Source organism: Actinia tenebrosa, unplaced genomic scaffold, assembly GCF_029948245.1.
Source record: "Actinia tenebrosa isolate PJP-AT-01 unplaced genomic scaffold, QUT_ActTen_1.0 PGA_scaffold0__85_contigs__length_37466705, whole genome shotgun sequence".
In the NCBI taxonomy this organism is placed as follows: Eukaryota; Metazoa; Cnidaria; class Anthozoa; order Actiniaria; family Actiniidae; genus Actinia; species Actinia tenebrosa.
In genome coordinates this window covers 29,318,397-29,440,292 of record NW_028292569.1, presented here as the reverse complement: position 1 = coordinate 29,440,292, position 121,896 = coordinate 29,318,397, and the positions used below count along the sequence as shown (strand labels likewise).

Sequence of the window (121,896 nt, the reverse complement as noted above, 5' to 3'; positions counted from 1 at the left end):
TTGCGACTCATTATTTGCTTTTCTACGTGAAAAGACTCATTATTCTTCCGTTTTACGAAGCGGTGTTACTTCTTTGAGTCCTTACACTGATTAGCCAATCAGCGAACTTTTGTTTATAACCTATTTTTCTTAGTTCCAGGTTTTTGGCTCAATAAACAACAGCTTTTACTCAAAAATAAAGAAAATAAAACTCATGAGTTGTAAGATTCACTACATGTCTTTTAGAAATAATGTTTTGTTGTTGGTGAAAAGATATTTCGTCTTGATGACTAATAGCTAGATTGCGCATCTAGATTCGAAATCACCTGGAACCGTACTTTAACATTAATATTAGAACAATATTCAATTTAGATCAAAATTATATTTTTGGATATCAACATATGTGCCCCCTTTGATCTCATGTTCCATTCATTCAGTATCTGGACCCCAATTGACTTCATGTTCCATTCATTCAGTATCTGGACCCCCTTTGATCTCATGTTCCATTCATTCAGGATCTGGACCCCCTTTGACCTCATGTTCCATTCGTTCAGTATCTGGACCCCAATTGACTTCATGTTCATTCATTCAGTATCTGGACCCCATTTGACTTCATGTTCCATTCATTTAGTATCTGGACGCCCTTTGACCTCATGTTCCATTCATTCAGTATCTGGAACCCCTTTGACCTCATGTTCCATTCATTCGGCATTTCCAGTGATCTTCATAATACTTGGGGAGGGGGGGGGGGGGGGGGGGGGAGGGAGGAGGTAACCGATAAAAACAATTGCCAAAAATTTAATACGTTTTTCAGTAACGTTTTTCTCTGGTTATCCGCAAAGTATCATGGGGAAATGTAAAAATAGCGAATTATCGGTTTTGTAACATGTCAAAGACAGGCAATCACAAACCAGGAATCCTTAAGTGAGCTGCTAGAAAATTGAATATTATATAAACATAGCTGAAAAAAATAAGGCTATAATATTTATTTATCGTTTGTACGACATCATTCGTTAAATCAAGGTAGGAGACATAAGATAAATGACCCAGACACCGTGAACCACGTACAAAAAGTAGTTTACAATATCAGATGACTTTTATAAGTCTATAAGTCGAGTATAACGCCTCATAACAGCAGTTGATTACATATTTAGACTAATCATTTGTTTTCATATCTGTAAACGACAGCTGGTCAATTCTCCTACACAGGTAGACCTGATCTTGATAACTACCTTAAAATAGAGTTTTAATCTTGACTTATGATTTATTTTTGGTCTGGAAACATAACAAGTGGCCTAGCTCATATCATATCATATCGTTAATTATCTGAAGCTGTAATAGAACGTTTGAAGCAAGCGATGTAAGACATTCCATCCTTAAAGTCTATAAAGTAACAGTCAAGTTTTAGTTGGTTGAGCGTGAGAGTCCACGTGACATCCGGGAGTTTTGATTCTACCAAGGTCAAAGTTTTTTCTTAAGTTTCAATGTATCAATGACAATCAATTTATTTTCGATATTTCTAAGAAAATGTAATGTAATATAACATTTCTAAGTAAAATTCATGACAAAATTGTACGAGTGTGTACAAATATTTGCTACCAATTGTAAAATTTTCCCTTTGTACTCTATATTTCTTCCTTTCTTCTGTTTTTGCTTCCTTTTAATATATATATTTTTCTTTGCCTTCTTATAAAGAATAAATATCTAATACAAATTGAACTGCTAAAAAAAAATAAAGCGAATTTTTTTTTTTTTTTTTTCTATTAACTTCGAATTTTCCTTCGTTGATAAAATGTAAATTAAACCAGTTTTTTTATGTGTTAAAAATCTTCGTAAAATTACTGGTAACACGAATTTAGATAAACAAAACTAGGTTCGGAATAGCTGATTGTCGGCTTAATTACAGGATTCTCTTCAGAGGAATTATTTTATTGGTCAATTTTCGTAAAATCGTAGGTCTTTGGAACCCATATAACTACTCAACTCGGTAACTTGTAATGTTCATAACAAATCTGACTCAAATCAGTGCAAATATATTATATTGCATGCGTTATTTTAGGTCTCTAGATTCAAATTAATTTTCGGTTATTTTCCGTAAAAATAATAGGCTTTCCGAATTCAGATCAACGGAACTCACATCTTAGCAGGTATGACAGCTGTAATAGCGACAGAAAATGAAGCACGTAAATGGAAAGCGTAACAATACCTCGTTAGTTTTTATAAGATGGTAGAAACTTTTTGATATAATTGCCAACAAAAAGAACTTTAATTAGAAAACCCGCTGAATTAAATTTCCTTTTTTTTTTTTTTTTTACTGTTTTCTTTCGAGAGCAAACTTATAAATTTAATGAATGAGGGAAAGATCCCCAAAAGAACGTCATTTACGTTGCGTTAATGAATAAGGTCGTTCATTACAGTAATGATACGATATTGAAATATTAACATTTCGAATAGTAATCTATCAAAATGACAGAGCCAAGCTTGACGGCAAGATAAGGTCAAAAGTTTTCCATTAAATTCTAAACGTACGCGAGAATTCTCCGTGGTTTGATTCAACCCTCGGCATTTTTTTATCTCATTGAAAGACAACGAATTCGTAAAACTACTTTTCAAAGGTAAACTCATATTTCTAGAGCACTATATTTTAATATCTAGCCTTGAAGCTTAACACTCGTTTCCTAACTTAGATTTAATTCAAGATTTAGTTTGCCTCAAAATTTAGTCAATGAAAATCAAACGAGCCCAAAAATTTTTTAAATTTTTCAACTAATGTTTTTTGCTCAAGAATGCTTTTCGAAAACACTTGACTTACAGGAACATTACAATATTTTTTCGTAAAAACAAGGTATCAGATTACGATTACATAAACATTTATAAGGATTTAAAACAACGTATAGTTTCTTTTACGTTGGATTAAAGTAACTAACAGATACATGAATTTAGAATTTATATTTCTGGGGTTTTTTTGAGGATCGCTAAAACACTAGAAAATATTTCATCTTTCACTTTAGTGAGTCTACTAGAATTTATTGATCTTCTCTGATTCTTATCTTATAACTTTCAAGGTTTTTGTTCACATTTTTATTTAATTTATCGTTGTAGCTATGGTGGAAAAGTAATTTTAACTTAAGAATTATGTAAAAAAAATATTTGTAATTTAGATTAGAAAAGTAATTTTCATAAAGGACATAAATGATTCTATAATACTGGGTTGAGATGTTTAAGTAACCTTCATAATTGAAACGTTTCAAGTGGTACTATATTTTACTGGGCATCTAGCTGGGGACCTAATTTAACTTATAACACTAAAGATCCTCGTAGTTTAAAAGAAGAATTCTTCTAGGTGCAACTTCGAATTCTGTCGCAGCTTTAAGGCGCGACTACACGGAGCAATTTTTGCTACAGCTTGTCTCGCAATGGCGTTATGACATAGGTTGCATGAAGTATTGCAGCTTGTAACCTACAGTGCGATTTTTAAAAAATCCGTTTAGACAATTGGCAGCATCGTTGAGAAAAGTAGAACTTGCTTTTACTTTGGGCAAATATTGCGTCTCCTTTCGCACCGCGCACACACTTTTCCAACTTGTGTCGCAACGCTGTTGCGAGACAAAATGCAGAGAAAATTGCTCCGTGTAATCGTGCCTTTTAGTCGTCCTCCTACTTGCTCTTACTAGTTATCTACTTTCAATTAATTATTTTCATGTATGTGGGTGTATTCCTGTGTTGGTTTTTTATTCATTTGTGCTCGCAATATTTGGCTATGCTGTTGAGATAATCTTGAAATTTGTCTTTCGTTTAAATGCATCTTATTTTATGCCACTTTTATTCTATTATACTCATAAATTGTGTTAGCACTAAAATAGCGAGTCTACTTAAGAAAAGAAAAAGGAAATAATATTGAGGCTGTACGAGGTAGCTTTTTTAATAGGCTTGTTAAGTCTTTTGTGGGGCCCTTTTTATTCAAGATTTCCTTTTTACTTTTTTATCGAGTGTCTTTTTTATTCATTAGGATAGTTAAAGGGGCACGACGTTTTCAAAATGCAAAAAAATTCACAACTCGAGCCCCAATTAGAACAAATAAGTATTCTCACTTACAGAGAGTGAATTTTTTCGATGCATAGAAAAATTATTGGGGTAAAAAAAAGAATTTTCTTATCTTTTATTGGCAAAATACGATGTTTCTAGCACGGGGGCAAAATAAATGTTTTTCTAGAAAAGTTCTAGAAACGTTTTTAATTAAAACGATTTGTCAATCGCGAAAGATCATAGATTATAGAGCCTGGATTTAGCTCGAACTAGTGAATTCGAGATCTAGAATTTCAATATTATAAATAAACCTCAATCCTTTTTCTGTGTATTTGTTTTCAAAGTTAACACATTTCAAAAATTACACATTAGACGTTGAAATTTCTATCTATTCTTGTAGTTCACGTTACGTCACAACCGCCATGTTGGTTGACGAAAACCAAAGCATTTCTAATTACATTCTCTGTAAGATCAACCAACATGGCGGCTGTCTCACTATTGTTTATATCTCGAGGGATTTCGATTCATGTGGTTGCGACCCAAGAACTTTCAAAAGGTTACTAAAACTTTGATGACAAACGGACACCCTCCAGTTCCAGTTCCTGTGGATCGTGAGGCCGTAGATACCAAGATCTCAAACAAAAAAACACTAGAGCGAAAGAGCATCTGAAACCAAGGGTATAGAATTGGATTGGTAAACTGACGAAATTCCGTGAGCCGAAAAGCGTTGGAAAATGAAGGGAAAAAAACTTTACTATCATTTTACTTAGTTTAGGTCGTTAAAACGTTTAACGGTAATTAAACTTTACCTGGGTCGTATTTGTAATAATATTACTAAATCATTGTGTCATTTTAATCGATCATTAGTATCACTTATTTTCGATTCTGACGTCCAAAACGTCATTTCCACTTCGCGTGAGCAGAATTCTTCATTTTCTTGCAGAATAACAATTACTTACAAAAACGAACACTTTGAAAAAAACTAGGAATCTGATCTATCGTTCATACTTTCTTAAGAGAACATAAAAAAAAGTGAATCCAATAACGTGCCAAGTATCCTATATAGTATAAACAAATAAATAACCACCGAGTTGTCAATTTTTTACCATGGGTATCTAGGACTACCGACCTAATGTCGAGAAGACAGTTAGAAGTTGACATAACACCAGTTGCTGCAGGATTTTTGGCACTCGTATTATCTCGTGGTAGGCTTAGTTTCCGACTTTGATTTTCCAAGCCATGGATAAGGGATTGAAAACACCACGAAATTTCTCTAAATTTTAAAATTTCAGACTATGCAGAGGGGAAAAAACAAATAAATCAAAAATAGACAACCCATAAATTAGGAGTCAAGATAGGCAATGAGAAAAATTTGGTTAGTTAGTTTTCGACTGATAATTTTTTTTAAATTTACATAAGTTTAAAAATTTCTATGACAGTAAAGATTTAAATAACGACAATAAAAATTATAACTCCAAAAGTTGACGATCATTGCATAGTTTGTTGGTACAGTTTTTTTAGGTGTTATTAAGATATTCCCGGCTCTCATATTTTCTCAGGGTCGATGCCTTTCTAAGGAGTACTAAATATTGTCCTAGCCTCAACTCAGTGAACTTAACGTCACTCGTTTGTTTATGATTTTTTTTAAACTTAACAGACTCCATGGGATGAAATTTGGATTATACTGAAATAGAATGGTTAGGATTCTATGATGGCTTCCTTTTGGACTGCATGGGCTAACATTCTTACCTTCAGTGCCTGCCTCTGCACCAATGTCCATGCCACAACTATTCTTCAGTTAGGACTTTTAGTTCCAATCGATGTCGTAGGACCTGGACAACTAGGTGAAGGATTGATCGTCGCCACTAAACTTGCAATCAAGAAAGTCTACGACGACGGTTTCCTAAACCGGAGCTTTTCTCTCAACTTTACCACCGCGGACACTGCTTGCAATAAGTTAAACGCTGTCAAAAAGGTCTACGAACTAAGTAATGTTGACGCCTTCATCGGCCCTGCTTGCTCAAGTGAGTGTATATCGTCAGGCCTACTTGCAACGGCTTTGAACAAGCCTATGATATCGTACTCATGTTCGTCTCTTGAACTGAGTAATAACTTGTATTATCCAACGTTCGCACGAACACAACCATATACACGGACGTATGCATCTCTTACTCCTAATATGATACATAGAGTATTGAGCCATTACAAATGGAAGAGGATATGTATAATATCAACTGAAGACCAAATATGGGCTCCGCTTGCACTAAGCGTGAAGACATATATCAATGCAAGGAATGTTTCGACTCCTTACATAGGCGTTTTTGCCCCGAGTTCCAAGCTTGATTACAAAACTGTTCTTTTTCCACCAAAAAGGATTTGTCGAGGTAAGGTGTTTCTTTTTCTGGATTAGAATAATAATTTTAAAATCAATAATATTTATGGTACACGGCGTCAGTCACGGTGTCCATCGATTGTATTGTATTTTCTCTGTATTCTGTAGGTTTTTGTCCCTCCACAAAGCCAACAGTTAAAATTTCGATTCAATCCGTGAGCTAGCCCATGGCCTTACTTAGATCAGCCACATACGGTGTTGTTTCAGTGTTCAATGAACGTGGCGTTCAATGATGTCGTTTGTGTTTTGCAACTCATAAACCATGTAACAGTTCTTGGTTTGTTAATGTTTTGTTTCTTTTAGTCATCGCTTTCTTAGCATACAGCGAAGAAGTAGCAAAGCTCCTCTGGACGGCAAACCTTCTAGGAATGAGAAATGGTGAATATGCCTTCCTGACTCTTGATTTTGACATCGAGGTTCGGTACCTCAACGGGTCTTGGCCGTACGTGCCCAAGGAAGAACTGTTTGCTACATTCGATGGTATTGTAGACATGGCGGTGGGACCACCAAGGGGTAGAGAGTTTGACCAAACTATGGTGGAAATGGAGCAGGCGCTGAGGAATAATAGCCTTCCGGTTATAAACCAGGTACTATGAAAAAATGGATAGGTGGATGAGAATACATAGATATTTTAACAGGATTTTTAACAGGATATGGGCAGGGATGACAAACCTATTAATGGGATATGGATGCATGCATGCATGCATGCATGGATGAATAGATCTATAAATAGAATAAAGGATGGAATGGGAGGATAGATATATTAATGGGAGATGGATGGCTGAATGGATGGATGGGATATGGATAGTTAAATAATTCAATATCAATTGAATATCCCAGAACCTACTATTCGGTGCGTTTCTCATCGATGCCGTCAAGCTGTATGCATACGCAGTCAACAAGTCTATCACACTTGGAAGTAACTATAAGGACGGACGAGGCATCATTGCTAATGTTTCACTGTCCAAGACACTATTTGAAGGTAAATACTAATCGACGTATCAATACAGGTGATTTACAGTCATTCTCAATACCAATGTGAATGTGAAAGTTGACCATACTATGTTGGGTTTTTGGTAATATAATAAAATAGGAAGCTAATGACGAATATTTTGTTTAAATACGCATACCACCAAAATAGACCTATTTACCTTGGGCGTAATGTTTTCCCATTTCAGACCACGTGTCATTCTCTTGATAATCAAATTTTTTGTTTGAGTTGTATCCATATTTATGTGTCTTCTTGTGACCAACCGTCAAAAAAAGAAATGATACTCAAGGGAATGAGATGTGGTCCGTAATGGGAAAACATTACGCCTATGGTAAAGAGGTCTATATTGCCACGATATTATCTAAACATAGATCTATTGTTTTTCTTCTTCTCCCCTCTCCTCTATCTCTTTCACTCTCTCTCTCTCTATCTCTTTCTCTATCGTTGTCTCTCTGTCTTACTATTTAAAACGCATCTAAATAACAAAACCGGTTTTTCAGGTTCTTCGGGGCCGTTTGGCATCAACAAAAATGGTGACAGAACACCGTACTTCGTGTTCACAAACAGACAGAACGGCAGCGTGGTACCAATAGCTGAATTCAATCTCCTCAAGGACCCAAATGAACCCGGTTACTTTACTCTTTTTAACTCAACGATCATTTGGCCAGGGGGGAGCACGGCTATTCCACGTGATGAACCCGTTTGTGGATTCCGGGGGGAGAATTGTGTTGAAGAACCAAAAGGTAGGGGGAAAATACTATCATTTAAAGAATTGCTAATCATATTCATATTTTTCAAAGGATAAATTTCCCATTCCTATCATTTTTCTTTCATTTCCTTTAACCATTTTTATTTTTATAGTCCTATTCTCATTACTTTTCCTTTTCTCATCCTAGCTTTACTCCTGTTCCTTTGACTTTTCGAACAATCTCTATTCGTAATAATTCCGATTCCTATCCAGTGTACTTTTCCCATTCCTATCCCTCTTCTCATATAAATACCTTTTCCTATATTTCTTCATGTTTTCTGAAGACAATAGCATACAAAAAGAGTCTATGTTCAATATGGATCAGATATATATATCTATGCGTATCTAACATAAGTTGGTTATATATTATCTTTTCTACTGAATACACAGACAACACGTTCTGGTTTTATATGCTGATTCTTCCAATAGTCCTGGTCATAGCAGGGATTGCGGGCTTTTTCTACTACAGGTACACGATACATGTATAGTTTTTCAATAAGTCTAGTGTTCTACCATTTCATTACTACGTGTCATTCTTTTGAGAATGAGATTCTTTGTTTGAGTTGTATCCATACTCATGTGTCTAGACCTAATCCTTACATGGGCAACCCTTAAACAAAGAAATAAAATTGTAACTGTAATGACATGTGGTTTGAAATGACGAGAAAATATTTCACCGAAGACGAATAGGGGCTTTGCACCATCACGTGATGGCAGCTATGACAGGAGACAGGAACAATTGAATCTGGCCTAATCTGATTTACATGAGAATAAATTCAGTTTCACTGGGACAAGAGACTCTATTGTTAATTGTGCCTCCTGTCGTGGCTGCCATTACGTGATGGTGCAAAGCCTCTATAAGGTCTATTCCTCAAATATGGCTGTGATTTTATTTAATGTTAGTTTCTAGCTTCATTTCTTAGATCAAAAAAAATGTATATAAGGGGGCCGAGTACCATAGCAGAGAGAGATTCAATTTAAAACCTTCTAAGAAAGATATATATACATAATTTAACGCTAGTTTCAAAAAAAGGTAAGAACCTGACCAAAAAAAAAAGATTTTCAATATAATGATTGAATTTTTTATATGAACGGGCTGAATACTTTAGCAGATAGTTATTACAAAACCTTCTAAGAAAGATTCTGCATACAGAATTAAACACTGATTTAAAAAAAAAAAAAAACAAAGAAAAAGTTTTTCGATATAATGGCTGAAATTTAAATAGATACCATCAAGAGAACTGGAAATATAACGTCCTATAGGATTGTAAGTCAATTAATCTTCAATCATCATTGTTTCCATTTCAGGAAAAAGCTTTTCGAAAAAGATCTGATAAGCAGCTCCTGGCTGATTAGTTACAACGACATCTCATTCATGCTGGCGGCAACTAGTCGATATTCAAGCAGGGTGAGTTAGAATCGAACATCAGCCGAAATTTGTTTCGAGCAACTTTGCAGAACACACCTTGTTATCTCTTGTTATCCTGAGCGTAATATGTTCCCACTTCAGACCAGTTGTCATTTACTTGAAAATAATTTAATTAGTTTGAGTCATATCCATATTCATTTACATAATCATAAACAAAGAAACGATAAATGGCACGTAGTCTGAAATTGGACAACATTGTGCCCAAGGGAAAGAGTTTAAATAGCCAAACAAAAATCTCACAACAGTGAGGTGCATGGGACATAAGATTTAAACTTAAACTGAATTCATTATAAACTTTATCGTTTTGATCACTAAAAACGAAACGGAAAGAGCGCTTTCGCGCGCAAGTTGATGACACACGGGAATAGGGTAAGGCGAAATTTAAACTGCATCTGGTTACTAAAAACAGCCGAACCGGGAATTTACATGCCGCGCGTTATTAAGAGGTTTCTCTCACTTACTTATGCTCTCTTGTTGATACCTCACACACAGATACGAAGTCGAGCTTCAGTAGCTAGCTCCATGGGTATGGCCGCTGGACACTCATCCAACGTTGGTCGCTTCAAGGTAAATGAAGATAATTTTAAAATCTACCAATAGTGAAATAAGGCTAAATAGATTCTATAACAAATAAGTCTGTAATCAAGGAACACAGTGTTATACAATGTATTCTAAATCAAACAAAATGGCAAACTGATGGATTCCCAAGACAGTCAAGAGACAAAAACATGGCGGCCATTGTGGTGCCGTTAACAATGAATGCTAATGAGAAATCATTTATTAAACGGCACCAACATGGCCGCGATGACGTAACGTGCAATCGAAGAGTAGTCTTTTTTTTTCTATAGGGTGAGCTCATATACGTAAAAAGACTTAGAAAGGAAAGCATTAATTTGACAAGAGATGTTTTGATTGACATGAAAAAGGTAAGTTATTTTTAGCAATCATGAAAAAAAATGTGTAAAAATCGCTAAAAACAGTTTGAGTCTAAATTCCAATGGAACTCAGTGGATAAAGCGCCACACTGTGGAAATGCCACTGTTAAATTCCATGTATTTTTTATTTTATTTTATTTATGTACATATATTCATTTTATTATATAATTACCAATGAAATATCTATCCGAAAATTCAACAAATGAGTTCCGAATTCCACAACGTTCCAGATTCCTATTATTATCTAATTCTATTAAATCCTGACCAGGTCCGCGATATACGTCATGCAAATCTTAACCAATACACTGGTGTTTGTGTCCAGTCCCCTAACATCTGCATTACGTCATTATTTTGTAACCGAGGCAGTCTACAGGTATCTAATTAACATTATCAAATACATTAATTTTATTCGCACACTAAATTTAGTTGTCTGAGTTAATGAAATCTATGGTTTCGACTCCTCTTAGTAACTGTTGCTATGTCCCATCCCACAAGCTCAACAAATTAGCTAGAATATATCAGAATTAATCGTAGTACTCTTTAAAGGAGATACCGTGTAGTTATTTGTGGGACATGGTTTTAATGCCACTGGGAAAGCTGCTGCAACGTCTGAGTCATTTCTGCTACGGATTTAGAAACCTTAATACGCATTTCTTTTCAATATCTTATTTTCTAAAAAGTATATATATTGCATATTTATACTAATCTAACACGAAACACCTATATATTTCTGAAGGATATTCTTGCTAATGACGACATCAACTTGGACTGGATGTTTCGACAGTCATTTGCCAATGACATTGTCGCTGTAAGTTATGTCATCATGACACATTATAAGCTATATGATATACACTGCAATTATTTTAGAAAAAACCAGTTAAATTCTCGTAATACTCGGTCGAGTACATATACTTAGCACAAGACTTAGATGATGACGACGATGGTGATGATGATGATGTTGATAATGATGATGACGATGAAGCTGATGATGATAATGATGATGATGATGGTGGTGGTGGTGATGATGATGGCGATGCTGATAATAATAATAATGATTATGATTATGATGTATCATACCAATGATACAGTCGATCCCAAAACGTTGTCCAAGTGAAAAGAGGTTTATAGGACAATAAATGTCACGTGTTCATTAAATATTCAGTTTTACGCGCGTGCATTTTTTTAATTAGCATACTGATGCAAAAGTAAATTACAGTATTGAAAACTGAATCTGAAAGATGCCGCGTGCTTTCTCGGATGATTTAAGGTGGAGAATGGTATACCAACATTTGTTTTATGCAAAAACATACCAGGAGATAGCCGCTAATCTGTTTGTAAGTCCTAAAACGGTCAAACGGACATCTACACTAGTGGAGACATTAATCCTTGGCCCGTCGGTCGACCTCTTCAAACAGGAAAACTTTTTCCGCATGAAGAGTATATCGTCATGGAGTGTCTTCTAGAACATCCTGAAATGCAATTGAATGAAATAGCGTCGAAAATATTCAATACAACTGGCCCTGCTTTTAGTGCCCAAACATTATGCAGAACGGTCCACAGGCTTGGATTCACGCGCAAGAAGGTATGGTACGTGCAGATTGGTTTGCTCATTACTCATTACTCAGTCTTGAAGAACGTTCTCTAAGTCTGGTAAGGCTTTCACTAGCTCAGAACATAGCTCTGAAACGGTCTCTAACACTGGAAAATTGGGTAAACTTCTTACAACGTAGCTAGACTTCTTCTTGGAGTCCAAAACCCGAACTTCTAAAGTCGAAAGAACTTGTTTTGAATTACCCGCCGTCGACATTTTCTGCCACGCATGTGATGCAGCACGTTCAGATTCCTAGTTCCACACGCGCGTAAAACTGAATATTTAATGAACACGTGACATTTATTGTCCTATAAACCTCTTTTCACTTGGACAACGTTTTTGGGATCGACTGTATATCAATATAGAGATTTGTGTTCAACGGAAACTGTAAAGGACCAAGAATAGATCTTTGTGGCACTACCTAACTAAGAACTATACAGAAATGAATAAAATGCTTGTGATTTCATTTCCCTTAGGGTATGGAGGCTCTTCACAGCAGTGCTGTGTACGCTCATGGAAATCTTAAATCCTCAAACTGTTTGATTGACAGCCGGTGGGTGTGTCGTATTGCCGATTATGGACTGGATCTAATTCGTGTGAACCAGAAGGATAAGGATACTGGTGACTACGCTAGATATCGAGGTACGGTCTTGTGAATTTCGTATATGGTGAAACCTGCACGCGGCACTTTCGCGGTACCGCACTGGCAAAATGCTTCCAACCAATTACAGCGCGCGACATCACTGTTCATCCAATCAAATGATTTGATAAGAACCTGTCACGGTAACGGTACCGGACTGGCAAAATGCTTTGAACCTGTCACAGTCACGGTACAAGAGTGACGACATGCGTTGAACCAATCACAGCTCATGAAATCATTGCTTATTCAATCAAATGCTCGGATTCGACACTATTGCGTTCACGGTATAATACTGACGACATGCTTTGAACCAATCACATCGCATAAGAACATTGCTCATCCAATCATATGCTCGGACACGTTACGATCACGGTACACTACTGACGACCTGCCTTAAACCAATGACATTGCATGAAATCATTGCTCATCCAATCAAATGCTCGGACACCTCAGCGTCATGGCACACCACGTCCTTACCAAAAACTTATCAACACAATCTACCTCTAACTTTTTGGGTAAAACCCGAAAGCTTTGAACACGTGCAACTTCACCCTTTTTGTGGGCTGCAATGAATTAACTGAATTTATGAAACTTAACTTCGTTATTCATTAACTTCGTTTATCAGATATGCTTTGGACCGCACCAGAACTCCTTGAATACGCCAAGAAGAACCAATTGTCTAAACACAAGACACAAAGCGGAGATGTTTATAGTTTCGGAATTATTTTATATGAGATCTTAACAAGAGATGAACCGTTTATAAACAACACTAGCACCATAACACCACAAGGTAGGTGCACTTGCGCAAAGCGGGAACTTCTACACTTTAAATGGCTTTAAAGAGGGAACCAGAAAACAAACAAAAAAATGGAGAAATAAAAAATAGAAATAAGTTGGTGATTCTGTATGTAATGTTACATTATATATTGTGTTTTGTGATGGTGTTGTGTCATGTCATGTCGAGTTGTACTGTGTTGCGTTGTGGTGTGGTGTGGTGTGGTGTGGTGTGGTGAGGTGTGGTGTGGCGTGGCGTGGCGTGGCGTGGTGTGGTGTGGTGTGGTGTGGTGTGGTGTGGTGTGGTGTGGTCTAGTGTGGTCTGGTGTGGTGTGGTGTGGTGTGGTGTGGCGTGGTGTGGTGTGGTGTGGGGTGGGGTGGGGTGGGGTGGGGTGGGGTGGTGTGGTGTGGTGTGGTGTCGTGTGGTGTCGTGTCGTGTGGTGTCGTGTCGTGTCGTGTCGTGTCGTGTCGTGTCGTGTCGTGTCGTGTCGTGTCGTGTCGTGTCGTGTGTTTTCTTGCGTCGCGTTGCAGTCTTTGGTTGTGTCTTCGTATTATTCTTTACTTTTTGAAATCATAATATTTGACCATAACTAAAAATAAAAACCTATTTAAACCCAGAAATTGTCTACTATGTTGGCCATCATCAAAGCCCTCCATACAGACCACAGTTACCCAAGGCTACACTAGAGCTACACGACCAGAGAATCATCGAGTGCATTAACGAGTGTTGGGACGATGAACCGATAAAGAGACCTACTTTTACTGCTGTCAAGAAAAAACTGAGGGCGTTAACTAAGAGCAAGTAAGTTTGTGTAAAAGCTTATCAATCATTAAAGTTCTTGTTTATGTATTAAGAAAATAATTGGACAGTAACCTATATGGGACTAATGAGAAGCTGTATAATTAAAAACTATTATGTTTCTCGCTCGAGGACTCGCTCGTTAGCGATATGATACGGAAAAACGAGTGAATAAAAACGATATCAAGTTCTTAACATGTGATATTTTGTTTATTACACATTTAGGCTCGATATATAACACGCACAAAATGTTTTATTGTCTTAAATATCCTTAACCGATTTACACCATTTCAAAATGTTAAAGAATTATACGTTTCCAATTCAATATCATTCAAGATATTAAAGCTTAATTAAAAATGTAAGAAGCACAAAATTCATCTTGAATTTGATAGAAATAAACACTAAATAGAGATTTATCTCGTCACTCTTGACTACTATCGTAGTCAAGTTACAGTTACAGTTTACCGTGAAGTGATATCGTATCACTTCACTGATATGGTTTTTATTCACGGCTTTATTTCACGGATATCGAGCTTAAATGTGTAATAAATAATGTTAAAAAACTCATTAATAATTCATGAAGGAAACACAATAGAAATCATGACCATGAAGGAGGTTTTATATCTGATATAGATTCGTCTTCATTTGCATAAACTTTAACTTGGATTTTCTCTATCAAACTTGGTTCATTTCGTAAAGAATTCGGTACAGTATGAGAACATACATCTGGGGTTTTTTAAGCCGTTTAATAAACTCGCAGATCGTGTTTTATCGGGTCTAAAACCACTCGGCTACGCCTCATGTTTTATACCCGATAAAACACTCTTGCTCGTTTATTAAACAGTACATAATGACAGTAAAAAGAAGTGGTAATGATAATAACAATGGTGATTATAACGATAATAATAATTTATTTCTTATAAGTTGAATTTGATAAAATGTGCTTAAAATTTCAAAAAAAAATTTCTAAAAAGTAGATTTTTTTAAGAATCTTTCTTTGACTCACAACACATTGCGCGCCAAATCGCCAAAAAACACGTTGGAAACAAACGTTTAAAAATCATGCAACCTATCTTTAGCCATCATCAATCCAACCAAAAATTAAAAATATCCTCAACTTATTTTTTGGGAGCCAATCAGAATTAAGGAACATAGCAAAGTTGTTTTTTATTTGCTAAAATGTTTAACATATATTCTAGAAACTCGAATATTGTGGATAACATGATCGCTATGATGGCTAAGTACACGGATCAACTGGAGGATTTGGTGGAAGAAAGGACGAAGCAGCTGGCAGAAGAGAAAGCAAAGACAGACGAACTGCTCTTTAAGATGTTACCAAGGTAAATGAAGAAGCTATTAATTATTATTATTATTGATATTAGGCTTTCAGACTTCGGTAGATTTTTTGTTCAACTTCATGGGAGTCAAATCTTAAAAATTAAAAAATGTATTGTTGCTATGGAGACGTAAATAATGGCTTTAAGCCAATCACAGTTCGTTTTGTATTCTCAATATAGCAAAAAATAAAAAATAAAAAAAATTGTGGGGTTAGCACTTTTCACATGGTTCAAAAGGACCTGTTGGATTATAAAACAATAGAACAAGGCAGTAAAACGATAGATTCGTTCTAATGTTTGACACTTAAAGGTGTGCTAATAACCGATTTATGGCCGCCATGTTGAATTTTTTCAACATGGCTGCAGGAAAACATGAAAACAAGTTTTAAAATAGCTTGTTTGCCTGAGTAGGTCAAAGCAACTTATGTTTTGTCGCAGGAATTCCTTGCTTGTCGTAGCTCCTCTCGTCCCAATTTATCTACCTTTCTTCGAATATTACGTTTATAACGTTTAAGCTAAAAAGCTTTAAGTATTAGAGTTCACAAATTATAAGTCGCTATCTGCTTTTCTATTATATACGACAAACACTTGAAATTTGCAGAATCATTAAAGCATATATTATAGACTTACCACTCAAAATAACTCCTCAAGATCGTAACTGCGTGTGTCAACTCTAATAAGCGCCATATTTCGTCAAGTTCCCAACATTTTCAATTCAGCTTCTACTAGCTGCTTCGACTGCAAAGCTGGATTTACAGCCATTTTTCCCTTACTTTACTAACTCCAATATAAAGTCAATATGTCTGTCAACTCCTTGAAACAACTTGTATTAGCTTTGGGTTCGCCAAGATTGGAAATAAGTAAAAGCATGTTTACTAAAATACTTTAAATTTGCATTTTCATTCAAACTTCGTGCACAATCAGTGCACGATGGTATTTGACACAGGGAGCCCATTTGATATAATATTGATGTTTAAACCGGAAATAAAAGGCTTGGCACAAAACTAATAGATATTTAATTTCGTCTTATTTTCCTGTTTACTTACTATTTACTGTGACCAATTCAAGTGGGCTCGCTGTGGTATTCCAGTAGGATCCAGTGACGCAGTTATTTATTTATTATATATTATTTATTTGATCACATTTTTTAGACCAATAGCGGAAGAGCTAAAGAAAGGAAACTCGGTTGCTCCGGAGAGTTTTGCAAGTGTTACGATATTCTTTAGTGACATTGTTGGATTCACGAGTGTAGCAGCTCAGAGCACGCCATTCCAGGTAGGTTTAATTAAATAGTGCTCTTCCTTCCTTCCTTCCTTCCTTCCTTCCTTCCTTCCTTCCTTCCTTCCTTCCTTCCTTCCTTCCTTCCTCCCTCCCTCCCTCCCTTCTTTCCTTCTTTCTTTCTTTTCCTATTCCTTTTCATTTCGTCCTCCATGTCATTATAATTTCAGGTCGTCGACCTCCTAAACGCGCTCTACACATGTTTCGACAAAGTGGTCGACGAACACGATGTGTACAAGGTTTGTAAACATCAACTTATCCTTATATTCAGCATCAGAATATTCACAGTGAAAAATGCACAACTTCACAAATTCAATAAATCAAGGCTAACCCAGAGCAATAGAAAATTCGAAACTGGAGTATCACAGAAAGGAGAAAAAGCCATGAGGTACAGTTTTGTTTTTGTTTTTCTCCCAGGTTGAGACTATAGGGGATGCCTACATGGTAGTATCCGGGCTCCCTGTACGTAACGGTAACCGGCATGCCGGAGAGATAGCATCGATGGCTCTCAATCTGTTGAGTACGGTCCGCGACTTTGAGATTCCACACATGCCAACGAGAAGAGTACAACTACGAATTGGTATCCATACAGGTTAGTAGATACAGCCAATCAAATGTAGCGGACTTGGATCCATTCAACTTGTGACTGTGTTTGATGACAAATGTACCAAGTATTCCCGTTTCTCATTTTCAGGATCGTGTGTTGCTGGGGTGGTTGGTCTGAAAATGCCTCGGTACTGTTTGTTTGGAGATACAGTGAATTACGCTTCAAGGATGGAATCAAGTGGACTAGGTGAGTCGATCCATATACCGCTTTATCTCGTGCATCCCGCATCCAACCCAATCCAGCCAGCTAGCCAGCCAGCCACATATCCCTAATCTTTCCATCATTTAATTCAATTATTTAATTTCACCCATCCATATTCATTCATCCATCCGTCCGTCCATTATTCCATTCCATACCACCTTGCATTCTTTAATTATTTTAAAACAAAACATGACTAAAACCTCAACATTTCTCCAGCGTTACGAATTCATGTCAGTCCTGAATGCAAAGAAGTCCTAGGAGCTCTAGGCGGTTACCATCTGCAGGAAAGAGGTCCTGTCAACATGAAGGTAGGTTGGCCAGACAAGATGACCTAACAGTTAGTCAGTTTGCAGATTGTCCTTGAAAACGATTCGAATGCGCTACGTGTGAATGAGACTTTGTTTGAAAAGGGAATAGAAAATATGCCACTTTGAAAATATTCCAGACACGTGTGGAAAAGACCTAAAGCAATATGAAGGGGAAAATGCATGTATATAATTTTAGATACTAGATTTTCTGAGAAAAACTTTAACCAATATTCTTCTTTTTTTCCCCCAGGGCAAAGGTACAATCGTGACTTACTTCCTCCAGGGCAAAGAAGGGTTCAATAAACCTTTGCCAGACTTGAAAGATGCTGTTGGATTAGCGGAACATGAATTTAAATAATTTCTTTTCATTGCCAATGGACCTAGCGAATGCCTGGTTCGCATGATGACGTCTTTTTAGACATCACTAAAAAAAGATTACGTCACAAAGGAACATAAATGTAATTAGACAACGGATTTTACAACACGACGAATGTTTCGCAAGAGATGCATTAAAACTAGACACCATAAGAATGATGACACATCCCAAGAGCAGGTACATCCGACATTGCAAGACCAGATCGGCCGAACTGTAGAAGAGGAAAAATATTTTCCATATCTATTTTTTACTTTTTCTCCCGTCTTTGGCAGTATTTGTTAATGCTTTTTTAGCGTTACTGCAAAATTATGTTTGCTTATTTATTTATTTATTTATTTATTTATTTATTTTGCTTCTCATTCAGATAAAAAATAATAATATATAATGCGACAGAGAAAGTCTTTTAGGTATGACGTCAAGATGGCGGCAATGACGTCATACCATAAACAGCTTAAAAATAAATTATTACACTTTATTTTCAAAAAGTAAGCTGAATTTAATTATTTTTTATTTTGAAAGAGTGCGGCTCATAACGAGCTGAACATTATCTATTTAGTGATCGCGAGCACATAAGCGTTTATATTTACTTAACTTGTAGTTATGCAAGGCGCGCTAGATCTAGTTCTTTGTTCTGGAAGGATGCGGCTTATAGAATCATACGCTGACCATTATTTACTTTAGTGATAGCGAGCACATAAGCGTTTATATTCACTTAACTTGTTAAAAAGCGCAGCTTTGCGAGTTCAAAGACACTACCGCTACAATCATTTATATAAGAAAAGCTTTTTCTGGGGACAAAAGGCTCGGGCGAATCGAGATACACCACAACTGGCATTGTATATCAAGCCATATTACACAACGTTCCGTGTAATAACCTTTAATTAACTTAATTTATAACTTTTTAAGAGGTACAGCAAAACTAGTCAAGATTAGTATTTACCAAAATTAATATATACATAGACATTTGAAATAAATTTGGACTTTTTAAAACGCGGGTTTTTGTTTTGTTTTTTGGTTTTTTTTTTTTTTTTTTTTTGTTTTGCCTGGTTTTCATAGTCGCCATGTTGGAGGAACGTCGAGTCAACCAAAATGGCGGCTAAATGTTCCGATGTTTTATTCTATTGGGAAAGATTGCAAATCAAAAGTATTTAAATGAAGGTGAATACGACAAGTGTTATCGACATAGTGTTATCGTGTTTGACTTCATAACATGCCAATGCCATCTAGAGCTCAGATTTTTTCTTTCTGAGCTCTTATTTCATATGGCTGCTATAGTAAATTCCTTTCATGCCAATACCACCTCTTCATTTTGCCCTTCATTATAAGACTATATGAGCATTTAACAATCACTATGGTTACCATATTGAAGAAAATTTGAATTACCATTAGCTGAGTTGATCTTCGAAACAAACTCAAGATCAACCAATCAGAATTGAGGATTCAAAATCAAATTTTGATTAGCATTTCCCATGATTCTGCCAAGAAAAACCATGAAATATGAATTTTTCATTCTTTAAATCGATGATAAATGCTACTAGTTGAACTCATATGGTGGAATTCTATTTCATTCATCACGAGAAATCTACATTGTACTCATACACGTCAGAATGCAGCAGCTCAATTTAGAGGACATAACAATAGCTTTCCAATTTCCAGGAGATAAAATTCTTTTGTTTTGTTCTCCAAACCGAGCTGCTTTGACGACACATGTAAGGGGTCTCTTCATTGTATTTATTTTTTTTTATTTTTTATTTTTTAAAGAATGTCTTTAATTCCGTGTTGAATATCGTAACTTGTCACAGTCATTCGAAAGGAACACTTTTTGATTCAGTTTGATTTCAAGTTAACTATTTTATACTATAAATTTAAATTAAATTGTAAATTAAATATCTTTGATTCTAAGCGAATTGTTATCTCTGTTATCTTTGTCAGCATTCTAAAAGGCCGGGCTTTGTCTTGGAGAATGTTACAGCGTTTCTCAATCCCACGTGCGAAATCGTACAACTTAATTTGCCGTGGCGACTAAAAAGGGTTTGGGTGGATGTCAATCAATGGAATAATTCCATGACATTTTCATAAACCTACATACTACCAGGGCACGTGTCTATGGAATGTCATGGAAACGCCTTGATTGACGTCCACTAAAACCTACTTCATCGCGACGGAAAATTGCACGATTTTGCGCGTGTCATAAACTGACCTCTTGCGTATGACGTCAAAGCAGTTCGATTTGGAGGACAAAACCAAAGAATTTCAATCTCCTAAGTATTGGAAATCAATTTTTATGTCCTCCAAATTGAGCTGCAAATTTTCCGACGTGCTGCAAAGTGTGTATTTAGTAAAGGGTCATAAATATTAGTAAGATACCACTTGGTGGCATTAAACACTGAATGAGTTTTGAATAGATTGGAAAGTTGTCAAACTTGTGTGCGGGAAACTGCACGATTTCGCGCGTGTAGTTCTAAATATTACACTATAGATATCAGTGTAGTTATACCAAATGGTACCTTTAAACATTGAATGAGTTATGAATATATGTTAAGTGTATGCTACATTGAATACATAGGAAAGTTGTCCAACTAGAAGACATAAATGCGGTTATTGCTCAAATCAGAGACTACAATATACCCACTGTTAGGCATGATAGCAACACTCTCAGGGAACGAGAGCTGCCCTGCATCACCATTACCTTCAGTGCCTACCTCTTTGCAGAAGTTACCCTTCGAGTCTAAGATCTGTAGTCGATGGTTACCCATATCAGCCACGATGATATTGCCAGCTATATCTATTGCAATACCCCTGGGATGCGTAAACTGACCCTCCCCTGATCCATGGGTTCCAAAGTGGCGTAGATATTTTCCATTCATGTCAAAAACTTGAATTCGATGATTCTTGGAATCAGAGACCAGAATTTCGTCATCGTCGTTGCTTATTAACAAGTAACATGGCGCGCTTAACTGACCAGGGCGATCGCCGAGGCTGCCAAACTTGAACATAAACTTCCCCTCGGACGAAAACATTTGTACTCTATGGTTCTCCATGTCAGCCACTAGGATCTCATTCCTCTGCGTCACGGCCACGCCCCATGGAGATTTAAAGTATCCATTGCCTATTCCTTCACGACCAAATTTACCAATGAATCCGCCATTGCGGTTTAAGACCTGGATCCTATTATTGCCATTATCACATACGATTATACGCCCCTTTTGATCAACTGCGACGTCAGTTGGGCAGTTGAATTCCCCTTTACGGTCCCCATGACTACCAAAGGAAGTGACGTATTCACCTTTGGATCCCAGGACTTGGATACGGTGATTGTAGCTATCAGCTACGTAGATTCGTCCATCTGAATCTACCGCTACACCGAACGGCGATTTGAATTCTCTCTTCTTGCTGCCGTATTGGCCGATTCTCATGAGGGTTGGACCAATCTAGGACATGATTTTTGGCATTAATAAAAGCCAATTTTTAAATTCAGGGTTCGTGCTGAGGTAACGACTTAAAATTCAAGGACTATTCAAGGAGTATACAAGGGCCCAAAAATTAATTTTCAAGGAGTATGTTCAGATTTTCCAATCTTTCTGACTAGATCTATTTCAGAACCATGCAAGTAATCAACAAAGCAAAAATTCAAGGAGTTTTCAAGGAGTTTCGCTAAACATCGTAAAACTCAAGAGCTTTTCAAGTGCCCTTAAAAACGTGAGTTTTCAAGGAGTTTAAGGAGTAGCACGAACCCTGTAAATTACATGCCCTTCATAGAATGATGTATCACTTTTCACTAGCTGAATAGGCCCTTTGCATCGAATAGTAACGTGCTGATATATATCGCTTTGATAATGATTCAACTTAGCCGAAGGTTCCTTAGGAAAGGCCCTCCTCACTGACAAACATCAAACTATAAAAAAAGATATTTTATTGAGGGGAAACAGTATTTAAAAAAGGTTTTGGATATGACATTAGTAATGCAGCAGAAGTTATTGAAATAATTTTTTTGACGTCCAGTAACAGTCACGTGATTATGTCCCGCGACCTATCGGGCGGGCCTATTACGCGACCAATCTAGTCTCCAAAATTCCAGGTGTCTACATAAGCGCAAAGTCTCAGAAACATAGAAAGCGCTCTAAGACTGATTTTCTCAGGTTCTTACCTCTTTGTATTCTCGACGGTTGACCACAAGGATGGTGAACGGGCTGTCCATGATAGGCTTGTCTTGGATCATGACTGATGCCTGATGGTGTCCGTTCACTTCTGGTGTGTAGTACACCATATATGTACCATCACCTAATGGAACAAATAACCGAGATATGGTATGCTTGCTCTGATTGGTCAAAATATTGATACAGAAAAGGATGGAACGATGGCCAAAGTTTTCAAAATCGTTTTAGGCTCTTTCTTGTTGTTGCTAGACATGAAGCATGAGGCATGAAGATAATAAAACAACAGCCAAGGTTAATGAATTTGGAGTTAAACAATGAAACCTAACCCAGAATACAATAAAGTTTGCAAGAAAGACACATATGGCACTTATGGTGGGTAAACGCAACCCACCTTTGTCTTCAACTCGGCATGGCAGCTCAGAACCATCCGGCTGTGTCAATTGAATGAACACTCTATCTCCTCCTATGCTTCTGGCGCCGCGCCGGTCCTTGGTATAAAGTTTGAAGTGTGTTTCGATCTTGACACGTGCTGTATGGATCCCCTCGCCAGTCGCGAACGAGATGGATGCGAAGGTACTGGATGCGTGAATCTTACCTACAGATTCAATGACTGTTTTGATGTTGCTGCTGTCGCAGATGTATTCTACTGTATCATCTTCTTCTGGCTCAAGTTTCACCTTACGAATAGACAAACGCATAAAAACTCTTTTAGCTTGGGTGTAATATTTACTCTAACGGATACGGCGTGCTGCGTCCGGCACAGCACTTTGAAGTACACTCTTAGCTCAATGGAATACTGGGAGAACCAACATAGCACTCAGTTGATGTAATGTATTCTGAAAATCTATTGTATTCTATTGTCGTTATATCTATTGTATTAGGTGTGTTTCATTGCATTTTATGAATACGTTACATCAACTGCTTGCTACATAGTCTCTCCCATAAACTACTTCGACGATGCGGCGACCATCTTGAATCGCAAGGCATTATGGGTCCCCAGGGGGCAAAATAAAACGAATATGCTGAGATAATGACTCCACCTTATTTCAGAAATTTCTCCAGTTATGGAACTGTCCATTTATATTAATTTATCTCTTGTCAAATTGTCTTGTTATTTTATTTACTTTATTTTATTTAAACAATTTTCCAAAGTAATTTGGCCATGTAATTAATGAGAACCAGGCCTAAGCTAGGTTACATTAACAAGAACATTTAGTTAAACTATTGATTTTACGGTATTTATGAACCGTAAATGTCAATCTACGCCATTATTGTAACAAAGCTTTGTCTATTTGTCCCCTGGATGACCCATAACCCCTTGTGATTCAAGATGGCCGCCGCAACGTCGAAGTAGTCTATTGAGAATTCTAACAAATTCTACACGCGAGAAGTATCGATGCTTCTTCGCAAATGTTCTCCCAATACCCACGTGCCTTATTAATGTACGCACAACGCGCGCGCGTATTCTATTTCTTCACTGACGAATACTGGGACGCGCGGCACCGCCAAGGCACGGCAAAATACGGCATCTCCATACAGTAAACCTAAAATAGTAGTTAAAAATTTGTTCAGCGTGTTACCTTCAAGTTGTTAAGGCTTTCCAGTCTTCCTTTCATCTGCAGTATTTCCACTTCATTACCAAACACCATCACATTATCTGCAAACTCACAGCACCCGGTCAACTTGCCGATCTCAAGCTCAATGCTGTCCTTTTGTAACCCAAGGACCTAGAATTTGCGAAGAAAGAAATATTTAACTACTACAAAGTTAAATAAAACCTATAAAGCATATGCATGTTACGTCATAACCACCATCCGGATCCTGGTTGACGAAAAGAAAGCACTCCTCATTAGCGTCTCTTGTTAGGTCTCTCTATACCAAGATGCTTCTCGAACTTTCTTTCTTAATCAAATTTGTATTTCCTCATGGAAATAGAAAGACAATTGGGAATTTACTGAACAAAAGAAAGTGTGCAAGGGAGTCTGGTATGTGGGAGTCAAATGACGCCATCATGCAAATGTGAATTTTGAGCCATTTAACACAACACGACATCTATTTAACGCATGGTTGAACTGCTCTAGACTCCTAGCCTCACCTTTTGTTTCGATATGTTCACATCAGACAACTGTTTCAATAACTTCTGTTCAGCTTCCATCAAAGCTTTGATCCTGACTTGCGTATTATGGTGAATCTCCCGCGCTAAGGTTTGATGGCATTCATGCAGCCGGCGAGACATTTCGTCTACTTCTGACATCGTTTTCTTTAGCTGTGGTATCCGTTCCTTCGCTTTCTCTAAAGATTCCTGTATGTCCGTTCGTCTGAGAGGCAAGGCCTCTTTAGGGTAGACATACTGGTGCTCTCGGTGTTCTAATATTGTACAAACTCGGCAGATTGCTTCGTCACATGTGATGCAGAAATACTTGATGACGTTTCTGGTGTGATGCTTGCAAAATGATAGACTGTAGCGGTCGAGTTCCTGATCTTCATTGTCTTCTCCTTCGATGGTATTGATGATCCGGTGGTCAAGGGTATCGTGAGCGCGTTTGTGTTCTGCTACACATGACGTGCATAGATCTTTACTGCAGTCAACGCATCTACAAGAAAAAAAGGTACGGTGATAGTAATAATGTTTTATGTATAGTAAACAACATTTTAATTTGTATCGATACCCTGCAGAAAACAACCTCTGAGCTGATCAAAGTCATGGCATGTCTAACTCACAGATCGAATTGGAATAGCAATATTGCACCATCAAGTGCCGGCGCCTATAATACAGGCTTGGGCTGCCTGTGGTTAGATGGCAGATCAATAAAATCCCTTTGCTCTCGGGGATTGAATTCTTTCTTATGTAAAACGATTGTATTGTTCCTGCCATCTAACATGGCTGCCGTCATGCGATGATGGAAAGCCCCTATTAGCGTGTCAGGTTTTGCGTAGGTAGGAAACACGAGAACCCGGTTAAGACCCTTCACATTGAAGAAGACACCTATGAACTCTGTAACTTATTTGGTGATGCCGAGTGCACTAATGCTACACCACCCTTGATAGGAATATACAGGGGAGGAGAGGGTAGGGAAGGAAAGGGGCGACGATGATTCAAGAGAATTACCTTGACGTTGCAAAGTCAGGAGAGTCGTCTTCGCACGTCTCGCACTTTTTTGTCTCTCTGATCTCTTTCTTCAGCTCATCACCTTTATTTTTCACCAATTCAAGCAATTGATTGATAAAAAAATTCGCTTTCATTTGCTCGATGCCAGACTCCGGGATGGGCGTGACCATACGGCATGTTGGACACGTGATCGTACTAGACGAATCATTATTGGCGATGCGCTGCAGGCATCCTGTACAGAACGAGTGCATGCAATCCAGCACTCGAGGTTTGCATAATCGTTCCAGGCAGATTGCACAGATCAGCTGCTCGTTGATCTGCTCGAGCACGTGGACTACTGACGTCATCCTTGAATGGGCGTGGTTTCTGGATTGATACGAAAATTGGAAATCATGGCTTTGAGCAATAGACACGTGGTAAATGGTATTTACAAACAACTGTGGCCAACGTGCCAAAATTTCTATGCCGATTCAGTCACGTTAAAATTTAGCGACAACATCGATGGTCACGTGAAACAGTGTTACAAACAGTCATGTACAAATTACTGCTCAAACCGTTAGGCACGTATAGTAAAATAAAATAAAATAATAAATAGGATTTCATTAGATTTTACATGAGGTCATTTGTGACCGACATGGTAACTAAATACTTTAACAAGAAAAATAGTCACGTGTTGTGGTCATTGTTACTTACATTGTTCAAGTGCTAAGTTACTGCTACTAACATAAATCACGTGATCTTTGGGCGGTTTGACAAAGGTTTGACAGAGGTTACGCTAATAAGTCAAGATAATTTTGGTCCAAAAATCAGTCACTCGTTAGGGCTACTTCAGTTGCTTCTTCCCATATGAAATCTTCAGCTTCCTTTTTCAGCTTCCTTTTCAGCTTACGTTTTGAACTCGATTAATTTGATCGAGAAAAACCGACTTTAAGTAAAATTCGTGCATATCATAAATATTAAATGATATCCAAAAGAAACGATAACAAACATAACCGAATAAATGCGAGATAATTTGTTTGCATTCAGGAAAAGCTACTTCCAAGAGAGAAACAAACTACTCCAATATAAATAATAACGTTAAATTATCTTTACAAAATAATTGTTTCAAAATCAAAATCAGAAAGCATCCATTAGTTCGTCTAGAAAAAAGGTTGTTTAAATTTTTTTTTTTTTTTTTTTTTTTGTTTTTTTTGTTTTAATTTTCGAATTAAATGTGTAGAACATAATAGACTGATTTATGAATACAAAATGGCGGCCTCAATAACAGGTTCTCGACTCCTCTGTTTACAAAAACACCAGTAAAAAATGACAAATATCAAATAATTTGAAAACAGATTAATCAAACTCAAAAGCAAAACGTTAAATACTTTGGACAAAGAAATACCTAGTTTAAAGCAGTTTTCGTATAAGTCGGAACCGAAAATTTTTACCGTACATAGCCATACTGTAACTATGATTTGATTGGTCAACGCGCATGCACGAAAACAATAGGAAGCCATTTTGATGCTATAAAGACATCTTTAGCGTGCGCTTCCCATCCGCACGGAAAATAGTCCATATAAAAATTTCGTCCTTATCTCTTTTTAAAAAAACATGGGCGCTGGAGTTTATGTGCATGGATAGCACTGATTTTTATGCTTAGATAGACTAAAGCGAGTGATTTTTGAGTCACATTTAACGAAATAGTTTAGGAGGAAGCTTTCTCATCGAAAAATGAGTTTTAAAAAAAATTTATTAAAAGAATGCGGTGTACAATATATAACATTAAAAATATTAAGTAAAATATCGAGATTTCATAATGTTGAAAAATCTTGTTAAAAGACTAATTTGTTTTTGTGAAAATTATTATAAATTGAAACAAAATAAATGAAAGAAGCTGGCTTCGTACTTTGAAAAGTTAAAAGTAAAGAAAAATTAAGATTAAAAGACTTAAAAGTTTTGAATTTTTAACACCACTTTTTAGTAGGTAAAATTGATCTCTACCAATGACCTTTCAACCTCACTCGTAGAGAATAAAGAAAATAAAACTTAATAGAAAATTTTAGAATAAAAAACTAATGAAATGTAAGGTAAGGCTGAATGAAGTTATTTTTATTCGTATGTAGGTACTTTACTAACGACAAAATTCTTTTTTTTTATATATTTTTCTTACAATACAAATGGCGGATTCTTGATTTTGAGATCAGACAATAGCTCGAATCAAAAGTTAACCAACGAATGTGATGAATTTGATATGGCTTTTAACCCCGCTTACCTCTCAAATCAAGGAATTTCTCGCCTGAGCAATCTTTTCACAAGGCAGCCATCCGGAGAACGCTGCAATCGGTGATTCACTCTTGTGATTTTAATGGCTTTAGACTTTACTCGATTCACCAATGCATTCCTTCGTGAAAATATCTCATCAGTTTCTTCTCTCACCTGCCATCAAAGGGCTGTTTTAGAAGCAAGTCAGCCAATCAGAATGCTTCTTAGAAGTAGACATGCTGTAGTGTACAGGTCTTTGGCAGGTCTCTCTTTATATGGTTCAGTACCTTTTCGTCCTCATAAGTAACCTTACTATATTTCGAGTTTTAAATTTAATGGATAGCAAAATGAATAAAACAGTAAGAAAATTCAAAGGCATGAAGTAAGTCTACATCTAAATATACTTACCCATAGTTCATTGCGTCGATCGCCGCCATTTTGTTTTAGTTCAAAAATAATCGATGTCCAACAATCCGAATCCCTTTATTTACTAGCTTTGAAAAACCTTTCGAATTGTATTATTAGTAAAGATTTAGGCAATTTTCTGCAATTTTCTTTTATTTATTCAATAATAAACCTATTTTATGGAATAAAATCGTATTTTTAAAACAGACGCAAATGACCGCAAAGTCAGTTGGGTATTTGAAGACCAAGATTTTACACAGGGAGCCCCAGCTGTTTAAAGTGAATGACAATTATGATAAATAATGGCAAAAACAATACAGTGGAAAATTTTCAGTGTCAATGAAAAAAAAAATTTAATTGCTGTGAAAAATATTCATAGCGTTTATTCTAGCTATACGATATATTATTTGGCTTTGACACATAATGCCGCCTCGTCTGAAAATTTACGATATCATGAGAAAACCGAATTTAATAATTTTGCTATCATTTATACAAATGATGGTTTTCGAGTAGATTACAAGATGACGAAACTAACTACATGCTATTTTGGGTGTATAAGTTTCTTTCTTTTTATTCAAATTGAATTCATTTTTTACATTTAATAACATATTAACTTGAATAAACATATTAACTTTGCATTATAATATTGTATGTGAATATCACAAGTCTAAAAAAGATTATTCAAATTGAATCTTTTTTTTTTTTACATTTGATAACATATTAATTTGAATAAACATATTAACTTTGCATTATAATATTGTATGTGAATATCACAAGTCTAAAAAAGATTATTCAAATTGAATCTTTTTTTTTACATTTGATAACATAGTAATTTGAATAAACATATTAACTGTGTATTATGATGTTGTATGTGAAATATTACAGGTCTAAAAAAAATTTTCTAATTGATTTTTCTTTTTCTTTTTTTTCTTTTTCACATTTAATAACATATTAATTTGAATAAACATATTAACTTCGTATTGTTATGTTGCATATGAATATTATAGGTCTAAAAATAAAAATTCAAATTGAATTCATTTTTTAACTTTTAATAACATATAGACCCCTTGCAGCACTTTGGAATGCAGCTCAATCTGTGGGATAAAAAACAATAGGTTTTTTCTTCTTGTCCGAAACCCGAACAAAAACGATCACATAACTGAATCTTGTGTGATTCGCATTAATTTTTTGAGGTTTTGTCTCACGTGTTGCACCAGTTTTTCTCCCAGCACAAAAAAAAAAGATTTTCTGTATTGTAATTCAAACTGCGGGGTCAAACGTTTAAACACGAGTCTCAAACGAGTTAGGAGATTGAACCACTACTTCCCGCTGTTCTTTCATGGATCATAATCAACGGGTTTTTAGGATAATATATAGACATCGTGATTGTACTGTGAGAAAGCAACATATATCAATCAACCCCTCAACACGGACTGTACAGCTGCCTGATATTATAGAGTCATTGGTCTTTTCTGTATGTGTTCCAGTGCGCTAATCGATCCTTACAAGCACAAGTACACCGGGATATCGTATAAACTATCAAACCGCAATATTACTCCAATAACAAGCCATCCATGGAAAGACTTAATATTCTTAAAGAAAAGCAACATTTTGGTTACATTGATGAAAATTTAATTTTCAGAAATTTTGGAGATAATAAACGAACAGCCTACTTTAAAGTTATTTTCTCTCTTCTTTTTCTATTTGCCCTTTCCTTTCTTTTTCTTTTCTTTCCTTCTCTTCTGTTCACGTCCCTTCCCTTTTCTTCCTTCTTTTCTCTTCCTGTTCCTTCACTTTCCATTCTATTTTCTTTTGGGTCCATAGTTTTACAAAAAGTTGTATTCTCGAAGTCTGGAGTTGCCTGATTCAGGTTAAGTTATAAAGTGACTTCAGAGTAGTCAGAAAAAGTCGTACAGACACACAACAGTTATCATAACAACAATTAAAAAAAGATAACTAGATAAAAACTAGTGTGAGCTGCGTCTGTGTTTCTAATGAAACAGTAATGATAGAAAGATAAATTATACACCGTGAAAAAATGAAAAAACGCACGTAAGTACGTCAGTAAGTTTTTTCATTTTTTCGCCGGGTAAAATTTACCCTTTTATCATAACAATAATTACTGCGGGTCCGTAAAGACTACACTACAAAAGACTTTCCCGTAATGTTAAGACCAGCTATTTTTTCTTTTTTCTCCACTCTACAACATTGTCTCATTCTCAAGAAAACATCCCTCAAAGGCAAGATAGCTTTTATCCCAACACGAAATTCCTTAATTCTCCAGCAGTAAACCAAAGGATTCACAAAGGAATTCAAAAAAGCAATTGCAATGGAAATGTTCATGAAACTCAGAGTAAACATCGTGTCGCCAAGAATCTCTCGAGTTAGCGCTGCACAGATGAAAGGGAGGTACAAAAATAGATATAATCCTAGGACATACAATAAGTTGATGACTGTTTTTCTAAATCGACGCAAGTTTGGAATGGATGACTCGGGATGCGAGGCACCTAACTGGTAGCTTTGTATCTGGGTATGATGGTGACGAAACACTGAATAGATCTTGTAGTAGCAATAGTTCATTATGAACACACAAACGAAGGAAGAAGATAGGACTCCAATAGTAAATTCTGTAACACCAATTAAAGTTAGACTCGATAATACAAGAGATGATACTAGAAGGACCCCACATGTTATAACCACTTTTCTTGTCGTAACTACAGAGGTGTAAGACAAGTGTAGTCGTAAGGCGAGGTGTCTGTCGACTGTTGCTGCTGTTACGGTGAAAAAAGAAAACGAGCCAAACGCACTTGTTATCAAACCACCAACGTATGCTACTTTGCAAGTGCTGTTACTCGTTGTGTCGCCAATCTCGAGGAGTTTCCAAGTGACCATCAAAGGAGATGCAACAGCAGCAACCGCAAGGTCAGAAATCGCAAGATTAGTTAGGAAAATGTTCGATGGTGTTTGAAGTGACGGGTTTTGCCAAATTACGATAAAAACCAAAGCGTTAAGAACCGCAGAAGGGACGGAAAGGAGTACGAGTGTGGCAACCAAGACATAGTTACTAACATATAACTCTTTTGTAAGTAGAATCCATTTTGTAAAGTGACCGCAGGAGAATACTTCGTCTGCCACCATTTTCTTTTCGCCTTCTAATTCCAAGCCTTAGTTTCTCAGCTTTTCAATAATGAATATGTTATAGTGGAAACTGGCTGGAAAGTCCACTTCAAATTTAGCCCCTGCGGTGAGCCAATAGAAAACAAGACAAGAGAGCGTCACACAGGTATTTGGCTATTTCAGTTATGCTCTTGAAATAATTGGACATCTGCCCTCTTGTTTTTGTACTGAAATAAAACTGCTATCAATCAAGGTACTAGCTTTGAATTTTAAACGAGCGCTATCCCTAATACTATAAACTAATTGCGATTTTGAGACGGCAATATAGCGACAGTATTGACGGCTAGTTGTAAGAAAATATATTCCGTATTGGGCGGAGTCGCGAGTACCGAATATATTTTCTCCCAACTAGCTGTCTATATTTCGTATTGTCGTCTCAAAATCGTAATTAGTTTATAATATTGACGGCTCTCTCTCTTGATCAAACTTTTTAGGAGAATCTCCATACCCAATAATTTTTTTTTTTCTATTGGAAACTTGCCATACAGCTGACGATTCCTTGATATGAGATTTAATAAGATAAACGTATGTAATCACGAAAAAAAGGGTCTCAGACGATTTCTTTGTAAAGAAATCTAAATACCTGAACTGCAATACAAATAGAAAACTAAACGACGAAAAAACTAGACAACATAATGAAAAACAAATAATAATAATAATAATAATAATAATAATGAAACTGAATGACTTGAAAATAATAATGTAAAGTGTAGAAGGATAAAAAAAATTAAAATACGAAAAATGAGATTACAAAAGAATGACCAAATTAAGTTATTACTATAAATTTCACTGTACAGCGCGACTCTTAAGTTTAAGAGGATTTTTTTTTTTCAATAATGAGCAATAATGGCAAAAAGCGCCAAAAACTAGACTTTCGTATAAGTTTTGATCCCAATTTTCGTTTTGGGTTAACACTCAAAACCTTTTTTAAACAGTTAGAGACTGATGTACTATGATAAAATGCCTGTTTGAAGTGGTATTTTCAATTGTACAAAAATGTTTTGTTACATTTGTGTTAGAACGTTGCTTTGTCAGGCTTTTTTGTAGAAAAAATATATATGAAATAGGCAAATGAAGGCCTAAACCTCATTTTTGGATAAAATGTTTGCTTTGGCTAAACACTTTGATTCCACTTTCATCAGTGATCTCCACTTCCAAACAAGTTAAACTTTCTGAATGACAAGATTTTAGCCTTGTACAACAGCCTTTCTTCAAGAAAATAGTTTTTGGCGCTCACTGCTTGAATACGAAAAGAATTCTCTCGAAAATCTCGAAAAGGGGTTGTTTCCATGAGGTTATTGCTGACAACCGAACAATAATTATAAACGTTCAGAATGAGAAACTACAACACTAACAGACAAATATGATTGACATTGGATAGATGGGATCAATTAACTGGGAAAAAATGAATGGACGAGTGAATATATGAATAAATATTTTTTAAACAGTAGTCACTATAATAAGCATTTGAAAGTGCGCATGAGAGAGAAGTGATTTTCAATACCCACGTGACTGCTTAACAATTAAAATCGGGTCTTGTGCTCGTACTGATAGAAATTAATTCACCAGAAAGATACAACAAAAACAAAGTTAAAGAGATTAAATCATTGTTATCAATTAATAAGCAATATTAATATTATTATTTTTGTAGCTTTTTTTTAAACTGCTCAAATTTTGAATTCAAATTATTTGCATTCAGCCATACCCTCAAAGATATATAACTATATAAACTAAATATAAAACAACTATTACCCTTTCTACACATGCTATTTGGTCATGTCCTCTGGTTAAACAATGTCTTGCCTGTCTCGTTCAACTGTTGTTTGAACATCAGCTCTTCTTCCTGGAGCAGCTTACGAAGTTGGGCTTTTCGTACCTGCGCAGTGAGCAACAATGTAATAAATAACAGACAATTAGCCATTATGTCGAGGGGAAACTGGGTCGAGTTGCATAGCGGTGCATTGTGGGACTGTTTTAAAGAACGAAATTGATGGTTTTCACGGCGGCCATGTTGGAGGACTTTAACAAAAGAATTGTCAATGAATTCTTTTGTTATATCTTCCAACATGGCCCCCGTGTCTTTTGTTATTTAATTCTCTTGGGAATGGTTGAAAACCATCAATAGACGCAATCTTGGTCCCATATCGTTGCGTATAGATGTGGAATGTCATAATGTATTCCAATCATGCAATCTCGCAATACAACCAAATTTTACGTTTATGTTCGCATGCAACGTCACATGCAAAATCGCACGGTGTGAAACGCAAAAAAAGTCACGTTGCAGGCGATGTCGCATTGTTTGTCCGTACTCTTAGAGCTGAATTTTCACGTATGCGTGATCAGAATAGAGAAGAAATCTCTACTTCTGCGACGTCGCATGCAACGTCACATGCAAAATCGCAAGGAATCACCTTTTAAACGGCTAAAATAGACACATGGGCACACGATACACAATAACACGATAACACAAAGAGACACTAAACAACAAAAACCATTACTGAAAATAGCAAATAGTAACACAAAGAGACACTAAACAACAAAAACCATTACTGAAAATAGCAAATAGTAACACAAAGAGACACTAAACGACACAAAACATTACTGAAAATAGCAAATAGTAACACAAAGAGACACTAAACAACAAAAACCATTACTGAAAATAGCAAATAGTAACACAAAGAGACACTAAACGACACAAAACATTACTGAAAATAGCAAATAGTAACACAAAGAGACACTAAACGACACAAAACATTACTGAAAATAGCACCAAACACAGAGTTTAAAAGGGGAAAACGCAACTACGATATAACGCGCTCTGAGACCTTTTCGGCTTGGGCTTAATGTTTTCCCATTTCAGACCACTTGTCATTCTGCTGCTGAGAATATAATTCTTTGATCGAGTTGTATCCATATTATTCATGTGTCTTTACGCACAACCGTCAAACAAAAAAATAATACGCTAGGGAATGGAATCAAAAAAGACGGAAGTTCGATTTCTTTCGCTTCTTTTATGCTTTGCAGCCTCCCAAAGTGCATTTAGGACTGATTGTATGCACGCCAACGAAGAGAAAGCAGACGTAGAGTAGATTTTGATTGGCCATGAAACGATGACAGCTTGCGGTACGGTCACGGTACATATTGACAACAATCCGTCTATCTAATCAGAATGTGCTAAATTACTACGTATCCAATCAAAATGCTCGAATGCGGTAAAAGCAAATCCGTACCGTTTGTCATTAAAAGCAAAAAGTCTATTTAGGAAGTGACGTCATCACGAGTGCTGCATCATGATCTAGGTATACTCACAGCTGTCAGTTCTTTGTTGGCCAATGAGAGTTCATCCTTTGCTTCCTCGTTACATCGTTTAGCTTTGCGATGTTCACTTGCCTACAAGAATGCCCAAAGTTAACCTTGCTAGTCAGTTATACTCCAGTTTTGAGTCCTATGTTGCTTGGGGTGGTAAGCTTCCATTTTGCGCAGAATATTCAGAATATTTGAGTGTTCCAGTGAAGGTCCGTGAAATAGTGGCAGGGATATGTAAGAACCCCCTCCCACAACAACCGCCACCCCTCCCCCCCCCCCCCCCCCCACCCAAAATAAAAATATAAAATATAAAAAAAAATATTTAAAAAAAACAAAGAAAGAAAGAAAAAAGACTGAGGCATACAAGTTTGATAAAATATAAAATCAGCAAACAAACAAAGAATAAACAAAATATCAAAGGGTGGTGAAAGTTGCATTAACTGCAGCAACTTCATAAAATCCTACCCCTTCAATTCCTTCTCCACCTGACACCAACTTTCAGGGTTGACCCAGTGTACAAGTGTATCAGTGCTTAGTTGCATTAACAAGTCATAAAGAAGGTCAGTTTTTTTAATCAAACAGTATGTAACTCACCTCCTCCAGCTTTTCTGCCCATTCTGCAATCTGGTTCACTAGGATATCACTAAAAGAAAAGAATTTGATGTATAAAGCCTTATATCATATACCTCTGATAAGGTTCAAATCTTACTAAGATCTCTCTGACGTTCATTAATCAAACAAACAGCAGTTAACTTTTAATTTCTCTACAATTACATGTTTGTGATTGGTTGACCCTGTTATGGTTGGCCAATCAGAAGAGAGGTTGTTTTCAATATCATAACACATGATAGCATCAACTTGGACCCTCCAGGTTGCAAGGCTTTAATTGATGATGAGACATTGGACAATGTCCAATCAGGACTGGGGTTTCTCCGGTCAAATCTTTGCCTTGCAGGTCATTGTGACCAGTAACATTTAGCCAGAATTGAGGTATGACTAAGCTAAAACTAATTTGGCTTTTGATGATAACAGGTGACTGATGGGCCATTACTTTTTTAGCCCTGGGATGATCTTAGCCTGGGAGGGGGGGGGAAGGGGTACTCCCCAATATTTGCTATACTGGTATGTGCCCCCTTATGAGGTATGGTTTTTCGGCTTTTGGGTCTGGGGTAGGGTATCATTTTTTGACATTTGGTCTTGGATAGGGTGTCATTTTTGTCTGGGATAGGGTTAACGATTTGGTCATTGTAGTCTGGGATAGGGTATCATTTTTGTATGGATAGGGTTACGATTTGGTTGTTTTAGTTTAGGATAGGATTAAGGATTTGGTCGTTTTTGTCTGGCAAATAGGCTACACTTTCTGCCAGCACCAAAACAATAAAAACTTTAGTAAATATTGATTGCAATGTATTGAATAATCGTCTTTTCTGTGTTTAAGTCTGGGATAGGGTGTACGATTCTTAATTTTAGTCTGGGGTAGGGTATGTAAAATCAAAATTTTAGGGCTGGGATAGGGTCAGGGTTTTGAGATCCTGGAACACCCCTACCCAAGTTGGGGTGGTAGTACCCCCCCCCCCCCCCCCCCCCCCAGGATCTTAGTAAATAAAGCCTTAACTAATTTTGGATTTGTGGGTGGAGAAGAACTATTTAATATAGGAATAGACCCAATAACTTCTAGTCTCACATGTATTGTTGTTTTCTAGAACCTCTGACCCAAGATTGGTACATCGATAAGATGTGAAAAGTTATCACTTTAAAGTCATTAATAGGAAAACTATTAAAAGTGACTTACTTATTAACTGCTGCATCCCTTTCTGAACACCACTCATCATACTGCCATATTGTATCAATGAAAAGTTTAAATGGACCAGAATTAGTAACGTCGACCCCTTCCAATTTTTTTTCTTGAGTATCATTCCCTGATTTACAAGCAATGCTTTATGGTGTGTAAAAATTTGGAGAAACTCACACAGATAATTTTGTTTGGAATAAATGATTATGTTGTTGTGAGAGAAGAAAGGGGAAGAGGCAGGGGGGAAGCACATCACAGCAACTGCAGACTGCCAAGTAACAGAGGCTAATTTATCAGCCTGATCCCGGTTGTACAAAGGTTGGACAGCGCTATTTGATGGATATACCTTATAAATTTATTGGATAACAGCATCGATTTATCCACTGGATAAGGATTTATTCGCCACATAGTGCTATCCACATTTCAAAGACCAGGCCCAGGTGTGCATACTTAATGGCAGTTCAACTGTGCATGCATCAAAAAAATGCAAAAAGCTAAGGTTCATAAGATATGAGCATCACTACTATTTCGTTCTCTTATTTCTTCTTACTTCTTTGAATTCATTGAGTTCAGTCTACGTGAGACCTATCCCACATTTGCTCAAGTGTCCACAAAACAATGGCTCCAGTTGAGGTTGCACTTGATAAAATAAAATTAATGTCGGATTACGTCAAGTTTAGCCTCAGCTTCAACACAAACTTTCATGGTCACTAAAGCAAATTGGGGAAAGGTCTTTTAGGAGCACAATGGACTAGCTATAATATCCAACACTTTTGATCAAAACTTTAAAAATATGCTAGTGAGTGATTCATCATTTCTGAATCGCAATCACAAATTGATAATATTCAGATGCTGAGAGTCAAAGTAGCATTTATATTGGCTAATTACATAATTGAATTAACATTTTCATAGTTATTTACGTGTGCTAACTCTTTGACATATTCTATAAAAGTTTATTTGATTGCCTTTAAATTTTTAGGAATTTTGAAACTTAATAAATGGTTTGTATTATACTAAGAAATTAACTTAAGGCCAAGATATAAAAGAATTCAAATGTCAGATTAAAGTTAAGTTTTAAGGCGGATTTTCAATAACAAAAGACAAAAACATGGCGGGAAGCTTCCAAGACAATAGCTCGTTCACGGAGCTCAATATCTTCCTAGATCGTTTTAATTAGCTCCAGGGAATTGAAAACAAAAGATAAATGGTATAACAACAATAAAATGAGATTATCATTTGATAAACAAAAGATAAACTAGAACCAAAGCTACTCAGCCATTGTTGTCGATCTTACCTTGATTCGTTGTTCTTGTCTTTTCAAAGCCTTTCTTAAATTTTGAGCGGCAGGTCTTTCTACTTCATATCTATAGCTCGTAGACATGGACATTTTGGCAAATTGCAATAATTTTTTAGGTATTTTTTATGATAAAAGTGGAGAAATTGTGGAGTTTTCAGAGGCGCAGGTCAAACTGAAGCGCTCTCTCCTACTTTGAAGAAAATGTTGGATGTGTTGCTATAGTAACGACCAATAAGACAACATGACGTCACTACTCTTGTACCCAGTCTCCTAGATGAACGGAGACGAACGGACCAGGGAGAAGGGAGAACTTGCTCTAAAAAGACGAATGGGGGGGGGGGGGGGGGGGGGGGGGCAGAGAAACAACGATCAAATATAGGAAGAGCCAGCAGAAAAAAAAGAAAATTGGCCAAATACTAGTAAGTTTAGAGAAGGAATTTTGATCTGTGCACATGCAGTGTTTATGAATATTCTAGACATTCATTCACATCCCAAACTCCATTGTTGCATTCCCTTGAATGTGTCTGCATTGATATGAATGTACCTCTATCGTAGCTTAAACTTTTCAAAAAACTCCAACGTCCTTTTCCGGAAGTAAAGGGAGCTATACTTGCCTCAATATTCCGACTCAGCACTCCATGATAATAGTCGCTTCCAATCTTGTTTCCAGAGATCTTATTTCTAACTGCGCACGCTCGACGAAATGATAGGCTCAACTATTTCGTCGACCGATGCATAGTAAGAAATAAGGGCTTTGGGAAGGTAAAGCGAAAGTGGGCCTTAGAGAATAGGAATTAAATTCTGAAAGACTTGGATAAGTTTTATAAAAGAAATATATTATCAAATATCTGATATCATCAATATCTTTAATAGTGTTCATTTGTGTTATGTGATCAACATGCAATGTTTCGACTCGATCCATTGACCATTGTAGGAATGCGTCATGAGAAAAACTGATAAATACCATACTGCGCATGCTAGGAAAACCACGACAAACCAAATCTCGTAAACATAATCCTTTTTACTGCGCATGCTCGACGAAATAATTGTATGCAAAGTAAGAGATAAAGGATCTGGGAAAGAGATTGCAACAAACCCAGAACACACTAACGTTTTCGGCCTTCAAAGCCGAGTCATGCATCGCGATACGCGACAAGAAAAAAGCCGGCTACAAAAGTCACCTTTAAACATATTGAACATTCGTTCTGAGCTACATGTACTCGGAATGCCCGCACTTCAAATCACATTTCTCAAATACATTAATAATTCATGAGGAAACTTTGAATTTTTCCAAGAATTATTACTAGTTTGAGAAGCCATATCAAGCACTCGAAAGAGTGTTTCATCCTTTATCCAAATACCTCCAAGGTGGTTAGAAAAAAACCGGCTAGTTTTTTCCACTCACTTCTCGGTGTTCGGAAATCGGATGAAATACTCTTTTCCATGCTTGATACAGTTATTTCAAAAAAGGTTGAATACTGAATACTGCATACTGAATAGTGCATTCCAAGACCAAAGGGCATTGTAGGTCTCGTTAATTTGAAATAAAAGTAAATATACAACAATTAACTCTCTACATGCAGTCAGTATATTTTTTTCAGATGGAATACACTAAAAATAGAATCAATAATTATAATTAATCCTACTTTAGACAATGTCACTATGACCCACAATTCCCTATTCAATATGCAGTATTCAACCTTTTTCGAAATTGCTGTATATTACATAAAGAAAATCACGCGAAAAAAGCAATAGACCGTTTTCTCAAGGTTGCGTGCGCATCCAACTTGACGGTCCACAAAATTGAAAAACGCAAATTTTGTAAAATTTAATTAAATTTGGATGCGCACGCAAATTTGAGAAAACGGTCTAAGAGATAAAAAATTTGGCATATTTTTCTTATACGCGCCTGCCATTTCCATCAATTTTTCTTAAACGTGCGCAGTTCGATTTTCACCAGAATCTCACGACACGGTGCCTGAAAATCGGTTAAGTATACTAAATGGTTAAAAACAACTCGTAAATATTTAGCCCTGGGATTTTGACTTTTTCCATGCAACTTGCGCCCGGCGCGAAACAAAGCTGCCTAGCAATAACCAATTATTTTTACTTTCTTATGAAATCTTTATAACTCGAAACCGAAACTAAAAAAATACTAATAATAATGACTTTTTTCTAGAAGCTAGCAGATATGAGAAAAGTCGCGAGACACAAGTAGTACAAAAAAAGTTCAATGACTTTTTCCTGCGACGCAAGTAGTACAAAAAAGTTCAATACGTATAACAGGGCTTTAGGCTAATCCTATAAATGGCCATCAAATCTGTACTCTGAAATGGAAATCTGATAAGTCGACGATTGAAATGACAGATATTCTTAAAAAAAATATTTGCGGGCGTGGTTATCGTTGTCCCGCATGTAAAATGTCTCTCAAGGCTTTTAACTGAACAATGATATTTTTCAGTAATGAATGGGCGACCCTAACTACAACTAACAATTTAGAGGTATATCAGTTATAAATATATTTGGATTTTCTTCATTGTATTGTTAATTTTCTTGGGTAACACTAACGCGCTTATCATAAAACCATACATACAAGCGCTACAAAAGGCTTGTATGAAGGAAACAATCTATCATTCGTGATCGGGAATGTATTTACAAGGGATGGCTGGCATGTACAAGCGAAGTGATCAGACACAATGAACTATGAGGATCCAGGGAACTGATCTCCGGGCCTCCTTATATAGACCCATACAGAAACGCTTTTCCATCTTATAGCACTTCCACCTGGATATAAGATTCTTTGTTTGATTAGGAGCCATATCCAAATTGCCCACTTTAGAAATGAGTGGAGGAATGGGAACGAGTATTAAGAATTAATCTACCAAAAAAATGATTCCCATCACGAGAAAGAGCACATCAAAATTAATAGGTTCCTGCAATGTCTTCGACTGGCTAAGCCGAACAGCTAAATGATAATCAATCAAAAACGTCAAAAATTACATGTGTTTTTACCTAAGGACAAGCGTTCACAGTAACCATACATTTCTTTGTAATTTCCGAGATGTTGGGAGGTTGCTACACAAAATGTATTACTAAACCCAATCTCTTAAAAATCCAGAAATTTACTAATTTTGATGTACACTTTCTCGTTAAGGTGTTTATTTTTGAATTATGGCAAGTTAACTCCCAGTCTTCAACTCGCTTTTAAAGTGGGCAATTAATATTCTCCAGTAAACAAAGAAACCATAACTAAGGGAACAAAACGTGGTCTGAAGTGTAAAAACTTTACGCCAAAGCTGAATGGGTCTATTGATTTCCTTTTTGTCAGACTCAAAGAAAGACTTTGATGAATTCGCCTTTTGTTAACTTGTGGGGCTGAATTTGTGGATCTAAAAGGAAACTCGAGTGACTGTAAACACTCGGGAGGCCTGCAAGAAGAAACAGAAATGGAAGTGGGAAATTATACTAGGGATTGTCAATTAGTTCGTCAAGGTCATCGTATTTGTACAGGAATCCCAAACATAAGCCCCACAATCCCTTGTAGGACGAAATCATCAACATTCATTCTTCGAAATTGGAAAAGGAGATTGTGGTAAACACGTTATAAGATATTAACGCGAAGCAATTTTGAAATTCTTCCGACATACTCCCTCTCTCCTTCACTCTTTCCCTGGAAATGGAGCTTTGGAAAGGAAACAAAGGAAATCCGAATTGATTTTTGTTCGTTATCGTAAAACTTGCCGCTTTTCATGCTTAGTGAGGCCTAACCATGATTCATTTATTAATGTAAAAAAAATATTGAACTTAAGAAGATTTACTAACTTGAAAATAAAGGTTGGCAACACGGAGGCGGTCTAGCGCCAAGGTAATGAACTTCTAACTACGCTACTATAAAAGGCCCGCCCATTCATTTCTAAATATTCGATTCCACCGTAGCAAATGCAGACAACAAGTCCTGCACATACTTGCATGTATGCGTTGTTCGACGTGGAAGGAAAATGACGGCCAATGTGGCTTTAAAGATTAACTTTTTTGTTTGTTCTGTTCATATAAAAATGACTCCTACAAAACCTTGGTGCATAGAGTTGGTCCACTTGACGTTTTGAACAGGAATTATCAGACCCAAACGTAGTTCAGTACATCCACAGTTCGCGAGACCATGGCCACCTCTTCCTTTTCGAGCTCTCGCAGGAGAGAAGATGAGACGAATCTGAAGCGACTAATGCAACCGCTGGACACTTGAAGCGCCGGCGCAGTACCCTTGATATTCCCAAGTGGCATTTTTTACGGGCCTGGAGACCGAAAGCCTTTTTTTTTCAGTCTTTAGTTTGATTTATTTGAGGAAAGAAAAGGAAGAGGTGGCCTGAAGCGTACCGAAAACTGGGTAAAATTAGGCGAAATCACTGGAGCATCATTTGTGCCTGGCTACAGGTAGTTTCTTTTTCTTTCTTCGCTTGAAGAAACAACAGCACCTAAAAAGATGTGACAAAAAGTCAAATACACCAGATATACCCTGGTTTTGAGTAGGGTACCATGGAACTTTCAATACACCACAATGCCAGATGGGGAAAAAACTTTTGCAAGCAGCAGTCATGATTATTCCATTAGGATAACAGCATTGGTTTCTGCCCTTTCGAACTCATTCTGAAGTGCTTGGCTGAATGCGAGGCTAGCCAGGACATGGAGGCCATATTGGTGGTATTAACAATGGAAGCTAATGAGAAACTAATGAGTAACCCCAACATGGCGACCATGACGTAACGTGCAAGCCAAGGATATGAAAAACACTGACATTAGCAAATATCATTCAATACATTATAGACACTCATGACCTCCCAGATACCAGTTGGATGCTATCAGGAAAGACTCTTGTCCGACTGGTATCCGGAGTGTCATGGGTTCAATTCTTACCGCAGGGAATTTTTTTCAATACATATTTTAAAGTTTTATAACATGAGAGGTTTTTAAATATAAGATTTATTTCTAAATTTCCAAGCTTGGGGGTATAGCAACGGTTGCTAAGGAGAGTTTGACCACAAATTTCTGAAAGGACTACTAGCCCCAGTTTCATGTTGATATATCCAAGCTTCCTGCCCTTCTTATAAAGAAATAAATAAGATGTATTACTACATACTTGGTTTCTTCAACCACTTCTACTTCAGGCTGAGTGTTAAGAGGTGCCCCAGACTTGCCCTGGTCATCACCTGGTCCTAAATCCCCATTAGTTGAGCTTACTACTTGTACAGAGCCGCCTAGTCGATCTGTTGTTGGTGTTAATAGATTAGGACTCTTGGGTCCATATGGATCACCCCATGCACCTTTCCTGTCTTGACCCGACTAGAAAAAAAGCATCATAAACAAGAGAGAAGTTAGCACATTGATTTCTACCCATTTTCATCTTTTACCCCCAATGTTTTGTTTAACCCCTCCCACCCCCCCCCCCCCCCCCCCCACACCATTCAATTTTTTTCATTTTTACTCCCAGTGCTTTTCATTTGTTTCGTAATTTCCCCCATTTTTTATTTTATTTTTTCTCCTTTTTAAGATACTTCTTAGACATGAGGGTTTTAACTTCTATCAAGTAGACCTTTCTAGAATTGCCTTCAGTGACCAGGAAAGAATGGCTCCAAATCAAGGTTTACTGTATTTTATGAACTCCAACCTCGACTTATTTCAATGATCTGGGCTAACAATTTCTTTGATTGGCAGTAACCATAAATCCAGTGTTTAAAAAAATCCTCTGACCAAATCTAAGTCAGGACATGACCAATACATGGCTAGGTAGCTCGCAGGTCAATTATTGGTGAGAGGTAAATTGGAGAAACCTAAGGAAAGCCATTAATTCATTCTTAACAAAATAATGTTCCCACATTATCAAGAATCAAACCTTATACCCTAGAAGCATAAAAAGCAGGTTTACCCCAACTGCATTCACAAATATCTTTGCAAGAATATTTGCTATAACAAAGTTAAAATTTGTTATATTGTTTACTGATTGCATAAAATCTGGACATACCTTATTGGTAACAGATGAAGACATCGGTTTCTCCGATACCCTTGGATAGAGGCGAGAATCTTTTGATGTGTGATGATCATGAGTGACTGAATTCAATGGGCTGGGCTGCAGGTGCAAATACAAATACAACTCAATACAGCTCAATATAGTGGCAATGTGTAGTTCCAGAAATCATCCATACCCACCCCACAGAGGAATTTAGAATTTCAGAAGAGTACAGGGGTCAGAGAAAGAACAAAAATTACAGAGGAAGAAAATTGGAATTTCCAGGGGGTAGGGGTGTGTCTTTAAAAAATTCCTCCATGAGGGGGGTATGGATAATTTTTGGAACTATACAATCACAAAAACCATAGTACCCATCAAACAAAGTCTTTTACCGCAGGTTACAAAGGCTTATTTGGCTAAACTGATAGACTTGCGACCAAGAAGAGTGGTGCAAGAAAGTCTTTGGTACACAAGGTGAATCCCCCTATGAAAGGAGGTGTGGCTATAGAGTTACCTTAGTTTTTTCAGTCATTGAAAACATAATTGCTTTTATTACAAAGAGTGTATCAAAATTAGTGATCATCCAAAATTTTAGTTTAGTAACATTAAATGATAAAAAAGCTACAGCTGTTTGAAATTAGAAAGCTTTGCATAGGAATAAAAAACAAGCCTTGATTTTAAGTTGACGTTAAATTTGAAATGCTTATAAATCTGATGTAATTTAATACATAACAACAAATTACTCATTTAGAAATGCTTTGCTCTTGTGATAGAAATATATCTTTTTTTAAATAATTAATCTCTTCGTTGCTCTCTTGTGGTGCTCCTTCAAAGTCTTTTTGCTCTTTTTTATATGGCATATTAAACAAACTGAACTTACTATTTGCTTGTGTGTCCAATCAAACTCTCCGTCATCTATGTAACCTTTTTTCTCTTGTAAATCCCTTAACAGTTTTCTCAAATATTCATAGTCTGGAGTTTCAAAGAAGTCTAGTCTTCTTACATAATACAGATATGTAGCTAGCTCTTCTGTAAAACCAAACACAAATCAGATCAATAATATAAGAATTTACGAATTTTTCTGTCTAGCAAAAATCTGAGTTTAAAAAAAGATTTGAGCCCATTGAGCTGCAATTTCACTAGACTGTGAGCAGTTCCACTTTTCCGTCCAAACTCAGTAAGAGAGAGTGTTTTGGGATTCCTGTGGATGCAGCAAGATTGGAGCAGAGTAGGCACTTTTCCTCTCCCTTCTCCCAGCTTTAATCTCCGCACATACCAAATGAGTCTGGATGGAAAGTGGGACGGCTCGCAGTCTAGAATTTCAAGAGCTACCTGCTCAAAGGTGTTTACTATCATGGGAATAAACATGGCACTGTGTGATAAAGCTCCATTTCTGGGGTTCATTTTGACACAACTTCTATATTATTTAATAAGGAGTTTAGGGTCATGTGCTCTCTTAGTGCAAGTTCTTGATTAGGCTATCAGATGATACAGAGAAAAGTTTGGAAAAACCAAGAAATACATCGTTGGGAAATGTTTAAAAAAAGGGATCTAACACCTATGAGGCAGCCTATTTACTTTACCTGGTTGATTTTCACAAAGGACTTCTATTGGTGTTGATCGTTTGGTATCCCCAATTTTTTGATATCTCTCTTTGAGTGTATCTGCCTACATGAATAGAATTACATATCATAAAACAACTATCTAAAGTATTTGGAGTATAAATGTTACCACTTGTACAATATGTAACAAAAAACTTAAACCATTGGCACACAAATCTTAGGAGGGGCAGGGCAAGGCACCCTTTAACCCCTCTCTCCATCAGTTCCCAATATACTACAAAATTATTCACCCCCTCTCTCCATCAGTGCCCAATATACTACAAACTTATTCACCTGAGGTGAAGTGAATATTGATTTGGTGCACATGAAACTGAAAGAAGTTTCATTTCAAATGCACTGTTGATTAATTTCTATCAAAACTTTTTGAATCAAATCTGACATTTGTTCTGTCACCTCAACAATCTAGCATAAAGATATACCATACCTTTAGCCCTTGCCATGGTAAGCTTCCCCTTAAAAAGTACATAAACATATGTCCTAGGGCTTCCAGATCATCTCTTCTACTTTGCTCTGACAATGCAAATGTTATCAATAGAATGTGAGGTTGATGTGTTACATAGTCCATATTAAAGCTGGGCCTGGTTGTACGAAGGGTGGATAGCGCTGTCCAACGGATAAATCCTTATCCAGTGGATAAGTTGATGCTGTTATCCAAAAAAATTATTCACCGGATAAGATTTATTTGTCGGATACATATGTTGGATACACAGTTGAATACATATTTCAGGTCATATGATAAAGTAGAATAATGCATCACTGAACTTTTTGATAATAAAAAAGACTAATATCTTTGTTTTTGAGGATACAACTGTACATCTTAAAAGCCAGTTGTTACAATGAATCATGAATCCTGACGACAATATTTCAGAATACTCCCAAAAGCCAGTTGTTAACCTGCATGTGAGTCTAAATCCATGAACAAATCAAAATTTGGAAGTACCAAAATTTTTAGAGTCTGAGGAAAAATGGAGAAAAAGCCATCTAAGTACTGCAGAGGTGAATGAGCCAAATACCAACTCTACTAACATGTGATGATGGGTAAAGGATTAAATTCATCAGCAGTTAGCTAGGACACAGCTCATTAGCAGCACACAATAGTCAACAGTCAAATAAATTGACACCCTGAACAACCTGACAGCTGATAAAAGTCAGGGCACAGGTGAATCTAGGATGTTCAATAGGTTTTGGAGGAAACTGGAGAACCTGGAGAAAAACTCTTAAAGCAAGGGACGTAACAATCTCAACAACATCATCAGGTCTAATGAAAACTGTAAACTCTAGTATATTTAAATATAGCTATGAATAACAATAAAATAGAACAATAAAATAGAATAAATCAAGAGGAAAAATGACAATAAAAGCGCATAACAACGAAAATCAAGCGAGAAAACATCAAAAGACAAAAAAAATGAAAATGAAAAAATTAAATAAAAAATCTCTCCAGGGTTCGTGCTGAGGTAACCACTTAAAATTCAAGGACTATTCAAGGAGTATACAAGGACCCAAAAAAGAATCTTCAAGGAGTATGTTCAGCTAACTGTGCCAAGGTTTTACACGGTGGTTGCACACGGCTGACTTTCAGATTTTCCAATCTTTCTGACTAGATCTATTTCAGAACCATGCAAGTAATGATCAAAGCAAAAATTCAAGGAGTTTTCCCAAAAATCGTAAAATTCAAGAGCTTTTCAAGTGCCTTTAAAAACGTGAATTAAATTCAAGGAGTTTTCAAGGAATTTAAAGTGCAAATGAACCCTTCGACAATACTTTCAGTACTGATTCTACATGAAGTAAATAGTTGAATGGTAAAATATTTCTTGATTTGAGTGATGCGTTTCTAAGTTATGAAGGTTTATACTTCCAATATGCTAATGAGTGTGACGTCTATTAAGGCTTAATTAAATATACAAAATCGAACTGGTTCATAGAAACAGTATTTAAAAAGCATCATTATTTTACTCATGGTTTACATGAAAACTATTTAAAATTTTTATTTTCAAAATGGCCAGCATTTAGTATTTCTAGTTACAACAAAAACCCTCAAATACCTTACCTGACGTCATCATCATTAACATATTGGAAGTATAAACCTTCATAACTTAGAGACGCATCACTCAAATCAAGAAATATTTTACCATTCAACTATTTACTTTATGCAGAACCAGTACTGAAAGTATTGTCAAAGGGTTCATTTGCACTTTAAGGAGTAGCACGAACCCTGTCTCTCTCTCTCTAATAGAGTCTGATTGTTTGTTAAGTTCTGGTTTACGGTCTTTAATGTATAGCATTTCGTAGATCAAGAAATAAAATTGATGCCATCTTGGAAATATGTTCCCTAAAATAGGCCCACAGTGCACTGCAATCTTGACTTAGTTTTTTCCTCAACTCTAGAATGGAAATATTGCCACCATTGATTCACTAAGAATATAAGAAGTCCCTTTATGGTGCCTACCTTTTCCAAGATGTGTATTTATACTCATGTATCTTGCTGTTCCTGTTAAACTCTTGTGTTCTCTGTACGGAATATGTTTTTTGGTTTCTGGATCAATATATTCCTTTGCAAGTCCAAAGTCAATTATGTGAATTAATTTGTCTTTTCCCGTCGATTTTCGACCGATGAGAAAGTTTTCAGGTTTAATATCCCTGTAGATCATATTTTTTGAATGCACATATTCCACTCTACTGAGCTGAAATTAAAATTAAAATTTACAAACTGTAAGTATTTCAGAAGCATACTACATTATACAGGGTCATTCCCTGCTCAGACCCTCCCCACACTAGCAAGCCCCCCTCCTTACACAAGGGAGGTGCAGATAACTACCCTACTCAGACCCTCCCCACACTAGCAAGCCCCCCTCCTTACACAAGGGAGGTGCGGATCACTACCCTACTCAGACTCTCCTAACACTAAGAACTCACCCCACTCCTTACACAAGGGAGGTGCGGATAACTACCCTACCCAGACTCTCCCAACACTAGGAACCCACCCCACTCCTTACACAAGCGAGGTGCGGATAACTACCCTATTCAGACTCTCCCAACACTAGGAACCCACCCCCCTCCTTCCACAAGGGAGTTGTAGGTATTAACAGTAACCTTCTCAAGTCCTACATTTCACTTTCAATTCCACTACCACCCCACCAACCCTCCATGAAGATTAATAGGTATGAATATGTATCTTCCTGGAACTACAGAAGAAAACATTACTTACCAACTGAATAGCAATTGAAAGAACAGTTCTAAGAGAGAACTGTCTGTTACAAAGATCAAAGAGATCCTCCAGACTGGGTCCAAGCAGTTCCATAACCAAAGCATTATACTTGCCACATGGACCAAAGTAATGCACTTGAGGAATACCCTCTGTAATAAATAGCAATCAAGTCGGATTAAGGTTTGAGGTTCCGTGTATGTGTCTGTAAGGTTTTTTACAATAACTTACAAATTTCTCGCGTGGTGATTGGAGCAGGAGCATTTTATCGGGCATAAAACAGGGGCGCAGCCGAGTGGTTTTAGACCCAATAAAACATGATCTGCGAGTTTATTAAACGACTTAAAAAACTGATGATGTATGTTTTCGTATCATACTGAATTCTTTACGAAATGAACCAAGTTTGATAGAGAAAATCCAAGTTAAAGTTTATGCAAATGAAGACGAATCTATATCAAATATAAAACCTCCTTCATGGTCATGATTTCTACTGTGTTTCTTTCATGAATTATTAATGAGCTTTTTGAACATGAATAAGAGGACAAAAACACAAAGCTGAGATCAATGAGTGCGTGTTCTAAAAATTGCTAAAAATGAGAAGCTTTTATCATCGGCTATGCCTCGTGGATCCACATTACTTTGACAATGTGATGATGCAATTTATTGTCAATAAGAGGACAGACACAAAAAACTGATGTCTATTTGTTAATCTTCCGTATATGTTCAAGACAGGAAGTCTAGTCAAAAGTCTAGACTTAAATCTCTCAATCAAAATATGTTCAATTTATTATGACTGCAAATCTTGTATGATGTAAATTGCAAATGTAAAAACTGATGTTTTGCAGTTGAGATGTCTAACTTTACAAAATTGACCTTTCTCACATAAATTATGTTGGTTGGAAGGATAGATTTTTCGAGTCAAGTGTTTCAAGATGCACAAAGACACTAGCATTAACAAACTTAAGCTTTATATTCTCGAGGGAATCAACTAATTATTAAGTTATATATTAATTCAACTACTACTGTATTGCAAATAATATTGTAATTTGTAGAGTACAATTATTATCACTGGATATATGTACTTGCTCCAGATTTCCTCCTACGATATCTGTACTCTACTGTCAGTATAAGAGTTGGATAATAAATTTCCATATTACTTCCTTCGATAGTTATGATTTCTTCTATGCAACAAATATAATTTTGATACATTTTTTTTCTTTTTTATAAGGTTATATATTTTTCTCCGCACTAGTATCCTAAAAATCATGCTTTCTGATTGGCTGTGTGAGTGGGCAATATTTCCCATCTCTTCCTGCATTTCCGTATCCTGGCATAAGACTTACAACATACAAATTGCACACATTGGAAAATGGATCGTTAAAAGCAAAACAAATTGCAAATTAAGTAGAAAAGTAAATGGGGAAAAAAATAGTAAAGTTATTTACAAAGGATGACAAGAAATGAAGACATGTTATGTTTAAACAGTTTGTTTACTTTTCAAATTTGAAAAGAATGAGCCTTCCAAGACTCTATTATTAAACCCTGAACTAGTTATTCACTAGCCTTCTTAAGCAATACCAATTCTCGTTTTATGCCAGAGAGTAGATGTTTAATATAGATAACAACTCTATGGTGATAATTATTACTTTAATTCAAGTTTACTGGCAGTATCAGTCCATTTTAATAACAAGTTATTAATACTAATGTTATATCAGAAGCCTATTTTTTTATTCACAAAATGAAGAATTATTCAATTATTGAATGAAAGAAAATATGCAGGAATATTTTTGGGAAAGTATTCTTTAAATTTCCTTTTTTAATAAAATGATTTTTCTTCCAATCACCCTTTTTTCCTCTTATTAAAAACAGCTAAAAACGATTTTTTTCACACTTTTTATTTATTCAGTGATTCTCAGACATTTCTGTTAATGTGTTTGCTTTTGTTTTCGTGAAAATGTATGCATTTTGAGCAAAAAAGGAACCTGAAATATAATCTAACATATTTATTCTTCCTAGCAGCCTTTTTTAACTTGGATTAAAAATGACAATTTAAAAGATTATTTTTCAGTCTTTGTTTAATTCAGTGATTCTCAGATATAAGCCTGAAGCAAGATGACATTTTACCCCCGCGCCGACTCTATACCATAATAGTTTTTAAAATTCTTTCATATTAGAATTTTTGTTTCCTTAGAGAATACAGGAACAATAGTCATAATTAAAGAACAAAAGCAGTGTGAAAAGGATTATGGTATAGAGACGGGGGTAAAACGTCATCTTGCTTCAGGCTTATTACTGTTGATGCATTTGCTTTTTTTTGTGAAAATATGGGCATTTTGAGTGAAAAAGGAACCTGAAATATAATCTAATATAATTATTAATATATAAATAAATAATTAAAAAACACATTTTTAATTTCAAGTTTTTGTTTAATTCAGAGATTTTCCAACATTATTGTTAATGTGTTTGCTTTTAGTGAAAAAAACGTGAAATATGATCTGATATAATTTTGAATATATTTACAAAGGATGACAAGAAATGAAGACCTGTTATGTTATATAATTTTGAATATATAAATAAATAATTAAAAAACAATTTTAATATTTTTCAACCCTTGGTTAATTCAGTGATTCTAATACATTTTTGTTAATATGTGTAATTGCTGTTGTTTTTTGGTGAAAACATATGCATTCTTAGTGAAAAATGAACCTGAAATATAACATATAATTTTTAACTTGAATCAAAAATAATAATTCAAATAAGATTATTTTTCAATTTTTGTTTAATCCAGATATTCTCGTTTTCTTTCTTTTTTTTTTTTTTTTTTTTGTTGTTGTTGTTGTTGTATTTTTTATTTTTTGTATGAAAATGTATGCATTTTTAACAAAAAAGGAACCTGAAAGTAATGACAGGTAATGACATCTACTATCCTGTTTGCTGAAATTTGCTTCCCAGGTGAATGACAGTTGATAATTACATATTCTACACCGTACACTGCCTATGCAGACGCGTCCAGTATTCATGACTTTGGGTAAAACTACGAATATCAAATTAGACTCATTTACTAAAATAAATCATTCAGTTCTTGTATTTTAAATTAGTAATTACTGCATTTAGAGTTCTCGTCTACTTTTAATGAAGGAAACAGACTATTATACAAAATCTAATCAAGACTACTTTCAGCAGTAATCTACTGACAAACAGCCAATACGGTGATGACACTAGCATCCAATTAGATTTGAACTAAATCTCTTTATTGGAATAAGTTATAGAGGCTTTACAACATCATGTGCAGGCACCCATAATACAGTTGGACTGCCTGTGGTTGAATGGAAGAACAATAAATCCCTTTGATCTTGGGAAATGAATTTTCAAGTAAAACTATTGTATTGTTCCTGACATCTAACATAGTGCCTCTATTGCCATAAATAATATTACCAAGAAAAACTAGTAAATAAGATCATATGAACTCAACTGGTGTGAAATACATAATTATAAAATATGGATGTAATGTAAGTATCTTTTGCGCAATAAAAAAGTGTCAACATGACTGTCATTTTACATATACATACTGTATTTTTCCCTAAACAAGCACACACAAAAAATTACAATTAATGACTAGCGTGAAACATTCCTGGTTTTGACTTTTGAGCATATTTTTGTAGGACTTCCACATAAGCAATCCAATTAATGCTACCAAATACTGGACTTCCTTTCAATTCTTGTGTATCTTATCCCTTTTAACCCCTTTGCCACCCCTACTTTGCTCAACAGACTTCCCCCTTCTGCACCCCTACTTTGCTTGACAGACATATGGTTAGATATAGGCTTCACTAGCCATATTAGATATTTATACCAGTTTTAATTTTCCCATCAACTACTCTACACTAAATTTAATAACAATCTCTTTTACACTCATGACATTTAATAATAATAATAATAATAATAATAACTTTATTTCTATAGCGCTTTTACCTATGTTCAAAGCGCTTTACAAACAATATAACAAATATAAATAATTACTGAAATATCAAATAATCAAAAATCTAACTACTAAACTATCTTAATGACTACATTCTATAAAAATATAATAATCTAGTAATTATAAATATAATTATATAAAATGAATAACTAATCTTAAAAACTAACCATAAGCCTCTTTATATAAAAATGTTTTTAGCTTTTTCTTAAAGCTATCCAAACTTGAACATAATCTAATATCTTGGGGAAGAGTATTCCATAACACAGGCCCACAAATGGAGAATGCCCTAGCGCCATAGGTCTTAAGCTTAAACTTTGGTAATGGAGTAACATCAAAAGACATTCGCAAAATAAATCATCAATATACATGATGTTTACCAGTAAACTTCATTGTTGTTTAAATTTTGGGTTGGACCAACAATGCAGTTCTTATCAGTCTTACAACTAGTTTTTATTAGGAAATGTCAACCAGTTCATAGAGTTCATTTTTTTAAAGTCAAAAAATGTTGATTATAATGAGTAAATCGATTTTGCTTTGACTTTTGAAGTTAAACAGTGAGTCACCCCCTTTCACCAAACTGCAGTCATTCATAGATATTAACGAAAGAAAAACAAATTGCTGGCAAGCATATACTGTGCTGCCTCTCACTGATGTGATCACAGGTACATACCCTGGACTCATTATTATATGTGAGTAAAGTTGAGCAGAGTGCTGGTTGGTTCTCGCCTGCGTTATGATATTTTTTCTCTCCGTCCTTAGCAAAGGGGAAGCGCAGGAGGTGTATCTGTGAGAGCAAACACTCGCCTCTCACCAATGCAACCAAGTTTCGATTCCCGAACTTGGTGTCATATGTGAGTAGAATTACTAGTTGGGTCTCTCCTGTGCTTTTTGAGGGTTTTTCTCCGGGTTCTCCAGTTTTTTTCCCTCTGCAAAAATCAACTACATTCCAATTTCATTATGAAACAACATCCACAGGTTTGTTATCCACTGGCTATTGAGTACTACAAACCTCATAAAACAAGGATGATGTATTTATTATTTTACAAATCATCAAGATCTGGGACAATCTGGGACAGTATTGACACTATGCAGGTGCTTCTTAAGCTAAAAGAAATGAATGTGTACTCTGAACTAGAAGAAGAACAGGAGAAGGAAAGCAATACTTTTAAGTTATGACATGTGAATAAAGTTATCAAAAATATGTAATGTAAGGAATTCAGATTTGACATTTCTTAATGTCAATTCATTTATTAAAGTTTACATAACAGAATTTGCATTTCTAGCAGTTAAAAATCTTAGTAAGGTAATAACAACATTAACACGAAGACAAACAACTTGTCCTTTGATTAAAATGGAATTGATTTCAATGCAATGTTAACAAAAAAATAATTTGTTAAAATTTTTTGCACCCTTTGAATTTGAAACCAAAGGATCTAAGATAATAGTAAAACTGTAAGAATGGATACTAAAACATTATAAAGATAATAACTTGTCCTTTGATTAAAATGGAATTGATTTCAATACAATGTTAACAAAAAATTAATTTGATAAAATTTTTTGCACCCTTTGAATTTGAAACCAAAGGATCTATAAGATAATAGTAAAACTGTAATAATGGATACTAAAACATTATGAAAATAGTTCTCAAGTATCAGATTTATGCTCTTATATTTTTCCCAGCACTGCTTTCCACGGTTCAAGATTTGTGCATAACTTTAGTGAAATCTTTTTGATATGAATTGATTTTTAGGAACAAAAAGGAATATTTGCAGAGTATATTCCCAAAGAAATGAGTCAACAAAAATTTATCAAACCATGATTTAACATCTCGGCTGATGTTAGTTGGGGTGTCGCTAACTTTAAAATTAATAGTATAATATAATGTTTAATAAGCATTTTAAAAATCTCAATGCATTTACAATACAATAAATAAAGTAATATTATTAGCTATTTACTATTTACACAATAACAAAACTAGAATTTAGCATGCAGGTTTTGCTTGGCAAGAACCAGAGAATGTCAATAAGTTAAGGAAGGCAAAAATGCAACCAAGTGCATCATAGGTTTCCGCACACACAAGTGGGACTTTGATTTTGGAATTTGCATATCGAAATTTGAATAGAATCATCCCCCTGATAATTCCCGTACAGCACAATACTACCCAAACATGCTACATAATGACATAATTCTGATTCTAGATTTTCAAGGATTACTGAATGAGAATTATTCATTCTGATAGTATGTAGGCCTCTTTCAAAATGCTCCCACTTTCAGATTACTCCAATTAAGACTGAACAAGTAATCTGTGTTTTTTTTTAAATGCTGAAGCATAATCTAAGGAATACAGACAAATAAGCAAAAGAACGATAGCCTGAATTTAGTGCTGCTAAATGGTTACAGTCTAAAACATTAATTAAGCTAAGATAACTATTTATGACGGCTTAAAAATACTAACCAACTTGTTATATTAACTAACTATGTCAGTCAATACATTTCTTTTTGTATAAAACAGAATTGTTTTTTCCTTTGATAATTGAATTGGAGCTCAAGTCATGGATGGGGGCAAATTATAATTGATGCCTCCAAGGAGTTAAAACCAGGCTAAACCAACATGTTCCACTTTTTTAGAAAATACATCTCTTTCAGCATAAATACAGAATACTTTTCTTTACTTCGCAGTTAATTGCAGCTGGTACCAACATGTTTTAACTATTATAGCCAATACATCTAATTTTTCTATAAATACAAAATACCTTTCTTTTTCTTAAACACAGTAATGTTAGTATTCATAAGACAGACTTATTAGCAATAAATATGTCAATTTGTTATTCTTGTACGTTCCAGTTTTGAATGAAATAAATTGTATGCATAACTAACACAGATATCATGCATGTATCACAGATTATACCACACCAAGGTCAACATAAAGGTGTTAAGTATTATTAATCACAATTCAACCAGTTACAAAACAAAGTATATGTATATTCAAAGCTGTCCTTTTCAAGTTTTGTTTTTGAACTCTGTACAATAACATGAGATAAAGTACTTTGTCCAAAAGGCAAGATTACTCTTGTTCAATAAAATAAAGTAAAAATGGAGGTGCTATTTTTAATAAAGTTCTTTGTTACATATTGGATGTACTTAGCTAATTACAACGACTAGGTTACAAAACTCACCAATACAACAACAAAAATCATTGATAAATTCAAAAATTATTCAATCCTTCGACAATAAATAGGATAATGATCGAGTTAACAAATCATTAACCTTGAATATCTGGACTTTCTCGTTTGGAAAACGAGATTTTTGTCATCAAAAATCAGTCGTATTTTTCTCTGATTAAAATCGTATCTGACGATTCAATCTCAATAAATGTAAAGTTGCTCTTATCAAAGGTAAATAAAAATACCGTAAACCTTATAATGAAGATATTTTGTCGATAGATTTTCGATATATATGAAAAAAGATAAACCTAAGATTGTTATTAAAGCAGCAGACGGTTTTTTGTTGCAGGAAAATATATTCAAAGAGATACAACATTTTAAGAAAAGGGAATTCTCGTAGCGTAAATAAACAACTTCTAGATCTTTCGTCAGAAATATGGAAATAAAAAAAATATTACGAAATAGTAAAAAAATATCACTCGTTGGACTTCGTTGTTGCAATATGAATACCACAAAAATTAGAGAAAAATTATTTTTGGTGTAACTTCCTGGCTGATTTGTTCGCCTTTCGACTTCATATTTATTTAGAGGACTCCTTATTTTAAAGTCTTACCTGCATTGCCGAGAGATTTGTAAAATCTGTATTCTAAATGAAGTTGTGGTGCTCGAGACTTCATAGGTTCCTGTAAGGAAAGGCAGAGATAATCAAATAAGTAGAGGAATAGCTTTATCTGGTTGAAAATGTGAAGTTTGTACTTAAAAACAACGGCCCGGACATTAGCATAGTGAACTTACCAACTTGATGGCGACATGTTCATTGTTGTATAGGTTTTTACCTGATAATAAAAGCGACAAAAATAGTTTAAAAAGCAGGTTTAAGACTATCGATTATGAACAAAGAAAGTGTTGAGAAGCTGGGTGGAATTTATTGAGGTCGGAAAGTCTGAGAAACAAGAGAACTTCTCAAAGCAGCATCAACGTCGCCAGTCAACGTTTGAGACTCACCAAGTCGAAGTTCACCGAAGTTTCCATTGCCTATTCTCTTCCCAACGCGAAAGTTTGGCCCCACCATCATTACTCCAGAACTTGAAGAGTTAGAGCTACTCCTAGGAGTGTGAACACTGCTTCTACTTTGCCTCGTATTCTTGCGAATACGATCGCCGTCTTGCTCTCGTTTTGACTGCATCTTGTAATGTGAATCTTACCGGCGGCCAAACGACAACACTGTAAACCAAAAAGTCTCGTAAAGGGGAGCAAAATTTCGCTCCATATTGCTCATAAAACCATAAGATCGTTTAATTTAACCCTGGAAGCCTCTATTAGTCGTCTATGGAGCCACATGAAGGTTATTTTCAGGGTTTTTTGGCGAAAACTTGAGCTCAAATCTGAGGTTACAAATCGAGATCAGCTAAAACTGGATATACAACCATAATGCAACGCACACTACACCCAGTACCAGGACCTCACTGATGGGCGTTGTCCCCTAGCAACCGATCCCTAATCCAAACCACTGTTATCAATACTACGTTACTGTAGTAGCTTATTTTAAGTCATTGTTTCAGAATAATTTGACGATTAAAGTAAACCTGTATTTAGATATTCCAGATATGATGCTTTTGTGTACTCGCACGTCAATAAGTACTTATTAACAAAAGCCGGTGACTACCTATAAAAAATTAATTTAAGACTTTCAAAGGGTATTATGTAAATTTAGTGAAGCTCTCGAAACCCTAAAAAATTCACTTAAGGAAGCTTTGTCATAGTTCCAGTGTTTCGTCTTCTTTGATCTTTGTGCGAGGACAAAAAGTAAGTACGATTTCTGTATTTTATTTTTCGTTTTTCACTTTCCCTTTCTCCTAATTTTCTCTCGTTTCTTTCACTTTTCTTAACGGAGGTTGCGAGACAAGTTGCTATAGTGTTTAAACGGTGCAACTGAAGACGCAATTGTTGCCAAAAATAGAAACGAATTCTTCTTTTTGCAGATTGCTGCATCCTCGGGAACCCAGGGGTAAACTTCTGGGCTCGTTTCTCGCATATCTTTTCAAATTGTGATGTAGGTTACACGCTGTAATGCTGAGAAAACTGCTCCGTGTAATCGCGCGCGCCTTTACTCATCCATGCAAGAATCAGCACATTGGTTGTCATTAACATAGAACAGTTCAGTTTTAAAACTTTTCAAGCGCATACAGTGAGAATAGAGTGCGTTACGTGATGAGTTTCGTGACTGTCACATCGAGGGTAAGCTCAGCTAACCAGCTTGAGTAAGAGTAAATACCATTGAACACTGAAATAATTCAAGAATCAATATCGATAGATCTATAGACACGGTGTCTTTATTTTGTCTTCAACTAAAATTTAAACTGACAAAGACCTTGACACGCACCATGGGAGATCGACTCAAATCTGAGTCATTTACGTAACATAACCTGTCATGCTTTTCCTACGCGTGTGGACAAAGCCATGAAGCCTAAATACTCAGTGGGATAGACTGAACTCTCATGTGGATGGACCATGCATTAGATAATTGATGGGGGAAGGGGTGGGGTAGCAGGAATCCATTCTGCTAGATATTTATTTTTTTGTAACCCTGGCATGCAATTGTATTGTGTTTGCTCGATATTTCTTTAGTGAAAGTATAGATACTGCGCGATATTGCAATTGCTTTTCGTATGCTTGCTCGATAAATTTTTTGCCTGTGGATTTGCGCAACCTCCCGCCCCCCTTCTCCCCCATCAAGACCTAATGGTCCGTCACGCTAATCATAATATTGAAGCTGCCAGTTTTCTCGTGCGTTTCTTGGGGGTGGGGTGGGTATGTCACGTATTAAGGGGCGTTCTCATGTTAAGGCTAGAGGCGTACGTGCCTACTCCATCAGCCACAGATGGAAAAGAAGTTGTACAAAAAACGGTGTCAAAGTGCAAAATTAAACACGACTTTAAAGCCCAGGTTTGTGTTAAATGATTTTTAGTTTGAGATTCTTTACGTATAAACCTCTCTTAAAGTTGTCAGAAAACCATGCTAACGGCAGGTAAAGATCTATGAAATCTCCATGATTTAATTGCGAGGTATTTCTTTTCCGTTTGATAATTTAAAATTAGAAAAGGGATTTTTTGTTGTTGAAAAATGCTTTGAAATTAAACGTCTATGACGCGTTGGAGTTGCATTTCCGGTATCCAAGGTGTTTTGAACCAAGTCAACAGGCTTTGTCTTGCATCCGTGCCAGACTGATGAACGTGACCTATACTTGACATAACATTGAAAAAGTTTCATTAAACACGCTTTCCCTTCCTCTGGGAAAGTGGATCAGGATATACTGCATAGAAACGAATACCCTAGCACTGAAGTAGCTGCATTGTTATTAAACGGCACAAACAATTAGGTACCTTTCAAGGCTTTTTATTCATAAAATATGCAGTAGCGCATACACGAATGCAGAGCTTGGGCTTCCTGTGGTCTGGCTTGCCAGGCTTTTCGGAGGCGAGGGTAATTTAGCCTGTGAGACAAATCTAAGTTTTTAGTAACAACTTTTTATCAGGGATTTTTCAAAAGATTAACGACTGAAATGAAGAAGAAAGCCATTGGTACGTATGTTGTTTTTGCCGTTTTTTACAGTAGTATTTCAATTTTTAGTTTGATTTTCTTATCTTTTTTACGATTTTTAAAAATATAATGAATTTTGTCTTAAACTTTGCATGTATTTGTCTAGGTAAACTTGGTGTCCGGAATAAAACTTTACAAGTTAATCCTCTACCATTCTGGACTATGATCAAAAACGCCGCAAAAATCGCACCTCAAATCGTGGCAAAAACAGCTGGTTTGTGTGACTTTGCCCACACAGGGAACCCAAGCTTTGTTTTTGTGTCAGTACATTTAATACAGCAAATGTAAGGTGACTAATACTAAATAAAAGGCCTTTCTCGTTTCCTTCTTTTCAGTGGGTAGACGCGTGTTTTATTTACTGCCGGTAGTAGTTGATTTCCCTAATAACATGTTTTTGTTGCTGGAAAAGCTAGTTAACGCTGCACCAAAAGTGCGCAAGGGATCCTGGTAGTAGCAGTATATGACGCAAAGGCCTATCAAAACCGTCCCAATTCACAATTTTAAAACGAAAATGAACTTTTAATCACATATCTTACACAGTATATACAACGAAATGCCGATTAAAAACGAAATTTAAATTAATGTTAACTAATTAGATTATCTAATAGCTGCCAATAATCCGTCTTCAAGGCGTCGCTTTGCAAGATCTGCAAGACTCTACAAGTAAATAAATAAAACAAAGCATCAAAATTGTATTTTTGTGAAAAGTAGAATCCCTTCTTTGGTTGATGAAAATTTTGAGATGATTTTACAAGTGTATTGATTTGTGTTGACACTTAAAGCACTTAGTGAAATCCAACTAGTGGACGATTGTTAATGCTGTATTCATTAATTTGACTTTAATTTAAAGCTTGTTCGCATCTTTAGATTTGACAAACTAGTTGGATTTAACTAAAACAATATTAGTCCTCTCGCCCTCATGGCCTATGAGCCAATAAGCTATAGCCCATTTGGGCTCGAGGACTAATTGCTAATAAGCCCAAAGCTCCCTTTATTAAAGATCCAAGGGCAGATCCAGGGGGGTTAATTTGATGGTAGCCAACCCCTTTGGAGTTGAAAATAATTGGAATAAAGGATAAGGTAAGACCTAGAAAAGATGCAAAGTGATGCCTTTCTAGGTAACAGCCACTACCCCTTCCCCTCCCCACCTCCTTGAAACCGCGTCAAGATTGGCATAAGTTAACATATTCTGTATTAACAAAGAACAAATAAATTCACTAACCTTAAAAGACCTAGGTTCATGGATGGCTAACTCAGACAACATTTTTCTGTTTAACTGGATGTTACACTGCCAATGACAATAAATCCTCAAATCAATTATTTTTGTTATATACGAGTGATTGATCCCTGTCAGTATTAAAGATTGTTAGTTAGCAGCAGTTAGGCGGAGTCGCGAATTGCCGGCATTGCCAAAAATCGCAAGTCGAAAAACACCATGGGGGGGTGGGTTTTTAGAGGTCGGTAACCCGCCCTACAGGGGGTCTTGCGCGATCCGCCTGCAGCGCGAAATGTGCCTTACTGCTGCTCTATTTGGGGATCGTAAACGGAGGGAAAGATAACCCTTAGATATACGATGCACGAATGTAAGAAGTTCGTTAACGACTTTTGCATAATTTGTCTAAGACCTAAAGTTATCGTACGCGAGCCAGAACCCTTTTGGTGTTGTGGTAAAAAAATGCAGATAGAAGACGACACGTCAGCACAGTGTTACGAGTGTGGTAAGAATATTCGTAATGCCGTACCAAGTGCTACCAGAGAGCAGTATTACGCCAATGGAGGTCGTAAGAAAACGCCATATAAGAGAATAAAATACTTCCGAGACTGGATGAGTCATATCCAAGGTTTACATCCGGTGTATTTAGACGATGAAGTAAGGCAGAAAATCATAGACCACTTAGAAGAGCCCTCGCCGCAAAGTCTACGAAAGACATTGAAAAAATTAAAGCTAGGGAAATATTACAAAGCTATTCCCTATCTTTTGTCTGACATTACCGGTAGGCGTATTCCTCATGTCCCAGATATGCAAAGGGCCGAGTGGTTATTCTGTCGGCTGGATAAGGATATTCCTTATTACCCCGACGTAATTTACGAAATATTTTACAAAATAGACCCCAACCACCCGCTGTTAGAATGGATTCCGAGAAGATGAAATGTGCAGTCGAAATCCACATGTGATGTCTACTGAGCGAGTTTTCTTTGTAGATCTTCCTTTGCCTCCTGGTAGATCTTTTTGCGAGATTCCTCGGAAAGATCTTTCACGATGGTTTTTTTATTACCCGACTTTAATTCGCCGTATTTCTTTTCCTCCGCGAGGATCAAAGAAAACTCCGTGTCGTCTATGCGGCGGTCCCGCAGAGCTTGGGAGACTAAGTCGGCGATGGTGTTAGCCTTTGCTCTTGCCAGGGCTATATGAGTGTCGTGCTTGGATATCTTACCGGACAATTGCTTCATAATGCCTGTCGTAACAGCGGAAACAATGCCGCAAACGGCTCCAACGCTGGCTAAAGGAACGCCAACGACTATTCCAGGCCCGGTAAGCGAAGTAGCAACGCCGGTGCCTGTTAACGCCACAGACATGGAGCCTGAAGTTATTGCGATTTTATGTAGTATGCTTCGGGCTCTGGCATACTTTTTCCTGACCTCCTCATAGTGTTTCGTTTGACCCTCTAAGTAAGCGAGGATTAGATTTGCCTTATTCAAGCGGAAGTTTTCAGCGTTTAATTCGTTAGGTCCCTCCTTAGGTAAATCAGGATAAAGTGGAGGTGCTGATGGTATAACATCCATTATATACTAATGTACGACGCTTTTGGAAATAACATAGCGGCGCAGCCGCATCATGACAACAGGGATTATTGGAACTGGAGGGCCTTTAGGAAGATGTTTCCACATGCAGACCCTAGTAAGTTTGAAAGAAGGCCCGACGGTATTTACTATAACGGCTCCAGAATGTACAGCAATGCGGACTTGAAGCCTACGCTGGTGGGGCAAATAGACAATCAACTGAAGCATAAGCCAACGCATGTTGAACCCAGTTGGTCAAAGGAATTATTGCTGGGTACCGGTACTTATCCGATACCCGCGGTGTCATTCGATAAACATCCAAGTTTGGATTTGACATTGAACATGCGGATTTCTAACGACCATTCCTTTCCGTTAAAGGTGCGAGATATCTTCAAAAACGTGCCCATTAATCATACCACGGCGAAAGAAGCCCACGAATGGTTAAGTGGTCCTAACATGCGTTATTGGCCGCAGCAGTTGAACTTTGCGGTTTGGTGTGCCACTAGCGGCTGCGGTGTAAGTGCAAACTTGATGAAGAATTCAATATTCATGTTTCACTTCCACTTCACGGTTAGAAGAATACTGCATGAAATGGGTGTTATTGCATTACCGGGAGATGCCACGTTTTATCCAAGAGACAATAAATACGACGTTCCAGCCTACAACAGACTTTGTAAGGAGTTTGGCGCTGTAGGGAAGGATTTCCGATGCACTGCCGGCGCCAACAATGGCTTGGGGCATATTTGGGCTTATTGGGGGATTGGTGGGCACGAGCTAAGCGATAAGGAAGTTCATGCGTTGAATCTACGATGGAACACTGGGTATCATAAGGAAACTCATGACAGTAGCACCTTCTTCGAACCAAATGCCAAAACCACTAAGGAAGTCCGCGATGGACCTCTGTTTAAAGACGAGGGCGGTAAGTATGCAGGGGCTAACCCGCTGATTATCAAGATTACCAACGACGAGCAAACGAAGCAATATCTTAATTTCATACCCCCAGAAGGTAAAGGGTTAACCAAAGCCGGCCTTGCCCGTTTGAACCGCAGCATAGAAGCTTACGTGTATTCTATCCTTGGAGCTCAGGTAAATACCCGATCTAGCATAATCGGAAATACCGGCGCCGCAGAAGAGACGCGAGCCGAAGCCTTGATCTTATTCGAAAGTTCGATCTTGGAGGGCGACATTAGCAAGGGCGTACAGCGTTACCAACTAGCCATACAAAATTCTAAGGCCCGACTGGACTATGCAGTAGCCCCGGGTTGTTGGTTAATGCCCAGTAATTTATCTATAAATACTGGCTCTGTAGTAGGATACAACAATAAACTGCAGCGAGCTACTAAGGATATGAAGTTTGGGGTGAACGACGTGAACTCTGACACTCTTAAGAGCATTCCTCACTTCGTGGAGAAGCCAAAAAAGTCACACGAAACGAAGCTGCCCGCAGTTAAGAAACCATCAAAGAAGGTCCTGCCTGCGATACGTGAGGAATATGACCATGACTTACTAAAAGCCGGCTTAGCAGCTGCAAGTATTGGTCTGAGCTATTATATATGGCGATGAACAACCCCTACGTAGCTGGAGTAGATTGTGTCTATACGACTTACACAGGTGAGAAAAAATACACCCAAGCGGCTTGGGTTGATGTCACCGGAATGTCTGTGGACCTGAACTACTCAGGAAAGAAGTTAATCCTTTGTAGTATTTGCATTGGCACGAGTAGTCACGCCAACGTGGGCTTTAGGTTTCTAGATGACAAGGGTATACTGCAGCCTATGCGCGCGAAGACGAACAACAGAGAGCCTACGCATTTTTCTGTAGAGCCCAGCCCCAGCAGCGCTGAAAATCTTTCCCTTTGTGCTTTTCACATGGTTACCGATTGTCATGGGAAGGTAAAGCTGCAAATACGCGTAGATGACAGCGGGACGGCTACCGTGAATAGTATAGCAGATCAAAGAGATAGAGATTACAATCACGCAACCATTAGCACTCTTGCGGTGCTTAGTCTTTAAATATATGGACAACCCACACGTTAGGGAAGATTGGTTTCTTCATGACTTAAATGAGAGGACGTACGAAGGTGATAATTGGTACGACACCGGGTTATGGGTAAGGGTGGGAGGTCTGGGGTTAGTAATGTGTACTATTAGTGTCAATACGGGGTATGGGTGCCACCTTGGTCTTAGGATCTTAGATGAAACCAACGCCCCATTGCCGCCTTACAGGATAAAGAGTAATGCTAGACACTTAGTTCACTTTTCAGTGCAACCCCCTCCAGCAAGTGGAGAAGATTTGACGCCAGTAACTTTTTACATAATAGTCAATTGTCAATATGCAAAGCTTCAAGTTAGGCCCAGTCATGGTGATCTTGGTAAGCCTGGAATAGCACGAATAAATGGTCAGGGCACCCATAACAAAGATGCTGCTTGGTGTCATAAGCCCATTTGCACCATGAGTGTGCTGCCCTTGATACCAAATTATCAAGGCGGTGCGAATACTATCTTTACTTATCCCCAGTCGAGGATGCCTCGGGCGACCGACGATGATAAGCCCGACATAACATACGAGGATAAGATTAGCCCTTCATCTTCTTCAGGAGGACCACCCCAATAGCGACGACCAAGATCCAAATGTTGTTACCCACGAACTTCAACAGTTCTCCGCCGGCCCTAAGTGCCAAGGAAACAACCGAACCCAGCAGCCCAGGAAGACCGGCTGCCATCTTTTTTCCCAAGTCCGTTAGTCCATTGCCTAATTTCTTTACGCCCGCGCCTGTAGCCTTAAGCGCGGACAAGATCACGCCTACTACGCTTGAAATGGCGACCGCAAATGCCAGCGGAATACCATACTTCACCAGAGCTCTTTTTATCTTTTCCTTGGTGGTAAGCCCCAGCTCCTTTTCCTTACCTTCTATTTGCGTTTGTAATTCCGCCAGTCTTTCCTGAAGGGTTTCTACTTCCTTTTGGGCTGCCTCCCTTTCTTCTTCAGGGCGAGTTGGATCTTCGATTATTACTCGCTGTCGATCTATTTCGTACTCCAAGTCTTCGACGGCCTGTCGAAGTTGTCGTATTTGTTCCTCCGCCACTGCCTTGTCCACCATCAATTGCCTTTCTCTGTCAACAGACTCCATTAATTCTTGTCCTAAGCGCTGTAGTTCCGTGTCTTTTCCCGCCGCTTCATTCAAAGCAGCCCTTAGTTGATTCCTTGCGTCGCTTTTTTCGTCCAACGCCTTAGAAAGTCTATTCCTAAAGTCTACGATTTCGTCTGCATGGCTTTTAGTAGTTAGTTCATTTTGTTTAATGAATTCGTCTTCCATTTCCTTAAATCTTTCTTCGAGGACGTCGTTTTCCAGCTCTAGATTCTGGAAAGACACCTTAAGAGCCGCCAAATCCTCACTTGCCCTTAAGAGGTCCTCGCGCTCCCTGGTGATTCGTTCTAAGTCGTCATTAACTGCCTCCGTTCGGCTAGTAATCTCGGCCAATTCTCGATGCGCTTCCGCTAAATTATACGCAGAAGAGCTTTGCTCGGCAAGGCGTGCTGGTAAGGTCCGTATTTTATTTATCTTGGCCTCTAATTCCTGTTTTTGAGAGTTCAGCGTAGCAACTTCCTCTGTCTTCGCTTGGAGTGACTCACTTAGCGTTCCTACTTGCGCCCTTAATTCTTCGTATGTTCCATGGCCGCCTGCAATAGCTGCCGCCTCAAGGGCCCTACCGAAATCCAGTTGCGTTTCCTCCCTAGCCGAGCCTCGCTGCATGGTCAAGTTGGGCGTTCCCAGCGCATTTGTGACTCCTTTTGGAAGTTGGTTGTTAAGCAGGTGGGAATTCTTCCTTTGATACAGGTTGTGCCATTTTTCCCTACCCGATTCTCTAACTTGAACCTGCCCTTTGTCTCCTATTTGGAAGTCTAAGAGAGCCAGGTTTAGGCTTGGGTATCGCTCCCTTAGGTCCTCGATGAGGTCCGCCATTAAGTCCGACCGCACGCCAAGGGATTCCATTTGTAAGTATTCTGGAATGGGCGTGTGGGGGTTCTTAGACTTGAATTTATCTCTCAAAGAACGCATAGCATCGCGGGCCCTGACGCCATACTTGTTCAGCAATTTCTCAAAGAGACTTCGTCCGTCTACGTTGTCATTAGGAAGTAAAGACTCATATTCTTCATCGTTAATGTCGACTTGACCTTCTTCGGTAAGGGGATCAAAATCCGTTCCTTCTACTTCCATTATATATGATAAGCTCAAAGTTAAATCCCAACGTATTACCTAAGCAGGTTGGCGGGTTGAAAGCAGAACGCACCTTTCATCGGGTCACCTTTACCCCTTCTAGCGCAAAGCCTGGAGAAACCCTGTATGTGGGCGTTCCCCGCCTAACAGATAACCTAGTGTTGGTTCCTGGCACCCTGGCTTTGAGGTTTGACCTAGCGGTACAGTCAAGCCCCACAGATGAAAGGATTATCGTTAACAACGTGGGTCGCAACATTGTTTCTAAGATGAGAATCAAGTTCGCCGGGGAATCCTTGCTGGACTTAAATAGGTACGATCTGTATACCACGTACAAAGACTTATGGTTGACGGCCTTTGACCGCGCGCAAAGGATAGAACAAGGAATTGGTAGTGTCATTCTACGTAAGGTTCGCACACCTACGAAAACGCAACCTACTGACGGCAGCGGAGAAACCGCAGTGGCAGACGCAAAGCGAATAAAGACAGCCTATGGTAGTAAGTATGTCATACCACTGGACTTTGAAGTGATTACGAATCACGGTGTGTATTACCCAAGACAGTTATCCGAACTGCAGTTTGAAGTAACTTTAGCAGATGCTAATAACATCATTGGTGGGCTGACCACTGCACTTACCACAACAACTCCATACTCCATTACCAACTTAGAGCTGCAGTACGAAACGGTATACAGCGAAGAGCTGGCCCGTAGCGCTGGCATGGAATACAGCTCCGGAAAGGCATTCCTTTACGACCACGTAGTGATGTATAAGACGTTCAGCTTCCTGGATAAGACGGATGAGGTTATCAACCAAAGCATTAACCTCCCCCGAAGAAGTCTCACGGGGTTAATGCTGGTGTTTGCCAAACCCTACGAGGCTGGTAAGCGCGACTCCGAAGCCTTTCACAACCCCAACATTACTAACGTGGGCGTGAATATCAACGGAGTCCCAAACAAGGTTTACTCCCAGGGGATAAAGCCCGCAGACGTGTACAGGGAGGCAATGCGCAAGTTTGGCGACCAAATTAGCCCTGAGGAATTCTTCAAGGATAAGTATGCGCTGTGGATTGATATGCGCACCATTAACGACGAAGACCTACATGGCCAGGGTTTACGTCTAGTAAATACGCAGGACGGCATAACATTGGAGATCAAGCGCACCAAAAACACTGACGCGCAGGACGCTGACAAAATAAACTGCTACATCTTCGTCGTCTCAGACGCGCAACTGAGCGTGGAAATGAATCAACTAAAGAGTGTTGCCTATTAAGGTTAAAATATTTCTTAGATATACAATGCTTCGCGTATTCCAAAACAACGAAACCAAACTACAATGCATAGTGCAAGACGAAACTTTGTACTTCAAAGCGAAGGAGGTGGCTTTGGCGTTGGAATACGAGAACACCAAAAAGGCTATTAGTGACCACGTGTCTGAGAAGTACCAGAAAAGGCTGAGTGAGTTAAGGGTAACGAATCGTGCCCCTTCTACTATGCATCCACATTCCGTGTTCATTTCCGAACCTGGGTTGTATCAGCTGATATGTAGTTCGAAGATGCCAAAGGCCGTAAAGTTCCAGGATTGGGTCTTCGAAGAAGTCCTTCCCGCGCTGCGTAAGACGGGTAAATATGCAATAGACAAGCGCTTTGACGGTCCGAACAAGTTGGTATTCAAAATAGAAAATGAATTTGACCTGCATAAAAAGGTGGTGGACTACATCCGCAAGTTTTACCCCCAAATGCTCATAGCCCCTGGTCTAGGCGAACTGCAGGATTCAGACGGCAAACGTATAAAGTGCTGGCAGAAAGGATATCAACGCGGTCAACCCGACTTAATGATCTTGAATGCGCACACACATTACTGTGGATTCTGCATAGAGCTAAAGACCCCAAAAGGCAATGGCAGGTTATCTGAGGATCAGCAACTACTCTTACAGAGGTATGAAGAAAACGGCTATAAGGTGCTCGTAAGCAGCGACTACGATGTCATTTGCAGGGAGATCACTGCGTATGCTGAACACCTACGAATTCCCTGCAGGTGGTGTTGTAAGGGCTTTAAAACCTCGGAGACTTTGGCAACACACTTAAAGATATTTCATAGAATATATGGACAAGGATAAATTTAACGAGTTAAAGTTTATACAAACGCACTGGAGGGATTTGCAGGTGGGGGAGATTTATGAGATAAAGAATTACGTGGTCTTCGAGGATTTAGACCGCCTGCGTTTGGTCTTAAAGAATAAAAAAAGAACATACACCCTTTGGGCGCCCGATAGGATAAGGTACGCCATTGAAGGGCAGGACGTTACCCATGTTATGAGTCATGGTAAAAAGGATGGCAGGTGGGTATTTGACGTGGTTAATTGGGAGCCTGAGAGTCCTCTGCATTCGTAAGGACGTCTGCCGCGGAGCACCAATGGGATCCTTCCAGGAATACCTTGCCGCAATGAAGGCAGGTGTATTTTTTACGCGGTTTTGGGGGCGTAATGCAATCGGCTGGTAGTTCGCACGTAATACAGTCCATATATTGAAAGGGTGATTAGGAATCCTCCCAGAAAGGCGGCTGCGTAGGCTAGCATATACCTTTAAAGGGGGTCCTTATTTTTATTTATTATTATTAAACATCCTTGATTCATTATTCTTAATAATAATAAATAAAAATAAGAATGGGATTTGAGACTCTTTGCGCAAACCCCATTCTAAAAGGGTCTCAGAATGTTGAGTATAAAGTTGTTATATTGTTAAGGACGTTTATTTGTCGAGGCAGTTGAAGATATGTTCCTCTTCTCTGATGCAACCACAGCGGTCGCACTCTTGCCTCCAATACTCCCTTTTAGTCCACGGAACGCCTTCGGCGCGTTCAAAGGAGGGGAAAGTACGGACTATTTTCTTATGGTAATCTATGCGATTCCTTAAGTAATCCTCTTTATGCGGGCAGCGACTCATCATATCCGCACATTGGTAGCAATCCACGCCTTCCAAGTCGTAGCTCCCAAAGAGAAATCGATAGTTGACTTCATGTGTTTTCCGATGCGTCTGTAAACGTTGACGACTGCTTAGTATCTTATTACAGAAACTACACTGTCTGCTTTGTTCACAGACGCCCCTTTTCAGGTGCTCGGAGGTGTTAGGAAATTCCTTATTACAGCCCTTGCAAAGCCCACAAATGCGTTTGTCTTGATGTTGTCGCATCTTTTGAACGGTACTGAATTCTTTACCACAATCCTTACAAACTTTACTAATTGGTTTCTTTGTGCAAACGCCACGACGAACGTGGTATTGTAGTCTTTGCTTGGTGCTGAACACCTTTTTACACATTGAACAGTTCATTTATACTTAAGTGTACCTTAACCACAATATAACAACTTTATTGTTAACATTATGAAGTGTCTTTTAAAATAGGTCTGCAGGAGCACATGCGTGTGCTGCTTAAAAGATGTCTTAGAATGTTAAGTATAAGGTTGTTAAATTGTTAAAGATATACGTATGAGTCATTTAAAAGACACCTTAGAATGTTGAGTATGAGGTTGTTAAATTGTTAAATATGTCTGCATGCTACTTTTAAAAGACACCTAAGAATGTTAAGTATAAGGTTGTTATATTGTTAAATATGTTACTCCTAAGAAAAGAAAAGATGTCTTAGAATGTTGAGTATAAGGTTGTTAAATTGTTAAGGATGTGTGCATGAGTCGTTTAAAAGACACCTCAGAATGTTAAAGATAAGGTTATCATATTGTTAAGGATGTGTGCACGTGCTGCTTAAAAGACACTTCAGAATGTTAAAGATAAGGTTATCATATTGTTAAAGACTATTATCTCTTTTTTTTTAAGAAAAGGAATATCCTTATTCTTAGGTATCTTCTTAAAAAAAGGAATAATAGTCTTTAACAATATGATAACCTTATCTTTAACATTCTTAGGTATCTTCTTAAAAAAAGGAATAATAGTCTTTAACAATATAACAACCTTATACTTAACATTCTGAAGTGTCTTTTAAAGCAGCATACACAATTTACATAGGATATCGCGCATGAGTCATTTAAAAGATGTCTTAGAATGTTAAAGATAAGGTTGTTAAATTGTTAAGACTACTATCTTAAGAGATGTCTTAGAATAAGGTTTGCGTAAATCCCATTCTTAATGAAAACAGCACATCCTTAACAATTTAACAACCTCATACTTAACATTCTGAAGTGTCTTTTAAAGCAGCATACACACATACTTAACAATATAACAACCTCATACTTAACATTCTGAAGTGTCTTTTAAACGACACATGCAGACATCCTTAACAACCATACGCTTAACATTCTAAGGTGTCTTTTAAACAGCACACGCAGTATATCTTTAACAATTTAACAACCTTATACTTAACATTCTGAGGTGTCTTTTAGAAGTAACATGCAAGACATCCTTAACAACCTTATAGTTAACATTCTAAGGTGTCTTTTAAACAGCACACGCAGTATATCTTTAACAATTTAACAACCTTATACTTAACATTCTGAAGTGTCTTTTAAATGACTCATACGTATATCTTTAACAATTTAACAACCTTATCTTCAACATTCTTAGGTGTCTTTTAAACAGCACGTGTGTATATCTTTAACAATTTAACAACCATACACTTAACATTCTAAGGTGTCTTTTAAACAGCTCTACAGGGGATATCGCATAAAGTCCTGCACGCTTTCTTTCGCCCAACCGGCCATCGTCAAAAGCGCACCAAACCTTTCCGCACGCTTCAGACCGCACATTTCATCATACAATTCCTGCACGCGCTCTTTTAACCGGTCTATCTCCTCCCTTTGCATTTCTATGGTGTCTCTTTTATCCTTTGCGTCGGCGGCAATCCTTCTTACTGCTTCCACTGGGTCCATCGTATATATAATGGATCCGAACCATATTCCCTGCAATGCTCTAATAGTAGGACCCACCGGCTGCGGCAAAACGCAGTTCATCGTGGAGCAGCTATTAGGACCCTTTAGATACCGCTTCGACTACATAGTGCTATTATGCCCCACCTACGTGAATAACCGTACCTGGGAAGGCATAGGAGTGAAAGATGACGACTTCTTCGTGGATATTTTGGACCCTAATGAGTTATCCAGCCATTTGAAGTTTTGGCACAAGCAATTCCCCAAGGACACGCAGACACTACTCATACTGGATGACATTGCCTGTGGGGACGACGTAAAAAGGCGCACTTCCGAGCTCGTTAAACTCGCCTTCAGCGGTAGGCATGACAATATTAGCGTTTGGTTGCTTTCCCAGCAGCTTACCAGTGTCTCTAAGCCCTTCAGGGAAAACATAGGCTCTCTCGTAGTATTTTATACTCCGAGCCGTAGTGACCTGGAAACCATCTTAAGCGACTACGGCGGTGAGATATCCAAGGAACAGTTACACGAATACATGCGGCACCTAAAAACGCACCAACATTCCAAAATGATCTTCTCTTTGAGGTTTCCCTACACGGTTGGAATCTATGATTCCTAATGTATATGGATATTGAGCAGCTCTTAGATGAAGTCCCCACACAGTTAGATGAAAGTAACCTTAAGGAACAACTTAACGTCCTTGTGTCTTCGGGAAAGTGTAAAGAAATGATAGGTAAGGAACTTACCCATGAGCAGGTTAATAAGTTGTCAGAAGAGGAAGTCAAAAAGTTCCATAAGAGGTACGAGGCTGCCCTTGCAAGTAAGACCACGGACGCCGTAGCAGACTCCGCTATCCGACTTGCCACCAAGCTTCTCGGACTTGCGCTGCCCATAGACGACGTGGAGCAACTACAGAAGGACATAAGCGAGGACTATGTTATCGCCCAAGAACTTAAGATAACCTGCGGGTGGTTGTCTTTGAAGTGCGGTAAGTTAATGGCAGTCGCCTCTGTGGCTTTGCACGTAGCTCAGCATGTCGACTTGAAGGAGGTACTAGGTTCCTTCGGAACATCTTGGAAGGACTTCAAGAAGGACAGAGAAGTCGAAAAGGTCTTCCAGGCAGCACTTACTGAGGTACCTGATCAAGTCGCCTCAAGTACTTAGTCAAGTCGTTGTCAAGTCACCTCAAGTACTTAGTCAAGTCACCTCAAGTACTTAGTCAAGTCGTTGTCAAGTACTTAGTCAAGTCGTTGTCAAGTCGTCCGTAAGTCATTGTCAAGTCGTCATCAAGTTACTTGTCAAGTCCTTCAAGTCCTTAGATATAAGATGAGTGGCACCGCAGAACAACCACCCGTAGAAGATACCAAGATTACCAAGGCTAAATCTCCAGGCAGAGTCGCTGCTGGAAAGAAGCTCGCAGAGATGAATAAAAAGAACAAGGCAAAAAAGGAGGAAAAGGTAGAAGAAGAGGAATCCTTTTGGAATCCCGGCTACGTCATTGGCGCGTTAGGAGTCGCTATAGCAGCAGGCAGCCTTTACTTACAATGGCGGGCAACGAAGCCAAAAGTAGAACCACCAACATATCACGCGCCCGTGCACGCACCTGTGGAGCCGGCTGTTAGAAAAAGTAAGATCCCTGAAATGGAGTAATAACCTTCTCGCTCTGTAATATAATGTCGACCGCGTTGTTGAAAACTGTTGAAGAAGCAGCTATTATTACTTCCATCGTTGCGGGTATTGGTTGGGTAGGTAAGAAAGTGCTCAAAGAAGACTTTACTGAAGACCCAAGCAAGAGCTTCGCTAATTTTGCTAAGATGACCGCTGCCGTGGGTGGGGCTATCATGCTAAAGAATTACCTACAGAAGGAAAAGTACCTGCCTAACATATAATGGTTAGCTTAGTCGCCGGTGGAGTTATTGCAGCTTTAGCATTCACTGGAGCTAATTATGGCGGTCAATATTTGGATAGATTAGTTAGAGGTGATCGCAGCGGAGATTTGGCCGCCGAAAGGAAGAGGCACGACTTAGCGCTGGAGAAATATCAGCGAGACGTGGCAGCTTGGAATGAAAAAAGACAAGCCTACAGGGATTGGTTGGACAAGAATTACCAAGACAAAATGCAGGCGGATAAGAACTTCGAAAACACAGACTACGCCTTTAAGCTCTATGCGCAGGCGCATCCCGACTTTAGGATGAGAAAGCCTCAGTTTAAGAATTACTATCAGCCTTCTAAGAAACAAAAAGACAATGAATTGGTCTTCGTAGGAGTCGCAGGGCTGGCGGGAGGCGTGGCTTTGGCGTATCTAATATAATGATCGTCTTTTTGGAAAGCGATAAAAATGACTTTACCACTTATTTAAATCCCCCCATTAAAGCCCATAAGGTTCGGCTCATAAGTTGCTCTTTGTACAATTCTTGGCATAACCTGATTAGGGGCATAGTCACTGAGCATACAGGAGGATCTAACTATCAAGCCGTATTGCTTCCCGATGGACATTATACACCAATCACCCTTGCTAAGGAATTAGCAAAACACGGTTATACGCTCACCACAGGATTGCCGCACGAAATGACCTTCAAACATAATATGCCAAATTATTCAATGACTTTTGGAAAGTCTGACCCATTGGGATCTTTATTATGTGCCTCGGGCAAGACAATTACCGACACAGCCATACCCGTAAGTTGGAAAGTCGCATCCTCTTACGAAGTCTATTGCGATTTAGTCCATAGTTACAACAATGGAGAAAAGTCTTCTCTTATGTCTAAGTTCCTGCCCAAAGGTAATCCATTCGATCTGGTAGAATACACTCCCATTTCTTTGAGCTATGACTTGTCTAATTTGGTAGAAAGCATAAACATCACCATTAAGGTGGACGGAAAGACGGTGGATTTTAACGGACGTAAGATCAATCTTGTTTTGGAATTCATATAATGGGCCGCGTAGAGGACAAACTCAAAAGGATTTACTATGGGCCTGAAGGCTATTGGAAAGGAGCGTCAGCTATCAAGAAACTCGCGACCGCGGCCAGGGTATCAGATGAAACGGCTAAGAACTGGCTAAGAAAACAAACCCTCTGGCAGGTTTATCTTCCCGTGCCCAAGTACATTCCCAGGCCCAGCTTCACCGTAAATACCCCTAATGAAGTTCATCAGGCGGACTTGCTTTTCTTGCCGCACGACAAGGTGAGAAAAAAGACCTATAGATACGCTTTGACCGTAGTCGATATCGCAAGCAGATATAAGGACGCCGAACCCATAACCAGCAAGGATTCTGGGGAAGTCGCAGAAGCCCTAGGTAGGATTTATAAGCGCGTCTTGAAATGGCCTAAGCTGCTGCAAGTGGATGCGGGGACAGAGTTCATGGGCGTGGTTACTAAGACCCTGAAAGACCACGACACCAAGATTAGGAGAGCTGAAGCTGAGTACCACAGGGGTCAGAGCATCGTCGAAAGATTTAATAAGACCCTGGCCGAGCGTCTCTTTGGATACCAGTATTGGAAAGAGCTGGAAGATCCCTCCAAACGCAACAGGGAATGGACACAGCGGCTCCCCCAGGTCGTCGCGGCTTTGAACAACGAGGCGGCCAGGGCTACGGGAATGAAACCCAAGGATGCCATAAAAAAGAAACACGTGGAACACAACTCCTACGTCAGAAGTTCGAGGGCGGTCGGACTGAAGGAAAAAAAGCTACCCCGCGACATAGTGGTCAGATACCTCTATCAGCCGGGGGAACTCGAAGGTGGCAGTAAGAGAGCCACGGATCCTAACTGGTCTCTGAAAACGTATGAGATTTCGAAGTCCATCACCAAGGAAGGGCAACCCGTGTTGTATTACCTAGATGGCCCAAGTCGTGGATTTGTTAAGGAAGAGCTGCTCATAGTCCCCAAAGACTCAGAGTAGCGCAGCACCACGCGCCCGATTGCACTCTAGGCATGTCAGTCTTACGTTGCCTCTGCAATGCCCGCGTTTATTATTTATGCGATCCACGGAGAACTGCTGATCGTCATTTGGGTCAAACCTCCATAGTAGAGGTATGTTACATTTGGCACACCGCGCCCCTTCCTTATAGACGTCGTCCACGCATAGGTCGAACACCATGCCTTTTTCTTCGTCGTGCCGCTTGTAGCGAAGGAGTTTCTTAGCAATGTTCTCCTTTGCTATATCTTCTGGCGTTTTATCGTAACGCAGTTGCGGCCCCCAAGCCCTCCGCAACTGTTTGGCATGCTCCACACGGCTTACAGCAGTGTAGATCAAATTACTCCAACATAACCGCTGGTCTATAATCCATAAGGTTTCCTTTACGGTTAGACCTTGCGCGCTGTGGACTGTCATACAATATCCCAAGCGCCAATCTGGATGGGAGGTTATTTTTTCGACCTTTCCCATAGGCACCCAGGCTTTATCATGCGTTACCGCGTTTCGCAGTTGGACGTCGGTACCTGGCACCCACACGTTTCTCTTCTGCATGCGGGTATCGCGGGGCTTGTAGCAAACGGGCACCAAATGGCCAGGGAATCTTTCGCGGTGTACGCTTAACAAATCTTTCTGTATTCGCGATTGTGCTGCGCGCTTGCTGCTCAACACCAAATCCTCTGGATGCCACGCGCAAAGGAAGTCCTCGTAAGACTTTGCCCGCACATGCTTACGCAGCGTCTTGTTTTGCTCGGCATCACTGAGGCCTCTCAACGATGCCTTTAAGTTTCTTACTTGATCCTTGCTGCGGTAGTCGGCGTTGATTTCCTCTGCATGGTCTACCATTCCTTTTAACCATTTATGGGGCATTTCTCCGCAAATGGGAGGAGGTTGGCATGGATCTCCGGCAAATATAACTTGACACTTTCCGCGGAGGAAGTCTACAAATTCCTGCAGGATTTCTAATGGCACGGTGCAAATCTCATCCCATAATATCACCGGGGGTATGTCGCGTATTGCTTCTGGCACCCACTTTTGACCATTCCAGCGAAAGAAGCTGTGATAAGTCTGTGCGTCGTAACCCATTTCCGTTAATTCTCTTTCCAGACGGTGCGTCGGCGTCAATACCTTCACGCGAGGAAATAATTCCAAAACCCTGGTGGTCTTACCGCTGCCTCCGGGCCCATAAAGGTACGAAAAGCGTTGGTAGGAAATGGGGTCCACAACGGATGGCAATGGCTCCACGGTGGGGACGGTGGCACCTTTTACGTGTTTCCCGTGGTATTCCACACGTTCTCTCCAGGCTTTTATCTCTTCATCTTTCACACGCCATTGACCACTTTCTGCGAGTTCATCTTCGGTGTAAAACTCTTGCACCTTTTCTAACACTTCAGGCTTCACATACAAAGAATCCGTAGCCACGCGCGGTATGTCCTCCTTGTCGAACCGCAACAGCATTGACAATAGATTGATATGCGCATACGCGAGCATGCTGGCGCGCAAATGGTAATATTGCGGGCGATGATCTTGGTAATAACACAACGCATTCCATTGTTGCTCGCCTTTACCTTCTATGAAATAATTCCACTTCTCTACGGACACCATCGTTCCTTGCTCATGCGCGCGTTTTATGAGGAAACTCAACTCTCCGTTGTCAGTTATCAAACGCCTTTGCATGTGCTTTTCTCCTTCTTTTGCACCCTGGGTGAATTTGCCTATGACAATTCTAGCAGTGGGATTATGCTCTGGCAACCATTGCGTAAACGCGGAGCGGCACAATATGGCTTCATGCGCGGTGTATGTGAGAAGCTCGCGCTCTTCGAGAAACTTCAGCAGGGGTATGGGAATCCATTCTTTCTCCTGCAGATGTTTCCCATACCACGCGTAAATTATTGGATGTAAGCCCTTTGCTAACTTCCACGTGGTCAACCGCACGAACCCCGTAGACTTGGGAGCGTCATATTTACCTGGCAAAGACACACGAAAGAATTGTGAGTCTGGATGCCCGTAGCGGTCGTAATACTCCTTACAATCCCCAAGGCCTTTAAAACTGGCAGGGTAGCAATGTTTCATGTCTAAGGAGACGTATTCGTTCTCGTCATATTCCATATTCCACAGACCTCCATGGCCGTGCTCTACGCAGGCTTTGGCTATGTCTCCAAATTCCTTAGGCGTGGACTTCCATCCATTCCTTTTCTTCGCAGCTAGGAAGTCCAAACTACGGCTGCTTAAGACCTCGTCTGAAAAGTCTTCCCCTAATGTCGCACACGCACTTTGAATACGTTGATGCTCTACTTCAGGGCGGTAGAGAGTACCATCCTGCGTCATAAACTGACTTCCTTCCGCATCCATCAACCAAACAGAATTCTCGTGAACTAATTCTGCCAATGGCGACATTTTATAAACCTTAGTTTCCTTCTTCTTAGGGAACCCAAGTTCTCGCCAAGCGTGCCCATTATGTTGGTAGATGACGATAGGGGCACCTCTACCTCCGTATTTTTTTGTTCCTTCGTAGATGTAGCCGTCCGTGATATCCTTCACGTGTATGCGGCGTTCTAAAGCCGTCTCCAACTTCTGGATGTTTTTAATAGTACCTCCAATCCTATGCGTGTCACATTCCCATTTCCTTATGGCTTCTCTCCTTTTGGGCGTAAGCTTACCACCACGAGCAGCGTCTTCAAAGAACTCTCTGACCAATTTCCCGACGCAATTGCCCGGATGTCGCATTGGTCGCAACTTCTCGACATCCGGCTCCTCAATCTCGTACGCGCCGTAAATGACAACGGTAACCGGGTAAGCAACCTCGTAGAAGAGCATGTCGATTCCCTCCAATGCCCCCGGCCTCGTTTGCTTATTCAAAACGAACAAACTCTGCTTACCAGACGCCCTGATGGGATTACGGCCCTTTTCTATCACCCACTCGCCGTCCAAATACTTCACGAACGTCAACTCCAAACGGTAGTCGCCGTCCGGCATTCTGTCGATTATCTTTTCAGCCATCTCGTGATTCATCGTCTTGTCTGTCTTTCCCTCCATGAATGTCGCAAAGACAAAATCCGCATCTGAGTTATCCATCACCTGATTTCCCAGCATGCGCACAGTTTCGTTTTGAATGTTGTCGACGGATGCCATGTATATCTAAAGGATATCTTTCCCTCTGTTTGCGACCCCAACAGAGCAGCAGTTAGGCACATTTCGCGCTGCAGGCGGATCGCGCAAGACCCCCTGTAGGGCGGGTTACCGACCTCTAAAAACCCACCCCCCCATGGTGTTTTTCGACTTGCGATTTTTGGCAATGCCGGCAATTCGCGACTCCGCCTAACTGCTGCTTAGTTGGAGTTGAGCTGTTGTATCAAAAACCCATACAGAACAGATACAAATATATTACATATTACTAACCAGTTTTCTAGAAGTATAATTTCATGTTATGCTAAAAGTTTTGAATTGAACGTGAGTTTGACAAAAAACCCATGTTAAAGTTGAATGAAAATAAGAACAATTAATCATGATAATGGTCATGATTTACAATATTTATACACATTACTGTATAGTGCCCTTTAATCAACTCTGCTTCACACTAAATAGTGAATTCAGATTCTTTTCGTTATGCAATATACAAACCTTAGAGAAAGGTAGTCACTAGCTAGTCTATGTACAGCTACTCCCCTACAGGGAAAAGACTCAAGTGAAAGAACGAAGGAATTCTAAGAACTCTGCTTCACACTAAATAGTGAATTCAGATTCTTTTCGTTATGCAATATACAAACCTTAGAGAAAGGTAGTCACTAGCTAGTCTATGTACAGCTACTCCCCTACAGGGAAAAGACTCAAGTGAAAGAACGAAGGAATTCTAAGAATGCTAAAGCCCCTTTTACACCGGCGATTTTTGTGGCGATTTTTGCGGAGATTTTTGTGGCAATTTTCGGAAATCTGAAATCTTTTGTCTCATCCTTCAAAAGAGACATTCGTCTAAGAAAATCTTGGTATCCTTAAAAAAACTTTACGAGTCAATTCTTTACCATTATTTATTATGGACAAAATCGCAAAAAAATTGCCGCAAAAATTGCTAGTGTAAATGGGGCTTTAAAGTGGTTAAATTTCTCACCTCACAAAAAAAAAAAGAAACACGCTCTCTTGATTCTGGAAGTGGCCATTATCAAAATATGGTCTATAAAATAATGGTCTAACCAATCTAGCAACAGTATGACGTATCTAATTATTTCTTAACTATCCTAGAATAATGTTTCTAACATGGCACAAACTTACCCTAGCCATTTGGTACATGAATGAAGAGTAATTAATGTTATGTTCCCTGCCAGCTATATTTATACGGGTCTGCCAGAGCTGATATAAAAGTAAAAAGGAATATTGTAAATTGAGGACATGGTAATTTGAGACAGTACATTGTCATGGAAATTGGGCAATTGACTAGACGTGATGGTAATATCTTAATTCATTCTCACCCATGATTGGTCAGAGCACCATAAACATTCCAGGGGTCATGGTAAATACTACAGGCATCATGGTTTGGAACACCATGGTCACGAGACATCATGACCAGAAACCTTCCAGAAATATTTTTCAGTTCTCACAGTTCCAGTAGTTGTTTGACTCATGATTCCCCACCATAATAGTATAGTGTGCTCACATGTTCAACGCTATTAACCAGATGAACAGCAAACCATACATGATGCCATTACAGACTAGGAGTTTTATTTCCTCAGGGGTGGATGCAGGATTTTTTCAGCAGGAGGAGGGGGGTGCACCTTCCAGGACTTTTGTTTTAGGAGGGGTTGTACGCTTTGCTTACAAACTCAAACACCAATAATGTAGTAGATTTCAGCTTATCTAGGAGAGGGGTGTGCACTCCCCTTGCACACCTCCTTTAGATCTGCCCCTGCACCTGGTTCTGCATTCTCTTTTAAATTATGCTTTAGGCCAAACAAAAAAATAAGTGTGTTTCCTGTTGCATGAGAAAAATCATTAGGGTTGGTAGGTCGGATTTTTTACTGATACAACAGTGTAAATGACCTTACTGGGAACCCTGTGGTGCATTTGGGAATGAAAAAATATCAGGGTCGGCAAAAATCAGCAAAAAAATTAGGGTCGGTTGTGCAACAGGAAAAACACTTATTTTCTTGTTTGGCCTTACTTACAGATCTCATGTCCCTCTTCTTCAAGTGTCTACTGACATACTGGTACTGAAGTGCCTTCTGGACTCTTCGCACTGCCAAGCTATAGCAGTTCTTGGAACGGCCTCTAAAACCCTGCAATCATAAACTCTCTTACTTGAACTATTGCATTTTAGTCAAATCCAACTAGTGGTCTATCATCAATGCTGTGTTCTGATTGGATGAGCTACTACTAGACTATAAGTTATATTCCTTCTAGTAGCAAAAAGTGCCAGCATTAAATGTGACTTTCAGCCTTCAGCTTCATGGGCTATTGACTCTGGCCAAGAGAAGATGAACTAAGAGAAGGAATCTCTGGTATTCATGCTTGTAACCATCATAGGCATTGTTTGATGCTATTTTTAGAATCACATTTGCCATCGTTTGTTTTTCTGTGAGTCCTGACTTAGATCAGCCCAAAGTTTGTGTCAGGGTTTAATTTGTGAGTGAGCCATGCCCTGACTTACATCAGCTAAGAGGTTATTTCAGGGTTCAATCAGTTAGCTAGCCATGCCCTGACTTAGAATCAACCCAGAAGTTGTTGTTTGGGGGGTTCAATTTGTGAGAGTTCAATTCGTAAGCCATGCCCTGACTTAGATCAGTCCATAGATTGTTTCAGGGTTCAATCTGTGAGTTAGCCCTGACTTAGATCAGTCCATAGATTGTTTCAGGGTTCAATCTGTGAGTAAGCCATGCCCTGACTTAGATCAGCCCATAGATTGTTTCAGTGTTCAATCTGTGAGTTAGCCATGCCCCGACTTGGATCAGTCCATAGATTGTTCCATGGTTCAATCTGTGAGCTAGCCATGCCCTGACTTAGATCAGTCGATAGATTGTGTCAGGGTTCAATCTGTGAGTTAGCCCTGACTTACATCAGTCCAGTTTCAGGGATCTATAAATTTTCTTATGGGCTACCTGTGTAACGTATGTGGTAAAGCACAGTTCAAAAATATGAAAAAGAAGTATAAAACTAACGATTTCAATTTCTTAAAAATAGTATTAAACTTGACCTTAAGTTAATTTAAAGAATTGAAATATTTCAATGCATCTCATTCTTCAGTTTAAGACTAAATGGTGGATTGGTGATTTCGAGATTCTACGGTTGAATTTTACCCAACAAAAAACCTTGTTGACGTAAAGGGCAGCAAAAACGGATTATATATAATGTATATGAATCGAATAAGTGTTTCATACCTTTGCAAGGGCGAATATTTTGGCTCTACGAACGGTACGATCTGCAGGTCCACCACGAACCATCTTGAAACCTCTTCTTCTCGAACCGGGGCAAACACGTGAAAGAATACCACAGGGAGCCCATGGAATCCTAGAACCAAGAGGATGGAAGAGGGGCAAACACGTGAAAGAATACCACAGGGAGCCCATGGAATCCTAGAACCAAGAGGATGGAAGAGGTGGGGAGGGGGAGGGGGAATATAGGTTTACTACGGTGGCCCCGTTGATGAGTTGCTAAAAATTAAAAACAGGTTGCTACATTTAAGACGAGCTGCTGCATTTTAAACGGACTGCTGCAAATAAAAAAATCAAGTTGATGCAAATAAGAAACGAGTTGCTGCATGTTAAAAGATAAGTTTGCCGAGTGGGACTGAGGTCGGGTCTAGAAAAGCTTTACGACTCTCTTCCAGCTCTTCGTGGCGTAGACTGAGAAGAGTTTCTCATTAAGGACTGACGGGAACGGATTGAAAGCCCGGCAGTTTTTAATTTCTGACGATTTCTCAACTAAAACGGATCGTAATCGATTGAAAATTAAGAAGAAACAACCTTCAAAAATTATTTTAGTAGGCATGAGTTTCAGGTCACCCATCCAGGTACTAACTTCGCTCAACCGGACTTGAATCAGTGTCATGATATGGAAGCCCACGTTTTTTTCCACTGGGCCACTGTTACAGGTAAATCAGCATAACAATAGCCTCAAAAAGAACACACCGGAAATGCCTCCTGGGAACAGTTTTTACTGATAAGAGGTTTTATTACTCAACCTGGTTTTGATTCTCGGTATTTCTTTCTATATATTGCTACGTTTTCCGTTCATATCGTCTACTGCGACTACTGCATGTCTACCCAAAGGGGCCAGCATTTTCCAGTCCCCGCGCACAAATAAATACCCAGCCCTCCACTCCTTTTTGTTCACAGATCATGATCATCTTGCCTTTTCAAGGAAAAAGAGCGCTGTATTATTCCAAGATAAAAACTTAAAAACTATTGAGCATTATAAAACAACTATATAAACTATATATAAAACGTTATAAATCTCGAATTCTGAATGGTTGGGAGCGCGTGCTTTACGGAGAGCACACAGCAAGCACGCGCCCTTTGCATTTTGTAAGAGAAATAAAAAACTTGCTTGCTGTGCTGTGTGGAGTTATAAAGCACTTGGGGATTGGCAGAACACTCGAGAAGTGTCGAGAAGCACTCCGCGTGCTTTGCCAATCCCCACGTGCTTTATAACTGCACACAGCACGCGCGCGTTTTCTATTGAAGAAATAGAAAACGCGCGCGAGTTTTCGAGTGTTCTGCCAATCCCCAAGTACTTTATGACTGCACACAGCACAGCAAGCAAGTTTTTTATTTCTTTTATAAAATACAAATTACAATAATAGATAGGAATGAAGCAACGGAAATTGTGCGCGCGTGCAATGTGCTCTCATAAAGCACGCGCTCCAAACCAATCAGAACGCGACATTCATAACAGTTATTTTATAATTCTTCATTCAATGCGTGAGCGGCAGTATGTAATCATGAGCAATTTTTAAGAAGCACCATATCGCTTCAAGTTTTTCTACAAAAATAGAATTACTTTAAATCGTTTAGAAACTTAGCTTACTGCAGTAACTCACTTTTATTTGCAGCAATATCTCCGTATAATGTTTCGTAGTCTACGAATCGGCGAATTTCGTAAATAACTTGCGCATTCAATTTCCTTGGTCCCAATATCGGCGATTTCTCGCTATGAGAAAAATCTGCCATTTCGTTTGGCCCCCGAAACGCCAAACCAAAAAAAGGGCTTCCATCTTACGTTTTACTTTTACAAACATATACAGTTTTTATTACAAAAAAAAATTAAATCCGTATAAAATTTAAAAAGTTGCCGGCATTTTGACAAAGTGTACACACGAAATTTTTTCAAATGTTTTTGAAGAAATCAAAAGCATGCAACTCAAACAATTACAATCAGAAAGCGAAATTTATGATTGTTATTTAATCATTCTTTTGAATATTAAAATAAATATATTCAACTATTATTGATTATCTTGATACCGAGATTATAATTACAGCCAGAATGGAATCTTTAATTCAGGATCAAGGGCGGATCCAGGGGGGAGCAAAGGGAGGCTGAATCCCCCCTTTCAGCAGAAAACAAAACAAAACAAAACTGAAGAATTAGATGCTTTTTTGTTATCCGTTGTGACGGAAGAAACTCAATTAGCCCCCCCCCCCCCCCCCCCCCCCTCCCAAACTCAATTAGCCCCCCCCCCAAACTCAATAAACCCCCCCCCCCTAAAATTTTGGCTGGATCCACCCTTGAGGATATTTATTTTCATCTAATCATCTTACTTCTTTCGCTTAGATAATATATAATCGGTAAGTGGTAGGGGTAAAAAATCATTAGCTGCCACGCCCAACTGGACAAGGCTCTACCTTTTAGGGGTATGGCAATCATCCCTGTTCTATTTTATATGGGATTACCTTGCACCAGCAATATTAAGCTCTTCTTTCACAAACAGCTATCAAACTCTCCCCGTGAAATATGCAGTAATTTTTCTTTGACAATTTCAATATCATCTTTTATCTCAGACACCAGTTTTTCTGTTGGTAACGTATAACAAAATGCAGCCAATTTATAAATCGCTTTTTCAAGGCAAATTAATGTTTGGTTCTTAAAGTCCTCACTGATATTTCTAAAAATCAAAGCCAGTGAATCCGAACAAATGTTTTGGATATTTCGTTTTTCTAGTTCTGATGTGCAAAATCCAGTGCTTTGATCGCACTCGCTTGAGCATTCATAAAAATCTCCGACTCTGCAATTTCTATCATTTATACATTTTTTAGAAGTTAGGACGAGTTGAAGATAATGTATGGGGAGGACCTGATCACCATCAATAATTTTAACCTCAGAGTTTACAGATAAACCAAAGTTTCCCAAATGTGAATCACAAGACTGAAACATTCCATATGGAGTGCTTGACAGAGCAAGAACAGTGTCCATCAAAGACAAAGAGAAGTTAAATCGTTCCTCCAATGATGGTAATCGCATGCGTAGAATCTTTTGGTACACAAAGTATTTCAAATCTTCTATGAATGGAAAAATCCATTCTCTAACTATCTTAAATGTTTTCAATGATTTGTAAATGATTTCTGCATTCCTCTTTAGTGAGTCTTCGAAAGGCTCTAGTATACTAGGTAATACAGCCAAATCCAAGAAATTCCATGTGTATCCAAACACACTGTCTGCTATAACTGGCAGCTTTTCAACTGCATACAGTTTGCCACAGTACCCATACATCTCGGGAACGTGCTTACTATCATTAATAATCAACATCATTGATGGCTCTGGTGTTTGCAAAAGGGTGACCATCGTCATGGTTTCAGCAGGTGTCAGCTGCCCATCATTATTCACATCTGCTGTTTTTGCTAACCTGTCAGTCAAATCAGAACAGTTTTCACACTCTCCAAATAAAATTTTGACGGTAGCACTGATTTGATTTTTGTGGTCCTCGTTGGTTTTCAAATGACTAAATGAATATGATTCAATCTCCACTCCATTCCGTATTTTAAGAATGACTTCCTCATTCTTCCATGTGCCTTTATAAATAGCTTTGTCGGGTTGAGTTGACAAGCAAGTGTCAAAAGTTAGTGTTTTTGATTGACAGAGGTCATGACATAATGGTCCAGCTATTAAATTCTGCTCATACTGGTTACACTAGGGAAAAAAGAAAATGCATCAAATGTACATTACATAACATTTACTGCAGTTTTCGATATCCTGCAAACTCAGACATTTCAACAGCATGTCGTGAAATTGCCTTTTTAATGCCGTTAGTCAAGAACATAAAAGGTATAGACTGATTATGTTTGAATCGCCGCAGCAAAAAAACAAATAAATTTATATGATAATAATATACTGAGTTCGCAGAATATCAAAATATACAGTAAATGTTTACCCTTTGGGATTGAGTATAATTATTTGAATCATACATCTACAAGTCAATATGAGAAATATATATCAAGTATTTGAGGGTATTGGAATTTAGTATTAATACAAAGGTGATTATTGAAATTCTTGCGTGCTGATTGGTCGAGAAACTCAGATTATCACACAATAATCACCTCCAATGATAATCCAAAATGGTGGCCAGTCGCTTTGTTGCTGTTCCTAACTTTAAATAATGTCTTTTATCTTCTTCTTTTTTCCTTTTTTTGAAAGAATCACCTCAGTGCATTCATACTAAAACAATTATTCACCTCAGGCTCAGTGAATATCGGTAATAATAACCTTGACTTTGTTTCATTTGTTATTCCCTGATATTTACTTCGCCTTTGGGGAATAATTGCTACCCCACCCCTCCACCCCCCCTTCCCCCCCCCCCCCCCCATCCCCCACCTTAATTTACTTGAAACCTAACACACAAACATCCTAAAAAACCAAATCTTAATTACCCCATTCTCCTACAATACAAAATCAGAGTCATATGGCATTAAAGCCATTGAAGAGCAATGACCTAGCGACAAACAACATACTGCTCTCTAATAAATTATATCTAATAAAAAATATGGGGAAGCAATGGGTGGCATATCAATGAGAGCACTGTCACCTCTCACCAAAGCAAACCGGGTTCGAGTCCCAACAAGCTTGGTGTTGTATGTGAGTTGAGTTGTTTGTTGGTTCTCTCCTGTGCTTCGAGGGTTTTTCGGGTTCTCCAGCTTTCCTCCCTCCGCAAAAATCAACTTCTAAATTCCAACTGGAATCCAGTGGAAGAAGAGGCCTCTGTGGAATCCACTGCTAATCCCATCATTTCTTATTATTTATTACAGACAGCAAGGCCCTGTTAGGGGTAATTAATTAGGACAGCTACACAAGAACATTCCAAAATTATGACATAGGTAGTTGTGAAATTCAGATAATTCATTCAGTACATAAATTACCAGCTCTTTGACATGATCCTTGCCACACATTTCATGATAATCAGATATAAAAAGGACTAAAACTGAAGCAACAGCAGCAACAAATCCAGGCAAGAGGCACCACTTCATGAAAACCCTGAAATAAAATCCACAAAAAAGATAAGGTTATACACTTTTTCAGGTTTCATGCTAAGGTAACCACTTAAAATTCAACCTGACTATTCAAGGCGTATACAAGGAACCAAAAATGAATATGTTCAGCTAACTATGCCAAGGTTTTACACGGTGGTTGCACATGCCCGAATTTCTGACAAGATCTATGTCAGAACCTTGCAAGTAATGGTCAAAGCAAAAATTCAAGGAGTTTTCGAGGAGTTTTGCTAAAATCGTAAAATTTAAGAGCTTTTCAAGTGTCCTTGAAAACATTAATTAAATCTAAGGAGTTTAAAGAGTAGCACAAACCCTGCTTTTTATTGGGGATTCAGGTCCAATGGTGTATGATTCACGGACATTTACCCCCCCCTCCCCCTCCCTTCTCCAGAGTTTTATTTAAAAAACTAGCCCCTCATTTTTTATCCTGTTTATTGTAAAAGTTATGCATGACTCTGATTTTTTTGCGTGGCCCACCCTCTTGAGTCTGATATATAAATATAAATTTAATGAACCCCCGTCAAATCCTACTGACCCACCCTCCCCTTTTGAGCAGCTTACATGCACTAGTAACTTGTTATTTAATCTTTGGAACAAGCTGTAGCTAACAGCCTATATTAAAACTTTGAACTCTGAATGTACATTTAAAAAAAAAAGGATACATGGCTTGTTGATAACGGGAAATCATTATATTTTCAATAATACACACAAGGCAAATAAGTATGAACAAAAAAGATTTAAAATGTCCTTATTAATGCATGAATCAATTCCAAAGGTGCTAATCCCGGCTTCAACCACTAACCTAAGTTTATTGACAAAGAGAAAAAATTGTCACAACAGATAAAATTACTGTTTTGTTGAGAGGAAATTCGAGATTTTTCATCCATGATATTGGGAAAATTTATGATTTTTCATTTTAATAGCCATGAATAAAAAAACTTCAGTTGTACGGGCTCAGTTTAGTACTCTTTAGGCAAAATTTGAGATTCATCAGACTGAAGTCAAATGCCCGGGGGGGGGAGATGGGCACCTTTGGAATTGACTCATACATAACAAGGGTAGCAATTAATAGCCAAACAAATTTCCCATGCACTTTAGGGAAGGCCCTCAGTTGCCTAAGCTACAGATAGAGGACTTTGCAATTTCTCAGTTGCCTTTAGTAACAAATAGAAGAGCTTGCAATTTTTCACTACTATTTTTTTCCAAATTGGAATGTTATGGTATAGCTTGTAGTGAAGAATATACACGATTAAGCCGTGAAAGTAGGCTTTATTCAAGTAAACCATGTGCTTACACAAACATGGCCGTCGTTACAAAACGTGAGATTCCGCTGACCTAAGGCAGGCACTTACACAGGTAACCCAACAACTAGTAATTACTAAAGAGTGTTTTTGTTAATGTTTGGTACATTAATCACTATTATCAGTACATTCACCCCTTCCTAAAGATTAAGCCTATCAATGGGATGACTTCCCCGCTGAGAGCGTCTCAGTACTATGGGGGCCTGTTTACTTTCATGGGTAGTTCCGTGATTGGCACCGTTGTCAGGTAAGAGTGCTTCAGCGGGCGGCGTTGTTGCAGGTTGGACTTCAGCCGGTTGGGGTGTGGCAGATTGTGCTTCAGCTGGTGTTGGTTGCACAGGTGAGACTTCACTTATCGGCTGACCTCGGGGAGCGAGACTTCTCGTAGACACTGTTGTCTCCCGCCCATCAGGGTAGCGAACATGAGCATAATGTGGGTTCGCCTGGAGCAGGTCAACCTCATCGACGAGGGGGTCCATTTTGCTGTTTCGAACGTTACGCTTGATGTATACAGGACCAGGTACAGACAGCCAAGTAGGGATGGAGCTGCCAGTAGAGGACCGACGAGAGAAGCCCAGAAAACGCTCATGAGGCGTCTCGTTCGTTGCAGTACACAGCAGAGAACGGATTGAGTGTAAGACATCAGGGAGGACATCTTGCCAGTACTCGGCTGGGAGGGTTTTGGACTTCAGGCAAGCTGTAACAGCCTGCCAGACAGTGCCATTGTATTTCTCCACCTGTCCATTCCCGGCGGGGTTGTAACTTGTAGTGCGGCTCATCGCAATACCTTTGCTAGTCAGGAACTCTCGTAGCTCTCGACTCATGAATGATGCTCCCCTGTCTGAATGCACATAGGCCGGCATGCCAAAAAGAGAAAACAGCGTGGTAAGACACCTCACAACGGTGGGAGTGGATACATCAGGACATGGGAAGACAAACGGAAAACGAGAATACTCATCAATGATGTTTAGAAAGTACCTGTTCTTGTTGTTGGAGGGTAGAGGGCCTTTAAAGTCAATGTTTATTCTTTCAAATGGCTGGGTAGCCTTAATGAGATGAGCTTCTTCTGGCCGGTAGAACTTGGGCTTACACTCACAGCAGACAGGGCAGGCGCTTACTGTTTTCTTGACTTCTTCTAGTGAAAACGGTAAGTTTTTCGTTCGAACATAATGCCAGAGTCTGGTAACGCCTGGATGACATAGTGATTCATGAAGCTTGTAGAGGGAATCGTGAGTAGTCGTAGCACAGCTGGCTCGGGACAAGGTGTCTGGTGCCATATTCTCTTTACCGGGTCTGTAGACTATGTCAAAGCTGTAACAACTGAGCTCGATTCTCCAACGCATTATCTTGTCATTCTTGATCTTCCCTTTCTGTCGTTGGTTAAACATGTAAGAAACTGATTGTTGGTCAGTTTTTAGAGTGAAGTGGCGACCGGTGAGAAAATGTCTCCAGTGTCTTACAGATTCAACGATAGCTTGAGCCTCCTTCTCGACAGCAGAGTGCTTTAGCTCACTTCCTTGCAAAGTACGCGAAAAGAAGGCCACTGGTCTCCCATTCTGGTTGAGAGTGGCTGCCAGTGCTACTTCCGAAGCATCTGTCTCAACTTCAAAGGGGATACTTTCATCTATGGCTGAAACAATGGCTTCTGCGATGATCTTCTTTATTCCTTGAAATGCCTCTTTGGCTTCCTGAGGCAATGGAAAGGATTTACAGCTTGTGATGGGCTTTATTCGATCAGAGAAATTTGGTACCCATTGTGAGTAATAGGAGAAAAGTCCAAGACATCTGTTGAGGGATCTTGAATTGTGTGGCAGAGGAAGCTCTTTCAAGGGCCGTAACCTTTCAGGATCAGGACTAATGGTACCTTCTTCAATGACGTAACCAAGTAAAGGAAGACGGCGCGTGGAGAAGACACTCTTGCTATCGTTGAACTTAAGATTGGCATTTCGTGCAGCATCCATGAAGGATTTCAAGTTGATGTCATGATCAGACTGATCCTTTCCACAGATAGTTATGTTATCCAGGTAGGGAAATACTCCTTTCAGATTATGGTCTTCGACTAGTCTCATCATTTCTCTTTGGAAGCATGCTACCCCGTTGGTTACTCCAAAAGGTAACCGGGTAAACTGATAGAGTCTGCCCTTAGCTTCAAAGGCAGTGTAAGGCTTGTCTTCGTTTTTCAACGGTATCTGGTGGTAGGCACTTTGCAGGTCAAGGGTACTGAAAACTCTAAACTGAGCGATTTCGTTGATAGTGTCACTGATTCTTGGCAATGGGAATGCATCAAGCTGTGTGAATCGGTTGATGGTCTGTGAGTAATCTATAGCCAGACATTTCTTGTGGTTCTCGTCTTTAGTTACAACTACTTGGGCTCGCCACGGAGACTGACTGGGTTCAATGATGCCTTCCTTTTGCAATCGATCCACTTCTCCACTGATGAATGTGAGATCTTCTGCACTGTAGCGTCTGGATTTAGCAGCAACTGGATGACAATCTGATGTAAGGTTTGCAAAGGGTGAGGGCGGGTCGATGTTTAACGTAGTTAGGCCGCAGACAGATAGGGGTGGCTTTGTTCCACCATACTCAAACGTGACATGGTCATGTTGAGACTGGAAGTCAAGTCCCAAAATGAGATCAGAGCATAGGCCGGGCATTATTGACAGGCGAAATTCCTCATAGCTGTGTCCTTGGTAGTTAAGGTTGACGGTGCAGAATCCCTCGGTTTTTGTACATAATGCTGATGCCGCCATGGACACTGTACTAGAAGAAGGATTAACAGGAATAGCAGCTGCTTCTACTAAACTTGGGTGAATATAGCTTTCGCTGCTACCACTATCAAAGAGCGCCTTCACATTCCATCCTGAATTGACTATGACAGTAGCAGATGAGGCCTTAAGAGCTTGCGGGGTCCCAACTGAGGCAAGTGATGGTGGCCAGAGGGCCGCAGAGACGTCACCAGGCTTTGACGGTTTCCCTCGACAGACTTGTGCAAAATGCCCCTTCTTCTGACATTTATGGCACACAGCATCACGAGCTGGGCATTTGGCACGGGGATGCTTAGTATTTCCACAGAAGAAACATTTGGGACTACCGGTCGTCAGTGTTGAAGCTAAGAGATTGGGGTCAGGTTGAGATGACGCTGGCGATGTGGTTTCAGGTGACACACCTACGGCTGCAGCATTGAATGGCTGAGAAACTGCGTAGCTTTCAGAACTTCGCATGGCAGAATCAAGAGCTCTAGCTTGATCGAACATTGTCTTTAGATCAAGAGTTTTATTCTCCAAAAGCCGCTGACGAATTTGATTTGATTGCAACCCAGTAATGAAGGCATCCCGGACGTTCTCTTCACAGTATTTAGCAGCCGTAACAGATTGGAAATTACATTCCTTGCTGAGCACCTTTAGAGCTTGTAAATACTGGTCCAGTGTCTCTCCAGGCTGTTGTCGTCGAGTTGCAAGAACGTGTCTCGCGTAAATTTCGTTAGTTGGTCTAACGTAAACATTTTGAAGCGATTGCATAGCGGATTCGTAGCTTGGATATCCTTCGATGTACTCAAAGACTGCAGGTGAAACGAAATTGGTTAACACTCCGAATTTATTGAGACCTTCATCGGGCAGCACTGAGAGAAAATTCTCGAAAGTTCGTTTCCAGTGTATCCACGCTTTGGATGCTCCAGTATCACTTGGATCGACGCCGAAACGTTCAGGACGTAAAACTTTATCCATTTTTGGTTACTTGAATAAATTGTAGTGAAGAATATACACGATTAAGCCGTGAAAGTAGGCTTTATTCAAGTAAACCATGTGCTTACACAAACATGGCCGTCGTTACAAAACGTGAGATTCCGCTGACCTAAGGCAGGCACTTACACAGGTAACCCAACAACTAGTAATTACTAAAGAGTGTTTTTGTTAATGTTTGGTACATTAATCACTATTATCAGTACATAGCTTAGGAGATTATTAAACTCTTAATTTAATATCAAAATAATTAAGCTTATTTAAGCTTCAATAAATTAGAGCAGTGAAATCTAAAGCAAGGCTGAGGTTGCTATCCCTGGAACAAAAAAAACAACGCTCAACTTGATAATGATTAAGGTAGCTTTCTTGGTGAAACAATACGAAATACTGATCGTGGTAAAAATTTGGAATGCAAAATACTTTCTTTTTTCCAGCGAAATCCCTAGGTTTTGGGTTGAGGATGGGGTAGACAGTAGTGTTGTTTCCCTCGTTCTAATATTTAATGAGAATTTTAGAAGTCCCATCCTTGAACGCAAATAAAGTCAGCCATGAACTCAGGAAAGTAATTAAATCAAGAAAGAACCTTTTTTCAACTCGTGAGAAGAAGGAAGGGTTTTTAAGATTATAAAAAGCTTCATTTAATATTAAAATACAGGGCCGGTGAAAGAGGTCGCCCTCCCTCAAACAAAATAAACAATTCAACTTGATAATGATTAATACAGCCGTCAAAATCTAAATATAAAGCTCAAAAATGAAAAAAAAAAGCACGAAATAAAGATAAACTTACTTGATAATTCGATAAATAGTCATTTTTCTTCGTAATATGAAGGAAAACTTGGATTTCACCTACTAAGCTGAAGCTTATACGTTACTTGAGTCGCGCCAAACAGAGTTCAGTCGTTTTTATTGAGCCACAGGCAACCCACTCTCACTAAACTACCCTTACCCTTCAAACACTGACGCAACCACAGGTAGCCCAAGCTTGGTTTCTGTGGTGTCCTGTTATAAGGAAATGTATGGGGAATCATCAAAAATTTCAATAAAATCATCAAAACGTGAAATAAAGCCTCGAAATTTTACCCTATCATTGAGAAATAGCACTTCTTTCGCTCTGCGTGGTTATTTTTTGAATTTAGCCCGTTTTAAGGATTTTTTTCCCCACCAGTATTCTTATTTCTCAATGATAGGGTAAAATGTCGAGGCTTTATTTCACGTTTTGATGATTTTATTGAAATTTTTGATGATTCCCCATACATTTCCTTATAACAGGACACCACAGAAACCAAGCTTGGGCTACCTGTGACGCAACCAATTTATTAAAATGTCAAAGTAATTTACAGAGGAAAACAAAAGCGTTCTAGGCGTTCTATGTCCTCTATTCTATGTATGATAAATGACTTTCTATATTAATTCAAAAGACTCTGTAATGAAAGTTGATCAAAATAACTCACAACCATAACAAAAAGGCTATCAAAAACTCAACTTCCACCTACAACACTATAATTCCTCTTCAACCGTGAATTGTTTTATATAAAAAAAATTCAAAGCTTCTTTTTTCTTTTCGGACCAAAAAGTAAATTAAATACAAAAACTAAACCAGTGCAACCTATAGTATTATATGTGGTATACCGCTGATAGCTTCAAAAGCAGGCTCAAGTGTGAAACATTTGGTAGCCTTGTGTAAACATCATTTCCGCTGCGCTATTTTCGACACACGACGCTTACAAAATATATCATAGAACTATCTTCCCTCGTCTCTCGATCGAACAACAGACCACATCAAAATAAAGGTATTGTATTAAAGATAACTGTCGGTAAACCGATCAATAGATTGTAAGTTAGTGGAATTCACAAAGGTGTTGCGTACATAAATGATTTACACGCCTTATTTATTTTATTTACAATGTAAAAACACCCAAAATCGAGTCATTGAATATTGTAGCGATTCCAAATGGATTATGTAGATTTTCGCTACCTTTGATATTTTCCCATATATCGCTTCTTTCCACCACATAGAACCGAACTATTACATAGAACATTTTGTTATTATACATAATATGTATCATATATGATATGCAAACTCGTTGTTTCGTATCATAAAACTCATTCGCTCGGTCAAAGAATCGCCCTCGTTCGTTTTATATGACACTTCTGCTTCACAAAGCGCGCCCTTTCATTTAGTAACTTTCTCTCATTTATGTTTCATCACATCATCGAAAAAATATTCTTTACTTATCAAATGAATTTGATTTTTTTTTTTCCGTGAAATATTACTTCGATGTTTTCTTTTTTTTAATGAGAAATCGAGGTAAAAACGCTAGTATGTGCAAAGTATTCTTAATCTATTCTTCCCATATTAAATTAGGGAACATTCAGCATTTATCGGAGGGTGATGGAGGGAAAAGGGGGAGGGTGGTGATAAAATGGGTGACCTTGAAATTTTAGTGACCCTGAAAAAATGAGTCTTGAAATAATTGATGGTTTATATGAGAGAGAGCCTTCAAGATGTTGAAAATATACAGTGGATCCCGAAAAAAATTGGAGAAAAAATGCATTCTTGCTATTTTCTCCCCCATCCACCCATATCAGTAAGTAATATACGGTCTCGTATAATTAGGTCTACTGTACCAACATTTTGAATACGCGTGCCCAAATATAAACTGCGCACTGAAGAAGATCCGTGTTCACAGAAAAAAATGTAAAATTGTAAAATTGTCTTAATTTTTTTAAGTCAGAGACAAACATTTCAAGTACTCTTATAATTAGCTAGTTTGTTTGTTGTTTCTTTCAATCGTTTTCCTTCGTCCGTCCGTTCCTTTTTTTTTTTATTTCTTTCTTTCCTTCCTTCCTTTTATTCATCTATTTATCTTTTCGTTCACTCATTCAATATTGTACTTTTTACTTCCCTTTTCCTTCTTTTCATTAGTTCATCCTTTCTTACTTTTTTTTTTTCTTGACAGAGCTTAAATTTATTTTATTCATTTTAATTTGGAGAATTTAATTTAAAAATTTGCTTCTGCAATGACGTACTGTCTCCGGCCGATTTGTTATCCATATCAAAATTAGTTCCGCTATATTTATTTCTAATTTGGCTTCCTGTCTTTTTAGGCAATGATTAATGGCAACCCCAATATCATGGCCTACGAAAGAAAGCACCAACTTCGTACGCTTGAGTAGACTGCTGATTGATGGCGGAACCCATGTGCTTAAAGATGTTTTCGACAAAATTCACCCACAAGCCTCACTGCACAGCGCACTACACTCACCAACCGTTCATGCCACCCTAAAGAACTTGAGAAGTAAAAGAGTCCTAACCACCCAACAATGGCAACATCTGTATCCTAGCGTGAGTTCGGCAAGTCATGTTACATCATCGGATTTTGACATTACGCTGTTGTATTTGCTCCTTCGAAACATTTGCAGTCTGGTTCCGCCATCCACAGGATGGGACAAACTCCCTATGCAATCTGACATTACCAGAGAAGCTGACCTAGTGCGCTTGAAATTTTACAGAAATAACATATTCGCGCATATCTTAGAAACTTCAATCGATGATAAAGATTTTGAGACTTTCTGGAGCGAGATTGGTAGCGTTCTTACAAGACTTGGTGGAAGCCAATATAAAAGCGAAGTTGAAAGGTTGAAAGTGGCTTCAATCGATGAGGAGGACGAAGCTTCGTATGTAAGGATATTAGAAGAATGGCAAGATTACGAGAGGTATTTGAAGACATACATTAAGGAAGCAGAAGATAGAGTGATGGAAAAACTAGACATTAAAGAGGACAATATTTCAAAGAAATTAGATGAAGCTGAGCAAAGAATAACAGACAAAATGGACGAAGTAAGAGAAGTCTTTGAACGAACTGTTCATTCTGATGGTCCACAGTCTCCTGGTAAGAATGGTTATTCGTTTCTACTTTTGGCAACGATTGCGTCTTTGTTGCCGCACCGTGAAAACACTCTTGCAACTTGAGTCGCAACGCTGTTGCAAGACAACTTGAAGGGAAAAAATGCTGTAATCGCGACTTAAGTGAATTTCCAATTCAATGAGTCACAAAGCAATTCCCATCCCACCCTCCCTAAAGACGGTACCTTTTGCTTAATGACGTAACCACATCTTCTGTTTTAGAGGAAAAAGCATCTGTCACACATTATAACATTACAGTAAAAGACAACGCACAGTGTGCAGTAGGAAACCATGCTTCGTCTGTAAGGTAGATCGGCCATGCTCCAGATCTTTACTTCTTAGGCTATTTTCTCTTCGCCTTTCTTTCCTTCTGTAACTTTTCTTTTCTTATTGTTCCTTCTCTTCCCTTTCTTCTCTTCTCTTCCTTTCTCCCGTCTTCCCGTCCTACACAAATCACTAATGCTAGTTGAAATTATATTGCAGTTATGCAAGGGTTAGTTCTCTGAGCTCTGATCCTGACTTGCAAAACAACTATGAGCTAAAAATAGGAGGTATGTGTTATACATTGCACATTCTTCATTCTACATTCTTCTTTACACTTCACTTTTATTTACCCCTGAAACAACTACTTTGCTGATCAAAGTCAGGGCACGGCTAACTCACAGATGGAACCCTAAAGCAGCCTCTGGGCTCTCCTCAAGTTTAGGGCACGCTAACTCACAGATGGAACTGGAATTTAGCGTGTAAGGATTTTGGATGGAGGAAACCCAGGAGAAATATTCTCGAATCCAATGCTCTGCTCACATGCATACGATACCGAGTACGAAAATCGAATCAAGGAACCCTAATGCTAAAGGCAAGAACACCCTGGTGCAAGTGGAAAAATTACGAATGCCTAACTTAGCTCTTATAATGTTCTTAATTTATTAGAAAAATCCTATAACTTGAAGACCACGACGAGATGGCACACTGAACTGCAACTAAAGCCTGTGGCCTTTCACATGCTGCCGAGCATCAAAACAGACGACATCTTCACCAGCCTCATCATACAGTACGGCAGAAAACCACTCAAACACGAAAAAGGTGGAGAATCCAGAAATGAACAGCTGGATTGGTACGGTAAAGCGTGTGGGATTCCTGTCCAAAGATGCCAAGATATTTTTACTGGAACTATCCCTGGCAAACTAAACCCTAAGACTATCCTTGTCATAGGAAAACCCGGGATAGGGAAGACCCTTTTTTGCCAAAAGTTGATTCGCGATTGGGCGCGCAACAGATTGTTCGACGAAGATTCAAAATTTGAAACCCCCGACTTCAAGTTTGCGTACTTGCTCACTTTTCGCCAGTTGAGTTTTCATGAAGATGACACTTTTAACTTGATGGAACTTTTAAACCGTTCTTCGCTATTGGAAGAATACTCTTTAGTCGACAATGTCCTGTTTGAATACATGTTGCATCATAAGGAGGAGCTCCTGGTCATTATGGATGGTTACGATGAATACTCAAAGCGGGATGAAATTGTCAATCAATCGGAGGAGAAGTACCCGAACGATCCTCGGAATAGGATGCCTGTTTCGGCAATGTGTTCGAAGTTGATCAAAGGGAAAATTATGAGAGAATCGGTGGTCTTGGTAACGTCGAGACCTGCCGAGGCGGACGAATTGGGACAAGTCAGTTTTGATGAATACGTAGAAATCACCGGCTTCTCCTCAAAACAAGTGAGAGAATACATCGAAAAGTATTTTCAAGCAGACGAAGCAGTAAAGAACATCATACAAGAGCATATTATGGGCAATGAAAACCTCGTCAGCTTTGCTCACATCCCAGTTCTGTGCTTCCTGATGTGTTGGTACATGGAATGGCAAATTCAATCTAACAGTCACTCCCGAACCTTACCAGTTACAGTTACTGATTTGTGCGTTGAAGTTATTCAAGTGTTTGTACAGAGGCATCATTCTGAGCTAAAGGGCCGTCATTTACGTCTAGAAGACAGAAGAAGAGCAAGTGCAGAGCTTCTGGGGTCTACACTTCTTCAAAAGTTCCAAAGAAGGCGTCATTCCAACATACAACAAAGCACCGAGGATGAAAGTGTGTCGCCATTCCAAGAAAAGGTTTTGGACAAAATTTCCAAGCTGGCTGCTAAATTGCTTATCGAGAAAAAGCTGTCTTTTAGCATCGAAGATATGGAGAGTTTTGGTCTAACACGAGAAGAAATCGAAAATCTCAAAGCTAGTGGCCTTCTTCAGTGTGGTCCTACCCTCAGAATTTCTCCCTTTGAAGTTGCACATAACTTCAGTTTTACTCATTTGATTCTGCATGAGTACCTAGCTGCACTTTGGTTTGTAAAGGAAAGAAGGATGCCGACCAAAGACATGGCGATCGGAATGGTATGCCAGTTCATGGCCGGAGCCCTGTCCTTGGAAAAGAATAGAAAGCTTCTAGAGAAGTTGGTCGATTGGATAAAAATTCATCCAAGCCTCAGAAAGGACCAAAAACTGCTTTTGACAGCAAAGTGCCTCTACGAATTCAAAGACAAAGAGTTTGCCAAGATAATTGTTGCAAATCAGTACCAGCGATACTGTGATGACGGCAACATTCTCTTTCTTAGTATCACCGATGTTGACTGTGTCTTGGTATCATTCTTGCTTGACATTTTCTCTTCCCTGAACGAAATTCAGGCGGGGAAAAACAAGAAGACACTACAAGCTTTACTTCGAAAAAAGCCCTCATCGACACTCAAGACATTGTACATTGGGATGTCGACGCTAACTTTGTCTGGTTTTCAACGAATTTGTAATTCGCTGAACAATGAGTTCTGCAGTGTTACAGAAATGGAAACTTTTGACTGTGGTTTGAGGGATGATTGTGCGCCCTGTTTAGGCGAACTGTTAGTGAAGAGCAATCTAGCCTACTTGTCTATGAATGAGAACAAACTGACTGACAAAACTGCTGCCATACTTTGCCATTCATTAAAAGACCAAAGATGTCAACTGACAAGACTCTACCTATCCTACAATGAGATAAGTGATGTGGGATCCGAGCTGCTTTGTAAAACACTCTTAGATCCATGCTGCAAATTGACCAGGCTGGTGATGTACAAAAACAATGTAACAGATGAATGTCAAAAGTCACTGAAGTCTCTGATAGAGAAACATAAACCTGGTTTTGACTTAAGGTTTTAAATTTGGAAAATTAGTCGAGTACAGTAGTAATTTGTACAAGCAGATAGTGGTTTGGTTGTAAAATAACGGTAGTTTTGCGAGATGAAAAAACACTTGTGGTCGATAAGTTAATAAATTAATAATAATAAGGATGATTATGATGTTGATGTTGATGGTGATGGTGATGGTGATGGTGATGGTGATGGTGATGGTGATGGTGATGGTGATGGTGATGGTGATGGTGATGGTGATGGTGATGGTGATGGTGATGGTGATGGTGATGATGGTGGTGGTGGTATTACAAACTGTTCAGAAGAGTCCTATATCGATAGCACAAAACTCTTTATTTCCTGTGCAACCAATAATAAAGTTGGTGCTCTAAGTCAGATTGTCCAAGATCTCAACAGAGTATCATACTGGTACTAAACCAACTGTTAATCAATGCCTAAAAGACAAAGTTGATGCTGGCACAAGACATTTAGTACAATAAGCTATTGTTTAATTATAACATTTATTGTTCGGGAAACTGTTTCAAATCAACAAGCAGAGTCCTACACCATTTACAAAAAATGTTCTATTTCTCTTGAACTCTTTGGTATTCAGTAAACTATCTTACTGCTCAACAGTGTTGTCGGGAACAACGCCAACGGAACATTCGCAGGTTGCAGTAATTACAGAACTTTGCCGCTAGAACTAACTGGAAAAGAAAGTACGACCCTATCTCATGAGAGAACTTAGCTGGTTACATATAAAAGAAATGCTACATTTTAGAGAAGTCAATATTTTTTATAAATGTCTACATGGCCTTGCTCTAAATTCAGTATCTTGAGTCTACATTGGTCAATCGCTCTACCATCTTTTTTCACAATACCAGGAACGAGGACACTCATGATTAATGATGACACCAAAAAGAACAACAGCTCAGAGGTCCTTTTTGACCATGCTAAAACAATAATAATGATACCTATTAGAGCGCTCTTTTCCATATGCAAATGTTCAAAGGCGCTTTAAAATGAGTTGTGAACGAGAGGTGGTTAGTATGAGATGTAGGCAATGCATGAGGGTGGTCAATGCCAGGGTTTCTTTTACGTCGTCAGTGATTCTTTTACGATGAAGTGTGAAGAGACGGGACCGCCATTTAAAGTGGTCATCCGAGCCACTTAAAGGTCTAACCATTCGAATATATCATTACGAAGGCAGCACCTTCTCAGTTATTTTAAGACCCTGAGTGTTGGTGCACGACCTCCCGCACAACAGACCGTCGCTCTTACCAACTGAGCTAACCGGATGGATGATGTATAAGCTCATGGGACAAATAAAGCGATGAAACAAAAACTAGTACAAACATAAATAGGCTAAATGATTTTAAACGTTACGTACGCCCGAAGGAAATCGTGGGCCTGCTTATAATCTATTCTATTAGGATTATAGGATTATTAGGATATAATTAGGACTATTAAAATTTTGCAATTAGTTGTTCTTAGTTGTTTCTCCTTTTTCTACTTGATTGTAAATATAAGTATCGAAAATTCCTGTTGTTATACACTTTGTATTGTATGATGATAATATTAATGATGATGATGATAATAATAATAATAATATACATCGATGTCTGGTCAATGTGTGGTCGATGTGTGATGTGAGATCGATGAGAGGTCGATGTATTGTTGATGTAATCAAGGTGGATGTGAGAGCCCCCTCACTTTATCAGAGAAAACACATTAACAGATTATATCACTATTTTTAGTTTACGAAACGTATAGGGATATCGTAAAGTATGAAGACCTTGGCGCGACTTTGTTTGTTCTCAGACTCATTACTTATTCAACTAAATTGGACCATTGGCGAGTTTTTATTTTGCTCGCGTGGTAATACTTTCAAAACAAATTTTTGGCTATACACTTTGGACATTAAATTATGATTACGGCTGGAAATCAGTCGAGGGGTAAAGTTAAAGTAGAATATTTAGAATTGATTTGTTATAATTCTCGAGGTGTAACCACATTACAATGAAACAGTCGCCATCTTGGTTGATCTAACAACTTCGTTATCGTCAACCAACATGGCGGCTATGACGTAACCTGCACCTCAAGAATACCGTATGCAAAACAGGACTTAATACAGTGCTTCTTTCATCCAAACAAAACCCTTAAACTTCATACATTCACAACTCACAAAACAAAAATCTATTCCAATTATGTAGTTTATATGATAATGAAGATATTTAATGAAGCCAAAAAAGTAGTCCTCCTAAAATCCTTCCAAGTTAAAAAGAAATCAAACAGTTGGTTCACGTACTGGACATGTTTAAATTGATCGAGTACAATCTGTCCTGTATTCCACAGTGCTTTATTTCTAGGCCTTCAATATACGATTGCGAAGGAAATTTTCCATTATAACTTACTTTAGCTCTTAGGTTTTCCATTGCCTTGTATGTCACTCACTAAACGGCTAATTTTTGCTTGCTTTTCTTGTTTTTTGATCCTTACACAACTGGCTACCGGTCCACTTAAATGAACTGCTTCACTGACTGCATTAATATATATATATTTCGACACTCAAGCTTTAAAAAATTTGCGATTCAGTGCGTGGGAATATTTCCTTCACAGCGTACGAGTATTTTTTTCGAAGCTTTTCTTGTGTGTCAACTTTTTTATGTCATTGTCCTCCGTGTTCTGAATGCTTGATGAAGCGTGAGAATGTTATATAAAAACACCTAGGGCCTTTCCTAATCAATGAAGTTCAAAGCAGGATCGGTAAGAAGCGAGCACATGCATTCAACGTTGAATGGGGAGTTTGCATGTCTAGCGTGACATTTTTAACACTAATACAAAACCAAAAAATATATAATGACTCTAAAGAGCATATTAAAGAATCCTAGTCAACTCCCACGCATAGCGCGCCGGAATCAAAGCAATCGGCCAGTTTCTCTGCCAGGCAAAATGTACTCTAATTCAGGCTTTTAAACTAGAACCCAGTCCCTTGCCTGTTTACAAAATGGCTAATTTCATGCCGGCAGTCAGTGGGGAATGTAGATGTGTGTCAATGTCTCGATGGTCTCAACGACTTGAGAACTACATACAAGGACTTTGGGTTGCACTTAGTTTTGGTATTTGTGTGGGTGTCGAAGGAATTTCATAAATTTTCCCCGAAGTGGGTACACTCTCCCTAAGCGGTAGTCTCGTTGATCGACCCAAAGGATTGCAATTCTTCAAAACTCTCATTCTGTGGTTCATGATCAGTTTTGTTGTCTACTGTAGACTTTAGATCTCCACAAGTTTTCTGGGGTTGTCTTTCATCAACGGCAAAGCCTTTGTTATCCTGAGAATTGCAAGGACTTTGGGTCCTTTTTTGGTTTTTGTCGACAGAAGGTATTGGCTGAATTTCATAAGGATGCTCCGACACGGGTCGACTGTCCTTGGGTGTTAGTGTCGTTGGTCGAATCAATCGATTGTAACCCTTAGAACTATCATTCAGTTGTTCAGTTTTGTTGCCCAATACAGGCCCTAGAGTCTCACCAGTTGTTTCTTGATTTTGGTATTTGTGTTTAAAATTGTCGAAGTAAGATATCTGAATTGCATGAGTTTGCTCCAAACCAGGTCGATTGTCCTTGGGCGGTAGCTTAGTTGATGGATCCAATAGACTGTATTCCTTAGAACTCTTAGCGCCCACTTTGGGAACTGGAGGCTTAAGTGGTTCGTTTGCGGCGTCTTCTTCACTCCGTCGTTCATCTTCTTTTTCGATTGAAGGCTTTGGAACCTCACAATTAGTTCTCTGGGGTTGTATCTTATCGTCAGCTTGGTTATTCGTTTCGTCTGTTGATGTCGAAGAAATATTTTGTGTTTGATCTTGATTCTCGTTTATTTCTGGTAGGGATTGATTGAGGATTGGATTACTTCTTTCTATGTTGGTTTGTGGTTGACTATGAGATATCTCCTGTATATCATCAATTTTATGGTAGTCGTCAGAGTCTTCCAAAGCAATTCCAGTATCCTAAAACAGAAACAAATCAGATGCTCAAATAAATATATAATTACTTTTATTACAATTTTAAACTTGAATATAGAGTTTAGTCTCGATTATGAGGTATCCCAAAATTTGATATAGTGGAAGTAATACTATAAAAAAGGTTTTTTTTTCTTGTCCCGAATTTCGTCTTTTCTCATATCCCCAAGTCTAAAATCATGCTAAAACCCACATTACTCACCTCGGCTTCAGGGATTATGGTGAATATTTACCTCGCCGCTTGAGGCTCGATCTCCCCGATTGGCAAGCTAAAAGCTTGAGAGTGGTGATAACTAGTAGAGTACTATCGTGGACTGCGTCGGTGTTTCTGAATATAACAGCAAGAATTTGTGGATAAATTGGATCACCGTAAAAAGTTTTGTGAAACTGACGTTTCGGACGTTAGTCCTTCGTCGGAGTCCACGATAGTACTCTACCAGTTATCACCACTTAGAAGCTTGAGAGTTTAATAAAGTTTATTATTATTATTATTTGATAAATAGTCCACCGATAATCACTTTGCCTTCGGCGAATATTCGTTAATCCATGGTGTGTGTTTTTTTTTGTTTTTTTGTTTTTTTCAGTGAAAGCTTCGCTAATTTTCGAATTTTGAAATTTTTTTTTTCAATTCAAGAGCAAGTGTCATTCTCTTAAGAATCATTTCTTTGCTTATATTACCAGTAATGCTCAGGGAATTACACATTAGTACGTAGTGCTAATTATTATTTTATTACCGAATTGAAGAAAGCAATACTAGAGAAAATGACACGTGATCTGAATATTAAAAGTGTAAACCGGCTACTTCATTCGCAAAACTTTCCAATCAATCTTTTTTTTTTTTTTTTTGCGATACCTGGTGATGGTCATCGTTATCGTTAGGAGCAGCAGGTAGAGGTCTTCTTTGCAAAGGAATTTCATCCTAAAACAGCAAGACGATAATCACAGGCCTTATTTAACATATTTCAATGACTCAGTTCTAACAGATTTTTTGACGATGAGTGATTATTCATGAAGTGATACCTAATACACTCCTTCTAAATGCTGTATACCAGCAAACATTGTACACGCAGAGTTCATAATTTCACCTTAAACGCTTCGGGAAATCGTATTTGTATGGAGGAGACAAAGAATCTTATTCCCAAAAGAATAAAACATTAATTAGTTTTTTTTTAATGGGAGTTATGATTTTCCAAGTCGGGCCAGGTGTCATTCCCTTCACCCCACCCCCCTTGACAATTGAAAATTCTTCATTCGAGTCTCACTTATCGATCCAATTTGTATTTGTCACAAACAGGGCAAAATTACTTGATGCTAATTGGCTCATTAAGAAAGGCTTTTTCCGTAATTCGGGGCCGAATTAATAGAAAATAAAACCTTGAAGTATTATTGTCCAAAGTTTGATAGAAGAGAGCACATGTAATGAAGAAATACGTTTGATCTCTGAATAGAATTTTTTTAAACCATAACTACATTCGATTTGATAGTTCACTGAGGATATTTGACAGATTGGTTTCTTAAAGACGGATTTTTTCGTTGAATTTTGCCCTACGGGTAATCGTATGGGGCCATGTAAAATAATTGAACTTATGTTTTCAGAGTTTTGAAATTGCACTCGTAAAATTAATCTTTAATTTTACTTCGTCCCCATACGATTACCTACACAAACTGGTCAACATTTCCATTTGTTGCAATACCTGATGATGATTATCGTTATCATTACTAACCAGGTTAGGATCATCATAATCGTGTCTGCTAAAATAATATGATAATAGATCATTAATAACATGGATAATGAATGAATAATAATGATGAAAAATGAAAGAGAGGAGAAGAAGAGAAGCATACATACTTCTTCGTTTTACTTGCAGCTGAAAAAAGAAAAAAATAAGTTTAACAATCACAGATGACTGATTCAACTCCTAACATATATCACGCTCAAAAGCCTTTCTACTGCGTAATGTTAAGAAAAATAAGAAGGATTACAGACTCTAAAGTCTAGACATGGACACCGTGTTTAGGTTTTGTCAAATTTCCAAGATGGCGTCCACTAAAACAGCCCCACAATGCACTGCAAAGCCAACTCGACCCAGGTTTTTCCTCAACCTGGCTAAAAGGGAAATCATATTAGTTACCTTTGGCGCGAAACAGCAGAACGAATAATATTATATTGATCATAACAGAGAGAGCAATAACTACTGTAAGAGCTGCTATGATGCCCTCTGTTGAGATTGTAGTCTGACTTTGTTTGTAACCTTGAACATCTGTGCCTGGAAATGGGTAAACTTGAATTAATGTATTAATTGATGAATGGACGAAGGAAGGAAGGATTAAAGGAAGGAACGAGTGGATGAGTGAGAAAATGAATAAACAAAATTAAATAATTAATGGAAAACAATTAAATGAACGGAAATCAATGCTCTAATTAACAGTAAAGATGAATTATATATTAACAATAAGGTCAATAATAACTTAAAGTCTAGACTAGGAATCAATTAACTGAAGTCAACGAATAAAAAATAATTATGTCATAATTAACTATAACTTTCTTTTGTTCAGTTAATAAGCACCAATTGTCTTACTATTCTCATGTGCAAATACAATTTTGAACGAGAAAGAAAATTCGCGAAGCATTTTGATAGTGGTAGTACCATTTAACAATATTCATTACTTTTTTTCAATTCAAAACCTACGTACCATCTGTTTTTTGTATACTCGTTGGATCAATCTGCAGGTTATTAACAAAACCCCCATTTCTGTCAACAGCAATTCTTAGTGGTAAAAGAGGATCTGACACCTCGGCAATGACATGCAATTGGAAGTACAGTACCACACTCCCAGGACTGTTTGGAGAGGAAATAGATTATACACTATATAGAGGATCCTGAATGAAGGGGTAAAATGGGAGCTGAGATTCGCATTTTTTGGGCTGGGAAAATGTGCTTTTATGCACTGGGAATGGGATTCAAAAACAAAAAAAAGATCAAAAACTGGGAATGGGATTGAGATTTGAGCAAAACATAAGCTGGGATTATGGGATTTGGTCAAAATAGGGGATTGGAAATGGGATTGGGACTCCTTCAGGACCCTCTATATGCTATGAAAAATAGATCATCTCAGTTTCAAAATCATTGTCGGATTCAAAACATAGTACATACAAACTGAGACCCGAAAGGTATTCTGGTATATGACAATTATCCTCTAATGTGTTCCTTTGAGATACACAGTCGATATGAAACATGTGTTAAAAGCATCCATGATCTCTGTCAGTGCAACAATTTTTGAATATTCCACTAGATGTATCACTACCATTTTGGCCTCAGCTTTTATGTTCTACGTTTTGAACCCCACAATGATTTGCAATTCAATGCATATGATACCACAATTTGACATTCAGACACTTTCTGATGTTAATATATAATAAAAATTGATATTCGAAATTCAAGGATATTATTGGTTAAAATTAATCACGTGGTTTTGCTATAACGCCTGAAAAGAGTGGATTAGATAGATTTTTTTTTTGCCCTGTAGACAGGGCATAATTTAGATGCTAATGTTATCCCAATAGTAATGATGAATACTAATAAGACTCACGTGAATCGTAGCACATTCCACTTTTGGACGTATGGAATATCGTTGTAGACGTCATACAGCTTGTAAGAAATCAATAAATTGATACAGTCAATGTCATTAACGTTGTCCACCGAAAAAAGACATTTACACATTTAGACATTTAGACATTTAGCCTAAAGTGAGCCTGAACTTTAAATGTAAAATTCAACTCGTGAATCGAAAATCCAGAATGCCCCGACTATTTAGTGAGAATTTAAGATGGAGAATTGTATTTCAGCGTTTATTTTATGACAGAACGTTCGGTGAAACATGTGATATTTCTTTTAGCCTAAATGTGTAAATGTGTAAATGTGTAGATGTCTTTTTTCGGTGGACAACGTTAATGACATTGACTGTATATAAATTATAAATCAAATAAATTAATAGATTAATGGACTTTGGTTCAGTGCATCAAGTGATATAACCGTTTAACTGGGCGAACATTTTGAGTGCGTTTTGGCGCCAAAGCTCCCGCTAAATCATAAATCCATTAGTGTAAGCCATTGAGGTGGCATGGTCGACATAAAGTTTTGAATACTCCTGTTTCGAATTTTCTGTTCTACAGGGTTAGCCTCGACTCCGTATGGAATTACTTTGAATATTCATGATTGTATTCCAGTGAAGGTCTGTGTAGTTTTCAAAGTGTTTGTATTGTTGAAGCTGTCCATTCTTTTATTAACCGTTGGCATTTTGTGAAAACCTAGACACATGGGACGAACCCTGTATAAACGAGTCTGTGATCAAAGAACACTACGGTATTTGAATAATTCGAAAACGGTCTATTCCACTGTCTAGGAATTTCACAGGTTTTAGTCGAGGCTCATACCATTTTCATGCACTTTCCTCTTAATTTCTTGTGAGCTTCGCTATTGACGTTGCTGAGATCTGAGATCCAGTCCTGGTCCACTAATTTCATGGAGCCACTGACAATTTTAGCAACACCTGAAAGAGTAATCACTTTTTAAAGCGATATAAGATGATTAATTTTGAAGTCAAAGTAAATAGTTGGTTTTGGAGATATTTGAGGACAAAATACAGGATTTCATTTCCAGAGGTGGTGGGTTGCGGGTAATAGACTCCTTGCATGTGACATCAATGCAGCTCAATTTGGAGGAAGCATAGAAGATTTTCAATCTCCTGAGAATTGGGAACCTATTGTTATGTCCTCCAAATTGAGCTGCATTCCGACGAGCTGCAAGGGGTCTATTTCACCCCTCCTCTGTAAATCATGCAGGTCCCATAAGTTGACAATTGAAAAGTACCTTGTTTGTAAATCAAAAATCCTGTTGTTCGAGAATCAACTTCATTTTCAGCCGTGCATTTTAGGCGTATGTTGCTGTCTATATTAGTTGTGTTTGCAGTCACAATAAATTGGGTCTTTGTCGATTCCTTCTTGTTTCGTTGAACGAAAATTAACTCTTCTTTTAATTGCGCTGATTGGCAAGTTAATGTTACATCAGGATAGGCATCAGTAAGGATCTCAAAGTTTACTAATGCTGTTGATTTGTTGAAGACATTGAAGTTGTTGCCTACGACCTGAAGCTTGCTAATATCTGAGAAAACAGCAAGCAAAATTTTGCAAAAGGTCCAAATAACTATGAAGCTAAGAATTGTTGCAAGTGGTCCACAAAATCTACATTATCATCATCATCATCAGTTATCTTCATCACGAATGACATCATCATCATCATTAGTTATCATCCCCATCACCATCATTACCGCGTTCACCATCATCATCATTACCGCCTTCAGCATCATGATAATCATCATTCTCATCATCATTATAATCATCAATATCACCATCATCATGCATTAACATCACCACCATCATCATCACCACCATCATCATCACCACCATCATCAGTCATCATTATCATCAGTAATCAACTTCATAATCAGTCATAACCAGTATCACTCATCATCTGATCACTTTTATCACCATCATCATGGCTCCAAACTAAAACTTGCAACTCTAAAAAATAATGGAAATAATTGCATATTTGAGAAAACGTCTTTCATACTTACAGTTAACTACCAGGTGAAACGTTTTGCTTACTGCAGTATTGCACTCTTTTCCATTATAGACAGACACTCTGTAAATACCATGGTCGTTTCTGTGTATAGAATGTAAAGTGAGGTTCCATTGATTCCAATGCACATTTGCTTGACTTTCTTTTGTCCAAGTCACATTAAGTGGTCGAGTTCCCGAGAATTCACAGTTGATGTTCACTTTCGTACCTTCGTTGACTGTTACGTTGGTTTGGTCGAAGTTGTTCACCTTGCAGGTAGAGATGGACGGGGGTTCTGAGAAAAAACGCGAGAGAGAAAAAAAACATGCATCATGTATATAATCCAAACCTATCGAACAAGAACCGTGGTCAGGGTTCGAAACGTTTATATGTAAGTATTCAAAATGTCAGAGAAAACTAGTGAAAAATTCAAATCCACACTTTGGCTCATCTTTACATCTATTTCATTACATCAATCTTTCCCATCCACCCACCCATCCATCCATCCATCCATCCATCCATCCATCCTTCCATCTCCATCCATCCATCCATCCTTCCATCTCCATCCATCCACCCATCCTTCCATCTCCATCCATCCATGCATCCATCCATCCATCCACCCACCCACCCATCCATCCATCCACCCATCCATCCATCTACCCACCCACCCACCCATCCATCCATCCATCCACCCATCCATCCATCCACCCACCCATCCATCCATCCATCCATCCATCCACCCACCCATCCATCCATCCATCCATCCATCCATCCACCTACCCACCCATCCATCCATCCATCCATCCATCCATCCATCCATCCATCCACCCACCCACCCACCCACCCACCCATCCATCCATCCACCCACCCACCCACCCACCCATCCATCCATCCATCCATCCATCCATCCATCCATCCATCCATCCACCCATCCATCCATCCACCCACCCATCCATCCATCCATCCATCCACCCACCCACCCATCCATCCATCCATCCATCCATCCATCCACCTACCCACCCACCCATCCATCCATCCATCCATCCATCCATCCATCCATCCATCCATCCATCCATCCATCCACCCACCCACCCACCCACCCACCCATCCATCCATCCACCCACCCACCCACCCACCCACCCATCCATCCATCCATCCATCCATCCATCCATCCATCCATCCATCCATCCAGTATTCGGCCTTCCAGCCTTCCAGCCAGCTCATCACATCACATCCCATCCCACTAACCTATCTATCCATTCATTCATTCATCCATCCGCTTATCACCTCATGTTAATAATTACCTTTAACGAATATTCGAAGACTCTGTCTTTGCCCGATTCCCACGGCATTACTCGGAACACAATCCAGGACTATTTCGCCCTTGACGAGCAAGAACATGATGTATAATCTAGATTTGCTTGGTTTCTGTATCAACTGGTTGTTTTGATACAAGGAGTATTTAGGTGACGGTTTAGCCTCAGTTTTACATGTTATCGTTATCAGGTCCTTAATGCAAAATGAGCTCTGGTTTGGCAAGACGGAAATACTAGTCCCAAAGGGTTTGTCTGCCGAGAAAAAAGAATGTGATCATGAAGAGAGCACAATACCATTTTTGCAATTTAGGCATATTTGGGGGGTTCAAACTTTAGAACATACATCACGCTTCTTTTTCCACATCGCATCAAATTTTTATTTATTTTCTTATTTTCTTTCTATTTCGTCTCGTTTCGTTTTGTTTCGCGCTTTTGAGTTCAGCTATAAACCTTCAATTAATATTCAAGTGCAAGATGGTAATGGAGTTCGGGTTTTACACGATCTTAAGGGAGTTTCTCAAATTCAATTGACCTGCTCAAAGATGCTATCGCAGCATTTGAAGACATAAGAGTAAATGAAGGTCCCATCCTAGGTCTAACATTGTTGCTCAATGATCTCTTCGATTCTCACGCCATTTGAAGCGCACACCATTATATTTAACGTTGCTTATACTTACAATTAACATTAACACGTAAAGTTGCATTCGCTGTAGTTTTGCATTCTTCCCCATTGTTCACATACATTCTGTACCATCCTCCTTCTTCACGGCTGATTGCACTGAATGTGAGGTTACGTTCATTCCATCGCAGAGGTGGTAACGCGTTTAAGCGAATCCATGTAACATTCATGGGCTCACTCCCAGAAATTTGGCAAATCATACTCACTTTTGATCCTTCTACGACCGTACTGTTTGTTGTGGTTGCTTCATTTATCTTACACCAATGAATCTTTGGAGGTTCTAACAATCAAAAGACAATGAGCCATTACAAGGTTGAGGAAAAACCTGGGTCGAGTTGGCAATTGCAGCGCATTGTGGGGCTGTTTTCACTGATAAACAAAGTAATTATACTGAAGTCTCAACTTTGTTTACCTTTGACATATACTTGAAAGCTTCTATTTTGCCCACTTCCTACGGTGTTGTATGGAACACACGTGAATACTCGGTCAGTCACGCCAGTAGACACAGAGAACACTCCACTGGAACTTCCTTTTTGAACGAGACGATTGTTACGATACAGATTGTAATTTGCATTAGGATAAGCACTTGATACACACGTGACTGTGATGCTGTCATTGAAGCAGTAAGATGTCTGATTAGGTGAAGCAGTAATCGTTGTGGAATGCGGTTTTTCTGCAAAATGTATCAAAATTTTAAAATTAAAACCAAGCCTTTGGGAACATTTTAAGGAAGGTATGTATTTAATTGGGAGAGGGAAAGACTGGGGTTTCTGAGGGAAATTTAGAACTTTAATTAAACTAGCCTTGCTAAAATAGATGTGCCTGTATAAATATTAACTAAAATAAAAATAGATAAAAATAAATAATCTTTAAAAGTTTAATGATAATATATACAATCAAAGGCGTTTTATATTGTGTTGTGATTATTCAATTTACAAGCATGAGAGATTGTTAGTATGAAGTGTAGGCACTGAGGGTGGTCACTGCCAGGGTTTCTTTACGTGGTTAAACTGTGATTTCCCTAGCCCACCCCTCCCTCCTTGCACCCCCCCTCCCCCCCCCCCTCCTTTCCCCAATAAAAAAAACCTACTTTCCGCTAATTGTGTATAATCGAAACCGGAAGTTTTGTTTTCTGTTTTATTTATAGCTATTAAAAAAGCATGCTTGAATCTTAGTTATTCGTCTAAAATCCGAATGAAAATAAAGTATGCATATATGTATACATGAGGTATCTATGCACCTAGAGGAAACGACTGAAATTAGAGCTTCTTATATGATGTATTGGAGAATGAAAAGCAAAAATTTGGACATGAAATAGTACCTAGTATTAGAAGAGACGTTGCGCCCGGAAATGTCGAAGAATCGGACGAAAACCCCAACATAGCTTTGTAGTGTTTCTCATCCGTCAATCTGACCAAATGTTTCATGGTAAACTTTATAGTAACAGTTGCACCAGTTTGTGAAGTATTCAAATTCAAGTCGGATTCACGGCTCTGATATCTTTGATCTTCAATGATTTTAATCCCAGATTTCTGCAGTGACATCAACTCTGTAGTCCTTCCTTCTTGAACTTGGATAATTTTTGCGTAAGTCCAGATTTTATTGCTATCAATAGAAGTTAAATTAACCATCCATGCCATTGTGATGGTCTCTCCTTGAACGGCTGTAATTGACGAAGAACCATTCCATATTTTCTCTCCTTCTGTAGGCGAAAAGAATATAGAGCCGATATATAGAATAAAAGTTTTAAAAATAGATTATCAGATATCAACAAAGAGATATCTTCCTATATACTAACTTGTAGTTCCAAGGAAAAATGACAACCAAAGTATTACGATCCGTGCCAATTCTCTACACAACATTTTCTGCCGTCAATAATTAATGCAAGCTATTGTTTTACAGATTAACTTGAACTTCTTCGAACTTATAAGTGACAGAAATAAGTTGAAACATATCCTGCAATGCAAGAGATTTTTATGCCACCTACACTACTTTCAACTCACTGACTGAAGCTTGACGAAATGTTAAAGCTAGAAAAACTGTACCAAACTGAAAAACAACTGAAAAAGGAATATGAAACACAAAATGCGAACATTTTACTTTCACTGGAAAATTTATTCGTTATCAAGAAGTATTAAGTAATGCTGTTTAACCTTACTGTTTTGCTGGTCTTCGTATACAATATCAAGAGAAATCCAGTGATTTATCAAGGAATAGTCATAGCGTAGAATATTCCGTAATTCACATCAATTTTTTTTCTTTTGAAATTTAATAAATATCATTTCAGTTTAGTATAATTTATTTAGTTAAATTACTATTTAGTTTGATTATTATTTATTTTATTTATTTATTTGTTTAGTTTTAGATTTTTTTTTTGTACAGCCATTTGTATTTTATAAAATCGTGAAATATGAATAAAAACCATCCAACAAAAAAAAAAAAAAATAATAATAATAATAATAATAATAATAAACAAAACCCTAAGGAGAATTCCTCCCAAAACTCAAAACCTTAAAAGGATGCTAATAAAATATTAACACACACACACGCACAAAAAAAGTACTGTTTAACTTTGAGCTATTGGCCATCGTTTTTGGCACAATTGTCTCGTGTTTTTCAAATACAAATTCTAAAAATAGAGTCCCGTTTTTCTAGGAAATATCCAACCTCGTTCCCAGGTCCTTTTTTTTCAAGAAGAAGAGAAGGCCCTGGGAACAAGGGAAATATCTGAATCTAGCATAATTCATTCAGCATAATTCTTCCTGATTTCAAAAGAATCATTTGCGAGTCGCTTTACAAAAAGTACCCGCTTTGTCAGGTTACTTCCCTTCTAAACGGGCTTTCTTTCGATCACTATACCAGTTAATGTCTAACATTTCGCCAACGTCTTTATATTTCCGAGATTGTTATTTTTTTGTCAGAAAGTGCAACAACTAGACAATGGAACACGGGGTCATTTTTTTTCAGGTTTTACTTTTGGGACTCTTTTCGCAGTCGGGTAAGTTTAAAAAACTAGTAAGAAATTAAGTGATAAAGCTATTAATTAAAGTAGCGATCTATCTATTAACTCAGTAATTTATTTGTATATATTGAATTTTAGAAGGTCCCAAACACTGGCGGTCAGCGAAAGCCGAAGTGACAGCGATACAAGGAGAGTCGGCGACATTGGCTTGGTCTATTAACTTAACAGACTCTGACGTTAACAAAACTTGGACTTATGTCAAAATTATCCATGCAAAAGGACCATATACAGAAGAACTAGTAACATTCGAGAAAACAGGGAAAAAAACTATCGAAAATCCAAGCTATTCCAGTCGTATATCAGACATGACCTTTAATGTCTCCCAGTCTGGTTCTGCTGTCAACATACGATTCACAATGACGAATTTAGTCAGAGCTACGGATATGAAAAGTTACAAAGCTATGCTTGGATTTAATTCTGATGCTTCTACTTATCCTGATGTTACTATTCTGACTATACTAGGTATGCTCCGTTATGTATATGTTAGATGTTTTATCGAATTGGATATTTGAATATAGGGTAGCTCAGTAGAGCGTTGTGGCATACATTTTAGTTATTTATGAATATATAATGAGATGCAAAAATGAAAATTGCCCTAAATATGACCCTGTACTAATTCTATGATTTGCTTTGATTCATGAGGCTTCTGATACATGCGGTTCTCGTGTATCACATATTCATAAATTATATTTATTTATAAGTTTCTACAGTTTGGGCATTAAAAAGTTTCTAAAATGTCTTTAATAATATCTTATGACACTCAAATCGTACTTTTTACGTTCATTATGAACAAAACGTTTTGAAAACAATATTTTGTAAGATATGCATAAATCGTAACAGAATTATTGAATGCATTAATGTTTTTGCATCTCATTAAGTTGCTAAAAGGTGTCTTTACTTGTTGGTATAAGTTGCTCAGAGGTGTCTTCAGTTATTCTTATAAGTTGCTCAAAGGTGTCTTCAATTGTTCTTATAAGTTGCTCAAAGGTGTCTTCAGTTATTCTTATAAGTTGCTCAAAGGTGTCTTCACTTGTTCTTATAAGTTGCTCAAAGGTGTCCCAAGCTGCTCAAAAAAGTCCGGTTTTTGAAACTGGATGATTTGGCATTTGAATGGATTTAAACTGATTTGTTTTTGGTCTTGTTGTTGAAGAGTAATCTTTTAGAGTAACATTCAGTTTCACTTTATTCTGATTTTTTAATCAAGATTTTTAATGTTTCCATATAGTGAAACCTCATTCTAACGAATTAAAGATTAAGCCAGAAAAGAACACTTACTGTCTTGGAGATAAGGTTATTGTCACATGCAAAGCTGATGGTATCCCACCACCACAGATATCTTTGTTCCTTAATGGCAAATTGATTCAAAGTGAAAATACAAGTGTCGCAGTGACTCTATCACTCAATGTCAAGGGAGAGAAAAACTTGGACTGTGTAACCAACAATACTGCAGGAATTGGTCAGACGAGTAATGTAAAGCTTGTTGTAAAAGGTAAATTTGGAATTCTTATCTAAATACAAATTTTTCGACCTTTGTTTATACATGTCTGGACATGTCTTTGGTTTCATTAGTATTCGTAATAATAATTTAACCATTGCCTTGCCTTTTTATGAACTGTTTATTGGGCTCAAGCGTTTTTATAATAAACGTTTTGCAATGGATTTATTATATTATAATAGGCCGTTTGCGTGATCGCGTCATTTTACTACCACTACCAAAATGGGAAATTTTTCGCAAATTTTCTTTCTTATTCAAATTTGTATTCCCTCATGAGAAAAGTAAGACAGTTGGTGCTAATTAACTGAACAAAAAAGTGTGCAAGGGGGTCTGGTAATAGAGGTCAATGACGCCATCATGCAAACGTCCCATTATTATATGAGTTTTTACGTTACGCATGATTAAAAATGAAATGCAGTTTTAGAGATTCCTTATCATGGAACTTGTTATGTCCAACCATTACATTTCAAATCTAGGAATAAAAACTTAGAATAACAATGCCATTATTTTATTTACCGACCACGTGACGATAACTACCCAACCGCATAAACTAAATGTATACAAAAATTTAATTCAGTCTGGATCTGAAGACATTTTCTTAGGGAAATGAAACATGCCTTTGATTTTTGAGTTCAATAAACACTATATCAGGTATGGTAAAATGATGTCTTTTTTTTGATGCAGAACCTCCAAAGATAGGCCTATGCAGGATAAATGACGAAGAAGTGACAACTAAGTCCGTGATTGAAGGCACAAAGGTGATCATAACATGCGAAGTGGCTGGAAGCGAACCTTTAGGTATCGCTTGGTACAAACAAAATGTACAAACGCCTCTGTCGGGGTCGAAAACGCTTACTTTTGATTCAATACATCGGAGAGATAGTGGCCAGTACCGGGTGAAAGCCTACAATGGAAGAGAATGCGAACATACAGCGCCTAAAATCCTTCATGTGACAGTCATGTGTAAGTGGAATAAATAGAGGTTATTAGTGTTATGACACTGCTAGTTGTGTATTACAGCCCGATAATTTTACGCGTGAAAGGCGGACGGACGGACGGACGGACGGACGGACGGACGAACCGGGGACGGACGGACGGATGGATGGATGGATGGATGGATGGATGGGTATGATTTGATATCACATGCATTAATGGTCATAAAAAATATAATTTGGATGATGCATTACAGATTTGGACGAACCTCAAGTCCTCGGCAAAAAATACAAAGTGTTCAGTCCTTCAAATCCAAAAGTTCACTTCAAAGTCAACGTGGATGGCTACCCAAGGCCTAATTTTACGTGTCGGAGGGAAGGTGGGTCTGGCTCCTCTTTTACCAACGTTTCTATCGCCCACCAAGTGCCAGGATCAAAGTGGATATTATCCGTCTACATATTTGCAACAGCAGATGAAAAATATTATTGTGATGTTAGGAACGACGCTTTTAATAGGCTGATAAAGTTTAAAGTGTACAAGCAAGGTAAGTCAATTTTCACTTTTGTCTTAATGGAATTTATTATGGCAATTAATAATAAACAAAATTGATAATGATAATGATAATGATAATGATAATGATGATAATGATGATGATAATGATAATGATGATAATGATAATGATAATGATAGTGATGATAATAATGATAATGATAATGGTAATGATAATGATAATGTTAATGTTGATGATAATGATAATGATAATGTTAATGATAATGATAATAATAATGATAATAGTAATGATAATGATAATGATAATGATGATAGTGATGATGATGATGATGATAATGAACTCCTAACATTGATTACGTTCAAAAGTCATTATACTGTGTAATGTTATAAAAAATAAGAAAGATGACAGACTCTAGTGCCTCGACACCATGTTTTGTCAAATAGCTGTTTTCCTTATCGATGCACACCATTACTTTTTCCTAAAGTTAACAAGTCTTTAAAAGCCTCCCACTTTGCAAATCGTATTTTTGAAACCAAGAACACTTTCCGTAACTTAGAAAAAGTTTTGTTGTCAAAATAAGAGGATTTTTAACGACGAAAGATTATTTATCATATGACCCGTACGGCCCTGCTCGCGCGCTCTAATAAAACCATTGGAAAAAGTCACGTGATGGGGGCCGGACGGGTTGACGTAAGCGGGCCGGAAAAACCAGTCCGGCCCTGCTCGAATCCGCGCGCTTTCTTTTTCTTAGTTATTTTTATTTTCGTGAGGGTCATATGATAAAATGCTTATTGACTGAGTTAGGTCGGGCCGTACGGGAAAATATTTGGCTCTCGGTCATTTGTACGGACCTCGCTGCGCTCGGTCCGTACGACATGACCTCGAGCCAAATATTTTCCCGTACGGCCCTCCCACTCAGTCAATAAGTACATAGGATTTACACAGATTTGCACAACTAATCATTTTGAAAACTTGCGCACGCTCACGCTGCATTACGCCACTTCTACTATCGATATTTATAACAATAGCCAGTCAAAGGGCGCTGTAGTTATTTTATAAATTTGTTTGTAATATGGACAGCTGTCCTTCAAACCATTCAATGAATAACTAATCCGATGACTTTATTTAAAGGTCCACCAAAAAAAATCAACGGAACATTTATTTTAACAAACGCATCTTGGAGTGAGAACCTAAAGAATCCAAGTAGTGGTGCTTACTTTAAGTTGAATACGAAGATCAACCAAACGGTAAATATGATTGTTATTATCATAAGATTATTTCATGTTATCTTGGAAGAGAAACTAAATGAAAATTATAAAAACATGGCAAAATTTCCATTAATCATGAGGAAAGACCGGGAGATGAGGAGTTGCAAAATCTTGATACAATAACAACTACAACAACATGAGAGTAATATGAAAAACAACGGCAGCGACGATAACAACAGAAACAACGATCAACAACTGAGAAGAGTACCAGCATTAACAAGTAATGACTCTCAGTTCTATTGTGCATTTCTAATCATTAAAATAATTTCTTTTTTTTTTAGCTTGAACTTGTTTATGCAAATGAAGAATTCGTAACGGCTTGGCGAATATTATCATTCGTGTAAGTTGATATCTCGTGTGGGTTTTTAGACACGTCAAAAAGCCATCCTTTTTCACCGATACCTGGTACTTCCAGTCCTTATATATATTTGTTAAAGATCCTGGTAGTACAAATCTTAACCAATTACCACTGTTTTCACTTTCACGAATCCTGAGCTCTGATTGGCTGAGCCACTAGTGGTATAATAGAGATGAAGAGCGAAAGGTGCCGCTTTTGAAAACCAAAACAACACGAAAAAATAGGTTATTTCAATCTCGTTTCTACATTTTTAGTATCCATTTTTGGACCAAGTAGTAAAGGAAATCGCACGATCTCGTGTACAATTCGGAATTGATAAGTACGAACGATGTTTTGAAAGTTTACAAGAATGGACGAGCCTTTATCACTCGTACCACCCAATACGGTCTGGGAGAGAAGTGGACCGTAGGGGAATGGAATGAAACTAAAGCGGCTGCGAGGGAGACTATGAGTAGGTTTGTACTAAAACAATTAGACCCCTTGCACTCATGGTGTACGAGTCAATAGTTCATTCGGTCATTATGGGATATCAGCTCATAGACCATTGGGGCTGCGGGTGTAATTGTTAAATAGACAACTAGACAAAATTTTTTGTAATTCGTGGTACTGCTCGTTAACCTGACAGTGTCCTTGGCTGTGGTATATTCGATTTCTTTTCTTCAATTAACATTGTAACTGAAATGTTCGAGTTAGTGTGTCCATAAATAACGTGTATGATCCTAATGTATCTCAGAAACAGAAAAGGAAGTGTTGGCGTAAATTTTCAGCTTGACGTCATTGCCAACGTCACAGATCCCATCATCCTGTTAAAGCATGCCGTGGACAAAAATGGAGGAAAGCTCAATGGACTGTCAATCGATCGTAACAGCATTAAGACAGGTATACATACGTTTAATAATACCATCTGTGAGTTAGCCCAGTGCATGCCCTAAGTTTGATCGGCCTGTTTCAGGGTTTAAAAAAATTTGAATTTTTGAAAGATTCATATTAAAGTAAAAATTAATACAAAAACAATGTACGATCTATAAAAAATCTATTGTTGAATGAAGTAAACAGAAATGCTAAACAAAGTTATTTACCGGTTCATATACTAACTTATAGTACACTCAACAAAATTACTCGACTCTGATTGGTCGAGAGGAGTACAATTATACCGTTAATTGTACTCCGTTGGAGTACCGAATTAAGTCGCTATGGCAACACGGCCAAAATAATGTCAAAACAATTATTTTCTATCATTTCGTACTTAAAAAACATAAATAAAATTTTAAAGCCGTAAGAACTAATCTTTTTTATGCATTTCAGTTGCGCGATGGACTGAAAATCGGCCGCCAAATAGACAAAGATGAACGGCGTCGCTTCGCATTTTTTACTGAAATTTTGTTGAGTGAACTATAAACAAAAAATCGCACGATCTTCTCGTACAATTTGGAATTAATAGACACTCGTAATGCTTTGAAAGTTCTTTAATTGCACTCGCCTAAAGGTTCGTGCAATTACAAGAACTTTCAAAACATTACTCGTGTCTATTAATTTCCAAATTGTACTCGAGATCGTGCGATTTCCTATACTAATTGACATTTTAGTTCTATTTAGTTTTATCACTTTTTCCAGTGGGTTTATTGCGTGCATGCACTCTACCTTGACATTTGCTTTGAAACTGAATTTAATACTTAGGATATTTATCACCACCCAAAGATGGCGAAACAGCTGGTAAGGCAACAGAGTCGGATAACAAGACAGGGATGTATGTAGGCATTGCTGTTGGCATCTTTGTTCTGTTAGTGTTGTCGCTCGCTACACTTTGGTTTTATTCCAAACGAAGAGGTGAGACGTCACAAATTTAATTGTGTTTAAATTGGACTAACTGAATAACTCAAAAAATATTGGTAATTTATACTTTTCATATCTCTAGGTGAAAGAGTATCTGATAGGAGAAGCAATGAATCTACAGGTAAGATCAAGAAAGAATATAATATGCATGTTTCAGTAGCTCGTTTGCAGGTTTTCCCTTCTTGAATAGGCTCGCGGAGCCGTTTGAAAAGTGGATGCACTTTGGTGGATTCTCCTTCCCTCTAGTAAACATTGTATTTACAATATTTAGTCAAAAGAACTATTTCGCTATGTTTTTCTGGTTAACGTTGTCCATTCATGTCTGACTACTTTCGTTACAAAATACGACGTTGAATTTATACCCCAAAAGCGTCGATGCTGCGCACGCCAACCTCTGTAAAGTGAAGGGGGCACCCTCGGCTTTGCCGCCTCATATATTTTGGGTTGTTTATTGAACTAATTTCAGTGCTAATGTGTTATTGGTGCAAAACGTTTTCTTGGCATAAAATTGTCGTCCAAAATATCTAAAACCAAGCGCGGCTTCGCAAATGTTAGTGAGTCAAAAAAAGAGAAACTGTGGCGTGAAACTAAAAGGTCACGTAGTATCAAAGATCTGCCAAAAATGGCATCCTTTATTAAAGGTACGGATCAGTGATATTGTTGAACCGGGTTATCCCTTTTTATCTTAGGCATGGAAATGATTCGTTTTTACGGGGAATCTTTAGCAAGTCCGCAGGGCAAGTCTCTACAGCAAACGCTTTTATTTAAATAGTTGTCACCTTCGCTGCTACCATTTCAATCATTTCTACCGGACAAAGAATGTGCGTTTTGCACCACGCGTTCTCGTGGCAGATTTTCAATCGACTGGTTATATTTCACACATTCACTTGTTGATCTACAAATACATTAAACGCAATAACATATCAGACTATCCTAATAACAATTAACATATATCAGTAGTCCGTAGACCTACAAAACTTTGCACTATTTTGTACAATTTTGTTAGTTAACTTTTTCACGGAATTATGGTTTGCACTCTACTACATTTTAATTACTTTTACAACTTCTGCATATTGGGATTATGATTTTCATTGTTGTTGTCGTTGTTAAAATCATCATCACATTACTATTATTATTATTATTATTATTATTACTATTATTATTATTTACGAAAAGAACATGTGACTAGAAGTTTTTAGTAAGATATTTCGGACGATATCCATCGTCCATCATCAGTTTATCTTACTTAAAAAACTTCTAGTCATTCTTTTCGTATATAAACATTTTGGCCCAAAGAAACTTATTGCTATTATTATTATTATTGCTATTATTATTATTATTATTATTATTATTATTATTATTTACAATTTAATTTCATTATTTAATTTTATTATCTTATTTAGAACTTAATAATAAATGTATAGTTGTAATATAATATCATATCAGTATGAAGAGCTGGACTCGCGTTTTGAGCTATTAATTTATTTTACAAGTGTGTTTTCATAGATAAATAAGTAATTTGTACATATATTTGTTATTTTATATTCATAATCCCTTTTTTTTTTATTGTGTTATAATTATAGAAATATTCTTATCACATGTCAGTTTATTATTCAATAAAGGCTTTACTATTATTATTCTTATCATTATTCTTATTATCATTATTATTAGTATATGTAATAGGACTCCATGCTGTCCAACTAAGAAATAATTGGACGAGAAAATTCCGAGGACTGACAAAATTGGATGAGGCCGTAGGCCGAGTCTAATTTGGCAGTCAGTGGAATTTTTCGAGTCTAATTATTTCTTGATTGGGGAGCATGAAATCCCGTTACCTATTGATTATATAGCTGCCTAATTAATCCCACATTAACAAGACCTGTCCAATTAAGAAAATAATTGGACAGTTACCTACATAGGATTAATGAGAGGCTGCATAATTATTATTATTATTATCGTCATTTTTATTATTATTATTATTGTTATTACATAAAACATAAGATAATGCTTACACATGATATAATGCCTACTT

General features: G+C 38.0%; 10 protein-coding genes and 1 long non-coding RNA gene across 20 annotated transcripts in view; 4 read left to right on the top strand and 7 right to left on the bottom strand.

Moving 5' to 3' along the window:
• Window positions 1-2,509: 2,509 nt before the first annotated feature.
• Window positions 2,510-19,404, top strand: LOC116305126 (speract receptor-like). 2 transcript variants are annotated; one of them, XM_089039494.1, is made up of 21 exons: window positions 2,510-2,594; window positions 5,663-6,389; window positions 6,701-6,984; window positions 7,238-7,379; window positions 7,889-8,131; window positions 8,527-8,605; window positions 9,445-9,544; window positions 10,058-10,132; window positions 10,414-10,491; window positions 10,769-10,873; window positions 11,237-11,308; window positions 12,568-12,733; window positions 13,357-13,521; window positions 14,124-14,307; window positions 15,504-15,644; window positions 16,793-16,916; window positions 17,090-17,158; window positions 17,337-17,511; window positions 17,614-17,712; window positions 17,944-18,035; window positions 18,286-19,404. In XM_089039494.1, exons 2-21 carry the CDS (start codon window positions 5,714-5,716, stop codon window positions 18,391-18,393), a joined length of 3,177 nt encoding a protein of 1,058 aa, XP_088895620.1. In that variant the 5' UTR covers window positions 2,510-2,594; window positions 5,663-5,713; the 3' UTR covers window positions 18,394-19,404. The 2 variants fall into 2 exon arrangements, with proteins under 2 accessions (XP_088895620.1, XP_088895624.1); XM_089039498.1 differs by lacking the exon at window positions 2,510-2,594 and having other exon boundaries at window positions 5,551-6,389.
• LOC116305123 (E3 ubiquitin-protein ligase TRIM45) lies at window positions 18,903-28,059 on the bottom strand. The gene is made up of 7 exons (XM_031714960.2): window positions 27,932-28,059; window positions 25,678-26,043; window positions 24,664-25,162; window positions 24,149-24,295; window positions 22,960-23,245; window positions 22,559-22,692; window positions 18,903-21,842 (listed from the first exon to the last, which is right to left on the bottom strand). The coding sequence occupies exons 2-7, from the start codon at window positions 26,022-26,024 to the stop codon at window positions 20,991-20,993; spliced, it is 2,265 nt and encodes a 754-aa protein (XP_031570820.2). The 5' UTR covers window positions 26,025-26,043; window positions 27,932-28,059; the 3' UTR covers window positions 18,903-20,990.
• Window positions 28,060-29,203: 1,144 nt separating this feature from the next.
• On the bottom strand, window positions 29,204-38,093 carry LOC116305125 (uncharacterized). Of its 2 annotated transcripts, XM_031714963.2 has the most exons (6): window positions 37,896-38,093; window positions 36,602-36,642; window positions 35,404-35,452; window positions 34,813-34,893; window positions 33,256-33,379; window positions 29,204-29,420 (listed from the first exon to the last, which is right to left on the bottom strand). In XM_031714963.2, the coding sequence occupies exons 1-5, from the start codon at window positions 37,986-37,988 to the stop codon at window positions 33,278-33,280; spliced, it is 366 nt and encodes a 121-aa protein (XP_031570823.1). In that variant the 5' UTR covers window positions 37,989-38,093; the 3' UTR covers window positions 29,204-29,420; window positions 33,256-33,277. The 2 variants fall into 2 exon arrangements, with proteins under 2 accessions (XP_031570823.1, XP_031570822.1); XM_031714962.1 differs by lacking the exon at window positions 29,204-29,420 and having other exon boundaries at window positions 33,094-33,379.
• On the bottom strand, window positions 29,898-32,150 carry LOC116305124 (adenosine receptor A3-like). The gene has a single exon (XM_031714961.2). The coding sequence runs from the start codon at window positions 31,462-31,464 to the stop codon at window positions 30,466-30,468; it is 999 nt and encodes a 332-aa protein (XP_031570821.1). The 5' UTR covers window positions 31,465-32,150; the 3' UTR covers window positions 29,898-30,465.
• Window positions 38,094-38,745: 652 nt separating the features above from the next.
• Window positions 38,746-57,288, bottom strand: LOC116305134 (casein kinase I). The gene is made up of 11 exons (XM_031714970.2): window positions 56,875-57,288; window positions 56,665-56,705; window positions 56,483-56,552; window positions 48,730-48,878; window positions 47,971-48,205; window positions 45,946-46,031; window positions 45,483-45,567; window positions 44,780-44,928; window positions 43,915-44,019; window positions 43,033-43,235; window positions 38,746-42,370 (listed from the first exon to the last, which is right to left on the bottom strand). The coding sequence occupies exons 1-11, from the start codon at window positions 57,053-57,055 to the stop codon at window positions 42,310-42,312; spliced, it is 1,365 nt and encodes a 454-aa protein (XP_031570830.1). The 5' UTR covers window positions 57,056-57,288; the 3' UTR covers window positions 38,746-42,309.
• Window positions 57,289-57,598: 310 nt separating this feature from the next.
• LOC148914030 (uncharacterized) lies at window positions 57,599-58,814 on the top strand. Its single transcript, XR_016121606.1, has 2 exons — window positions 57,599-57,675; window positions 57,852-58,814. It is a non-coding gene; the product is annotated as an uncharacterized LOC148914030 (long non-coding RNA).
• Window positions 58,815-59,967: 1,153 nt separating this feature from the next.
• Window positions 59,968-63,106, bottom strand: LOC148914029 (uncharacterized). Its single transcript, XM_089039456.1, has 2 exons — window positions 60,692-63,106; window positions 59,968-60,126 (listed from the first exon to the last, which is right to left on the bottom strand). Exon 1 carries the CDS (start codon window positions 62,251-62,253, stop codon window positions 61,648-61,650), a length of 606 nt encoding a protein of 201 aa, XP_088895582.1. The 5' UTR covers window positions 62,254-63,106; the 3' UTR covers window positions 59,968-60,126; window positions 60,692-61,647.
• A 20,839-nt stretch (window positions 63,107-83,945) lies between these two features.
• Window positions 83,946-92,657, bottom strand: LOC116305472 (divergent protein kinase domain 1A). Its single transcript, XM_031715388.2, has 3 exons — window positions 92,546-92,657; window positions 86,589-86,703; window positions 83,946-85,365 (listed from the first exon to the last, which is right to left on the bottom strand). Exons 1-3 carry the CDS (start codon window positions 92,566-92,568, stop codon window positions 84,160-84,162), a joined length of 1,344 nt encoding a protein of 447 aa, XP_031571248.1. The 5' UTR covers window positions 92,569-92,657; the 3' UTR covers window positions 83,946-84,159.
• Window positions 92,658-93,467: 810 nt separating this feature from the next.
• Window positions 93,468-100,402, top strand: LOC116305475 (NACHT, LRR and PYD domains-containing protein 1b allele 4). The gene is made up of 5 exons (XM_031715400.2): window positions 93,468-93,548; window positions 94,867-95,651; window positions 95,888-95,972; window positions 96,149-96,216; window positions 96,596-100,402. The coding sequence occupies exons 2-5, from the start codon at window positions 94,877-94,879 to the stop codon at window positions 98,845-98,847; spliced, it is 3,180 nt and encodes a 1,059-aa protein (XP_031571260.1). The 5' UTR covers window positions 93,468-93,548; window positions 94,867-94,876; the 3' UTR covers window positions 98,848-100,402.
• A 611-nt stretch (window positions 100,403-101,013) lies between these two features.
• LOC116305473 (uncharacterized) overlaps window positions 101,014-121,896 on the bottom strand; it is a 28,428-nt gene continuing 7,545 nt past the window's right edge. The window contains exons 1-16 of one of the 8 annotated variants that reach the window (XM_031715396.2): window positions 112,243-112,484; window positions 111,766-112,146; window positions 110,857-111,117; window positions 110,443-110,724; window positions 109,754-110,017; window positions 108,466-108,744; window positions 107,703-107,993; window positions 107,267-107,382; window positions 106,423-106,481; window positions 105,526-105,671; window positions 104,964-105,098; window positions 104,681-104,699; window positions 104,526-104,583; window positions 103,685-103,750; window positions 102,723-102,819; window positions 101,014-102,641 (exon numbers count right to left, since the gene is read on the bottom strand). In XM_031715396.2, the coding sequence (XP_031571256.1) occupies window positions 101,995-102,641; window positions 102,723-102,819; window positions 103,685-103,750; window positions 104,526-104,583; window positions 104,681-104,699; window positions 104,964-105,098; window positions 105,526-105,671; window positions 106,423-106,481; window positions 107,267-107,382; window positions 107,703-107,993; window positions 108,466-108,744; window positions 109,754-110,017; window positions 110,443-110,724; window positions 110,857-111,117; window positions 111,766-112,146; window positions 112,243-112,306 (3,165 nt within the window). In that variant the 5' untranslated portion in view covers window positions 112,307-112,484 and the 3' untranslated portion in view covers window positions 101,014-101,994. Of the gene's footprint in view, window positions 102,820-103,684; window positions 103,751-104,525; window positions 104,584-104,680; window positions 104,700-104,963; window positions 105,099-105,525; window positions 105,672-106,422; window positions 106,482-107,266; window positions 107,383-107,702; window positions 107,994-108,465; window positions 108,745-109,753; window positions 110,018-110,442; window positions 110,725-110,856; window positions 111,118-111,765; window positions 112,147-112,242; window positions 112,485-121,896 lie in introns of those variants that run through there. The other 7 variants (XM_031715390.2, XM_031715393.2, XM_031715391.2 and 4 more) reach the window with 7 other exon arrangements.
• The window catches only part of LOC116305476 (peroxidasin homolog), a 15,118-nt gene continuing 6,410 nt past the window's right edge, over window positions 113,189-121,896 (top strand). Inside the window, exons 1-10 of the mRNA XM_031715403.2 lie at window positions 113,189-113,442; window positions 113,545-113,928; window positions 114,692-114,955; window positions 115,646-115,924; window positions 116,151-116,438; window positions 117,537-117,652; window positions 117,955-118,013; window positions 118,765-118,910; window positions 119,709-119,858; window positions 119,947-119,985. Coding sequence (XP_031571263.1) covers window positions 113,385-113,442; window positions 113,545-113,928; window positions 114,692-114,955; window positions 115,646-115,924; window positions 116,151-116,438; window positions 117,537-117,652; window positions 117,955-118,013; window positions 118,765-118,910; window positions 119,709-119,858; window positions 119,947-119,985 — 1,783 coding nt within the window. The 5' untranslated portion in view covers window positions 113,189-113,384. The remainder of the gene's footprint in view (window positions 113,443-113,544; window positions 113,929-114,691; window positions 114,956-115,645; window positions 115,925-116,150; window positions 116,439-117,536; window positions 117,653-117,954; window positions 118,014-118,764; window positions 118,911-119,708; window positions 119,859-119,946; window positions 119,986-121,896) is intronic.

Excerpts from the sequence above, each read along its gene's own strand:
- LOC116305126 (XM_089039494.1), top strand. The coding sequence starts at position 5,714 with ATGATGGCTTCCTTTTGGACTGCATGGGCTAACATTCTTACCTTCAGT. Across the intron at positions 10,492-10,768 it reads TTTTGATTGACATGAAAAAG|GTCCGCGATATACGTCATGC; the intron begins GTAAGTTATTTT and ends AATCCTGACCAG. Across the intron at positions 10,874-11,236 it reads GTAACCGAGGCAGTCTACAG|GATATTCTTGCTAATGACGA; the intron begins GTATCTAATTAA and ends ATATTTCTGAAG.
- LOC116305123 (XM_031714960.2), bottom strand. The coding sequence starts at position 26,024 with ATGACGTCAGTAGTCCACGTGCTCGAGCAGATCAACGAGCAGCTGATC. Across the intron at positions 23,246-24,148 it reads AAAGCCTTAACAACTTGAAG|GTGAAACTTGAGCCAGAAGA; the intron begins GTAACACGCTGA and ends TCTATTCGTAAG. Across the intron at positions 22,693-22,959 it reads ATGCCGAGTTGAAGACAAAG|GTGATGGTACATATATGGTG; the intron begins GTGGGTTGCGTT and ends TTGTTCCATTAG.
- LOC116305124 (XM_031714961.2), bottom strand. The coding sequence starts at position 31,464 with ATGGTGGCAGACGAAGTATTCTCCTGCGGTCACTTTACAAAATGGATT.
- LOC116305125 (XM_031714963.2), bottom strand. The coding sequence starts at position 37,988 with ATGTCCATGTCTACGAGCTATAGATATGAAGTAGAAAGACCTGCCGCT. Across the intron at positions 36,643-37,895 it reads GACAAGAACAACGAATCAAG|TATGATGAGTGGTGTTCAGA; the intron begins GTAAGATCGACA and ends ACAATATGGCAG. Across the intron at positions 35,453-36,601 it reads AGGGATGCAGCAGTTAATAA|TGATATCCTAGTGAACCAGA; the intron begins GTAAGTCACTTT and ends CTTTTCTTTTAG.
- LOC116305134 (XM_031714970.2), bottom strand. The coding sequence starts at position 57,055 with ATGCAGTCAAAACGAGAGCAAGACGGCGATCGTATTCGCAAGAATACG. Across the intron at positions 44,929-45,482 it reads CCTTTGTGAAAATCAACCAG|AAGAGCTAGCTACATATCTG; the intron begins GTAAAGTAAATA and ends TTGGTTTTACAG. Across the intron at positions 42,371-43,032 it reads GAAGTGGTTGAAGAAACCAA|GTGCTGTTGTTTCTTCAAGC; the intron begins GTATGTAGTAAT and ends ACATCTTTTTAG.
- LOC148914029 (XM_089039456.1), bottom strand. The coding sequence starts at position 62,253 with ATGGATGTTATACCATCAGCACCTCCACTTTATCCTGATTTACCTAAG.
- LOC116305472 (XM_031715388.2), bottom strand. The coding sequence starts at position 92,568 with ATGACTATTTATCGAATTATCAA. Across the intron at positions 86,704-92,545 it reads ACTATTTATCGAATTATCAA|GGTTTTCATGAAGTGGTGCC; the intron begins GTAAGTTTATCT and ends ATTTTATTTCAG. Across the intron at positions 85,366-86,588 it reads AGGATCATGTCAAAGAGCTG|TGTAACCAGTATGAGCAGAA; the intron begins GTAATTTATGTA and ends TTTTTTCCCTAG.
- LOC116305475 (XM_031715400.2), top strand. The coding sequence starts at position 94,877 with ATGGCAACCCCAATATCATGGCCTACGAAAGAAAGCACCAACTTCGTA. Across the intron at positions 95,652-95,887 it reads TGATGGTCCACAGTCTCCTG|AGGAAAAAGCATCTGTCACA; the intron begins GTAAGAATGGTT and ends CTTCTGTTTTAG. Across the intron at positions 95,973-96,148 it reads AACCATGCTTCGTCTGTAAG|TTATGCAAGGGTTAGTTCTC; the intron begins GTAGATCGGCCA and ends ATTATATTGCAG.